Below are 143544 nucleotides of genomic sequence, written 5' to 3' on the forward strand. Positions count from 1 at the left end.
CTTTCCAAAAACAGAAAAGGGAGAGACAATACTCCTTAAGGCATTTGCCAAAATGATAAGGGAGATGAACAAAAACCACTCCCAGCAGTACTTTAGGCTCACCAGAGTGCTGCTTTACCTATTCCAGTGCTGACGCTGCTGATCCCAAACTCTCGGAAGTCCCATCCCACCTGCACAGGGCAGCAAGAAACAGCAACGTTATCTTGCCTGCATTTTGAAATAAAATCATTTGAGGGGGAAAAAAAATGTTAGTGAACTTCTGAAGGAAGTGACAGACTCTTTGATGGTATCACCTAAGTCGGCATGCCCAGGCCTGAAACCCCACCTCTCACATGTTATTTGCTGTACATTTAGGTCACTGAAGTACATCTCCAGGGAGGGGCTGTCTCCTGAAAGCTTCAAGATAACATTGCTTCCTGTCTCCCTAATCAGCTGTGCAACAGGGTAAATTTAGAAACAAAAGGCAGCGCAGCAGTGCTGGCAAATGGGTTTAATGCACATTAAAACCTGTTTTGGAGAAGTCAGAACAGGTTGTGCATGTCTTCAGCTCAGGCTCTGAGCAAAATAATAAATAACTTGCATACATTTAGCACCTTTCATCCTGAGAGGGCCTGCAGTATTTTACATAATAGGAGTTATCACCTACCCACCCATGAGCAGGCACCTGTGGAAGGCAGGGCAGGCTGCATGGGCCAGATGGGGCACAAGTGTGGTAAAGAGGCAAGTGAAGATGATCATCTCTATTCAAACACACAGGAGGAATTTAGGTGGGCACATGAAATAGCCAGGTTGGAATTTAGCCAGGAAAACAGTGTATGAAATAGTCCTTGCTTGGCAATAAGTACAGTGAATTATTTAATGACCCTGAGCCAAACACAGAGCATTTCATCTTAACTTACTGAAATTGCTCCCAAACATGTTTATATTCCAAAAAGTTCTCTTTCAAGTCTTCTGAAGCTTATTTATTCAAGGGCAGAAATGTGAACAGCAGAAAGTCAGCTACATGGAAGACCTTCCTCAGTAGGGAAAAAAAAGAAAAAAAAATGTTGTAGAGAGAAAGTTTTGAGGTGAAGGGGGTGGGAAATATGCCACTCCCTTAAGGGAAACACATACCAGTAAACAAATGATGTGTAAGTCTGCAGGCCATCATTTTTACCACACTGCTCTACACCAGAGAACGTGCAAAAAAGACTGTTCCATCAGAAAAGACCACACACTTCTTTGGCTGGATTTTTTTCCCCTCTTACCCAGTTTGATGCTTTTGTTTTTGCCAAGACTGGTATCTGGGCTCAGCTTCAAGCTCATCAGTACTTCTCCCCTAGAGCTGCAGCCAAAAATACATCTTTTCCACAAAGGCTGGATGATTTTCAGGATGATTTTACTTCTCTGCAGGAGGTTTTTCTCCTACTAAGTGGGAGCTGTGCTCAATCTATTGTATCTTGGCCACACTCGAACTCGACTTGCTGGGTTAATTCACAGACAAATTGCACACATGCAGTACATTTACTTAGAAGAGAGATAGCAATAAAGTGCCCCTTACCACAGTGGAAAGATTTTGTCCAGTTTATTAAAGCAGCTGACCTTATTTAAAGCATGCAAATATTTTCAATAGAAAAAAAGAGCAGGTACCAAAGGGCATCTTAAGCAGAGAAACAATCAAAGTTGGACAAATGGAATTAGCAAGTAAGTTTTCTTGGCTTTAATATTTTGCATTTTTACGCCATCAGTATGATGGTCCATTGTAAGGAACTACCAGAGATATTTGCAGGGTCAAAAAGGTGCATATTTGCACCCTTCTGAGGCGTTTACCTTAGCTAACAACAAATTGCAGGAGCAACAGGGGTTGCTAGCTGATGTAAGGAAGAGGTCCATTGATCTGAAACTCTAGGAACCTACATTTTCTGACCTAGTCCTTGAGTTGTAGCAGTGGCCCCAGTTCTTTGACTTGGTGCTCAGGAGTGGACCTCAGAGGTCAGCTCAATCTTCCAGCCGCCCTGAGGCACAGGGTGCTGTGCTCCAAGGTCAGCCCCAGCCCGTTTCTGAGAGATGCTCATCAAACTTTTTCTTTGAATGCTGCCACAATGGAGCTACTACAGCCTCCTCAGGCACCCCAACCAAACAGCCAGAAGAATAAAAGAAAGTTTTCCTAACCTAAAGTTTACCTTACTCCAATGTAACTTCTCGCCCTTTACTCCATGGATAATAGATTCATGGTAGCACTTGCCTTTTACTTGATCATCTTTCCCCATTTAGTCAGCTTGTCTGTAGATAAACAGTCCAGCTACTTTCACCTTCCTCTCTCACATTTTCCTCATCATCACTGCTTGCCTCTGGACCATGTTGAGTGCCTGTCCTTCATCATCAAAGTCTGACCAGCACTCCAGCTGCTCACTGATATGAACCAGCACAGGATTCCTTTGTGCCTAATGTATTTGCATTTGTGCATTCCATGAGAGCATATATATTTATCTGCCAGTTAAATAACAGATAAGTCAACTTTGTGTTGATCTCCTGAGCCACAAAAGCAATTTTATCTACTGAACTAGTAGGTCCTAATTTATGATTCCTGTAGCTGACTACTTCCTAGTACATGTCTGTGTATCTGTCTCAATTGGTTAGTCTCCATTTTTTCTCCAAACACTTCATTGTCTGATCTTGTCTTATGACACACTTGAAGCCCCTCTGAATTTTGTGTATTTTTAAATACAGTTCACAAATATATGCAAAGTATTAGTTCATATAAATGCATAAAATGTAAACATCTCGTCTGAGATCTGAGTATTTGGGTAACATAGAAAGTATATCATCCATTTTTACAGATGACACAATGAGGAAAAAAACAAAAGAAAAGCCTAAGATAGTAGCCACTGTAGTCAGTTCTAGAAGCAGTCAGAGCACTGTTTGCCTATTATGGGGTATCAAAATCTCCTCTTTGTTTCAGTAGCAGGCTAGGTCCAGTGCAAGCACAGCACAGAGTCCAAAGGGCTGATTCAAGATCTAAGGTCACATAATCATAGAATCATTATGGCTGGAAAAGACCTCCAAGATCACTGAGTCCAGCCTTTGACCGAACACCCCCTTGTCAACTGGACCGTGGCACTGAGTGCCATGTCCAGTTGTTTCTGGAACACCTAAATGGATAGTGCCTTCACCACTTCCCTGGGGTGCTGAGGGGCCACTCCATCCCCTCGTCCACATCATTGCTAAAGACATTAAACAGGTTTGGTCCCAGTACTGAGCCCTGGGGAATCCCACTTGTGCCTGGCCCCCAGATGGATGTAACTCCAGTCACCAACCCCCTCTAGGCTCGGCCATCCAGCCCGTTTCTCACCCAGCCAGCCAGCTGTGCACCTGACCTAGCCATGAGCAGCCAGCTGTTCCAGAAGAACGCTGTGGGAAAAGGTTCAAAGGCTTTACTGAGGTGCAGGCACACAACATCCCCAGCCTCTCCCTCATCCACAGGCAGGTCACCTGCTCATAAAAGGAGATCAGGCTGCTCAAGCAGGACTTGTCTTTCCTAACTCCATGCTTCCCAGACTTCTGGCTTCAAAAGCACCCCAAGTATGCTTCCAATGCCTGGACATCTACTTGTCATCTTATATCCAGCGCTGCTGCTCTAACAAAGACATACCTAGCAACAAAGTCAGAGCACAGAAAAAGTTACACTCGAGTGCAGAGTAAATCCATGTTAATACATTTTAAAACAGTCTAGGCCCACCCATGGAGGCATCTTAAATCTTCAAAACTGAAAGAAACCCCAGCAACTGTCATGGGATCTTGGGGATGGGGAAGTAATCCAAAAACATCTTAATCTCTATTTAAAGAAAATAGTTGGAGCAAGTAGCACAGTATGTGCTATGTGTCAGTGGAACATGGCACTCTTGCATTAGGCACCGCTTAGGGGTTAATCCTTGCTATGAGTAAACTCTTTGCTCCATAATGTACCAGTTCCAGTCTCCACAGCCACACACCTTTGTTTGTGACTGTGCAGTTACAGAATGCACACACACTAAGGTGCAGAGCAGGGATTATGCATTAAATGTGAAGGGTAACATCAGTGTAGACAAATCTGACCTGCAGCCAACTTCCCTTCGGTCCCAGCTTAAAAGCAAAACATACTCTCTCACAGGGGGCAGAGACTGGCAACCCTACTCTTACCCCAGCCCCTTGGGTTTGGGCTTTTTGTATGCAAGGTGCCTTTAAGTCCCCAGAAGTTGACTGCTCAAAACTGGTTTCTTGAGAGGCAGCACAATGGAATAACACATGTGTTCATATTCTCTCATTATTCGTTCTGGTTTTCTGATTGAAATGATTCTACATCACACCTAAAACACTAAATATTTAAAAATAAGCAACAACCATGCAGACTTTGTAACTGGGATGACACTTTTACTGTTTTTTTTTTTCCTTGTGAAGCCTAGAACAAATAAAATGTTCATGAGAAACTGAGTTGTCTTTAGGCAGGAACTTAGTGTTTATATATAGTGTCTATATATAGACACACACACAAATGCATGCAATGATATTCTATGCCTGTATATATAGATATAATGGGGCAAGATTTTTCTCCCTTCACATTCATGATCAATCAATGTACTTTTACACCTAAAGGGTCACTCTGGCTTCCCAGAAAATCTAAGAAATAACCAAACACCTAAGGACTTAGGCACAAAAGTTTTCAGAGAAGGAAGAACTGGTGCACATTAATCTGTCAGTGGTAACTGTGCACTCTTTTCTACCAAATAGCAGGGAATCAAAGTTAGCTGGTGAGCAGCACAGGAGGGCTAACTTGAGTCAGTTCACCCTTCCTACTGAGTGTCCACATGCCAGTGAAAACCATAATTTGACATGCAATATATGACCTTTCTATAATGCATTTGTGAGTTTAAACTTGTAGAATCAGATGCATAGCTTATACTACACTGCAAAGATTATATTCATATGGGGTGATGTCACTGAGTAGAAGAGCCCTGGAACAGCACAGTTCAAGAATGAATTAATAGGAAGCACTTAATGCTTAACCCTCAAAGCATTTTGCAAACATTAACATTTCAGTGCTCCCAGGACACAAGTTAAACCATGCACATGGCTTTCCTGGGAAATGGTAAAATGCCTTGCTGGAAGGCACAGCAGGAAGTCAGATGTGCCATTACAAGGTGGGAGCTGCCTTTATCCAGGGCAACGTGTACCCAAGTAGATTGTACCCAATTACATTTTAAAAACCATCTTTATCCTGTTTCAGATGTCACCAGTGCAATCACTTCAACAATGTGGTCAGTTAGATGTTAGTGACATTGAAAATAAAATGCAAGCAAATGTCAAGTGCAAAGACCACCAGATGTCTTCAAAGGAAGACATTTCCAAGAGGGCTAAGAAACATGGTCCTCATGCAGCAGCAGTACACGCCTGCTTGCTTCCCATTTTCATGAACCTCGCTGGGCTCCATTACTTTCTTTTCAAGGTGATGATAAAGCAAAATCCACATACTGCAGTAGCAAATTTCACCAGCAGAGATGGCAGTTGTGAAGAACCTGAGCCTTACTGCAATCATGGATTTTCATGTAAAACCAGTTTGTTTTCCAAACCATGGCTAGTACATGGATGAGAGGAACTTGGATGCTGATACTACTGTTTGATGACAGGTTTTCTAGCATTCTTGCCACTAAGCTTCAAAGAGGAATTTCTGTTTCTCAGTGATTTATTGGTGCTTATCACATTCATATTAATTAGAAGAATCTATATCCACAGAAAGATTACCAGATCCTGAAATGCTGTTCATAGGAACAAAGGCCTTTTTAGTGAAAAACAAACATCTAAAAAGTAAAGGAAGCCACAGTTTTACACACTGGCAAATACAAATCTGAACCCCAGGGCTTTAAAGCAGTTGCTTGAATCAGCTGTGGGCAGGGATGAAGGAGGTGGCAGGTACAGGCTGCATTGACAGGGGAGCTTTAATCAGCCCAGCAGTTGTCACCTTCTGTAGCACTGACACTTTTCTCAACTACAGCCTGAAATCTCTCCTGTATGGCAAGAGTCAGGCTGCCCCACAGGCTTTGCTTTTGCCAGCAACTTCTTGGACTACACAGCCACTGATAACCACTTTCAGGCTGAACCCCACTGGCCTAACCAGCAGGTACCTCACACTTACTGCCATTACTGAGGTACCACCACCTAAGTCACATCATTTCTTAACACTGTGGGTTTGGGATTTTGTCATACACAAACATAACCAGTTACTTCATTTTGACTGTAGACTTTGACAGTCCAGGACTGCAGCTGAACCTCTCAGAGGCCTCTGGGTCACAGTTCAACAGCAGATGATGGGTAAGAAAGGATTACAGCGCTTGGCAAAGTCTGAAAAGGGCCCCTTGTCAGTCAAGAGAGCTGAGACAATTGTATTTGCATGCCTAACAATGAAACTATGAGAGAAAGACTGAATTACTCTGTCAGCTTAAAAAACCCAATCACGGCTAACATCAGGTTAGGTGCTGGGTTGGAGTCCTCCAACAGGCACTGTGGCACTCCCCACTCCTGCTAGGACAGCTGGCTGCAGAAATCAAAGCAATGGTATAGCCAGACTTTGCCAGTCTCCAACAAGAACAGGAACCCACCATAGTTCAAAAAATTGTGCTTGCCGATAACCATCTTGTACCAGAAGTTGGGGCAGCAGCACGTTTGGAGTCAGACTGTAATTTCTGTGTTAGAATACAGACTTCAAACAGGATGGCAGCTGGATTTCAGAAAGGAGGAACTCTGCTCTCCTCCGGGGACAAACAGCACCTAGCATTACAGTCCAGTCTTTAGGTGTTAGGAAAGCAAAACTCACAGATGGTAAATACAATATATAATTTAATACACATACTAGAGCAGGTCAGAATTAACATATATGGGAGGAGGAGAAAGAGCATTTCAGGTGAGATCTAACGTACCATTTTTATGGAAATCTAGTTTGTTGTTGCAGAACATTGAAGACAAAGGCTGCTCCTGACCCCTCCCCTTAAAAAACAAAACAAAACAACCACCACCACACCCCAAACACACTTGCTAATAGATGGGAAAATTCCATAAAATTACTTTGCCTATTGTGTTGTAATACAAGGCAATTTAATATAGAAAATACGATCATCAGAGTGACCAACTTCATTCCCATATAGAGAAAATAAAACCAGTCTGTAACAGCCTAGATCTGCAGCATTCACTGTTACAACCTCTGCATTAAAGACAGAGGAGTATGCCTGGAAAAGTAAAAACTGTGAGTTTTCCACAAAATCCATCAGGCAGCTTTGTCAGATGTGTCAGTATTTATACGTTTCTCACTCAACATGTTCCCTCAGTGCCTAGAGGAAAACACATTGGCTGTTTTAATTAAGAGGCATTAAGTAGTGGATATGGCAGTTGGTACAAAGCTCTACCCTCTGTTCTAAAGACAGTTTGATTCTTCAGTTAGTGTTGGTTTTACCATTTCACATCAACCAAGATCTCTCATCCTGTACCAAAGTCTTCCTATTTTGATGACACCTAAATTTAGAGGGTGCAGATAACCCCTGTTAGCAACAAGAAGTGGTGACAAGGGACAAGACACACACCTTTACTCCTCAACAGCAACATATAAACTCTGGATGCTGATACTATAAATAAAATCAATGGCCCTGGTTTATCTCTGAATGAACCTCCAAAACAGGAGGTGCTATACAGATCATAGCCTGATCTCAAAATAATTATTCTGTTGATGATCCAACATGAAAAATGCTTTCTTTGGCTGATAACTTGCACTTGTTTCCTTGGAAGCATATTATTTCTGGCTTACTGAAATGAATACTTTTTATTTTTAACTAAGTGTTGAAAATATTTCAAAGAGAATTGCCAAGTGAGGCTGTAATACCTGGACCAAATATCCTGTTTTGCAGTAATACAGTCTATTTAGGGCTGCCTCAGAAGGTCACTGATACTTCAACTACTGCAATATGTCACCACCTTATAAATGAGAGTGATATCAGCAAACAAAATTGGTGCCTTATCATTCCCTGGCACTGGCTGCCTACTCCCAGGTGGAAGGTGTGATGTTACATTTAAATTTAAAGGATCTGGGTGACTAAAGCTGGCTATGAACTCAGAACAACAAGACAAACAGACAAAACCATCAAGGGCTGTACCCTTACCTAAGAAAACACACAAATGTGCTGAAGTCAACAGGGTTGGGCCATTCAGTGCTGAATAGTAACAACTCTGGAACTGCTAAAATGCTAACTGTGTCTGACTTTGGCCTTTCCAAATTGCACTGCATTAAAAAAAACCCCGTCTTTCAGACTGTTATACAGAAGGTCAAAATTAATGAAACCTGTCAAGATATTTTAAACTAAAATCTTCAGGCACTTTCAAGGTATGTCATTACATATTTCACAATTCATAAGTCAAAACTTGGAAATGAAAACAGTGTGTCTTTATTGATAGTCTGCCACAAATTAATGCATAAACTTAAGAGTTAGCCAAAACTGTTATCTGCCATCTGAACATGGCAAGCATTATCTGCAAAAAGTGGATGCTTTCTTCTAGCAGATACCCAGATGTTCTGTTACTAGGTCTCACTATAGTGCCATATGCAATTAAAGTATTGTTTTACACAAGCTGCATGATGCTCACCAGAGTCACTGTCTCTTCATTACTGCAAGCACAGAGAGATGCAAGCACACTTTAATGTTAAGCCTTTACTGAAGTCAGTGGAACTCATTTGTCTCCCAGGTGAACTTGCACACCGTATTTGCAGGCCTGGAGTTTATGACTACAAAAGCAATGACAAGGGGGACAAGAACAGATGCACTACAATAGGCATTCCAACAATTCACTGCATCTATCTTACTGAAGGAAACCGTATCTTTACATACCCTTAAATGTTAAAAACAAACAAGGATGTTTAAGCACAAAGTATATATTTATACCAAATAAAACAACTGAAAAAGTATTACATAAAGAAAAATAATGTAACAGAATGTACTTAAGTACCTAGCTTACAGTCATGCTCATATCTAAAAATAACATTGTTAAGTAATATATATAATTTTGGACATAATTCTCTAACATACAACATGATTCTGTGATTCTAAATGTGGAGAGTACTTTTTCCATGATACAGAACACAAATTATTTTATACAGGCACACCTGCTAATTTGTATAAAAAACATGCTTGTAAGTGAAAAGGTCACTGTAGTACTCATTTACCATGTAGTGTTAATCATGTTGAAATTGTCTCTTCTCCTTTTGCATTGGTGAGCGCCAACACTGAATGGTACAATATTTGATCCATATGGTTCACCGACACTGCAACCTGTTCCCAAGCAGTAGCCCTGCCTGGATGTTAACAGTACAGTTCTGTACAGCCCCATCTGTCTGCATATAGTGTATTTAAAACTAAAAGCTATTACAATTATTACAATGATTTCTGTTTCAATATATACATCAGTATAAAATACTACCCAAAACACTTTTGCATTTCAAACAATTTTAACCACTTCATCAAACAATGCATTTGCAGAATTTAAAAAAAAAAATCCAAATTAATATTGATTGCCAACAGTACAGCATCTCTATGGTATGTTTCCTAATAAATGAGAGAACGGAAATGTCTTAATTAAAATAAGTATCACAAAACATAATAATGTTAGAGCAGTTCAAGGATTCCCAGTTTGTCAGTATCTACCCTAAGCAGTGCTACCCAAATACAGTATAAGCCATTTAGTGTTTCTACAATGAGAATAAAACATTCAAATACTAAAGCTGTGACAAACACACAAAAGCAAGGAAAGATAATTTGTTCTGTACTCATTTCTGTTGTAGCAAGGTACAGCATGTCAGGAGTTTGCACTCAGTGCATCATATCAGGCTGTGTGCATGGACTGGGGAATGAGATGCTAGAGAGCAGTGCTGCACAAAGGCACCTGGGAGTCCTGGTCAGTGGCAAGTTGGACACCAGCAGCTGGAGTCAGCAGTGCCCTGGCAGCCAGGAGGGCCAACCCTGTCCTGGGGGCACCAGGCACAGCATCACCAGCCAGGCAAGGGAGGGGATTGTCCCACTCTGCTCTGCACTGGGGCGGCCTCACCTCGAGTGCTGGGGGCAGATTTGGGTGCCACAATGTAAGAAAGACATTAAACTATTGGAGAGTGCCCAAAGGAGGCCAGTGAAGGTGGCTCCTCTGAGGGGAACCCAATCCTCATGACTGAGATAACTTGGTCTGTTCAGCCTGGAGGAGACTGAGGGGAGACTTCTTTGCAGTCTGCAGCTTCCTCATGAGAAGAAGAGGGACAGGTAAGATCTCTTCCTCTTGAGACCAGTGACAGGACCTGAGGGAATGGCCTGAAGCTGTGTCAGGGGAGGTTTAGGCTGGGTATCAGGAAAAGGCTCTTCACCCAGAGGGTGGCTGGGCACTGGAACAGGCTCCCCAGGGAAGTGGTCACAGCTTCAAACCTGACAGAGTTGAAGGAGCATTTGCACAACACTCTCAGGCACATGGTGTGACTCTTGGGGTGTCCTGTGCAGGGCCAGGAGTTGGACTTGATGATCCTGATGGGTCCCTTCCAACTCAGCTTATTCTGCAATTCTCTGTGTGCTGTGATACCTGGATACAACTATGGAAGACAACTGAAATAGAAGCAACTCTGAATTTCCTTGCTGTTGTGGTTTTATGTCAGATCATTCAAGTTATGAAAACTTAGTGTCTTTTTCTTTTCCTGAAGGGAAGGAGAGAGAGGAATTATGATGAAATTGCAAAAATACTACTAAAATCCCTATCTTGGACACAATACACTGCTTTAGGAGCTACTGTGTCATTGCACAATATAAGTGGCCTATTAATTGCTGAATTATTGGTGTAGCAGAATATATATCATTGTGAATGTGTTTTAAAAATTGGTATTTTTAAACTTGCCTGTATCCTGTAACAAGCCACAAAATTTTGTGTTTTTCAAACACTAACATGTTTATGTAAAGTAGTAAATGTACATTTATAGTGGCAAATTTCAAATCTCTGCCTCTGCTGCTTCAGTTTTTAAAATGGGATTTGGTTTAAGAATTTTCCTTCTTTACATCATCCTAAAACAGAATTATTTCTGAAGCATAAAAAAATCCAAATGGCAATAGAAATATGATGGGTTTTTTTGTTTGTTTTGCTGATTTGTTCCTAGCTTAAAAAATAATCAATGTCTTTAAAAAAATGCAAAACAGTAAAACCCAAAAAATCTCTCCTCAGGAGAAGTCCCTGCTAACTAAGAGTTTTTTTCCAAAACTAAGTTTCGTGCTTACAGTATCTTTATAGTCATGTTATACACCCTTGAAAATAAAGGCTCAATGTTGAGAATGGTGACAGGCCCTTAATTATAGAGGTGTTAACTGGTGACACTATTTTTCATCAGAAAAAAACCCAAAAGCCCCACAAAAATTCATAGCTTATATTGAAAGTTTGATTCATGCTCGCTTTGTTTATTTAAAAATACTCTTTGGAAACTTGTGTCAACTCCTGCAGACAACTTAGTGATACATCTTTTCCTGTTAAAATAAAAATAATTCTTATTCACCTCTACCCCACGCTAAGCTCTACTACTAATATACACTTCATTACCTGCTCATGTCACCATCTAACACGTATCTTTACATTCTTCTACATATAGTGTCCAGGGCTTATTTTTCACCAAACAGAACTTGATAACTCTTACACTTTGAAGTTTTTATTGAGGAGTTTTTTGGTGTTCTAGCCTTTTCACTGCAATGCACAGTGATATTAATAGTTCAGAATTTCTGTCAGTGATAACTTAAGAGAAACTTTTCATAAATTTTTGTTTCCCATTAAGGATTTTAAAATGTGAACTCACTTAGAGACCAAAACTGAAAACCAGAAGAGAGATTAGATGTAATTTTAAAATGGTTCTGCTACTTTAAAATGCATTTAAAATTTGTACACATGACACATGATTCTAACTTTTACATTGCTGTAATCAGATTCTAATTCGAAGTCTTGCAAATACACATGAAAAATAAGCCACTGGTCATGAAATCTAATGATTACATTCAAAGCTAGCCTTTAAAAAAAATAAAAAAGTTACAGGCAAAACATACTGGTTTATGTACTCACTAGCTTATCAGGCTACAATAGGCATGGTTTAAGTATAAAAAAAAAGCAGACAATTCAGATTTAAATAAGACTGTGTGAAATCAGAAAAAAACCCTTAGATTTCACTACTAAAAAAACCCCCAGAACACCTATAATTACTTCCCATCCTACCGCTACAGTTAAACCAACTAACAAAAATAATCAAAAGTATTTTTGACAAATGGAAGTTAGGCTAGAGTATGTGGCAACAATCAAAGTTCATATATGTTTCTATGTAAAATGACTCATGATTTACTATAACATAAAATATGAACAAGAGCACTTCATGACTAATGCAAGAGCTACTAGTAGGAACACTTAATGCCAAACAGTCTTCAGCCCTCCTTTACGTCGTATCTCCAAATCAGTATTGACTTCTTTTGACCAGATACATCATTTTTGGCTTGTCACCCCAGTATGTCATGTTTTACCACTTGCCACAGGCAGCAGGAGACAACTAGCTGAGCAAACTACAAGCAGTGACATGCAGAAATTAACTCTCAAATCTGAGTACTTAGATAAAATGATATGCAAGCGCACACTAGGACAAAAGGAATGGCATTCGTCATCCAAAATAGGCTCATCATCCCTCCCCACCCCCCTTGAACAGTAGTTGCAACAGCAATAGAAAAAGATCAAGATGTCTGTTCTTCAGAGTCAACTGTGGAAAAAAGTCAGCAATATATAACAGCAGCGATGGACAAGGAAGAGCAAACCCAAAGAATCTTGTTGAATATTTGTTCATTTACTTTTTCTGAACACAAGCCAAAGTGCACCACACTGGCTTGTTCTGAACTTCAGATACAGATGTCCTAATCTCCTTAGATCCTTCACAGATTTAGAATTCAGTCTCCCTGAGGCCCCTATAACCAAGTAAGAAAGCTCTCTTTATCTAGCTTGGTGGCTGCCAAGACAGATTCCATGTCATTAAGGATGTCAGAGCTCAAAGCCTCTTGCAGACTTGGCATCAGTTCTTCTCCTTCTATATTCATTCCATCTCCTTCCAGTGTCCCAAGGTCCACATTTGTCCCTGGAATGGCTTCAAGGTAGTCTGGGAAACGGTTCTGATGGGATGGTATGTTACTTTGGCCGATACTGTCACCTAGTTTTAACACAGAGATGAATATTAAACATACTGGAAGTACCAAACCTCCAATTTATCAGGACAACTGGTAAAGGTTACTCATGTACCTCTTGCATCATACAAGCAGCATGACTCAGAAATCCATGACAAAACCCAAAGATAACTCGACTGCATGCAGATGTACATTTTGTTTCAAACTTTCACCTACTGACCCAAATCTTACAGATCTTTGATGTCATTTAGCATAATTTAATTTTTATACTTGAAGGAAAAAGACAATACTAAGTCAAATATAGTTTTGGTGTAGTATTAACAACACTGGATGAGGTACTATTCTTAGCTCTGAACAACATTACTTCAGAAAGCAAACACATTCAAATTCCTTATAAAAACAGGAGTAATACTACTTATGAGCAATTTCCCCATCCTCCCAATACAGTTGATTACAAATATATTTTTTCACAAATCTAACCATAATGTTTCTAGTACAGAAGTAGGGGAAATAGAAGAAGGTAGAAAAACAATGCAAAAAGTATCACAGCTTTTCAGGGTTGCTTGTTTTCACTGCAAATGGATACAAGTGTATTTGGAAAACACGCATTGAAAATGTACACAAAACCAGACCTGTATCCATCTCATCAACACTGTTCAGGAAGTCATCTGGGGTTCTGGGTACACTGTAACTGCTCATGCTAAGTCCACTATCTGTGCTTTCATCTCTGGAGTGATATGTTCCACTGTAACAGAAGAAAAGGAGGAAAAAAGAAATGAGCGTAGAGCACTCAAGAAAATAAAAGAGATGCTTGTTTTGAACTAATTTATGGGCTTTTAAAACATTGCTACCATGAGAAATCCTCTATTCTAATAAAAAACTGAAGCATTTGTTTGCATGAGACACCTGGGTTTTATTTTATGCAGACCTTTCCCAACTAAAACCGTATTATTTAGATTCAATTTAACTTGATGAGAACATACTTAAGCAGTTTTAAGAAACTGCCTACTTATGTTCTGCATAGTTTTAATCTTTTCACACTCACCCACAGCTAAAACCTTTCGAAGCATATCAGATAGTCCATAATGATTATAAAAATAATAATTATGGTGCACCCTTTTATGCTTCCATAGGGATAAAAAAAAAAATACTTCTAAGTAATGTTCCCATATTTAATCAACCACTGAAGTGTATTTTTAGGTCACTGCTGTTATAAATAGTTGGAACTCCTTTAGCAATTCTTCAATTGCTTCCCACTGCTGCATTACTACTTGTTCAGTCACACATGTCAAGGCAAGAGAGCACCCTAATATAAATCAAATACTGGTACAGAAGCCATCCTGTAAACAAACCCTGCTCAGAATGATCTTGCTGACAGAACAGTTAACCAAACTGATGGCATGGGGCCTTACATGCCTTCACTTTCCTACTGCCATCTCACTGCCAGAGCAGCAAGCAAGACCAAGAGAGCCTCAGTGGAAAATATGGGATGGGGCAGGGAAGCAGGCCAGTGTGTTGAGTTTATATAGCAAGGTTTTGGTAGCAGGGGTCTGCAGGGATGACTGTGTGGCACAGCATGAGGAGCTGATCCCACGTCAGCCAGCTGGTTCCAGCTGTCTCCAAAGTGGTCCAGCAGCCCAAAGCTGAGCCCAACAGTGACAATGGTGGTACCTTTGTCATAACATATTTAAGAGGAGGGGGAAAACGCTGAACAGCAGATGGGAGAGAGGAGTGAGAATATATGTGAGGAACAGCCCTGCAGACCCCAAGGTCAGTGCAAGAGGAGGGGCAGGAGGTGCTCCAGGCACCAGAGCTGAGATTCCCTTGCAGCCCCTGGTGCAGCCCATGGTGAGGGAGCTGTGCCCCTGCAGCCCATGGAGATTCAAGGGGGAGCCCAGATTCACCTGCAGCCCAAGGAGGATCCATGCCAGAGCAGGTGGAGGCCTGAAGGAGGCTGTGACTCCATGGGAGGCCTGTGCTGGAGCAGGCTGACAGCACCTGTGCCCCCCATGGAGAGAGGAGCCCATGCTGGAGCAGCTTTGCTGGCGGGAGCTGTGGCCTGCATAAGCAGTTCTTGAAGCCCACCATTACCTCCCTTCCCACTGCATCTCCTAATATTCAGTCTTCACAAAGTATTTTCAAAACCTGTATTTCTTCAGGTTATGGGAGCATTCACTGAGAATCCTTACTGATTTTCCATCCTCTATCCTAAATGAACATCAACTTGATTTACTGTTCAAATTAGCATTTGAAGACATACTGATCCTCCTCATGATGTACTTGTGAAGTATACAGTATATGCCTTTTTGTCAAATATGAAGAACCAAAAAAATTATGAACAGCTATTCAACATTGCATGCCAGTAGAATGCCATCAGCCATGTATATAAATATATAAACATATATATATATATTTGATTCCATAAGGACATCTTTGCTGTACAAGAAAGGAATCTAACACTTCTTTATAGATTAATCATAAATATTTCTCTTTTTTTTGATTGATTTAAAAACAGAATCACCACACATTTGATACAATCCTAGTAATTAAACTATTTAAAACTTCTGTGAACAAAAATGCTGGTTTATGGGACAAAATACTAAAAACAGAACTGAGACTATGCTGAACTAAATCACTCCAATGGACAAGGCTTTTTGGCTGTTTCTCTCACACTTGGAATGTCCAGCACTTCTCTTTGAATCACTCCTTAATACACATTTCCTCTTTCTTCAACAAGGATTTGTTCATTTAGTAGTCACACCACCCAAAATTACCACATGCAACTAAACAGCATTACCCAAAATAGAGCGGATTCTTCTTCAACTAATAATTGTTAAAATATGTGTATACAAAAGAAGAAATACCAATTTAGGAGTTAAACAGAGAACTACCATCACTACCAATATAAATCTAACCGACAAAAATATATAAACAAGTGTGGCAAATCAAAAGGTAAAATAGTCTAATGCAGTCTGTGTGCTGATGAATATCCCATTAAAAAAAAAATCAAATATACCTTAATGACTGTAGGTACTGAAGATAGCAGGCAGATTTGACTATGCATTTTAAACCACTACTGAGTATTTTCTCAAATTGCTTCAATGTAGTGATTTTCTGAGATTTTTTAATGTTTCTATTATATAGGCAGCAGAAAATATCAAACAACCTAAACTTTGAATATATAACTTTGGGGCCTAAATTTAGCTCTGTCTCACCAAGAACTTTATATATACCCTATAAAGATAGAAAGGAGCATTTCCCAAGTCTGAACTTTAACATAAGGAGTATCAACAAGACCTTTAGGTCAAAACTACTGGACTGCTTTCTGAGACAGCAGTGCATATTCACAAATGTCCTTTCTTAAAAATCCCTTTCCTATACCCATATGACACCATTAACTGTGGTGCTGCACATACAAAACCCTAGAAGGAGACACATGTTCAGACCAAAATGCAAATTAAGATAATCTGAACTCAAGTCAAATACAGATTTTCCATCTTTTGCATGGGGTAAGGGCTACATTTAAAAAACCCCCAGTTAAACATATATGCAACTAGGCAAGCATAGAATTACAAAACATAAATTTGCCCTTTCTATCTTTTCCCCCATTTCCAGTTAATGGCAAAGATCCATCACTTTATATTTTATGTATGTAGACTCACAATGGATAAAGTGCAGCAATGCACTGCTGTGGCCATTTGAAACCTAAAGATGCATTTCCTTCAGGTCAGAAGACAGGTTTTGAAGATGTGAGGACCTGTACGATGTATGAGGACAACAGCCTTTCAGAAGTTCAAGCTAGTATGTTACTACACCACATCAATACCATCATCTATCTACAGAGGCTTCCCATACGAGAGCAAGTCAGGTTTAAATTGTCTCGTCTCTTTCATTTCTTAGGACAAGGCCAGCACAGTCGAGGCTCACACAAGAACATCCTACAGGATGAATTCCATGTAGGATAATCCCTCCAACAAAAAAATCAAGTTTTCTAATCGTAATTGTCTGTGTAAAAGATAAATCTACCCGAAGGGTTTACCCAAAATACAGATATCACTTATCTCAAGCTGGAGCAGTTTCTCCAAAGTTGCAATGTTTGGTATGAAGCATTTGCAAGCTGTAATTTGAACAGTATTTCCAACAAAATAAACACTTCAAGTCAGAGGGATTTAGGAAGAAGTTTTATGAAAGACTAGTCTATACTGTAAGATTCTAAATCTTGAATGAAAATACCCACTTCAAAATAATACAGCATTTAAAATGAAACATGCCACTATTTGTAGACCTAACATTAGCAGAGTAAAAATACTGCTAAATACCTGAAGTGAAGGGGAGAGGTGAATGGAGAAACCTTAAAATGAACCTCAAGCTATAATCCTAAATGTGCATCACAGTTCATTTGATCTCACAGCGAGCTATTCACAAATTCTTTGAGTCAGTAATTTGAAATGACTGTTAGTCAACAGATTATGCAGAGCCAAACATGTTATGACTTTGAATAAAAACCTTCCTACAAGTCTGAACAGACTACTTCCTCCCACAGGAGACAGCTTTTAATCTTCAACTTTTACTAGACTTGCCATTTAAGGAAAGATTCATTTACAGCTGTGGTTCTTGGCATAGACAGATGTTCAAAATAAACTATTACATATACCAAACAGAATTTTAAATCAAATTTCTTTCCTCTAGTAGCTACTCCTACAAACCTGTTAAGAAAGGGATCAGAACTATTTGTAGTCATTGTTCTCAGTTCCTGAGACATTCCAGGAGATGACACAGGGTTTTGAGATCCACCGTCTTGTTCCATTGTTGGAAGCTGGCTACGGAGAGCCAATTCCTAGAACAGCAGGAGAGGGAGAAAGCAAGATCATGTCAGGCATTTGAATGCACTTTCTGGGTACATAAATACGTGACATTATAGATAACTGATGCTTTTACTGCTTCCAGTTACAAGAGTTAAATGAAATTAAACTAAAGTTTCTGAGGACAAAGCAAGAATCTGTACTGCCTTCAATGAAAATGCAAGTTTCAGCAGCCATGCCCGACATTACAGAGACTGCACTGTAAATGTATTTATGGATATAAACTTCTGTATGTTTGCACAAATATTTTCTAGTTCACTTCAGTATCCTTCTACACTTAAACCAAAACAAGAATTGTTAATACTATATGACCCCTGAGATAACCTGTTTAGCTCTGCTAAATAGCATTTTATCTCCATTTCTTTTAAATTCTGATTTAGTTCCTGGCTTCCTTTGTACCCTTCTTGTTTCAGTCAGCAAACTTTCAAGTCTTTCCCTAAAAGTTCCCATTCACTCCTCCTGTTAGAGGCATGCATTTGAAGTTTCTGACTGATCAAATCAGTGATTAGTTCCATAAGCAAATCTCAAAGCTCTTCAAATTCCGAGTAATTTCTTAGTAAGACCAAGACACTGCACTTCTGAAGCTACAAAACTAAATTGCATAAAATTTTTTACACATCTGAATGTTCACCAGCTTGAATCAAACCATCCATAAAGCTTGTAATTACTAATTAATGAAAGCAAGTTTTAACATAAAATACATTAAATTAAAGGTGGATGGAAATAAGCAACATTTAATGTTATTTCCAGTGACCCCTCTCCCCTTTTTAAACAACTAATCCATGAGTTATGCATGTGAAAATACAGTAATTTTCTTCAAGCAACTCTATTCAAACATCACCAATGTCTCACCAAGACTGAGCTTGGTTAATGTAAAGACTTGTAAATCCATTGACTATCTTGTTACCATTATTGGTAGTACGTGACTTCCAGACTGTGCCTGGGAAAATAATATCAGGCAAAACCAATCCTGTCCGTCTTGACAATACTCAGTATTTCTCACTTGTAAAATGAGAGATCTTCATCCATTTTCATGATAAGCTTAAGGACTACTGTACTGTAGTCTTGTAATACATAAAAATAACTTTTCCCCAATTCTTCTTCAAAGTGATTTCTTTTTAAGAAATTCTAAGGTTATTTAATTTTATTTCCAGCAGACTGTGCATTGAAGCTTCTCTACTGCCTAATTTTCTTTTCTTTTCTGATCTGCTTCAGTCCCACTCCTATTCTATATATTCCTTTAAGTTTTATGTCTTGTACTAGAAAATCTTCTCACTACAGTTGATTAGATCTCTGCAGAAAGTGTACAAGTATACCATTGGTTTTTGTGTTCATCACACTCAATTACTACTCCAAGTAAACCCAGCCCTCTGCTCATCACCACTTACTTGGCCACTGTTCTAACAAACAGTAACTCCATCCACATTTTCAGATCACAGGATGTTAGCCATCTTTTAGTAATTTCTAAAGGCTTATCCATATGATTTTCATTTGCTTATGTAATAAACCCAGGTGCAAAGCCTATATAATGACATCTTATTTCACAGCTAAGTTTGCAACCTTGTATCAGTCACAAGTTACCTGATATACAGGTAGACTCATCCATTTGAAAAAAAGAAAGGAAAAAGCATTCTTTCCTGGAATGCTTCCCAAACAGTGATCTGAAGAAGGCAGAAGGTCTTAGAGCAGCCATCCCAGAGATGGCTCAAGAACTGCTCACCCACGTGCTCTGTCCTTTTCCCCTTCCTTCTTGGTTTGATCTGTACATTACATCTTTATTTCCTTGGGCTGCAGTCCCTGACTTGGATGAAGAGCCAAAAGTGCCAGCAGACTGCAGAAGCAGCTTAATCACACACCAGTGCCACAAAGAGTGGTAACAAAAGCAAAACCTACATGGAGTCATTTCTGTATATAAACTAAAGTGACATTTTATCTCCTTTGTGTGGTCTTTCCAATCAGCACTGCCTCCTGATTCAATAGTTGTGAGGAAGGTAAGAAATCCATACAGATCCCCTTTTCAAGAGCTACTGACACCAGGAAAGAAAAAACCCCACAATTTGTCTTCTTTAATTGTTATTTTAAGAAAAAAAGTCAGTACAAAGAAAAAAGGAATTTGGTAAAACAGAGAAGTTACCTTTGTATTTTTCTAAATCCTCAGAGCGTAGGAGAGGTTGAAGTTTCATCAATACATGAACTTAAATAGTAGGGTAAAAATAAATGTAGCTCAAGACACTACCCAGCTAAAACCAAAAAAATCCCATTTCACTAAAGACCCACTAAAAAGAGATGTATTAAACCAGGAGAGAGAACTGTATATTGCCCATTCTTTGGCAGGTACTATGTAGTGAAACTGGTATTTTTAAAATTAGTACTACTTTTATCCTTGTTTCAACAACATTGCTAAGAAATGCAAAACTGCAACTATTTTTAACTACTTGCAAGTAGCATTACTGCTACTTTTTCAGGAGTCAGAAGCACTTTCCCCTTAAAAGAATGTTATTACTCATCTAAGTAATAAATTTATGTCATTCTGGGAGTCTGAAAGAGAAAGGAATTACCAAAAAAGACGAGCTATTGAAAAACAAATACAGGGCAATTTTTAATCATTCTGCAAGATAAGCTAAGTTTCCTGAAGGCCTAAAGAGTGTGTTAAGACTATTTTTCCTAAGAGGTGTATATAATGGAAGCTGAAGTTGTGTTGCTTGAAGAATGGTCTTTTCATTTCTCCTTCCTTATAAACCTGTTTTGCAATAAAAAAAGTTGTGTGTTTGCTATACTTAAAAAAATGTATGGGAGTGTCCAAGCCTCTCCCAGCTCCAAACAGAGCAATGTGAACTCTAGGCTTTTAATTCATGTTTTAAAATATATCCTTCATTAGAAGTATTTGAAGTCTGGAGGCAAAAATAAAACTATGACAAAATCCTGGTTTAGATTTCTATGAATTGATCTCATCACATTTTTAAAGTATGTTAAACTTGTTTTAAGTATCTCTGGGAAAAGAAAAGCTTAGTATTCCTATTGTTAGCACAAAAGCTGAATTTTGGTTGTTACATAGAGACCAACATTATCTGTCATCTTCTTAAATAATTTAAAAAATAGTATCAACACTGTGTAATTTATCTGGCTGACTTCATCCACATTTTTTTTTCATAATTGCATACAGATTAAGTTTTACATGAAGTTAGTTACAGGTAATTCACACCATGTCCAAATTAACTTTATAAAACTACCCTTTTTAGAGCATTTTTATCTTTATAGGCTTTTGAGGAAAGGCAGATGACTTGTGCAACTCACATTCTTACTGTATTAAACCTATGATATGCTACTCAATTTGACTTGATATATCCTGATAATTTGTTTTGTAAATTTATTTAAAAGTGCCAATTGTAACATTTCTGCCACCAACCAGTGCTCGACTTTCAAATGATCTGGCTTTCCTGGGATAGGAGAGAAGTCTTAGGGGAAAGAGAAGACCACAACACTTATGTAGACTTACAGCACCAGTTGCTTCTTCAGATTAAGTGTTTGCACTCTTGTGAGGGCCACAAAGTTACAGCACATGTACAAAAGAAAGAGGGAAGACACGTGGACAGATGAACACAAAGGAACTCAGCTATGAGGAGTTAAGGCAATTTGTGAAGACTAAGGGGAACATGTACCATTCACTGCTTCAGTCATGACAACCAGCACAGCCAGTGAATGCAGTTCTCATTTACTACATAGACTTTTAAACAAGGTATTTATCCATAAAGAGCTACATACATGAGCAAGCAATACAATTACTTTGTTGATCTGTAAAGCTTAGAAACAAGCTAGAAACAAGCAGCAGATACAGAATGAGCAAGCATATACAGAGGAACTTGTCTCATAAATGTGTAGTATGCTGATCTTACTAGCAAATACTCTAATATTAGCAGCCAATAAATAAGAAATCTTCCATTCTTAGCACAAGAAAGTAGTCTGCACAACATCCAAGAATAATGCCATCAGTACCTCGACATTATTTGCCTCTATTTCTTTCCACAGCACACTGTAAGGGAAGAAATCTGTTACTTAACATCTGTTCAATTTTGTGACACATACAAAACTCGACTGACATCTGCTCTACGTGAGAAATTCTTGACAACCAAATGCTAACTGCAGGAAAATGGAAGGAGAGCTAGTGGGGATGGAGTGAAAGTCAAGTAATTCAAACTCTTAACTAAGACAGACAGGCATCTTTAAGGTTTCACAAATAACTGATGATGATGAGTACAAGTAACTGAACAGATGCTCGGTGTTTTCAAATTTCCTGGATGTATCAACAGTTCTTGCTTATACCCAGTAAGTCTGAAAGCTGGAATTTTTGCTACAGGTACCTTTGACATCTTTAGAATTACATTAAAATATATACTCATTCAAACAAGAAGAGTCTCTTACAGTGCTTGCTATAAAAATTGAAGTTGAGCAATTATTTCCTCTTTCCAGAAGGTGCTAAGGCTTCCATACATAACACCTGGAGCGTTAGTGTCACTACAGGATACTACAGTAGCAGGGCAGAGAGACAAAAACCTGGCAGGGACACTATGGTTACTCAGTACCAAAAAAACCTGACTGTAGATGTCAATACAACCATGGTGCTGTATCCAGGCTACATAGCGAAAAATGTCAAGAAGGATGAGGATGTTGGGCTAGATGACTTCTATCAGTCCCTTCTAACCTAGTGATTGCTTGACATGAAAAGCTCAGAGATCCAGTTAAAAGTTAAGGAACATTTCTCAGATGTTTTTAAGCCACCTAAACCAGAGACTTCATTAGAGGCAAGCTTCAAGAACACCAGTGTTACATAATTTCTTTACAAACGAAAGACCTTGGCAATCCCTCTCTAAAACAGACTTAGCCTTCCCAGAATTAAGAGAACTGAACATATGAAGATTTAATTTTTAGTATTCCTTAAAAGAACATCTAACATTTAATAAGAGAAGCTATTACTTTGCAACCAAGCACAACCTTATCATCAGGAACGAAGATAATTTCTCCAAACTTCCTTAATTTTATTCAAAAAGAAAGACAGACCTGTCAGAAAGAAAAAGTTGAACAAAGAAATTTTTATTTTCTATACGTTTTTCAGATTCAGTAGGTCAACTGTGACCTGATCAGACGTACAGATTGGGACTTCAATAACAGCATCATCAGAGAAGACAGACTACATTTGCCTCTACAGTACAAGGCCTCAAGAAGCATTTAGAGAACCAGAACCCAGAAGCAGTTCTCTGAGCACTTTCTTCCACCTGTGGCTGCTCATTACATTACTGAGGTGACATGAAAACACAAAAAATACATTTAGATAGTACAACACTAATAATCTAATATTATAGAACTTTAAAGGTGACATGGTTGCCCACTCTTCTACCCAACAGATCACTCAAACACAGCTTGACTCATTAGCAAGTGCGGACTAATAAAATTGATCTCAGGCAGGAGGTATGGTAGGAAGCAAGTTTAAATATAAATGGAATCCTGATTTTTGTATGAATCCTTTCATCAGTTCCCATCCCAAATAAAGCAGAGTGACCACTACATATACATTTAATGAATTATCAATACAGTCTCCTTGAGTTTTCACAATTTTTTAGGATTTAAAGCCATAATTTCAAGAAGTTCCAAAAACCTCATCTGACAGTTAAGTATGAAACTGATAACAAACTTCTCCATTTCCTGTATCTTTTTGAATTGGCAACAGGAAGAAGTTAGTGGAAGAGTGAACAATGGTATGGCAGGGCTTTAGGCATAGAAGAAAACACAGAATACACTTTTGGCATTCAGTAAGGAAAACATCCCTTATGAACAACCTAATTATGCCAGAAGATAAGGTGTTTTCAACTGGTGTGGAGGAATCCTCCTTTATTTATTCTCTTGTATACCCACAATTCTTGAGGACTTTTTTTTTCTCTTCCAGAATAGGATCAAATATTGATTGATAAGATCATTATGTGGCTAATGCTTTGTAAATGAATCAAGTGACTACATCTCAGTTAAAATGCTTCTGTTTAAGAGCTGCTCTGGTATTCCCAAACAAGAAAGTATTTTTTCCAGGGTGTCAGCACTAAGGTCTGAGGTTCCTATTTCTCAGAACTAGTAACATACAAAGTTTGTGGTACTCTTCAGAATGCAACAGTACACCAGTACTCATGGCTTCGAAACAGAGGATACTTTCTTTTATTCTGTTTTTCTTGCCTAGTGCATACAGAGGTTTTTCTTAAAAAACAAAGTACAGTACAAGCCTATATAAATATTGTACTAAGAACCGGTAGATTAAAACAGTTAGCAATAGTAAACATGAAGTTCTCTGAATATATCCATAAATCCACCCTTCCAGAGATTCATTCTATATTCAACTTCTTTAGAGACTGAAAGAAGATCACATTAAGCTGCTTATTTTGCTTCACATTTTGAACAATTTTATTTTGGTCTGAGCTTGAAAGGCTTTTCATAATTGTTGTTTCCTATACAGAAAATGTATCTGTGCAAGAGCCAGTTAAATGTCAAAACGGAAAAACTACATACTATATCTGCATAGCAATTATTTTGTTAGTCTATTAAGTAATTCTGTTACACTATGCATGCTTAAAAATCATAACTATTTCAAGTGACTTAATTAACTGATAACATTTATCCTTCTTTAAGATCATACCTGCTTAAACAAACTGATAAGAACATTTATACGAACAGTACTTAAAAGTCAGCAACTACTACCTTAGATAGTTTGCTTTAAATAAACATCTTGATGACATCAGGACTGGAACAGCAGTATCCTCAAGAATGCTAAACAAGAACGTTGTTTTCAATGTAAAAAAATGTGCAATGAATTCCTCGTTTGCTCTTAGATATTGATACAAAGTTGTGGCAATGCAGCACTCCTAAAAACAGTGTTAGGGCCATGACCAGAAAAGTAGTTCAAAAAAGTGCATGGCAGAGCTTGGTTTTTGGCTTGGTTTTTTCTTTTTTAGAATGCTTTCATGTAGCAAAAAGTTCCCTGCTAGCCTAATTTAATGCTTTCATTTTTCTAATTATGCTGAAACATCAGTTAAGAGCCTACCTGATGTTTTGGAGAATTTGCTGTGCTGGGATTGATATTCCGCAATGCCTAAGAGTAAAAATAAGACGGATAAAAATTACTTTAGCTGCATGGTTTACCTATGCAGGCTGTCTTATAAATACCATCTTCTAGTATCAAGCCCCCGAGACAGGCCAGATGAGACAGGATAAGGGAGTTAAGAAACTGTGAAAATCATGACACAGTGAAACAAAACTCACAGATTTACCAAGGATGCATATTTGATAGATAAGCTTAATGACTAAGGAGAACAACACGAAGAGAACTGGTTGTAACCTGGTCCAAAGTTAGTCAGGTTCTCAATGACAACTGAGGCAAGAAGACAATTAGAAGGCCTACCTAGAAGCATGCTAGCACAGGGTAAAATATCTGTTTGTGGATTAATTGCAAAGCAGGAACAGCAGAAGCCCAGGTGCTTAAGCGGAGAGAAAGTCCTGATGCCACCTTTGCAATGTATTCTTACCTAGAGTGCTATAAAAAGTAATGGCTGTAAAGATGACCCATCTTACACCAAGAGATGCTGAAGATTCCTACAAAACAGTCCTTGACTACAAAGGGGATAACGGGAGTCAGATTCCAGGACAGAATACTGCAGGTGATGAAGAAAGAGAAAAGCTGTCTTTGAGGACATTAGGGTATTATCCTCTTCTGATACAAGGCCCATCACCCAAAGTGAAAAGGGAAAGATTTTAGAAGGTTTTCCTCAAAGGAAAGATTAGTGCTTTTTCTGGCAGCATCAAAGACCCAAAGAAATATCCTAAGTATCTAGCACAGATGGTAGTAACTCTTAAAACATTCAGATTGAACAATCGAAGCAGAAGGCTTAGAGTCAAAAGGAGATCAAGCCCGAATGCCAATCCAGAGATTGCAAAGTCCAGTCCTACACTTCCATATTTGCTACAGCCATATCCATATAGTAGAAAATACTGAAAGGCATAATAACTTGCAGCCTTATTATGAAATTCTTCAGCATAAGAAAACCACAGGTTCAAAATGCAGCGCAAGTTATTCAGTTGTTCCATGCTCACTCCACTGTTGACACAGGTAAGATTTTGGCAAAAAGGCATCTCCTTAATGTATCTTATATAAACCTTAAAAATACTTCAAAATCCTACAGACTGCAAACAGGTTCTAAAACTGAAGACTTTCCTCCACTTAAAAGGGAGAACTAAAATAGCTGTGGCAGATAACTTTTTGCTTGACTTGGAACTCAGCGAATATGAAATCTATTCTCCGGAGGAATATTCAATCACATCAGCAGTCCATGCTGTCATCCTTATAGTTTATGAAGCCTGCTCTTTAAGAGCTTTGTTAGAGGAAGGAAAGCAAAATCCTTCAGTCTAAAAAATCAGATACTTTCACCACCAAGCTGATACCAGTAAGAGAACGAATTCAGATCTTTTTAGATCTCAAAGCTTTTTGTACAGTCACTGGTCTTTAAGACTCACTGAAACAGCAACTTAGAAAAATCAAAATGTAACATACGAAAGAAATAGTGGAAGTAGGTGTCTAACCTGTGGCCTCACCTGCCGAAGCAGTTCTTGATGCTTCAGTCTCAGCCTTTCTTTCTCCATCTGTAGCTGCTGAAGTCTCATCTGTTGCTGCTGATTGGAGCTACTCCCACCCATCACACCACCCTGGGGACTCTGAGGAGCCAGAGGAGGTGGCTGTTTAACTGGAGCACTTTGGCTGATTCGCTGATTCATGGCTAAGGAACCAAAACAATAAACATTTAATAATTAAATTCAAACAAACACATGCAAGGAAAGTATTATCCATAAAAGGTATACATTAAAAAAATTACAAAATTACAAGGCATGACAGTACAAAACATGCAGTTACACTGATGTTTAGAGTGTGAAATGTATGCTCACATGTGAGCAATCGATGTGTGTAAAATTAAGGCAACAGTCTCATGTTTAAGGTCACATACATGCTCTAAAAGCTTCCAAAAAGAGTTAAATGTGCTAACTGGTGAAAAATTCAAAAGCAGTAGTAAAATATTTCAAGTTGAATTAGAAGGATCTCTCTTTTTTCTAATAAACTATTCTCACTTCAGACACAAATAGTAAATAACTTGTTTTATTCATGTGAAATCTTAGATTCATTGAACTTGAGAACACACAGAATGACAAAATGGATCATCTCACTTATATGGAAAACCATTAAAGGTTACCCACTGTGGTGCAAGGTCATGCAACGAGCATTCACATCCTCATCACATCAAGATTTTAGTGTTAGAGACTTAATTTGGAGCTTCTTGACAGGCAAAATTAAGAGCTGGTACAGAAGTGGCAGATAAATTATACAGCCATAAATACTAACGTCAACATAGGAAACATTTTGCTAGTGCTTCATTTTCTTTTACCCCTCAGAACTATGCAATGCAATTTTCCCAGGGAGTGGAGAAGAAAAGATGTCACCTTGTACGCATAATGCACAATGAGAACCCATCTTCCCTTCCCACATAAAAGCAAGGCCTAAAGCAATTTTATTTTGTAAAATAATACACAACTGGGATGCATCTACTTGACAGGCCTGATTTCTCCCTCACATGAGACCAATATGGTTAAAGTCAACAGAGGCACTAGAGCTCCCAGAGTGAAACAGAGGGTGGGAAATACTGACTGTATTGCAAGGCACTGTTTTCAGGGGCTTTCAGTTCGGAATTAGCTCTCCATCGTGTTGTCTGTAACAGACTGAATCTGTTAACATTCACAGTATTCTGCAGAATGCAATTGCTGAAGCAGTGATGGGAGAATGGTAGGGATTTTTTTTTCCTGGGAATGAGGATTATGGTTTACAGAAACTAAGAGGAAAAAAAAAAAAGGAGAGAGCTTCTTTTAGGATGACAGGGTGATCTGAGGCAAAAAAACCCCATCTGTAGGATTAGTTTAAATCAATGTTTTTATCATATAGAGGACTCCTGGAATACTAATATTTCTAACTACCATAACAAAGGAGAATTCTCTCATAAAAAAATTTGTATCATCTTTTCACTGGAAAGCCCCTCAGTCTCCACTGTCTTTTGAGTGTTCAATTTAAGGTACAGTAGTGCTGTTCTTCTGTTCCAAAAAAGCCTACAAATATTTATCATATAATACTAAACCAGTTAGAGACCCAGCTCTGCAGTCTAGCCTTTCAACTAATCCACTGGTCCAGCACAGACTCAACAGTCTAATGGGCAGAAGGGTCACATTTTCATGAGTCCAGTCAACATAAAATGCCGTCAAACAGCTTAAAGTGATTTGAAACAGTATTTTATTACTTGTGAGAGATTCCTAATAAGACAGAACTTCCTGTAAAGGTAAGTGAACCCGTGAAATAGGAATAGAAACTGGATCCCAGTATCAAGCAGAACCAACAGAGTGAATGCCTAGGGCTGCAGTTCAGCTCCAATCCACAAGTCTCATCCTGGCCCAAAATGAAAAAAAAAAAAAAATAGTGGGAAAATGACATTCCTGTGGATCAAAGCCTAAAATCAAGCAGTTGATGTTATGAGATATCCAGCACCACTTCACCATCAGAACTGAACTTCAGTAAGGAAGGTGGCCAGAGTGAGCCAATTAACCAACTTTGCCACAAGAGCTGTGGTCTCTGGGCCAGTGACAGGACGATTGGCCCCAAGACACTAGAAAATGTTAAGCAAAAATTCTAATAGCATCAACAACAGTCCTGTAAGGATGTGGGGAGTGAACATTTAACTACAAGCACCAGGAGCTCCACTGAGCAATATCTACTGGAAGCCTGACTACCTACATTTACCAAAGCTGAAGCAAAGTTGAAGCTTGAGAAAACAATGCAAAAAGCAAAGCAGCCCATGTAGCAGTTTCATACAAGCTAGACATGACACTGCTGGAGTAGGGAATAGATCTCCCCCTTTCTCTCTCTTCAGATCTGGAACGAGGACCATGCCTTTTGCTTTATATATCTTACCCTCTCCTCTTTCACCTTAAAAGCAGAAATGAAGGGTTAGTAGGGGACAACAGAAAACAGCCTTCTCCTGCTTTTCGTTAATTCTGCAACCCTATCCGAAGTCTGTACTACCCCTCAGAAGTTCCAGGATTCAAACCCCACTATTAAACAAGATGGAAGGTCAATTACAGGGTAAAGTCAAGAGGGAGAAAAATTAGAAAATTACAATCACCTGAAATGAGCACATTTAAGTTAAAAGCAAAGTAGCTTGTAAAATTTAAGTACCCAAAGCTGGAAAATGTCAATTTTCTTTTGGTTAAAAAAGCTGCGTTTATAGTCTAGTCCCAAATTATATATATAATCATGGTTTCAGAGTCCTACCTCAGTGCGGTTCACAGCCAAGTCATGTTACAGATAACCTCATAAAAATTTAACAGCGTCTAACCTTAGTTAAACACTTCAGTACAGTATCACTAACATTCCTTCAACATGTTAAGAATTTGTTTTTCCTCCATGCACCATACAAGTATCTCTTTTCCACAAATAGGTAGCTTTGTACTTCTTGCTCATGCCACTTTCTGCTCCTCTTATTTTATATACACGTATCCTTCTGACAGCTGCCTGTATTATTCCTGTTCTCTCCGACCACTGTTGGCTCCATTCTTCTCATCTACTGACTTTGCAATTTTAACTTTAAGAAAGAAATCATGTTTCTCTGATGTTTTTCATTTATTCCCTCATCCTAGATCCCCAAAATGTCTTCTAATGTCCATTTTGAAAGTATTATTTCTACCTAAAAGCATATCTAAACCAGGAATATCATATGATACTGAGACTTTGGTGTATACTTAAAATTCATCAATAAATATTACGGGATAATTTAATGAGATGGTTTGGTAACTATTTGGAAACTGAATTTAAAATTCCAGTTTCTAAATTATTATTATTATTCACACATCCATTGAAAGGATCTTTCTGAACATTTTAAGATTTCAAGAATGAAAGTGCAAAAGACTTCAAATTGGTAAGATTTTAAACTGTCCTCAGAACAGATCATAGGGATGTTTTTATACAAGCAAACTATTTTTAACCATGAAATTAAACTAAAAGTTAGGATATTAGAAGAAGATGCTGCTAACTGAATTTTACTGACTTAACATATCCAAGTAAAGAACGAGTGAAAAAACCACAACAGTAGTATCAATGATTTTCACACACCTTGGTGATTACACAAGTGTGCTATCTCTTCAAGAGAAACTGAAAGAAGAATGTAATTATCTATAATTTCCAACACAATATTAAATGAAAAGAGGGGGGAAACACATCTTGTTTCAAGAGACAGGAAAAAACAGAGGGCTTTAAAGCCCCTTTGGGGTTGAGGATTTTTTGCTTGCTTATTTTGTGGGTGGTTTTTTTTTCTTTTTACATTCCAATTCTCCATTACTTACCAGAAATCTGCACTCCAAAGAATATGCTTATCAATGTGATCTCAGATAGCAGATTTTATTTTTTCCACAGCTCGTGCATTTGTAGTGATCCTGACATGCACAGCTCTAAGTACTTTGAATTCAAAGGCAAAGAGCTTCATTTTATCTGTTAGCTAGGACTTACCAGTTTTCTAACGCATCCTGTTCCTTACCTTCCATGGCAATGGAAAGCATTTAAATAAGGGGCTCTGCACCCACACAGCAGAGGCTGCAAAGACCTCACAGGCAGAGCAGGAACAAACAAGTCTTTGTTTCTAGAAGAGGGGGATTTGAGGGAGGAGGAGGGGCAGATAAGTTAAAAAACATGGGCAACTTCAGACAATAAAAAGATCTTGTCCTAAAGCATGGCTTCACGATCTGCAGGATACAGTCAATTGCAATTGCTGCAATAAGTTTTTGAGAAGAGAAAATTACTGGTCTTCAAATGCTACACATTAAATGTTCTACTGTCAACAGCAGAAATGTCTCTTCTGTACTGTACCAGACAATAGCTGACAATTCCTGAAAAAAGTTTAGACTGCTGTCTACATACATGAAAAAAACCAAACAGCCAAAACCCAAAAAACAAAACCAAGAGAGAGAAACAATTACCAGGCATTGGCGCTAGAGAGAAAAGGCCAACACATTGTTAACAATTCAAACAAAAAAGGATAATTTCTCTCCCAAGATCCTCTGTCAGTTGAAAATCCTAAGTCCCAGGGCAGTGACAGTTTGCAGCAACACAGCACCTCTCTCCTATGCAGAATTACATGCAGAGATTGCACCCTTAATGATTAGCAGACACAGTGGAATGTTTGATGTTTTTTCTTTCCTACTTATAATTTCACCCTTCAAAGCTAAATTTAATTTTAATCTGCAAATTTGAAGACATTTTTTAGTTGAATAAACAACAACAAAAAAGCTCAGGATGTGAGCATACTATAGCTGACTGTCCTTGCTAATAAGAATCAATGTTTTCATTGGGGGAACTAAAAAAAAAAAGAACTTGTCCCCTTCAGCTTCATTTTGAAACTAGACAGCTATTGTGCATCATTTTTGGCTATAGTCAGGTTTTTACCTGGTGCTAGTTTGCACCACTACAACAAGGGCAAAAATCCTCTTTGATTACGTTTAAAAGAGCTGTGAAGAAAAAAAAAAATATCAGCAGGATTTGAAAGAGTCTTGGAAGTAATAAAAACATGTTCCAAGGGGCTTTTTAAGAAAGGCTTGGTACAGCAATTCATTGTTTAATCAGGATATAAGTCATGTATCTGGATTGTATTCTTTATAATGTATTGCTATATTACTCTAAGGAAATCCCAGTTGCAGTTTCATAATGCCACTGTTATAAAATAACCTAAAAATTAGTACAATAAACTATTCCATTGCTTTCAGTCTCTGATTAATCTGACAATCCTGGATCTTAGAGTATGGGAGAAACCTCAAAGAGACTGTTCCCTGGGCTCATTTTGCTGCTTTAAGTGTACAAACAAATCTTAGTGTCTTAGCCAGGCAAAAAGAAATATTCACATATCCTGAGCTGAACTTTTGGTTAAAGCAAGATATATCCAATGAAAATACTATTACAGAAACATGCCCAAACTACAGACTGGTTACACTGCACTTATCAACTAGTTTCATTCAAATTAAATTAGTATTTCCCTTTTTGTTTTACTACCAGTATTGCACCTGCTGATTAAAACAATATAAATTAAGTTTCTTTTTCTTTGATAAATCTGCCATTGTTTTTGAAGTCTTTCTGTATTGTAAAATGTAGATGTGCAATAGCCGGACTGACTTTGAGCACCATTAAGACTCTACAGCATGTACAGACAGACTCCTGAATCGCTGGTAACTAAACCAGAGTAAAATGCTGTGTCAGTTCTTTTCCCCCCATAGCAGTGAACAGCAGTATTTATAAAGCACTTTCACTCAATGTATGCCAGTTTCAGAAGAACTAAAATATTCTGGCCAGCCAGAAAAGCAAATATAAATGATATTCAGCAGTAAAGTAAGTTAAGTAAGTAGCTTTTAGGAACTTCTGCTCAGTGCACACATATAAAACAAAACTCTTTAAATAAGGGGCTCTTACTAAAACTCTCTTTGAATTCTATCTTTTCCACTTTTTAAAAAGAAATCAGTTTTAATTTTGGAAATCTAAACAAGTTTTAAATTACTTGACTTACAGAATGCAACCGACACCGTAAGTATTAGTACTACAGAACTATGTAAGACACTGCATTGGACAGATTATGAGACGAAACCTGAACTAATGTTATTTAAATTTCAATTCTATGTATGAAACACTGATGACTACAGTAGGTGCAGGGATCTGAGCTCACCAAGGCCCCATACGTCTGTCCACTGAATCTCTGGCAACAGGTATTTAATAAAAGCTAGTCCACATTTTAGACCAAAGTTTAATCAGTGAAGTAGATCTACATAAGGCTATTAGCTGTGAACAGTTTCACTGTTTAATCACCACATAATACTTCCTGGGCTAACTAAGCCAGAAGACAAACTTGTTTACAATTTCTTATAAAATAATGTGAAAACTTCTTAAATGCAGGGTTCCTTTAATTTATTTGAGTGGAACAAACCTTGTACATATGTATCTGCATATCTTCACCTTTTTTTAATCTCTGTCATAAGACCATTAGAAATGATTAAACAGAAATTACAAAATCCAGTAAAAACTACTGAAAAAAAATCAACAGTATACTGTCAAGAAACATTTCTATGTATAAGAAACTGCAATCATGTTTCAACACGACTGAATTCAAAGACAAAAAAACCAGTTGCATCTTTGAATTTAGAACATATATGATTAGATAGAGAGTATATAATTATTGTGTATACATATATTTAGATTACAGATAATGAATCATGTTCAAAATGATCCACCTTCAACTTTTAACATAGTATGCTCATTAAGAGAGAAGTGCAAACTTCTGTATTAGAAGGATAGGTGGAAAAAATGTCCCTTTTAGGAGTGCAGTTTCCTTTCACTATCACAGCTGCTTAGCACAACACTGCAAGCATGCATTATTTTTACTGACACTCAGACATGATTAGCAATAAATCTCCTTTCTCAAAGGATTCAATTACTCTGAAAACAAAACAAACCCCAAAACAGGTATAAACTTACATAAACCTACTGTTCTGATAAATTCTTAAGAAAAGTGTGGGTTTCTCTCTCTTCAAGTCTAGAAATATTCTACCTAAAGTAGATAACTGCATCCTGACACAATACTTGTGGACAGATTTAGAGATTTCTTCGGTGACCTCTGTTCAGTTAAGAGGTATAAATACATCCTGCTTTCAAACAAACCAAGACTTCACTTTCTGATATAATCATGCGCAACAAATAATTATTTATCGTCATTACCATAAGGCAGCATCTGCGTTTTACAAAGGGATGCTTACCACTGAAATTTCATCTGCCTCTGCAGATTCACAGCAGGCTTTGACAGAAGTCACTGTTTCACTGAAAAATGGTGCTGCTTCATCTGTACACATCTCTGACACACATACCAAAATACAGAAGTCTTTACCCCATCCTAAGAGATCTCCTGAAACTGTTCTTCTGGAAAAACAGAGACAGGGAAGTGAAAAATCTAATACCACTAGACCTTTTTAGATGAGTCAAATCCTCTTTTGTTTTACAGAGTATGCAAAAGGATATGCCACTGCATTTGCAGATCAAAACCACTTGTGGCTCATGCTCTGCTTTTTGTGCAAAAACCTGAAGGCAGATCTGGATCTTAAGAAGTCTAAAATACTACTATGACCAGACACAAGGTCTGGGCCTTTTTTTTTTTTTTTTTTTTTTTGACTAGACAAAGACCAAAACCCAGGTTTGCAATCCAGAGTTCCAGTTCTATCTTGTCCAAAAATCTGCATCTTGAAGGGCTCCTACAAACTAGTTTGAAGGAACATATATTAAACAAAGTGCTAGACAGGTAAGGGATGAGAAAGCAACACTGTGGAATAACTCCTTTTAATTTCCGATACTTAAAAATTACCAGATGCTCTGAAGCTTAAGCTTTTAGTTGAATTTCAAGCTTGCTGTGTGTTTGCTTGCTTTCTGTTTAAATAGAAATTAAAAATGCATGTTTCAATGAAATGTACGTTTTGCTTCAGTGTTTCTGAACAAGCTCTTTTCCCTTTTTCAAAGGTGTAATGTTTTTAGACTACAAAAAATAGGAAGCAGAAAATCCTGGTGTGCATTCTCTATAATCATACTGTCATCATCAGTTTTATTTCATTTCCTAATTATGTAGTCAAGCAGCTACTGTACACAGAGCCCCTATGGCACTTTCCATAATGATATTAAACACTGTCTTGCTCATCCCTCATCCAAAATTCCCCCTCATCCAAAATTCATGCAGAACTTCAAAGAACATTAATATAATCTCTAAGTGGGAGTGATAAAGTTGTGGAAGTGATTTCAACCTGAGGTCACATATTTTGCTTCATACCCCGTATCGCAGCTCCAAGAATTGGAAGAACAGAAGCAAAGAGACTGGGAGTATGCAACACTGGTATGACCACTAGTTACAAGCCTTTAAAACCCACGTCTAGAATAAAATAACGAGGAAACTGAAACAATATCTTGTTTTACTCCAATCCCTACAGACACTTGTGTGACTACTCTGCTAGAGTACTAAGGTCTCCACACCAAACTTAACCCAGCAGAGACACAGAAATCAACTGCCAGTTTCCAGTATTTTCCCACTTCATCTTTGAATTTAACATACTAAGCATCCTCAAAGGGCAAATGATTTAAGGCTGCATTTCAAAACCAAGTACTATCATTGGCAAACTCAAGAGTTAAAACCCCTTTAATAGTGTTTAATACAAAAGCCAATTCTTGGAAACTTATAGCAAAAAAGCTGAACGATTTCAAACTGCAACTGGTACTAGGAAATTTAATTTTATAGAAAAAGCAGATGTTCTTCTACCTCACCAACTCCAGCCACTCAGAATGCATAGCTGACCTGCTTCCTTATCCAGATGTTCTTTGACTATCAAGAAAATGCATTATCTTATCTTAAAGGCTTAAAAATCCAGTAGAATCTGTGAAGAATGACCAATGAACAATAGCAGAAAAGACAAAATGGGCCAAAAGACAAGCTCCACCTGACAGTCCAATTCCTTTAAGGACAAAAAACCCTCCTAAAAAAAAAAAAAAAACACAGCAATTTGAAGCCCCTTACTATGAGGCCTGCAAAGGCACTGAGAAGGTAGGACAGCATGTTTTTACCAGATGCTCCACTAGACAAGAATCCTGCTGCCACAGGCCTAAGGACCAACCCCCTCCCATCCCCACTCCTTTGATCCCATGTCATCTTTTATGTCTGCCTGTGCTTGGCATAAGAAGACCCTCCTTTCATACTTAGTTCTTTCCTAGATATTAAAGTTTGTGAATTGCCCGAACACAAAACTGTTTTAAAGTTGTATTTGCAGACTTGGAGGATGAAGGTCTGAGTCACAGGGCTTCACTGACGCTTAAGTGGTGTAGCCAAAAACCTCAAACCCATTTCAAAGATGTTTGACTTGAGTCTTGGAACAAAGTTCTCATCTTCAACTTGGAGCACTCAGGTTTTAGACCCAGCCTAACCCCCAGCTGGCTATTCTGACAGAGGCTCTTTTCTGATGCATTATTTCTAAAAGTCTGCTCCAAGAAAGAATATATGCTAACTACATTCTTTTATTTTCTGTTTAAAAGCTTGAATGCTCCACCAAGATGCCCCTTACCAAGTCAGTCCATCTAAAATAATTTTTTCAAACTGATTCTCCTTTCCCTCTCTCTGTTCTAGCCACAATAATGGGAAATTCCAAGCACAATTTAAAAAAGAGCTATATCCACACCTACTAGACAAAATAAAGATGAATGCAAAGCTTCCATCTGATGAGGAACATACAGAGACATAAAGATGGGAATTCAGAAGCAATAAGGGCAAAGACTCTTCATACCTTCTGCTTCTGAATACTGGAACAGAGTATGTTTGCACATACCATTCAATAGCTTTGTTTTCTTCAATGGTTCTTAAGATTGGTGGAAGTGGCAGAGAGAGAAATTAATTCCTCCTTCATTTTCAATCACCATTAGCATTACTGTAACAACCAAAACCTTCAACAAGACAAAGATGAATTCATCCTGCTTCTGGAAGTATTAGCAGTCAAAAATACTGAAAACCAAACCCTTATATTAAAAACAGTGAGAGATCCTCAGGGGCAAAAATGCCAACAGAAGTTTCAACCTATATTAAGCACAGAAAGGTAAACTTCTGAGTCATTCACATGCTATTTAGGGTCACAGCACATATTTGTGGAGGATCTCCACATGATAAATAAATGCAAAGCTCAGTAATTTAACTCTGTCAAACAGATTTTTTTTTCTTCCTGACTGGAGTGACTTAAGGAGGTCACAAGTAAGAAACCAACAGGACTAGGATTTTGTATTTTCTTGGCTCAAATGATAAAAACATAAACCACAATACGATGTGTACAACTTAGGTTTTCAAGTAAAACTCCTTCAAGCTCAACAGCAGCTAGCAGCTTGTCTCTATTTGCTGTCACTCTAGATCAGAAGAGCTCACATGCTTTTTTTTCCTTTCCTGCCCCTTTCAGTTACACTTGAGCTCTTTGACTGAAAAGGTCTGGAACAGATTAAAAGTCCGACCACAAAATAAAGAGCCTTGGCATGTACTCAAGCCTGTCTGGGATACACATACACAGTGGGCCCAAAAAGGGAAGCTATGCAGCAAGAAACCCTTAATCTGTCTTTTGGACATTTCTAACTTCTTTCAGTTTAACTGCACAGCCTTAACATTTGATGGAGTTTCAGTATGCACAAGACAAGTATCTTTTGCCCTTACAGTTAGACCACTCTATTTACAGCAATACAAAATAGTTGTGAAAAGCAAGATTCATCCACTCAAGACCTCTGTCCATTAAAGCATTTTACACACCCCTTTTCAATTCCAGCTCGTCATCGGAAACTATAAAGTCATGCAAGTAAAGAAAAACAGATACCCTGCAAGATTACCTGAGTAAACATAATTGCAAAAGGCAACACTGATTTTCAAAATTACTGCTTCCTTTTCAGCCTTATTCACATACTAAGTAATTGTGAAGTTGCAAATTACCCACACACTCCTCCTGCAACATGCAAACAGGTCTATAGCTCTAGCTGGTGTTAAAGCCAGCATGGACATTTGCCAAAGCTGACACCCCACCTTTGGGTTCAAGTTGCATAGTGGTTCAACTTGTCTACGAACTGGTGAGCAGTTTATAAACAAAGTGTGACAATCTGGTGTTCTCCGTAAGAGTGAACGGATGTTGTAAGTAAGCACTCAAGCCTACAAACCAAAAATGCAAAATTTCTAACAGACGTTTCAGAAAACAAAACAGAACAGTGACTGTTGAGTTTTGCAGCTCTGTATTTATATGGCATTCATGGAGTTAATGCCTCTCCCAAAAGGGGCCCACAGTTGTTGTTAGGTCAACCCCTGTAAAGCTTCAAAGGTTTTGCATCCCCTCAGCCTGACCTACTCAGTGATCTGCACACTGTTTTCATTTAGCTGCATTGAGTCCAAAAGTAAAGCCTGAAAACCACAATGATCTCTTCTTTTTTTTTTTTTTACTCCTACTGTTTTTCCATGGCTCTGGAAAAATAACTAAAATCCAAAGGAGTTGAAAATAGTAAGTTATTGGGAAAACAAATCAAGGGCAAGTTAATACAGCTAATAAGGCTGACACACACAGGTCATGGCTTCACAAAAAACCAGAAATTGTAATGCCATATTAAATACATCACTTGGACAAGCTAAGAAAGTAGTTTAGAGTCTTCACATTGTATGTGATTTCTATTCATAGTCATCAGTGCCAATATTTTATTAAAAAGTTTGCACTTCTGCTCTTCATACAGATCAAAAACATTACTGAAAAAATTACATAAAAGTTTGGTTTTGTTGAATTTCTCCATCTAGACTTTGTGATCCTTAAGTTACTATTTCTATTTCCAATATTACATAGTTCTTACCCCACAAAAAGGTTATTAAAGTAGGAACAACAAAACTAGTAATTCCTCATCATATTGTTTAAAACAGAAAGTTTTGTCATGATAATCACTGTGACAAGCTGGAATTATAAGCTGGTATATGTTTCAAGTGTATTTAAAACAGCATGAACTATTATTTGATGATGCCCTCTTAAGATAGCACAAAGGAAAGTAAATATTTGTTTGGGAATTAAAAGATAGATTCTTCTGTAGTAGAGTTTTGATAATTTGAAGGGATGACCAAGCTTGACTGAAACTGTCTTGATAATTTCTGAATGTCACTACTTTGGGGACCTGTATGGATCATAAGGCAAATATAAATACCAACCTGCAGCATTAGAAACTTGGGTAACATACAGCCCTGAAGGATATAAGCTAATAGTTTTTATCTTTTAAAAATATATATATATATTTAAATAAGGCCTCTATAACTCAAAATATATTTTAATTGTACTATAAAAAGTTTTCAAAATATGCCTGCACAATTAAAGCTGAGTGAACTGAAGCAAATCGAGAATTCTGAATTGAGATGAACTTTTACCAAAGCGTGGGTCAAGCCTTGGGTCTAGCCAAGATGTGGTCTTGTTCTTATGGTTTATGTAGTAAATTTCTCCATCCTGGGTCATAGCTTGTTCCCATCCATCGGGGAGTGGGCCTGCAATATAGAAGGAAGGAGTTGATGGCGGGCTCTTGTTTGCTCCAGCTGAAATTGATCTAAAAAAAATTTTAACATTTTACATATATAACAGTACATGAAACAGAAGAGTTTCAAGCTCATGTCTAACATTTCTGGGATAAGGGCAAAGAATTGGTGGGTGGGAAAGCAAGAAACAGGAAACACTTCTATCATTTTTATTTAGGATTTGGACTTTAATTTTCAAACTTGTTTGCATCCTTTCATATGCTTTTGACATTTCTTTTTCCTATGGCATTCTAGTATAAAACCAGCAATAAGTCAAGCCTGCCAGAATGAAACTAGCATGAGCATCAGGAAAAAGCAGCATAGAATAATTCTACCTCTCATAGGAAGGTTCATCTAGTGATTAAGACACAGCAGCAGCAACAAGCTAACACTGAGGAGATCCTGAAATATTCCTGTCTTTCACAAACAATTAAAAAAAAAAAAGTGACAAAACTAATTTCCCCTTTACCTCATACTCTGACTTTCTGTGAAAGCATTCAAGGCTTAAGCAGGCAAAAATGCAAACCTGACGAACACGGCAGGCAAACAAGCAATGACAAAGCAAAGGCAAGAAAATACCATGAGCAGCCACAAAGACACAGTGCTATCAACACAGTGCAACGCCTCTACAAGCAGAAAGGCACACACAGGGGAAACTACTTCTAGAAAATGGTCAAAGGGAGGTACATAATTATGTTGTGGAGTCCACAGCTGATGTCTGAACACAGAGCCTGAGGAGTGGTTCCCATATGTTCTCATCAGCAGCTTTCAACAAACCACCTTTCATTCCTACACAGTTCTTAAACCCCTCATTCCCATCTCTATATGATCATGTACATTCACCTGTACTTTGCTTAGACTGAAAACTATTTTAAAAAGTTAGATTTATCTCATCTGGCAGGTGCTTTACAAATACATAGTTTTGAATTTCTATGCTCACATTGACATGGACTTTTAAAAATATCTAAATTAGATAAAGGAAGATCTTCCCTGTATTTTAGATTTAAGTACAATCCTCAAATTATACAACAAAAGATTCACTACAAATGTTAAGAATGTAAAAGCAATTAGAACAAAACCTGCTGCAGCAGCAAGCCATTGTATTTCAAGTTCTTCTACTCTTCCTCAGTGTAATACAGTAATACAACAGCAGAAGCCATCCAGCTGTCAGACTTGGACTAACAGATTATTCTGTATAATGTAAGATACACGAAGTATACACAAACATCATTATTTCACACATGAGATTCAGATATACACAAAACTATGTGTGTCTATCTGATAAAGGTCTACTATATTAATCTTCAAACTACATTAGTTCTTGACTGTAACTTTGTCCTGAAGTCATGCTCCTGCTGAAATTCAGTCTAAAGCTGGGAGGAGAGGTGGGGAGGATAGATTTGTTTGCTTCATCTCAAAAGATGTTCTTGGAGAAACGTCAGAAAGAGTAAAAAAATAATTCAGTTGCATTCCAGCAATATCCCAAGGCATAACCAGGACAAGAATTTCTTACTGAGGTCTTTGAAGATCCCTTGCAAACTATGTTTCTAAATTAAACTTTCATTTTGGCTCAGAAAACAAAGCCCTTCTCTAGCAACTTCACTACTCCATCATTAGACCTACGGGTTTTCAAGAGAGGAAAAACAGTGAACACTAAGACACTTTCTTCCCACCTCTAATGCTCATAAGCTTTAAATGTTGCCTGCAAGTAATAAGTACCTCAGCTTTTATCAGAAGCTAGTGAACAGAACAGGCAAGAAAGCGTGACAATATTACAAATAATTCCTAAATCCTGACATATTAACTGTACAAAAGGACTTCGATGCAGAAATGAAAGCTCCAGTGCAAAGAATGGTGTATTTTGTTACCATACCCAAAGACCAGCCAGCTGATCAGTGAGATGCTATTTTATAAAACTGGGGCATAGGAGCACAGTGACATGCCCCCCATTATCCAAGTGTAGAAGCCAATTAAGAACCAAACCCACTCCTTTCCTGCTAAGCCAACACGCTAGCCACGTAGGCAAACCTTCTCACTACCATTCTCCTCAGAGTCCTGCTAAGCCATACATCCCTTGGAGAAACTCAGCAAGAAATTCTTTGTGAACTGCAAAGCCAAAAAACCCCTGTTTGGCTTTAGGAAAAACAAACCCAGCCTTGGGGTGTCAGTCCTGCTGAACACTGAAGTCTGTACTGGTCCAGCATGTTCCTTCGTAGCAAGTAAGAACAAAATGCCTTTGAAGAAGGTTGCCAGGAGCTGATCAGTCCATCCACCTGGTGAAACAATGCTACTTCTGAGATTCAGTGATCTGATGAGTACTAGAATGCACAGCTGTGGAACAGAACAGGAAAGGTCCATCTGCTCACCTGGCTGTCACATCAGCAAGTCTTCCTTGCTAAGTGCCACAAATGACTGCAGAAGCAGAACTTTTATCTCTAGAATCTTTTGGCATTAATAATGATGCTTTTTTCCTTGGACAACAAACTGCTCTCATGTTTCTGCTGTGATCCTTACATATTGAAATGGAAGTTCAAAAATTGAAATGACTTCCTTCTCTAATTCCTGTATGGTTTTGTGAGTAATTGTGAAACTACAAGACAAGTCTGATTTTCTAAATGGTCACCTGACAAACTTTGTAACAGAGGCAAGTACTAGAGGAAAGAACTAAATCCATGCTGAGGAATAGCAGACACATTCACCCAGAGCATCTAGGAAAATTCTTTTGCAATTACATGTCCCTTTTCCCCCAAAAGGTTCACCAGGAACAGAATTTCCAGCATTACCTTTTCTGACCTAGGTTATCTAAGTCCTATATTGCTGATATTCAGACCTTCTCACTAAAATTTCCATATTTACTGTAGCTTATGTTGTACAGAATCAGCAATACTGGATCTATCCAAAAGTCCATTTAATCCAGGCATCTAGCCTGGGGTGATGGACGGGTCTTGGTTGCTGAAAGTAGCCCATTTAGTGACTGTCACACTCTATAAACTTGGAAATAAAGCACTGACTACATATAGAGACCTAAAAGGTAGAGAAGTTATGAATAGTCACTCGGCCTCCAAGTATGCTGGGCACTGGAACAGGCTCCCCACAGAAGTGGTCACAGCCCCAAGCCTGACAGAGCTCAAGAAGCATTTGGACAATGCTCTCAATGGTCTGAGTCTTGGGAATGTCCTGTGCAGGGCCAGGAGTTGGACCCGAAAATCCTTGTGGATCCTTTCCAAATCAGGATATTCTGTGATTCTATCACAAGTTATTCCTTGAGCCAGTTTCTGTCTGCTTACTAAGTGCCAAAATATCTCTTTTTCAAGTACTTCTCCAGTCTCCCCTCCAACTTTTGTAAATATTTAGCACAAACAATATCCCTGTGACATGGTCCCCTACTAGTTCTGTTTGGTGCCTCCTATGACAATTGAACACTCTCACAACTGTAAGTTTAGAGTTCGATGAAATAATTTGCACAGGGAGAGACAACCCTTCTAGGTAGGGAACTCAGCCTGCACTGTGGTGCTTTTAAGGACAAAGTTACCAAAAAAATTAAATGCTGATTTCCAAATGTAAGCCATCTTTACAGAACTATGGATAAGTCATACCTCTGTAACTAAATATTTATGTAATGGTGTAACTTCATAAGCCTGTGTGCATGCCTCTTTGGTGTATGTCTCCACTTTTTTTTTTTTTTTTAAACTTTCTCATATGCCATGAAATCTGGAATGCAAAGCAGACCTTGCTGCTGGCAGATAGAAAGCAACTGGAAGAGTAACTAAAGCAAAAATGTAGTAGAGATTCAGCCTGTGCTGGGATATGAAGTGAATCTTCCATGACTCTCCAGTTCCTAACACTTAATTTTAAAATAAATGTAAACAAAGCCATATTTTATCAATAAGTCAATGCATGTAAGAGGGCAGCTATATTTATCTACTAGCTGAATATGCATGGATAACCTAGGAACTAGAACACATATGTTTAACAACAGGAATCACCTTCACCTAATACAAACACTGATCTCCAAGACCTTTCCTAATCTTTCTCTCTGAAAGCTGAACTTCTCCCCTTCAGTCACTGTCATTGTGGTTCTAAAACTTCTAAAAATTATATCAAAGTCTACAAAATTTACTTAAAGTACACCTTTATCCAGTCAAATTAGTATAAAAAGACACTATTTAAAAAGGGGCAGTTTTTGCAGATGAAGAAATAAAAGAACATTACTGTCATGCAGATACTCAGAAACTCAAGTTTCACAAAAGATCATAGTGTCAACTGCACACAAACCAGAATTTTGTGGTATGACTGACTACGTAGGAGCAATCTGCAAGTGAAGTGAGCAAGGATCTAAGAGAAGAGCTAGAACTTGTTTTAGTTATTGGCATATTCCTTCCTACCCTCCTGTCCCTCAGGAATTATGAATTCAAGTGTCCATTTTCTTACCAACATTTAACATGGCACTACAGCCTTACCTTAAGAGACAATGGAATTGCATGCACTAGGTCTACAAACTTTCACTGGGAAACTCAATTCAAAACTGCCACATGAGAATGAAGACAAAAGAGGACAAAGACACATAATCTGCTCCAATGCTAATTATCTAAGGTCTATGTGCAAGCCGAAGAGGCTAAAGTATGCAGTGCTGTCAAGCATGATTCAGGAAGTAAAAGTACCTGAAGAACAGATTCTTTTGTATAAATACAATTATCCCATCTCTGTTGTATCAACTGTAATTGTAGAAGAAACAGCCACTGTTTATTTTCAAATGTATAACTTTACCTCAGTAGGAAACTTATAGATGTTCCTCAGAAGAACAACGTACCATTATTACTACCTTTTTGTTTGTTTTAAGGCAAGACAGAAGAACAAAGTTTCTTCTGTCATACCTTTAGGGAAAAAATGGTTAGAAACATAACACAACAAAATCAGAACAGTCACAATGTTTATACACATGTGGCATATTTACAAATAATGGGCTTGTTTCCTTTCCACTAGTGATGTGAAGATGCAATCCTATTTCACAGATTAACCAACAAATGTCATCTACAAGACCACTGTGCTGTTTCTCTGCATACACATGGCCCAAACCATTTTAGTTGATTACACGTAGCAAGCTAAGTTCAGAAAGACTGAGACAAAAAACCCCCTCACTTTTCACACACTAATGAGTTCCTATAAAGGATGTAGCTAACTAACACTCATAGAATAATTTATTCACAAAATCATTCCCAGAACAGATAAAGCTGGTTCAGATGTCCATTAACTTCCTTAAAGAAATGTAACTTGCAGCAAGATACCTGGGTTCTCATCCAGTTTTAAGTGCCTCAAGAGCTGGAATTTCCTAAGAAAGATAACCAAAAGATTTCAATCTCATGCTGAACTACAACTTTCCCATTTTTATATTTTAAACAATCTTTTGACTTGCCCTCACCCTCATCACATCTTTCCTGAGTTCTTCTTCCCCTACTTATCCAAAAAGACAACAGGTTCATCTTCAATATGCATACATCAGCTTTCAGAGTTCTTGTCTCTCTCTGCATCTTCAGTTTGTTTTCTTGTTCTTAATTCTAGATAATGTCAAGAAGTCTAATTCTGTCTAAATGGTTAAAGCTTCTAAAGACTCTCAAGACAGCTCCCAGAAATCTCTCTTACATTTCAGCACAGTAACTTGACTTACAGGCTCCTGGGGCAGTACACTAAAACTGGGACAGTAACTTTGAGTAAGGGCTAAAATTAACGAGCACCATACAAGGTCTATACAGAAAGGAAAACATTCTCCTTTGTGGCATTTCAGACATTTTTTTTGCAAGTCAGTGATCTCCAGCTGTCACAATACTTACACTCGTTTTTTCCCAATATCTTTCATGAAAGACTCTCATTGCACTAGGGCATGTTTCACTGCCAGCCATATTTCATAACAGGAAACTTCTGTCTTAAAGGTCTCAACTTGATTTCCCGGTTCTTGAGGATGAATACCCAAATTAGAACATTAAGTAGTCTTAAATCTGAGTGCCAACATCATGACTGTAAGTTCCACTATACTGGAGTGGTACATAGTTACTTGACTTTCCCATTTCTCTCAAAGATTATTTAAGAGGCTACCAAGGAAGCATAAGCTACCATCAACTCAGTAGTATAAAGTAACAAAACTAGATATGAGACTTTAGTAAAAACAAATATATAGCAATAATTTAAAGTTAGTACATAAACATTTGCCAGATCAAGTATCAGAAACAGAATCACACCCAATAAATGCAGGTTCAGTATTATTTAATTCAAAGCAGACTTGTGTTAATAGCAAATAAGGGTAAGCAAGTGCATTCTAAGAGCCAGTTCCAAGTCACACTACCTCAACTGACTTAAGCTTAAAAAGCCTAACACCAGGTAACATGTGGTGTAATTCAGTATACACAGGAGTTCTGAGTCCTTCATGCACTTTATCAAATTCAGAGCATGAAAGGGGAAAAAAAACTTCATGGGATTTTCAGCTGATATTCAACACAGTATCATCTGTGAAATTAAAAATAAATGTTCAATGAACTTGGATCCAAATAAGTGCTTTCTCAAATCACAAGACAACCCACTTAAACATCTCAACTGTCCTTTATTACATGAGCAACAACAGCTATGCAGCATCACTCTTTCACACACTTACATCAGGCAATTACATGTAAATTCTTCCTGTTCTTTTAAAAATAATCCTTGTGTCCAGATTGCTGGCTTCTTTCCTAGTTTGTTACCACCCTGTTACAACTTAACAGTACATTGTTTTGCTAAGGACCCTTCATTTCTTTCTAGGTACATAAAGTGAATCCTACTTTCCTATCAATATTTTTTCCTGTGAATTCTTGGTACAACTGAAGGTTTATGGAGTTAGCTTAAAGTACAGAATTTATGTCAATGTTGAAACAGTGAGCATCTAGTTTTAGCACAAATAAGCAAAAAAGCAAGACAGAGCAAGGGAGTTGTTTCCTTTCTCCTATTCTCTCTGCTTTAGAAGTGTCCCTGCAAAAACATGCCACCTCTATTGCTGCAAGTTTCCTGGGATAAATTTACAGAAAAAATAATCACACTATTTTATTTTCACATCAGAGCCTGAGACCTTAATTGCTGTGAATCACGACTTCCTGAACTTGAACAGGACTCATTTGTTTCAGTATAATCCAGCCTCCTGGCCTAGCCAGCAAAAAGTTTGATTAACTTCCCTTTCTAATACTCAGTCATGAACAGCACAGTTTGGTCACGCCTGTTAATCTTTCGGTATTGTCTGCAGCACATGAATTGGCAGCATGAAACAAAGCTGTCTAAACAGACCACAAAAAGCAGCACCAGAGAATAACCCTTGTGAAGTACAGGAACAGCAGACATGCACAAAATACAGTCAGACTGTGAGAAAATAAATACAACATGAACCTCAGTGACAGACAGGAGGTGACAAAGCAAGGGGAAGACCAAGCACTCAAACTAGCATGGCACCAAATTATCTGCTTGCTCTTTGCATAATCAGATGAGAGAGCTCTGAAAACATACAGTAGATTCTATATCAAGAACAAGAACATTTTAGTGCTGTCTAGTGACAGCTCTGCCCAGGCCAGCTGAAAAACAATTCTATATTGCAGGAAAAAGACATCAGACTTCCTCAGCTAGAGCAAAAATGATCATGATACTGGATTTTGGAGGTAATAGAAAAACAAGAGGAAAACCATTAAACATTTTTGCTTCTAAACAAGATTTTCAGGGTGTTTGCTCAATCCATTTAGGGAGGACAGCAAAAATGGTATGTTCATAATAAATGTAGGAAATGTAAACAAATGGCAGTATACCATGTCTACTCAGTGAGCAAACGGATGCAGAAGAACAAAAGCTTTAATGTAAATTGCTTTTAATTTAATGGGAATTCTGGTCTTCATTAATTAAACAGCATTTTTCAGGCAGAAGAAAATAGACAAAAATTCTGGTTCTTCAAGAGTTTGAACCATTCATTTGAAAAAATAAAAGCACAAATCAAAGAACTACAGTGTACTTTCTACTGACAACATAAATATTATACAAATTCTCTTACTTCAACTATCAGCCTCTTGCTTGATGAATCAGGTATCAACAAATTTGAAGTTTCAAACCAGGAAAACTAGAAGAATATTTATTAAATTTGGACTTCCTCCCCTCCAGTTACAATAGCTTGTGGTTTACTTGTATGATCTTTTACATAAATACAGATTTTGCTTACCTGATGCCGAGTTCATGATGTTCTGTTGCACAGAAGGACTGGTGGGAGCTGTAACATTCATCTGGGAAAGCATGGCCTTCCTAGGATCTTGCCATGTTGTTGTTTGATCAATGTGACTAAGACAAAACAAAGCAAGAGTTAGGACAGTCATGCATTCAAAACAATGACCTGCTAGCACAGAAAGTTTAACAACAAAAGGTTAAGCCTGCCAACAACAGCCACATTCAAAACCAAACAAGAACTGTTTGGATTCTCTCCAAGCACCACTGTATGTTAGATTCTCAAACCCTTATCCTGGCCACCACCACTTTCCAAACCAACAGCTGTAGCAATCACAGCTAGAGCAATGGTGAGATAAGGTTCATCATGAATATCTAAACTGTTGTACCATAACTGGATGTTATGAACTAAATGTTTTGAACTAAACATTCTCTTCCTTCTCTCTTTGATCAGTTATTTGCATTTTTAAATGTGACTTCAGACTGTCAAACCAAGCCAGTTATACCTGGAATCTCAAGCACAGTCCAGTACCTTGGCATGACGAGTTCATATTCAGTGCCTAGGGAGTGGTAATGAACTGGCTAGTATGCAATCATTAGTCTTCCCAAACTTTCTGTGCATAGACCACATCCTCAGATTACGGGACAGACTACTCCCATCACCACTGACACCTGAACAACCTCTCCGCGGTAATTTAAGTAACCAGTCACACTAAAGCAGTAACGTGAAAGTGACGCGCAGCTGCCTTTCAACTTCACGTGAGCAGATGAGAACAGCGTGACTGTCAAGTAACCCACCCAGCTCTCTGCAGAACTTTGGAAGCTTGGATTTCTCTGTTTTGAAAAAAAATGGCAAGTACATTCACCACTGTCATTCATGAAAGTATTCAATTCAATGAAAATACAAAAGTGTAATGAATCATTATTTCACTTTTGGAGTATGTGATTAGCATGTTTTGCTAATGAACAACAAATGCAGTCTATTCATAACAAGCATCAACATTATCTTGATGCCATTAAGCAACATTACTCTGAGAAGCACACGGGGACAAAAATACAGCTTCAAATGCACATGAACACTGACAACAAAATTTGTTACCCATTTATTCAGAACTGGTATAAATTAAAAATCATATTCAGATAGTATTGTTATAAATTAGAATCCAATGCATTATTAACTTGGTACCATTCTTTTCTTAAATTAATTATCCTTAAAATTATGCTTTTCTGGATTACATGGAATGCTCATTTTCATTTACTTCAGCAAAGCCACAACATTTAACAAGTCAGAAGAACATAAAATGAGGCAGTAGTCACCAAAATAATTACTTATGTCAAATTATTTATCACATCCTAATCTAACCTTCTGTTACAAGGTAGACATACCACGAACTGGCTTTAAAAAAAGTTTTAAGATCTGTATATTTTACCCTCTCTAAACACGCACACAAGCAATTCTGGATCAAAGAGTTACAGATCCTACTCTATTGTAGTAGGGTCACAATAGAGCTCACTTAATACAGTATGTGCTGGTTTTGTCTGATTTTCTTCACCATGGCTAGTACTGGGCTATGTTTTGGATGAACCTGACCTCCCTCTGATCATCACACCAACGAATTAAACTGTTTTGTTAAACCTCAACAAGTCACCATTAAGCACACTGCATCTTTGGTTGCACAGGTTTTCAAATATTCAGTTTCACTGAGAAACATGAGACATATAGCAAGACTTCTTTATTTCTTTTTTAAGCCTATTTATTAATAAAACATAGTGCAACATAGTAAAGACTGCCCTATAGTCCCTACTGGACTATACATAAACCTTCACACTGGAGAACAATCTTTCACTTTTCTGCTGGTCAGTTTTGCAAAGCAACGAAAACAGGTAAAGATAATACAGATGTAAAAACACTGCACTGTAATGCTTCACAGACTGTGTGTTTAAATTACTGTACCAGCATGTGCTACTCCTCCCCCACATTTCTGGTTTGTTATATTTGCTCAACTCAGTTCTGGGAATAGTGGAAACTGGGAAAACACTACTGTATCCATGATAACACATTCATCTATTTCCATTTAACTCATATAAAAATACATGTAACACTATGAACTTATAAAATGTAAGGTACCTCATTTATAGCCTTTGTTTTTATATGCTATTTGAGTGCACAGTAAGAAGTAGAAGGAAAAATATTTTCTCCCTGAAAATGGTTACAGAACCATTTTTGCAGTTAACTGTAGGAATGCACTGAAACAACAACATTTATCAATTTTTCAAAACATATCTGAATATGGGATAGATGAATGGGCTATGGAAGAAGAAGTTTTAGATGTACCTCCAATTTTGAGCACAAGAACAGCATTATCAATTCCTCAAGACTGCTTAAGCATATCACGCAAAGTACAGTTAATGTTCATATGGAGTTGTTAACAAGGATAGCTATTTTAGGCAGCAGCAGCCTCCAGCTTTTCCTGAGCTCAGTATCACTTGAGAAAAGTCAGCATGTTCCTTACTTGACCAACTGAACTACAATCAGCAGTCTTAGAGCAAAGAGCCATGGAGGAAAAGCCCCAAAGTAAGCAAGCTGATTATATTAATATCATACTGATCATGTGACTGGTTCAATAAGGCAAACTTTTTCCCCTCCCATTCAGCTCAGTGTTTCATGACCTACCCTACATATCCATTTGCCCCACACCTTCCCTCAAAACCTTTCTTCTTCAACCTCCATCAAATCACAGTCCTCGTATGTATCTTACCTGCTCCATATCCTGAGTGTTTGGTTGCTACATACTCAGAAACCACCCAAAACACATCACAACAGATCAGTTCCTTCCTACAAATTCCAAATAATGCTCAGCAACTGATGGAATACAAATTAGGCAAGCCCCCACTTATCTGGATGAAATGTTTAAATAGATCCTAGTACTACAGGGAAGAATACAGGACTTCATTTTGTTCCTATTCGCAGCATGTGGACCAGGGTAACTTACTATAAACACCATGTACTTTTAATTATCAAGTTCAGTATTGAAACAGGACATTCTCCACAGGTAAAGATGTTTCCCTCTGTTTTGAACAGCAGCACAGAAAAGGTCTAAATGGATATAACAAGAACTGACATCAACACGAAATTATCTTTCCCTGCATTAAATAGATTTTTTCTCATATTATCTGCTATACATGACAATTGCCCCATCCTTACATTCAAGATCTTCTATTTTACATGATCTTCACCATATCTCAATAAGAAACTAGTGTCAAAACAAAATAAAAGATTAAAAAACATTAGCGAATGATATGAAATCAATGTAACCTATAAATCAGCCACTATATGTAGTATGTATTATCAAATTAAAACTTAGATTCTACCCACTCAGGAACAAGAAACACAGCCCTGTACTGTGTGAACAGAACAAAGTGAGTAAATAGTCCTGGAATTAAAACCAACATCTCTAGGATAATAAAGGAATGTTAGACATTTTATTTCACAGAATAAATTCTCAAATCTAACATCTATCTATCTATCTGGCATTATTTATTATTGTTCATTTATGTCGTGGAGAAGCAAATTCTTGTTGAAGTGGACAAACACAGTATAAACTAAGGAAATCAATTCAGACTGTACCATAAATGTAGGTCTGTGGTAACAGGCCTTAGAAAAACAAAGCTAAAACACCCACCACGTGCTAAACATTTGTTAGCAAACTTACGTCAATTCCAGTACCAAGAAGAGTGACTGTTCCAAGACAAATCACCCACCAGCCTCTACCAAAAAGGACTCTCAAAGTGCTGTGCATTACAAACAGCACAAACTGCATCTCTTCACCCATCCCCAAGTTCTACAGTCAAATACAAACTATTTGCATTTTGACAAGAACAGTTTCAAAGAAAAGAAAAATATTATGTACACAAAGAGCACTTCTGCAACTACTAAGGATCAGAATTTCCAATGGAAAGAAATCTTTACCGGCATTAAACACTATCACATGCCTGAAGATTTGTCAGATTCAAATTCTAACCTAATTTAAGAGTTTAAGGTTTGGGTTTGCTGTGGTGGTGGTTTGTTTTGTGGTTTGGTCTTTTGGAATTTTTTTTTTTTTTTTGAGGGAGAGGGGTGCTGAAGATTTTGATTTGGGTATTTGTGGTTTTTCTTAAAGTACAATGGAAAAGAAGCAGGAGATCTAGAGACCAAAAAAAGAAAAAAAAATTACTTTTGATTTTAAGAACCCTCTGGATCCTAGCAGACTAATAAAATAACACCATAACACCTAGCAGACTAATAAAATAACTCCAAAAAAACAAAGAACTCTCATCTGCCCTTGTACAAAGTGTAATATACCTTTCCCATTCATTCTCCAGTTGCTGCACTGAAAAGACATGTACTGTTTTGTTGAAAGCCATGTCAGAAACTAATTAACACAAAAAAGACACTCAAAAAATTACTGAAGAATGAAGAGGCCTTCAGTTTTGATATTCTGTAGTATGTATTTCAACTACAGTGTCCCCACTGGCAGTTACACTTTCCAGGGTATGCTGAGAAATTCATTTGTATAACAGAATTCCCATCATTACAAAATCGTGTCTTTCTCCCCCTTTTTGCCTTTATTAGCATAGAGTCACCTTACACGTGCTACATCATTTGTAATTAGAACTTCCCTTTCACAAAAACAGATCTTCTTACAACAGACATTATTAAAATAAGCAGGTCAGAACTTCAAGACTATTTTACTTAAGTGTGCAACAGACATGTAATGTTAGGAAGAAAAGCGAAAGAGAATGAAGAGATATTTTAAACCTCAGTACCAGATGAACATACTGTATAAAATTTCTGCAACAGCAAAAAAAGCTGAAGAGGTCTGATCTACACATAAAAGAATAGGTAAGAATAAATAATCCATCACTTCTCAGTACATTTGGACATGACTCTTCATGAGAGGACATTTCAAAAATTTAGTCTCAAACACTCAGAAAGACAAGTTGTTCTTAAGTATAAAAGCATCACTGTAAATAACTATGCAAGTATCTCTCCATAATGCAATGCTTGTGTTTTAACAATCTAGACAAGACTTATATTTTATGTCTGTGAGAAAATTATTTTCAGTCTCTAGTGAACTTGAGATTACTAACTTTGGATATTGGTTTTCAGGTTTTTGGGACTGTTTTAAGAATTCACTGGAAATCACATTTTATGAAAAGCAAAACACGAACACACACCACTGACCACATCATGACAGACCTCCCAAGACTGCTGGCATGGCATTGAGTACTTTTTGTTCTGGGGACAGACAGGAAAGTCTTTGTGTTACACAAGCAAGTGCACAAATGAAATGAAACCTAATTAAGTTCTATTTTTGGTGTGAAATTTAAACTTTTCATTAAATCCCAAATGTCAGCTGCTCCATTGACAAGCATGTAACCTATGATTCTGTTTGACATTAAATGAATGAGATACAGATTCTACTCTTTCATTTTTCCTTTGTCTTCCTAACCACCTAGTTTCTTTAATCCACATAATGCATCACTTTCTGAAAGGTTTTCCCTTTTTATTTATATTTGTCTACTAACTTCAATGATTAGTAAAGAGTAAGTGTCTCCTCATAAATTCCAGAATTATTTAAGAGTGTGCACCAGTACATTTCAGTATGTCAGGTCTTGATGTATACACTGAAAGTCAGCTTTCCTGGTAATGCCAGGAGAAACTGAGTATTTCTGCTCTTGAAACTACCATAAATTGTCCAACAAAATCAACTAACCTCTTTACCAAATCTTATACAAACCTGCCTGTGCAGAGGCAGTGTAGAGGTATCTTGGAGATCTAGGGTAGGGTATACCCTACCTAGACAGTATAGGGTATCTGGTAGCAGGCAGAGAAGAAATCAGAATATCTACTTCTGCAGAGGCCTGAGCACTACAGCAGAATACCAGTGTGGTGATCTGACCATAGGGCAGCTGTGAAAGTGATAGTATCCACTAATTCAAGAATAGAGCTGGATGTATATTCCAAAGAAAGTTGCAATAGCTAGAAGGCCAAGATCAGTTTGACATGGCTGATGAGCTAGGGGGATTCTCACAGGTAAATTTTCCATAGTTCCACTTAGAAATGGGATGAAAGAAAAGGTTTAGAGTATAAGGAGCTACCACATGAACTGCTCTAATTACCACTGTCAAAAACTGGAGTGCAGCATGCAGAGACTTCTGGGTTATGGCTGCTGATGATCTTAGGATATTTACACACAATGGAGTGGATTCAGCTTTGCCTGAGGATAGAAGGCGTGACATTCTTTGTGCATGCACCCTTTTCTATCCTATTCAGGGGATTTCAAGAATTGGAAAAGATTAAAACATGAATCTAAGTCTTCAGATACATGGGCCGTTTTTAATTAGTGCAGCTGACTTAACAGTGAAGTACATTCCTTTGCAGGTGTTGTAACAAAATTACAGATTTATACTTTAAATACATTATTTGAGATTATTTCAATTCCAAGAAGCAACAGTACAGAGAAAAGCCTGAAGGGGAGATGAGACAGCTCAGTTAGCAATTACGTCTACCCTCAGTTCAGTCCTCCATAAACATTTCCCTGAATCCACACCATTCTTAAACAAGGACACACACTTGAAGTGTCCCCAAACCCTTTGAGGACTTTCCAGCTGGCTTTGTAAAGAAAAAACTCCAACAAAATCCAGCAAAAGAAAAGCCTGGTCACAGAGCAATGAAAATCTCATCTGCCATTCTTGGGGAAAGCACTGTCTCTCCACTTGTGCTATCCATTTACTTGCAATACTTCCTTAGGTTTCAGGACTGTTACAGTCTAATTTATGTAAAAGCACATGGCAGTAACATTCAGAACTTCCTAATCTCACTGTTTCCCAAAAGCATCAGAAAAGAAAAGTTTATCTCCTAAGGATGGCAATGTCTCCAGGCATGGTCTAATTGCCTCAAAGAAATAGAAACACTGATATAATTTTCTGAATACTGCAATACATAAAATGGCTGTATTTTTGAGTTTTCCTTATTCTTCCTTCTGCTTGACAGAGAACTAACTAAACAAAGCTTGTGTTGGGCTGCTCCATCAACACCGATTATGTCCTCACCAAACCGCACCACAGGCATAGGATGCCAGAGCACACTGACAGCCCTAACCTTCATTCAGCTTGCAAAAGCATACCTTAAAATTGACATACAGCTGTTCCATGTGCAATCGTGTGGTGCCACAGTTGTGATTTCATTAACTTTGAAATAGAACAAAAGCCAAAAGTAAGAGAATGGTGGGCACAAACATCCTGTTGACCAGGTGGGAAGACAGCCTGTCAGAGCTCAAGTCCCTTAACCTAAGTATGAAATAAAACCACATATGCTATCCTATGAAATTACAGTCTTAGGCAGCAGGAATTCCTCTAGCAAATTAATGGTTTGAATCTGAACTAGAATGATGCAGTAATGGAAACTTAAATGCATCTGACAAATGTCTAATTCGTCAAGAAATAGATTTTGCACAGTCAATACTAGTCAGACAAGTTCTTCTACAAACCCCTCTGGAATTTATTCCTAAGGTGGCTGAATATTGCAAGATGCTAAGAGCTACCAGAAATTCCAGAAAGCATGGCCCATAAAGCTGTGGACACTGATACATGAAAAGAAGAGCTTTTACTGATACACAAAACACAGTATTTAGTATTAAGGTATTCAAAGGCAGCCTTCATTAGCACTGGTCTGCCTGCAGACAGTGCACAATACAAACACCAAGGACTTAAAAACTAAGCTTCCTGTTCTGAGTATAAGCACCTTGCTGTTTTGAAGCTGCAGAACAGCACTGCACTTCTTAGAAAAGCACTCACAGAAAGGTCCTCACTTCAGAGTGTGTAATGCTAAAATGGATGTGTGGGCAGTAGGCAGTCTGACCATACATGCATGAGTAACAGATGAACGCATGATATGATGTTCAAAGGTTTGCACTTTTACTATAATGTTCTCTTAAAACAACTACCTTTTGTCAAATCAAAAACGGAGCAAGAACATGCTTATTTTTGCATTTATTATTCTTTTTCCTCCTGCCCCGCACTCAAGGACCTCATATAGAAAGACAGGGCTAGTATCACAATGCTTAGAAGTTTTAAAATTGATTCTCAAAAATATTGTTCTTGGATTCCTCTGTGGATTTCCAAAAGAAAGTAATTTTCTGTGTTTCAGGAACAAATATGGAGTACAAGGACATTTTCATTTCCAGAGCTTTTTCCGTTACTTTGAAAACTATAAGACATAGCAGTATTATAGATGCTAAAAAGAAAAGTCCTTGTTTTACAGTCTTTGTACCAGTTCAATTATTTTCCAAAGTCTATAAAGGACTAAATGCTGTGGTCACATTCTGTGTCACCAGAAGTTTATTTAAACTTCCCCTCTCAGTTTCACAGAAGAAAAAGAGGCTATTTTTAAAGGTAACCTCCCTTTCTTTCCACCCTACTCCCAAAGTTAAGAAATTTGCTTCCCATGGCTAAGTCATTCAGCATAAGCAGAATTCATCTTTTTTTCTCTCTTTAATTTTCAATGAAAGACATAAAGATATATCACCAAGGAGGAAAAATCTAATGAAGAACTGTCTCTACTGCTATTTCAAGTGAAATTACTGTATTTGTTTAACTTTACAGACACCCTCCTACACTCCTGCTTAGCAAATGCAGAAGACCTTCTCAAGATGCAACCATTTTGCTTTCTGTTACACTAAAGACAAGATTACACAAACAGTAGCTTTTATTAAGAGAAGGCAGATGATTTTTAGAAGTGATGGGCAAAGGAATACTTTATCACTGTCATGTCCTTTTATCTCTGAGATTCTATCTCATTTCTCTCTCTTAAAAGGAGACAAAGAAAGCAAGAGGGAAATCAAGTGCCTCTTTGCATGAAGAGAAGCCAGGCAATTTTACGCCCCTCTCAAAACACCCAACTTTTGTTGCCTGAAGGTCTTCAAGTCAGAGAGGCTTGCCTAAGCATGCTGCAATAAAAGCTGCTATAGCCAGCTGTCTTAGTTTCTTAAGGGGGTTCCTAGCAATCCTGTCGATTAACCCTGAGGCTAACTGCCACCAAGGAAAACGAAATATTAAGATAAAAAGATTCTTTAGGTTGTTTCCTTATTGCTTTAAGTAGGAAGTCTCAGAGGGCAGCTCAAACTGGTTGCTCGAGTGTTCAGACAATGATCACTCCCAGATGGCCTTGACAGGATGAGCTGACTCTTAAGAAACCATTAGGTAGGACATACTAGAAATGAATGCACAGCTTTCTACTACAAAGAATAAGTGAACCTGTTTTTCTTGCCATTAAAATCATTAATATTGACATCTCTTTTTAATTTATGCTTCAGAGCTCATACTTCACACCTTAAGTTGATCAGCTGTTGAGATGGTCTCGGTTTTAGTCATACAAATAGTCTTATGGACTATCTTTTCCCTCATTTGAGGGCTGCATTTTATTTAGTAAAAAACCCCAACTCATCTGTTTCCTTCTTACGACTCTGTCTCAGGGAGAGCTTTTTATTTTCACAATTCAGACAAGCACCACGTGCTGCTGAGGTAGGAGGCAATTATTCCTGTCCCTGAAGATTCTGCAGACTGCTAAGTAAAACAAAGGAGAGAATCTTCCAACAGCAAGTTGCTGCCTGAGTCAGTACTTGTAAGATACCTGCTCAGTCAACTCTAGGCAATCTTGTATACTCTGTTTTTCGCCAGCAGATTATTCTTTTTCCTCCCCCACCCTTCAACTCCCTGAAGTCAGATTTCCCAAGCTGCAATCCACCAGAGGCAACAGATTTCTTGACCCCACATACACCATATTGTCTGAAGGCTATCCTTTGAAAAGTTATTTTTATTTACCCATTTAACACAGAGTGGCAAAGAAAAAACAGAGCAAAACCCTGAGAAGAAATTAACCTACTTAGTGTATAATTTTCATTATTATACCTATAATTTAAAAGCACAGTATACTTAAATATAATAGCTATTATATTTCTTTTTAAAAGTGGCCTAAAAATGTTTTTGACCTGAGGATTTTAAAGTTTCAGGTTCGACATTTCTCTTCACCATTCACAGAGTTTAAGGAGCATCAGTTTAAACAGTACTCAAAGGCCCACTGTAAAATAAGCAAAGGAAACTAAAACTAATTTTGAACTCAAATTTCACTGCATGTTTCAGAAGTTATCAACTGGAAACATTAATTTATTTACTTTTTGGTTTATTATTAAGAATTTGGGTATTCACAGAAACTGAAAGGTTGAAGAGATTACTGGAGGTCATCCAGTCCAATCTCCCTGCTTGAGCAAATGACAGAGTAATAAGGAAGAACAGGACTGAACAGAAACTAAAAGTTTGACTGTAAATCATTGTAGGAACCCGGAGTGCCGAGAATATTTCTCTGCCTGTTTTTAAGGGTTTTTACCCCCCTGGACAACACAGCTTCAAACCTTGGAAAAAATTACTAACAGTCAGACAAGAACTAGAAAATACAGTGGTGTGAATTAGGTGATAGACTACTATATAAGATTGTCACAGGGTGAAAAATTTAGAGGTTTTAGGCTTCTCTTTATAGTAAATAGATAAGAGTAAAAAATATCAAAATGGAGGATTGTTGTTCTCTAGACCTTCTTCTCCTTCTTCTACTACTCCATATTCTGCAGTAAAAGTAGTTTGGAATGATTGGATAGAAAATTCCACAGTTCCTAGATGTGTTACTGAATAATTGGTAGGAAAGTGAAAATAATGTACGTTTTTAGTAACTATTGGTTAAAATATCTTTAAAAGGCTGTGTAAATCTTGATAATTGGCTCTCACTCCTACTTTTCCTCCTTCTATGCTGTACCTGGGTCACGCTAGTGGCTCTGTTCCTCTGATTAGACTTAATAAACAACTATCTGGAAGCATTGAAACTACAGAAGACGTCTCACTTTATCTCTCTAACTCCTTGCAAGGACTTTCAGCAAATTCTCTCCCATCAGGAGAGATTCGATTTATGGCACAGTAAAGTGTCAAATCATCATCAGCAAAACAAACCCTAGCTTTCTAGAAACAAGTAAGTTTTCATTTACTTCATTAAATCATCATAATAAATACCACTACCTCAGCATTTATGTAATTGATTTGCAGGAATTTACTTTGCTTTCTGAGTATCTTTTGGCACAGAGGGAATTACAAATCGCGATGAAAAAATACGCCAAGCACATGATTTTATTTAAAAGCATATAACTTAAATTACTAACAGTTCTTAAAGTACTAACAGTTTAGTCTTTGCCAAAATTAGCAACTACCATGTTTTATCAATAAACATAGTGAAGTACTTATTTAGAAATGGATCCTACCCTTAGACACAAAACAGATCACAAAGCAAAAATCACAGATCTCCTAATTTCACTAAATTTCAGTAGATTTGTAAGCAGTGAAGTTCCAAATAAATCCTAAATAACTTAGAGTTATCACCTTAACTTAGTATAAATTAATCCCAAATTTATAATCACTTCAGTCTTTATCTACTAGTTATGAAAATCAGCATTCATCACTGGGGGAGGGGAATGGTGAAGGGACTGTGCTGCTGCCATGAGAGAGGGGGAAAACCAGTGTATTTACTTATTGGCATACATTTTTAAAAAACATGTACTCATCAAACATATGTCTAGCATTTAAAATCATGTTTACTAGTAACAGGCCTCTCTAAAGATATGAATACATCCTACCCACACAAGAGATCAGACTACAGGTCACACACTACTGATTACTACTAACTTCTGTCTCAGAAGACAATTGTGTGGGCTTTTAATAGCTAACATAATTATAATCAAGCTTTCCTTCCAGCATTGTCCCTTCCCACTTTCTTATAGTCCAGTTTAGAGACTTCCCCAGCCCAAACTTTATGCTTGAATAGTATAGAGTTTATTTTCCTTTAGGAAGTGAGGTCAGTTCTTAATACAAGAACTCCCTTACACTGTTTGCTCACCATTAGTCAGCACTTCCCTACGACCCATCCCTTTCCTCCACTCCCTTTCAGTTCCAAAAGCTGCTATTATCACCTTCCAGCTTTTTGGTTTTTTTGCCTGCAAAGTCACAAACTATTTCAGAAATCCTCTGGAGGGTGAAGCAGTTTTTTTTCCATGAGTATTGTCATTTTGAACTCTTGGACAAACTGAGTTCTTTTAATCTCTTCTGTAAGATACACTTCCTGTAGCCAAGTCTTATCACCATTTTACAGGACCACTTTTGCCCATCAACTAGGCAGTCAAAATTGTTTTGAAATCTTCAATTCAAATAAAGTTCTAAGTGCAAGCTCTGGAGGTTGCTTAGGTTTTGTCTGTTTGCTTGGGTTTAGCTCATTCAGTAGCTAGCATATAAAATTCCAAAGACAAAACATATTTGCTTCATAACCCATGTTTGGAAAATATAATGCTCTTGATGTCAGAAGAGCCACTATGTACTATCACATATCAGTAATTTTAACAGCTGAGTAATAAGACATAGCTTTTTGAAATTTAAGCAGTAGATTAGAGAATACAGTTAATGGAACAATATTGATCCCAGTTCTATGCCAAGTTCTCAGGAAGCAAGTCTGTATAAAGGTTACCTGATACACACCTGCTGGGGCAAGGCATCTAAACTGCACATGAAGAGTTACAACACTCAGTGACTCACTGTCACTGCAAACTTCAGAATATATCCACTCTTGTCCTTTAAACTCTGTACTCTAGATTGTAATCCTCAGATCAGAGGATGTAAACCAGTACCTGAAGGCAAAAGATGAGGGATATATCAAGAGGAGACAAACTCCCAATGTATTTTTTAATTCATAATACTTCATAGTCATCCACACTTAGCTTGCTAATACTGAACACCAAACTAATATAATCCTTTTGGTCTGCCCTGCTCCAGTAATCTTTAACATTCCCATAAATGTCTGAACTGTATTTATCAATGTGAATCAATTGCTTCTAGTCACCATGTAAAGAAAGCTTCTTTTAACAGATGTCTTTTCCACATCATTTTTACATTCAGAATTATGGAAGAAGGAAATAAACCACTCTGCTCTTCATCTCCGAATTTCTTAGGTTTGAACTAAGATGCTTGAATAAACCAAAAAAGTAAACATTTACTTGGCTAATGCTTTCTAAGATGTGGTTTAACACTTTATAGTTCCAGGTACATACACAGCAACTTCCTTCCAGAATTTATCACTCAAAGTTCAGTAGCAAACATTCACTGTTTAGTGTTATCTTAAAATTTATTTTGCAGTCACTTCATTATCACTACACAGGTCATAACTTTAAACTTTATCTCAAAACCTTTTAAAAGTAAATTGCACATTAAAAAGAAATAAATCTATTCCTAGATACTGTGACTCTAGTTGTATAAATTGGAACATTAAACATTCTGGTCACTCTTCTCTGATATCTTGTTATACTTTAAATATATTTTCAGAAATCTCTTCCTTCAGAAAATAGTTACAAAATATTTATGTTCAAATGAGAACTGAAAAGGACTGTTACAGATCTGACAATGTAACATGCTTCTCTACAAGAAATCTACTTACATTTTCATGTATATCAAGAACAACAAAATTTAAGAGTCTACCAAGAGCAAAGAATATGTTGCAGAAGACATACAAAAGAAAGTCAACAAGGCCCTGGAGTTGAGTGGCTCTATTTCAGAGTTCCATTTCTACATTTCTCCTCACCTTTGACTCGACCACTTATTTACGCTGAGCTTGTCAGGATTGCAATCTTACTTAAATAACTTGCAGTAGTCCTGTAATCTCGCAGTCTATCTGCTAACTCTCCTACTCTACTACAGGGAACAGCTGCTTGGACAGCAAGCATCAACCAAGCAGCCAAATACCACCTTCTGTGCTACAGCGCGCATCGAGCTGGCTGGAAGCTGCTGCTGCCAACACTGCCCCCACATGAGGGAGGAGCAGGGCCTGGGGCACCCCTCCTCCAGCTCACAGAGCAGCCAAAACTGCTCTTTGCTGATTCTGTTGGTGCAATCAATGGGGGAGGCGGCAGGCAGATGTTGGATTTGTCCCTTAAGTACAGTAACTGCAGTGCAGCCATATCAAAGTGTCAGTACACACAAGACAAATTAATCTGCTGATGGACTCACTCTGCTACAATATACTTAGAAAATCATCAGTGATGAGGGATTTCAAACAAATCAATTTCCTGAACATCTTCATCAGATGCTGTTATCTAGCACCTTATCTGAAAATCACTGTATATGTTAGACTAAAAATGTCCTGCAGGTGAAAGCTGCTGAAGAGCAGTTTGCACTAAAATAAATTACATCCATTAAAAATTAATTTGCATCCTATCCAGAACTGTGCAAGGATCTAATAAACTGTTTAATTACTGAATACCTGTAGCTATTTTGTGAGATAATGACAGTCATGTAACTTCTGTACTTTCATAAAACTGAAAGGCACTACATTTCAAAACGGCAGATGTGAAAACATGGTTTACCTGACTCTCTAATTGCTATTTATTTATTTATTTAGCCGAGTGAAAAAAGAAAATCAGTGTGAACCACTTCAGCACAGTACTAGGGGTGATTAACTAGGGAGTGGCAGAGGAAAGGATGAAACATCAGAAGAAAGTGGATAGTGAAAGTGAAAAAGAAGAAACATGTCTTGCAGAGGGATCTGGCAATCTTGTAATACCAACATCTCCCAAGGAGCCAAGCTGCATGACGAGAAGCTGAAGCAGCCAAGGAAGGAGGTCAAAATCTGCAAATTTACAAACCACAGGAAGAATTCTTGCCGAGAATGAATGAACTGTTGGATCCACTGGACAGAAATATATTGGTCTGGGAGATTAAACTAGGAGGCAGACTCTCACCAGAGTGGAAGGAGTACCGAATGAACACTTTATGAACCCTCTCCTACTCTCAGGCAGAGGAAGAACACAGAGCACATCAGCTCAGGTGGGAGAACGAACCCAATCTGTTGAGCAGAAAACTACCACAGATGAGCAACACAACTTATCAGACTAGCAACAGTAACAGAAGGACACAGGCATTTGTGTATCATCAGCAGAACAGTGAAAGATCATCATGGAGAAGAGAAGCTAAAAACTGATATAAAATTTTCCCAATGTTAAGCACAGATTTGGTTTAGTTTTTGATCTGTACATGCCAAAATAAAACTTTACATACTTGCAAAGCAAAACTACTGTTCTTTCTTTAAGCACACATCTGAAATGCACTGTAATGGAAAAAAAATCATCAAAAGCTGCAAAGCAGTAAGTTTTACAGTAAAAAATATTTCAGCTGCATACAAGAAATGATCACTTCCAAATGCTAGAATTATATTTTTAGCACTGTGCAATCCTTCACTTTTGAAAATCTTGCCCTCCAAGAAATAAAAAGGAAAAGTTTCCTCACTCTCACATTACAAATTATTAGATGAAATGCTTTTACTTCACCATAAGTAACAGCCAAGATTTTCCCTTAGTTTTGAACTGGAGGGTTTTCTAAATGTGCAACAAATATCGCAGTACTGTATATAAATGTGCACATACACTATGTAAGGTGGTAACACTGCTCTCAGCACAGAGAATTCCAGTACTGACTTAGCAGTTTTGTGCACAAAGCTGCCCACTTGCTCCTTGCTCTCCTTGTTTTTGCTTTGCTGATCAAAGGACTTGCCAAGTTTTTTCTTTATCATTACAAGGCAGGAAAAATGGCTCTCCTCGGAGAGGCCCCTTGTGAAGGTCACAAAGGTTAGCTCCACAAGCCCTGGAGTCCGCTCTGATGCTGGAGTGATTGGCTGGCTTCCCTGCAGTTACCCTGCATTTCCCCTCCTTCACAATAGTGCACTGGTTATGGAAACTAAATATGAAAGAACGTGGTGGGGGAGGAAAGAATTTCTATGGAGACACATTCTAAAACACAAGTTCTACTTGTTTGAGCAGCCTGGAAACCTAGCATTCTAAAACATTTGATTTCTTTCTGGAAAACTCAAATTTTCAGCCTGCAATCCTCTCTATTTTGAATGGAAAACTGACAAACCTTGCTCTTTTTTTGGTATACAAATACATCGATACTAGTCTGCCTTGATCTGGAAAAAGTTTAAGATGTTTACTTGCCCCATCTCTGGACTTCAAGAAGTGGAACCCACATGTCACACCATCTTAATGAAGACTAAAATGAAGCCAACTAATCAGGATTCAGATTTGTAGCACTTTCCAGCTCCAGAGCAGTATCACACCAAAGACACTTTTATAATCCTACAGAATATATGAAAGTTTATAGGCATGAGACTCCAATTACTTTTAGGTCCTAAAGTTAAGTAATGAAGACATCTTGAAATACCAAGCAAAACAATCATTGTGTTTTAGATGGCTGATTAAATTCACTCCCCATTTTCTACAAATTCAAACCTACCAATCCACAGGTAGCCACAACTATTCAGGTTTTTCTTATACATAAAAAATTTAACCCATAGTGTATACACTGAAAGCTCTAAGCCACATCAAAGCATCTACTCCTAGGAAACGGATTCAATATTGGTCCAAGTAGGTGAAAGCAGTATAAATTTTGTATATTGAAGAAGGAACTTTCTGAGGCTTCATACTTTGGGGTCACAATTTCATACCACTTTACAAATAAAACTCTGATTCTCAGCATTGCTCAAAAAGCTTTCTTACTGCCCTGAAAGTCAAGCCAGGCTCTTTCCTCTCTATATAACTGTAGGTGTCAAGTTTTGTCTCCAGTGCCATCACCCATATGTTTGGACAGATGAAGCCAATTAAAATTCAGCCAGTGTGTTTGATGCTGAACCTACCTCTGCAGCTGTTCTGAGTTCATTATGTTACCAGGAGTCAAAAGTACTTCCAGAACAGTCAAGATGTACAGCCCCACTAACTAGGTATTTCAATCTGTTTAAGTACTCTAAAGATTTAACAATACCTAGTAAGAGAGAAGCTCATACTACAGCTTTATCTTCCTAGGTGGAATCAGCAGGCTTCTTCTTCGTAACCTATCATCTCTGTTCACAAAACATTAAGGAAAACAAACCCTCTCTATTGGGAGACAGCAATAAAATACAAGAATGCCAGAATCCTAAGCTGAAACAATAAAATACATAATTAAAGAAGGAATATTATAGTTCACATAAAAGCACAGAAGTTTAAGTGAGATTTTGACCCAGTTACTTGGATTTGTTCACCTGTAAAAAGATGTAATCAAAGTAGAGACATCTCACAGGGTCTCCAGAACGACTTCAACAAGTCCAGATGTAGATGCTAAGGAGAAATCCATAAAATAGCCATATTGTAACAAAAAGCAAAAAGTATATGTAGGAAAGAGCTGCACCTGATCATTATTAATATTTACTGGAGAGACTTCTGAAGAGGCACAAAAACACAATACCAAATTCCTCTTTTCCTCCTCTGCAGGAGAGCTTTTATCACCAACACTTGCCATTTCTTTGTTAGCTGGTATATATAAGGCATAGCACTTCTGACCAAAAACTTTATCAAACTTCTCAAGCCTCTTTAGGGATGGGCCACAAAGGTCAGCACACCTAACACCTACCAAACCCAAGCCTTCCTCCACTCTCATGCAAATGCTGGGTACACAATGTGCTTGCCAACAGAAAGCACAGACACCAGATCACCTGAGACATTTGCAACACCAACACATCGCTTAACTTTCAAACTTGCCTGACAATAAAACCCCAGAGGAGAAAGAATTGAGTCAAGAGTCAGTAATACATGCTATTTTGCTACCAGGCACATCTTTGGCCCCCTTGGTATAGAACAGAAATTCTTATCCTTCTGGCTGCTGTTGCTATGCAGACAAGAAGCCTCCCATGGTATATGTTGTGATAACATTAAGGCATTTCTCCTGCTTTTGTTACTCAGACGATACAAGGCAAAAAAAACTTCCTTATGTCACTACCTTCCCAAACCACACTAGGGGACTCTGCTGATGCCATCACATTTTCTGACAGGTATTTACTTAGTGATTATATTAACCCATTCCTATCTAGGGATTTATTATCTGAAAAATGTGGAGCAACATCAGTTTACTGCAACTCCTGTGTTCTTGCAGTCCCCACAGTTAAGATGAAAGAAAAAACTTTGTTCCAAAATATCTAAAATATCCAAAAGTATCAAAACCAACAGTTGACACTAACAGATGAACAAAAAACCCTCTCTGTAAGCAGCAGTAAGACCAAGATACCACCCAAATCTGTAACATGGGAAACGGCTAAAGTTTAGAACTACGGCTTTGTAAGTTTCTATGTTAAAGGTTCAGATTGCTGTAATGCTTTCATAATGACACAACTGGGCCACGGAATAGATGCAGTGTAACCAGCCTCTTCTTTTTGCTGTATGCAGGAATGATGTCCAAGACTGCTTTGGAAAGCAACCCCCTTCAAAAACACTTTATGAAAATTCTGAGTAATTCCCTGATACAAGACTCAAGCAATATAAGAATCTTTGGAGTGGCTGAAGGACAAAGCATCCTGCCTCAATCCTGCAACTATACAGAAGAAATATGTTCAGAGCTATTGCCTTTTTTTGAGCAAGTTACAGAAAAATTACTAAAACCAGACTGAACACCCATCTCTCTTAAAATTTGAATTGAAGAGAGTTTCATGTATGGCAGAAAGCTGAAACATTTATTTGCACTTCAGTTTCCTTCATTTTACAATTTACAATGTAACCAAGAGGTCAATAAGCTTATAATTTCTAAATTAACAAAAAAATTACATAAATTGAAATACAACTTAAAAGGAAAAGAATATAGACAAAAATGAGGATGAAAGTCAAAATAATTTAGTTTAAAATTTTCCACTTGAGTAACTCATCAATATCACACATGACCTCCAAAGTTAGGTTTTTAGCTTAAAACTGTGACAGACTTTATTTTTTGATTTAGCCTATAAACACCAGTAAACCTAACACTATGTTGTTAAAAGTGCACAGTAATTTTTGGAAATGTAAATTCCGACATAATAGAAAAGTACAACTTGCAAAATTTTTACACCAGAGCAACTGAACCAAAGCAATCTTTACTACAATTTAATTGTTCACACCAGACAACCTCATATATCCCCACAGAGGTAAAGATCTACTAAAAACAAAAATGAAAACCACTTTGTTCCTGATATTTTAAATACAAAGTTATAAAAGAATGCAGAGGTTTTCCAATAGGAAAGGGGAGCAGGATAAAGAACACAACAAAAATACACATGCCGAAATATTTGTTACAAGGTAGCTTAGACCAGTGGTCTCCAAACTTTTTAACCACAAACCTTATCAGTAAAAATATTTTGAGTATGCATCCACAATATATGTACATTTATAAATAATATACATGTCATACATGATGTACCTTATAAAACATATACAAAAACAGGAAGAAGAAAAGGATGTGTTAAAGATGGCCTAAGCACTATTTAACTTATTTTTATTTATTAACGGTCCAAAATACATGTTCCCCACCCCACTGGACTGTCTTTCATACCACTTGGGATACATACATCCCATGTTGGAGACCACCAGCTTATACTGTCCGAAAGATGAATGTCATCCTTTTGAAATGCACTCAGTTTCAGAAGTTGGTCTTTGATATGTAAGTTAAATAGCTATTGGAAAGGCTGATGAGAGCTACACTTTAAATAAAGGCTAAAATCATACGTGTTTTGATTGTAACAAGACTTTTATTTTTAACAGGGATCATATTTGTTACATTCCACCAAAAGTTTTTGACACTTCTAGAAGTGTAGGGAAGAGACAAGACAAAGGTGGCAGCATTTAACGGTGCAAAATACTATTTTATAAGGGATTACATAGCTTCACCTTTCCAACTGGGGAATCCATTTAGGCACATTACAAATACTACCTGAAATTAGAACTCTACACTGAAAGCTACTGGAATTTGTGTTGCCTCTTTTCATAAATGCAAAAGAGAAATCTGATCTGAGGTTCATGCTGAAGGAGATTCAGTCTGAATTAATTCTCCACCAAATACAACAGGATTGGGAGAGGGGGTGAAAGAAGGAAAAACGATTGTTCTAGTATAAAGCAAAGTCCGAGTCCAGAAGACAAAACAAAATCGTATGTGGCAATGAAACCAGGCCTAATGTAAAAGGCACCATCTACTACAAAGACAAGGTTCCTCTGTTTGCTGCTTGCTGCAGACAAGTAACCCTTTAGTTTGCCACTATTTTAACATCAACTCACATCTAAAAGGTGACTAGATAGTGACTGATCACCTCCTGAGAACTATTACTTCAGAGGATGCTGACTTCAGCTCGAAGGAAGACATTCTATTAAGAAAACAGCTATGACAATCTATAGGGATACTTATTTCTTCTAAATGCTATTACTTTTTGCTAGATCAAACAATTAGGTGGTGTATTCAAGCTATTGAAAAGAGGGACAGGTTCAGGAATATTCTTAATGATTTCTGAGCCACTGGGCCACAAGGTTCCATTTCTACATATGGATAAACAGAAAAAAAAAATAAAAATCACATGCCTAGGAAAGTCAGGAAGACAGACAACACTGAGAAAATCAGCCTTAAGTTGATCCAACACTCCCTAGGCACATAGCATTAGCACCCCAAGACAGTCATCACAAAGACTGAAATTCTTTGTGAGTGCAGTTGCCTAAAAACCCTGGTAAAGTGGCAGGGGAAATTATGGCCCACTTACTAAGCTTACATTTGTTATGAGAGAGTGCTATTTATAATGTCACATGCTGGAACTTGTTCCCAAGCTAGCTAAACCTACATGCTTAATTGACTCAATAGACAATGCTGCATTGTTAAGACTAATCTCTTCCTACAGGCTACAGTTTCTAAACCATGAAAGCTTTTATATATTTTAATTTTTTCAGCAGTTCTGAAATCAGAAAACTTCAAAATACACATGCACATATAGATGCACAGTATGATATTGACTACCACTAAAATTCATATATCCATATGCAAACTGAGTCATCAGAAAGTCCAAGTATTTTAAAGAACATAGGAGCTTAAAGTTGCTATTTCAGACATCCCAGATGGAAGGGACTAAGAAAAAGCCGGGGAGTATGTTCATGTCAACATAGAGCAGCAGTTCTCACGTCACACTTAGATTTTGACTAAGCCACCTTATATTTGTTTCAAGTTACTTCCCAAGAGTAAAGTTTTGGGAATTTCTAATTAGTTTAGTCTGACAAGTTCACAATTAAGAACCAATTTAAACCAAAATTACCCTGAATGCTGCAGACAGACTGGATTGCCAAGAACTGCAGACTACCTTGGTTTTGCACAGTAAACAAGTTTCGTGAAGTAATTCAGCCATGAAAAAGAACTCAAGTTTTTAAACATTTGCATACCAACTATCAAAATAATTGCCGAATTTTAGGAATTGAAGTGATTAAATTACTATTTGTTTGAAACAGCAAATTGGTTCAATCTCCTTTATAACCAGCTTCAGAAAGCTGAATTTTGATATCTTAGGATCCATCGCTACTTTTTTTTTTTAATATTCTTTCTGACTCCACCCCAGACCCAAACTGATGAAAAGAAACAACTTAGAGAACAACACTATTAAATCTCAAAATTTCTTGAGTAGCTTTAGGAAAAAATAACAAATAAAGAAGAAAAATAATTAAACTATGCCTTCTCAAACTACTGCCAGATGTAAGTGATTAGCAGAACTGAAGTCTTCATAACACCGCCAAGCAACTCTGACAAGAGCACTTGAGTTCTTTAAGTCAATTGTGATTCGGTGCTCTAAATGCCTATAAACCACACACCTAACAGTTACCAAAATACAGAGACTAAAAGTCAAGATAAACATTAAAAGGCATCAGTGTACAGATGTACATATATCTTTCTGTACAGACTTGCTGTTTAATGAGTTTACCTTTGAAAGTTTTACTGTTAATATAATGAAGATTTGTATTTGAACTCCCTCTTTGTGTTACTAGTATCTCAACAGGATAGAACTCAACAACCAAAATAACCATCCTCTTTAAACAGCAATGTTTCACTGTAAAGACAGCCTCCCAAAGGATATATTTACATACATGCAACATTTCTCAAATAACACTGACAGCAGGAATGACATGCTGAGCACTGCTGATAAAACCTGTTTTAGATAGTCTCCCATATCTCATGTTTCATTGCCTTCTAAAACATAGGAAGGTTAAATTAACAACCATCATGGCTTTCCTCTATAACACATCTCCTGATCTTCCCATACCAAGAAGCCATCAGGTTTACACTGCAGAAGGATAAAACAGCTTTGCAAAAACAATGTATGATTCCCTTTAATCTCAAGGGGTTTTAGGCTGAAGGGCATCTGGTCCCACTTGTTTCACTGTTTTCTGATCTTCACAAAAACATCATTATTCAACCTGACTGCAAAAATTAAAAGAAAAAGATGTAGAGAGAAAACGGCTAAATTACTTAAAGCATAAAACATGGACTCCAAAAAGTCAAACCATGTTGGAAAGATGCTCTTTCAATCGCCACAGGGTCTAATGATATTTTGACAAGACTGCAATTATGCTTCTCTTATAAGAACAGAGATCTTGTTCTCCACGTCTTGCCAGGATAATACTGCTTTTAATTAATGCTTTTGTTGTGAAGTGTTCCCTCAGGCAGTAATAACTTTTATAATAATTTCAGTATGTAGCATGTATTTCCCCACACCATTTATTCAAAATTTCTCATCATTTGGCTTCACAGATAATGCCCAGGCCCTTGCTTCCAAGAAGGCTTCAAAACATGGCTAACCACTGCCATGCTGAGCAAGACACTGTTAAAACATGTCTTTGTACGATTGTTTTCCTCTGCTTCCCTCAGGAAGAAAGAAACATTACATGCCTATCAGACTGGCACAACCACAAGAGAACCAAATTTCCTTAAAAACATCAGTCCCAGTTTCACTTTCAGGAAGCAGCACACACATCTTTCTTCTTTTCAAGTAGTTGGTACATGACTTTAGTGTACATTTTAAAAAGAGTTGCATCCATTGCCAAAGTGTCATATGGTCCTGATCTTCAATTTAGTGATCTTACTGATCACTAAACCTGGGTAAAACAATGCAAGTGCAGCTTTTCTTCCTACAGTCCACTGTATAATGCACCTCTTGAATTTGTAAAGTTATGCTCAAGGAACCTCCAAACCAGAGTTTCAGCAAACAGGCCATGACTGAAGCTGTGGAACTACAAGACACAGATTTATCTGAAGCTTGAGACAAGTACAGTGATGTGTGGGAAATACTATGAAATCCCTGTCAAGAAAACTAGGCCTCAAATTTAATCCATTCACTGCCTCTTTCTACCACAAACAGCTGTGAAATAGCTAACTTGTTTTTGATTTAAATGTTACTAATTAATAAAACATGACTGTCTAATTAACTCTACAAGAAGGTGGGAAGTTTCAAACTAATTCCTACGTGCCAATTAAAATTGGCTTTACAAGGTGTTTTGATAGATTGCATTGACTTGTAAAGTCAATACACATACTGCAGGGACTCATTTTTATGTCACATGTTCTCTGACCATTTTCAAGAAAAGAAATTAAAATATTAAATCTCACTTCCACTGAAATATTTAAACTTTGTGCTTTTTTTTCCCTTTAATTAAAGTGGTCTCTGAATTTCAGCAGATTCTGTTCTCCAAAGTTTAAGCACTAAAAGCAATAGTATGTTTATACCTTCAACAGAGGGAATAATTAATGTTACAATTACAAACAGAATTGCAAACATTATTTCCAATTATTTTCTATTATTCTGTCTGATCTCTCAAAAGCAAAATTAATTTCAGAATCCTGTCCCCATTTCATGCACAAACAATTTCTCCTGCATGATCTTTGCAAGACTTCACTGGAAGTCAACATTTAAATAGACCTCTATTTGTTAAGAATAAATGTATATATTGTCAATAGCAAAACTGATGGATTACATCATATGGCTTTTATCAAGAAGGTCAAACTAGGTGACAGATGTCTCTAGTGTTTCCAACTTCCCTGGCTGTAACTGGAAAGTGCATCTATCTAGAAGGGCATCACTTAAATTTTTTAACCAGGTTGGATTTGTGTGTTTAAGTCTAAAATCTGATGAACTGGTAAGACAACAAGTTTTGTGGCTGTGATTTGCAAAAGCAACCAGTGAAAGAGTTCCAAGGCTTTCAATGCCTCAAAAAATGAAGTTATTTAGTATGAATTCTGTTTAAACAGCTTAATAGACATAAAACCACTCACACACTGAAACAAAAAATGGAATTGTGATCATGTAACTATTTCTAGACTCAAACCTACCACAATGTTGAGTTTTTGCAATCTTAACTGCCAATTTCTTTTACATTGCTGATATATTTGCCCAGAAAATAACTACTGATGGACTTAATCAGAGGTCAAATCCAAACCAATAATAAACACAGACTTTCTTTATAAATGGTTGAATTGCCACAATCAATAGAGATCCACTGATTGCCTCTGAACAGCAGGCTACAAGCATCGATTAAAGAAATTATCCTTTTGACCCTTCCCCTTTTCTTTCAGAGGAAGCCTTACTGCATTACTCCATTCCCAACATGTTTCTTACAATAAAGCAAACATAATGTTGGAATTAAAATGGACTCACCAGACAGAAGCAGATTGAATAAAGAGTTGAAATACTAGACTTTGAGTAATCAATCTTAATACTATTAATACCAAATCATTCACTAAAGAAGGCAGTATTCAATCTCTAGAAACCTGTAGATTGGCTTCAATTAACCCTACAATCAGAAACTTGTATTCTGAAACAGAGAAGTATTAAAAGGAAATCAATTAACTTTTACTGTCTCTCTCCTGTAGTTACTGGGTGACATTTCCACCAATGGCATATCTAGTGCTACTAGAAACAAAAAATAGTTCACAACCAAAGTGAAAAGCGCATAACTGAGAATTGAGATCTCTTTTGTTCTGATTTTGTCACACTGGCTAAGCTGTACAGTTACTGTTTAAAGACTATTAAAAACCACATGAAATTACTTCAAATACAAAAATTTCCAGAATCAGAACTACCACTGTTAGATCTCAGGCACACCTGATAATTTCTACTTTGAGAGAAATTTCATGCTATACAAAACCCTTGACTGAATTTACACAAAATATTTAATAGTGCTGTACTTTTTCATTCCAAGGATGTGTCAGCCATTGAAATTCTGTATGGAACACTGAGAATTTTATTAGCACTTATTTCTTAAAACATACTTTTGTGTTACAATTCTGACTTCTGCTTAAAATCAAATTGTATGTATTTTGATCTATGTATCTGATTATACACATATGGAAGAATAAAATGTTTGCAGATGAGTTGAATACATCTTTCTGTAATGAACACATACATTGAAACTACTTGCTCTATCATCATATAGTATGACAGTTAATTAAAGCATTCAAAGTTTACTTTAGTTTTACACAGCACAGCAGCTAAACCAAGCTGGTCAACTGGAAGAACAAGTCATAAATCAAAAAGGAGCCATGTGTAACAAGGAACAAGGTCATTTTTTATTCTGGTGTTTGAGATGAACTGCAACTGCAGTAACTATTTACATAAGGAACAAGAGATTTTAGAAAAGGATTGAACTTTAGAAAATTTATTAAATACTTCTGTTTACTCACACTTTTAAATGTTTAGTAGAATATCTGAAGACAGACAATGGTACAGGCTTGAATTCGTTGTTAGTATCAGTTCCTCCAAGAATAAACCATGACAAATTCCTTTAGTAGCAGACTTGTACCTACATGTTTCTTGTTTTCTTGTTTCCCTACATCAATTCCTATTGGTCTGACACTCAGTATTCTTCATCACCCTGTTTAGCCTACGGCAAACGAAACAGCCATGTGTATTTTCTGAGAAAAAAAAAACTCAGCAAAAACCCAAGCCCATCCCTCCTTTTAAGCTTCCATATCAAGCCTAACTTTACTATAGGACATAAAGCAGTAGCATGCTAATTTTGCCACTAAAAAGCATAATACACTGTACTGTATAAGCATGCCATTGTAATTTCAAACTGTCATTACTACTTAAAACTGAGCTAAATCATTATGTCTTTTATTGCTTCTGTTGAACAACTTTTCTTTAGCACAAGAAAGAAATGAAGAAATGCCAACACTGCATTATTTTTCAGTTCCTCTCTATTTCAGTCTCCCTCTAAACCCTCCCTCACATTACCTGCTGTATGAATTTGAACATTGCTCTACATTTCAATTTTGCTGGTAAGTGTGCTTCAAGAACTTGCAACATGTTCAGCAACAAAAAATCTAACCAAGAAACAAGAGTGTAGTGTGGATAAATTTATGAAAAAATTTATGCATTTACCTTTCTTAATAAAGCTTTCATTTTCTGTGACTTATTCTACTGACACAGACCTTCAGAACATCCAAGACTTTTGCTTGCACAGGTGTACTTACAACAAAAAGCTTTTGAGAACAGAAAATACTTGTTCTGATTTTACCTGGACCAGGAGCAGTCAGAGTTGCAACAGACCTACTACTTAAGAGTTGTGTTGGTAAGTACAATAGTTAGTGTTAAATATCCCACTTAAATCTAGTACAACTCAAGAGTATTTATCAATACCTCACTTTAGATCTAAACCACTCAGCTTTTGTAAAAGCTTTTTTTTTTCCTCCCTCCATTTTATTTTTAGCATGCTTTGATCAAATTATTACAGTTTTGTGCCAACAAGGCAGATATTTTAGTGGGAGTCTGTTACAGACCACCCAACCACGACGAAGAGGCAGATGAAATATTCTATAAGCAGCTGGGAGAAGTCCCACCATCTCTGGCCCTTATTCTCATGGGGAACTTCAGATGTCTGCTGGAAGTACAACACATCAGAGAGGAGACATTCCAGGAGATGTTCCTGGAGTCTGTGGAAGAGACTCCCCTGACAGAGCTGGTGAGGGAGCCAACTAGGGAAGGTGTCCCCCTGGCACTGCTATTTGTGAGCAGAGAAGAACTGGTGGATGGTCAGAGGCTGTCTTGGTCACAGCAGTCACAAAATGACAGTTCTCAATTCTCAAAGTACAAGGAGCATCAGCAGAACTCCCACCATGGACTTACAGAAGGCAGATTTTGGCCTGTTTCGGAGCCTAGTTGAGAAAGTCACTTGGGAGGCCATCCTGAAGGGCAAAGGAATGCAGGAAGGCTGGACATTCTTCAGGAAGAAAATATGAAAGGTGTGGGAACAGGCCATCCTCACATGGTAAAAAAGACAAGCTATTGAGGAAGACTGGCCTGGCTGAACAGACAGATTTGGCCAGAAGTAACGATAAAAAGAAGTTTGTGACCTTTGGGAGAAGGGGCAGGCAACTCATAAGGACTACAAGGATGTCATAGGTTATGCAGGAAAAAAATTAGGACCAAAGCACAACTAGAACTTAAATCGATTACTGCTGCTAAAGACAATAACAAAATGTTTCTATGAATGCATTAGCAACAAAAAGAGAGCTAAGGAGAATCTCCACCCTTTACTGGAAACAGGGAGAAGCATAGTGACAAAGAATGGTGAAAAGGCTGAGGTACTTAATGCCTTCGTTGCCTCAGCTCCTCTTATTATTAAGACCAGTTGTTCTCTGAATACCCAGCCCCCTAAAATGGAAGACTAGGATGGGGAGCAGAATGAAATTCCCATAATCCAAGAAGAAACAATCAGCAAGCTGCTACACCACATAGACACGTGTCCATGGAGTCAAATGGGATCCAACCAAGAGTCCTGAGGGAGCTAGTGGAAATGCTCACCATGTCACTTTCCATCATCTACCAGCAGCTCTGTCTAACCAGGGAGGTCCCAGTTGACTAAAGGTCAGCAAATGTGATTCCCATCTATGAGAAGGGACAGATATCTGTGGGATTACAGGCCTGTCAGCCTAACCTCAGTGCTGGGAAGGTCATGGAACAGATCATCTTGAGTGCCAACACTCAGCATGTGCAGGACAACCAGGGGATCAGGCCCAGAAAGCACAGGTTTGTGAAAGGTAGGTCCTGTTTGATCAACCTGATCTCTTCATGTGACCCTCTCAGTGGATGACAGAAAGGCTATGGGTTTTGTCTACCTGGACTTCAGTAAAGCCTTTGGCACCATTTCCCACAGCATCCTCCTGGAAAAACTGGCTGCTTGTGGCTTGCAGGGGTATGTTGTTCACTGGATAAAAATTGCCGGGATGTCTGAGCCCAGAGAGGAGCTGTGAATGGAATTACATCCAGCGGGCACCCAGTCACTAGTGGGGTTCTCAAGGGCTCAGTATTGGGGCCAGTCCTGTTTAATGTCTTTACTGATTGAAGATCAAGTGTCCATGCAGCAAGCTCACAGATGACAGAAGCTGGGTGGGAGTGCTGATCTGCTGGTGGCTCTGTAGGGCAATTGGGACAGGCTGGATCGATGGGTCAAGGCCAGTTGTAAGAGGTTCAACAAGGCTGAGGTCAGGTCCAGCCCTTGGGGTCACAACAACCCCAGGCAGTGCTACAGGCTGGGGGGAGGGGCTGGAAAACTGCCTGGTGGAAAAGGACCCTGGGGGTATTGGTCAACAGTGGCTGAACATGATCCACTGTGTGCCCAGGTGGCCAAGAAGGCCAATGGCACCTGGCCTGGATGAGCAGTGGTGTGGCCAGCAGGACCAGGGCAGTGACCGTCCCCCTGTACTCGGCACTGCTGAGGCCACACCTCCAATCCTGTGCTCAGTTCTGGGCCCCTCACTGCCAGAAAGACATTGAGGGGCTGGAGCGTGTCCAGAGAAGGGCAACGGAGCTGGGGAAGGGTCTGGAGCACAAGTGCTGTGAGGAGCAGCTGAGGGAGCTGGGGGTGTTTAGCCTGGAGAGAAGAAGGCTCAGGGAGGACCTTACTGCTCTCTACACCCAAGGAGAGTGTAGCCAGGTGGGGGTCTGCCTCTTCTCCCAGGTAACAAGTGACAGGACAAGAAGAAATGGCCTCAAGCTGTGTCAGGAAAGGTTTATGCTGGATATCAGGAAAAATTTCTTCACTGAAAGGGTTGTCAAGCATTGGGACAGGCTGTCCAGGGAAGTGGTGGATTCACCATCTCTGGAGGTATATAAAATACATGTAGACGTGGCACTCTGGGATAGTGAACGCAGTAGTGTAAGGTTAGCAGTTGGGCTCCATGCCCTTAGAGGTCCTTTCCAACTCAAATGATTCCATGATTGAAAGTCAGTTGTAGATCAGTCATTAGTTCAGGTCAGTATGTTTCTCTTTACAGTAACTTTCTAACACCAGGTAAACAAAATTTACACTGTTAAGAAACTAAAATTAATATTCTGTTCCCTCAATGAAAGTTAACTACAGTAACATTATACAGTTTGTGCACATTTTAGATCCTGTTAATGGCTTGAACAGGCTGAAAATCGGTTGAGCACTTGTATGCTTAAAAATCAACACTTAAATGCAGTGACAAAAATCAAAGTTGTCTTCCTCCCACCACTCCTCCAAAAACCCACACTATTTCAGATCTTCCGGTTAAACCAGAAGTTTTTGGCTCTGATAAATTACAAGGAAACGGAAGATTCTATACAAAGGCAACAACACAATTTTATTTCAGAACAGCTTTATTAGCACATCTTCTTTGATCGCACATATCATATGAGCTAATGGCTCAATTCAGTGTTCAAGTTTTTTAACTTAAGAAAAAAACAAAAACCCCGAAACCACAAAAAGAAAAAAAAACTAAAAAAACTAACCACAAAACCACCACACACACCCCTTGCTGATTTCAGCTAAATTTACTTCACACATCAAATCAGTAATTGCAGCAAAGCCAAGTTTATGCATGCTGTTAGAATAAAACCAAGCTCAGACTTCAATGAATTAGCTACAGAATGCAGACTGGATCACAACCAAGTACAATACTTATCAAGCATTAAAGTATGCCTTTTCTTCTGAATTGTCCTTTTATTTTTAATTGTCAGTCCTAAGTAACTAAGATGTGTATTGATGAGATTGGAAGAACCATTGTATCTCCCTAGTCCAGTTTCTGTGAAAAAGGAAGGTGGTAACTCTACACAGATGGCTGCAATAAAACTGAATAAGTTTACAAGCCAGACAAACATGACTGCTTTTTAATTTTTTTTTTCATATGGCTCACTGCAAACTCCTTTTCCCCATTATTTTTCTGCTGCTTGTAAAGTTCATATTGAGCTACATATTAATGCATGGGTTTATTTACTAAAAAGAAAACAAAACCACCAACGACCCCCCAAAATCCCCATCTAAACCAAAGATTCGTTACATGAATTTATCTATACTATTTTCTCTGTCTCCCACTGATGTACCACATATTCAAACCAGAAGATTGACATCTTCAGTTAGGCACCAAAGCAGACCATCTTACACCATGTTTCAGACTACTCCACTCAGTGAGACCTGTGCTTCTACAAACAGCACAAGAATGCAAATTCCACAAACAGAAGATTATGATCACCTACAGGAGCTTAAAAACAAGGGGGAGGGGGAGGGAGCACCTTGGTGTTTTTTTAACCAAGTACTTCAAGATACAATTTTAAGAGTGAAATTCTCCAGACCTTTTAAACTAACTTCTTGAGGACTGCAGTCAATCAGCTCTCTGAATTTTAGGTTAAGGATTGTTACATTTGTTGAGCATCACCATAGCTGATATGATGTGTGTAAAGATTAACAGAAAAACCTAAAGGACCCCTTTTCTGGAAGTTCATAATAAAATCTGGATTCAAGATAGACAAGAATAAACATTATGCCTCCTTGCTCACTCTTGCAATGATTGTGTTTAATATCCACAGTGAACTTGTTAGCAAGAAGAGTAACAACAGAACAACACTGCTTGGAAGCTTTAGTCAAGAACTTAAAAGTAATATTTCAATAAAGCCTTAAAAAAAAAAGTATGTTGTTTCTCCTGTACATGTAGGTTTATGTTCAGTTACTATACAGTTCATTAAAATTGCATCACAGGGTAAGAGAGTAAAAACAGCATCAGTTAAATGTAAAATACATTTACTGCAGACAAAACAAACAGATCAAATACTCACTGAAGCTGCCCAGAAAAGGGCAATATAGAATTCACCTGTTTGTCCACAGGAAATGGTAACCATGTGATTTTGAATTTCAGAGAATAGTATTGACAGTAAATGTGAAAATATTAGCAAATTATACAACAAAAACCCAACACACACTCCCCCCAGAAAACCCCAAACCAAAATCCATAACCCACCACACAACCAACAAGCCCCTCCTCTAAACCCCCAATGCCATTCAGTATATCCCAAGTGTAAATGAAAACAGCTTCAAAATTGCATTTAGTCTTCTAGGAAAATATTACTGAAAACATGGGGAGATGAATAAATAATATTAATTGATTGCATAACTTACTAGTTCTGCTAAGTCACCAACATTGTACAAATTATTTAAAACCTCTAAGTACATAAAGTATTTGGTTCATGATTATACTGAATTTTAGATGAACAATAGTAAATTCCTTCAGAAATACCTTATGGAATAGAGGCTTGTTTTGACAAAAAAGTACAACTAGATTCTCATGTCGGATAAAATGATTCCACAGGCATCTCTCCCTAGTGCCATCACTTAATTAACTCTCAGAAAGCATCTACCTCACTTCCTCCTCTGAGCAGAGAAGGGGTCCAGTTGAAAAAACAATCACAGAAAAAACTGATATATGGCTTATGACATAACTACACAAGAACTATGCACAGCTTCAGATACAAAACTCAGAGAATCTGCCTTGAACAAAGCCTATAAACAAAGCTTGCTTTCACTCTTCAAACTCAACCCATTCTAACATCTTTAACCTCATTAGGATCTGCTGTCTTCCCATGACTTATTCACATCCCATCTGCCATGACAAGTTCAACAACTGAAAGGGAAAAATTAAGACTGACTGTAGCACCAAGTATCGAGGAGTACCACTGCTGACAAAAGACCATCCCCATGTACCAATGTGATGAGCTCACAGTACAGGCACACGACCAGAATCAGATGTGAAGTCAGTGCTGTAGGACTTCTTTCCAAAATCAAACTACAAGACACACTTTCCCAATGGAAATAGGCTTCTCTCTGTTCTATCTAGTTTCCTCTTTTCAGTTCTAGCTTGTTCAGAAACCCATAATTACAGTACACTGAGAATAGAAATATAGAGTATGATTTCATAGACAAGGAGCAGTTTCTTCTATTTTGAATAGGATTCCCTGCTATTATGACTTAACACTCACCCTGTACATTTAAGAAACCATGTCATATGCTGGCTGAAATGCAATTATTGTATTACACATCCAGTAACCTGTCAGAGCTTCATGAAATTGAAAAGAAATTGCATAAATATGATCACAACTGTAAGCAACAACCAAGAAAATGGTTATATGTCAACCAGGACAAGTAAGGCAGATCTCTGGATGAATTATAGAATACATACTGCACTGTAAGAGTACAGCACAGTCATTTGGAGAACTTCCTCAATGTAAGATGGTCATGGGATATCACAACACAGGACTAACTTAAGTATATGAAACAGACTGAGAAAATGTAGTAGGCTGACCCTGGCTGGCCACCAAGTGCCTACCGAAGCCACTCATATCACTCCTCTACTCAGCTAGAGAGAAAATACAACAAAAGGCTCATGGGTTGAGATAAGGGCAGGGAGAGATCACTCACCAGTTACTGTCACAGGCAAAACACTTGATGCAGGGAAACAAGTTAAATTTATTGTCAGTCAAATCAGAGTGGGATAATGAGAAATAAAACCAAAATCTAAAAAACTCCTCTATCTTGCTCTTCCTTCTCCCTGGGCTCAACTTCACTTCTGATTTCTCTACCTCCTCCCTGACAGCAGAGCAGGTGGACAGGGAATGGAGGTTGCTGTCAGTTCATCACATGCTGTCTCCTCAGGGGAAGGATCCCTGCTCCAGTGTAGGGTCTCTCTCATGGGACGCAGTCCTTCACTAACAGCTCCAACATGAGATCTACCCATCGGCTGCAGTTTATCGTGAACTGCTCCAGTGTGGGTCCTCCCCACAGTGTGGGGTTCCCTTCAGGAACAGGCTGCACCAGTGTGGATACCCCATGGGCTCACAAGTCCTGCCAGAAGCCTGCTCCAGTGTGGGCTTCCCATGGGGTCACAGCCTCCTTCAGGCATCCACCTGGTCTGGCATGAGGTCCTGCACGGACTCCAGGTCAATCTCTGCATCCCCATGGACCTCCATGGGCTGCAGGGGAATCTCAGCTCCAGAGGCTGGAGTACCTCCTGCCCCTCCTTCTGTGCTGACCTTGGGGTCTACAGGGCTGTTCCTCTCACATATTCTCACTCTTCTCTTCAGCTATTGCTGTTCTGCAGCAGTTTTTTCCCCCTTCTTAAATACATTATTCCAGAAGAACTACCACTGTCACTTACGGGCTTGGTCTTCGCCACCTTCTCAGAGCCAGATGGCAGCAGCTCTGTGAGAAATGGAGGAAGTTTCTAGTAACTTCTCAAAGAAATCACCCCTGTAGCCCCACCTGCTACCAAACCCCTGCTAATGCAAACCCAGTATAGCAACTTTCTTAATCACTTTCTTTTTTTAATCATAAGAAAATAACACCTAAAGAATGACATATGTTTCTTTTGGCTACTAAAGAAACTTCAGCCCCTTTACAAAATCATTGTGTCCACCAGGAGCTACACTAGATATTGTGCTGTGCTGCAGAGAAATAATCTTATGAAGGACCAATTCCTTCTTTAATAGGAGAAGGGAAGATGTGGTATCTCCAACCTTGCATGTTTTCTAGACTTGGCTTAACAGTCACTTCTGACCTGATTAAGCTTTAGCAACATTTGTGTTCTTTCAAGCAGAAGGCTGGATGGATGACCAACCTTCACTAAGTACTAGGTTGGATAGATAATAATAAAGACACTAATGACTGTGTTTGTGAACTTTAGGAGAAAAAAAGAGAAAAAAAACCCCAAACCATGGGGGGTTTGGGGTTTTTCTCACTTGGTAGATTCATGGCTCTTTGAACTTCCAGTCAACTTAAGACCCTAACAATGCTAAACTGTCTATGCAGAATTAATCAACATTTACTGGTGTGAGAAGAAAGCTTCCACTGAGGTAATTACTGATGTATTTTTCAGACAGATAACTGTCCCTTGTTATCTATTTACAATTGCCACATTTGAAACAATATATTCAATATCACAAAATCTGCTACAGATGGTTGACAATCTTTAAAAAAATCACAACTCTGGAGACCCAAATACTTCTCTTTTGGTTACTGAACTGTTGTGCTACTATGTAGACGTACTGCATGACACAGAAAATTATGGTGTAAACATCTGGTATTCAGATACTAGGAAGTAAAGCATGGTATAAGCAGAAATGGTTTTGTAGCAAAAACTTAGTAGAATAGCAAATGACAGTTCCAAAACATGGTTGCGACTGACATTGTTTCAGCATCACTGAAATTGAGTTTAGGAAGAAACATAAGCCATCTTCCAAATACGCTGCCACTGCTCACTTCTTTAATCACATTTCCATTCAGTTCAAGACCTATATACATTGAGTATGTCCAGTACATCTAGTAGGTCATTTAGTACATGGGTACTATCATCCACAAAATATTTTGTTCTAGAAATGAATCGTGCTTGGGCATTTTAAAGCACATACACATCATTTTATCACACCAGCATACTTCCATTTGGTTGGAGCAGCTCCCAAATATAAGCCAGATGCAAGTGCAGATGACCTTTCTCTTTCAAGGTGAATGCACCAACATAAGTATTTGCATCCCAGCGTTCATACAGAAAGCTCAACTTCTGGAGTCACAGCAATCATAGCAGGCATTAAGCTTCAGAAACCAAAGACTACAAGATCTGATTAGGAACAGCACATATTGCTGGTTTTTACTAAAACAAAAGGCAGCTACAGGATGAGGATAGGTCCTGATATGACATGAAGAAACAGTTACCAGTAAGAAACTATAAAGCAAACACACAGCACTAGGAAGGAGGAATCAGCAGCTCTTGCACCAGAAGTAGGACTCTGGTAAACTTCCACAGGGGCCTATACTCTAGAATCTATCCAAGAGAAAGCAGCAGCAGTTCTCCAATGATACATATTTACTTTTAGTCAACTGCTAACTGCAAAGAACTGGGGAGAAGATAAAGGTATATAGAGCAAAAGGACAAGGGGCAGTAAGAATAAATTGAGAATTTTTTAGATTAAAAGTTCAGAACAGTGAATGCTGCAAAACATTCTTAAGCTTTCATTTGAAAAATAAGAAAAATAGGAAAACACGTGAGTTAAGGACATGAAAAAGATGGGTTGCAGGGATAAATGAAAAAAGCCATCTTATTCCAGGAAGATCCAGCAGGTTAGGACTCTTCACATTTCAAAAGAAGTAATTTCCAGAGTAAAATACAGCAATCCTGAGCAGAAGAAATACGTACCAACTGTTCATTGTCACATTTAAAGTGAGAACTGGGCACCACTGAATGCAGCTGATGGGAGCCAAGATTAGAAGAGATGGAAGACATTTCTTCATGCAGCGGACAGACAACTAGTGAGACAGGCTCCTTGCCAAAGTATCCAGCCAATGCTAAAAGGGACCTCATGGAGAGACAACAGAAGTCTTGGAGGACAGTTGGAAGCCAGGAGAGTTCTCGGGGAAGAGTATCTGCTTGAGGAGTATATGCTTGCCCTGCTTACTCTTTCCAAGAAATTTGCTCATGACCACTACTAGCAACAAGATAGTTACCTGGACAGGCACCTGGACTCAGTTTGTGTAAATAGGGGCAGTTTCAAGTGATGCTGTTAACAAGCTCTCTTACAAAAGCAACACTGGCAGGGCCCAGCAGTTGCTAGGTTTTAAAACTCAACATCTTGAAAATCCCCTAACATCTCAGGAACGGCAAGAGGAGACTTAGGGAAAACAGCATAGCTACTTCTACTGCATCCCTACTGCCAGTATTGCTGGTTTTTATTTTTATCTTCACTTCTATCACATAATACCTTTTGATTTTTTTCCTCCACCTGATAATTGGAAGTATATGTTATATGTGTTACTCAGAAAGACACCTCTGTGATAACACAACACAACACTACAATCTGATTCTGCAGCTCTGCCTTGCTGTAGGATCCACTAGCGCTAATCTAAAATGCTGGGCATCAACATGAGCTAAACAGCCTAATAGCTTTGACAAATAAATGGTCTTTTCTTTAGCAGAAATATTGCCTCAAATGGTATGCAAGATTTATACTAACCTAAATAAAAACCTACTAGTCCTAACAAAGTGCAAATGAAAGGATTGTGTTATAAAGCACAGTGTGACAGCACCAGTTGCTACTGCACTGTAGTCTATATATTAATTTAATAAAACTTTTTGGAGTCTGCTTACTTCACATCTTCTTTATTCTTCTGCAACTTGCAGAACAGGCAAGATTTTTAGCTGGAAGTCAAGAACTGAACTGCATCCTATACAATAGAATAACACCTTTTATCTAAAGTGTATCTTACAGTTTGGCCAGATAAAGAGCCATGGTATGTGCATCAATACCTGCATATGATAGTTGAGGCTGGAAAATTTTAATCGATTGTGGGTGTGTAACTGAATGGTCACATTCAGTTTTTATATACTTCAAGTAAAGTATTCTAAGGTTTGGTAAATTCATGCCCCAGCTGCAGGAAAGGGCAAGAACAATCAAGTATATTTATCAGGACAAATCAGAGAGAAGTTAGTTACACAAGCTAGTTAAGAAGTAAAAGCACCACACATTAGCAAACTGTCGGTTTGCTTATTACTTTGCCAGGATCTGTGAATAATTTGCCTATAACTTCGTAAAATTCTTTATGTGAAAGTAATAAGCATCAACACTAGAATCTCCTGTATTTCAAACAAATTCCATATGAACATGCATGCATGTTAGCATGAACAAAACAAGAGCTCAACAGTTTCTTGTGAGGATAAAAGAATTCTTCCCATGAACTGATTTACATAAAATTTATCCATGACAAAAGCCAGCAATTTTCACTTTTTTGCAAGTCCTTCAACTATTTGGTAAGTTAGTTGTTACCTTGGCTTGGAAACCACTTGAAATCCTCCCCCTTATGTTTCAGAAAGCAATCATTTGAGGCCATTTTAAAAAGGTAAAGATTGGCACAGACAGGAGCCTACTACACTTCTATTCCAACAAGATTGCAGAGCAAAGGAATCAATTAAAGTTCATACACAATCTCTGAGTTGCTCACCATCACAGCATAAAAAGGATTCAAACTGAAGCTGTCAGCAAAAGCTACACAAATAGTTGCACCAGAAGAAAAAAAAAAAAAAAAAAAGCAACCCCCTTTTGCTTCCCTGCTCCCTACTCCAATGCAACACTAAAACCGGAAGCTGGAAAATGGGTACCACAATTATGAAGCTGATTGACTGAATCACTTTTCCTGGATACATTACCACATACAACTGAAATTTAATTCATTAAGAAAACAATGTGCTGTCAAAGTTCCTCAAAAAATTTGCATAACACAGAGCTGATCATATCAGGACCCATCTGACAGCGTAATAAAAAATGGGGACAATTTTGAATTGCAAACTATTTTTTTAAAAGCATGTAATTAAGACTTCCTTTGACCTTGCTACACAGATGCTAAAATGTTAATTCTTAACTAACTGTTTATGCTAAGGTCTGTTTCACATTTTCTTTTCCTTATGCCTAACCAATGTCTAAATTACCAGGATATTGTTAAATATCCAATAGATTTTCTCCTGTTATTAGTCATTACAGGAAAAATAAAAAGACAAAGCCAAACCCTCACAATCATAAAGATTAACAGTTCTAACACTACAAATCTGAAAGTTCCTGCCCTTCGTTACTTACTAATTATTCGGTTCCAAAATCTTAGCTCTGCTTAGTTTCAGAATTAAATCTCATAAAAAGTGAAAACCTGAAATACCTGTTATGAAAGAGAATGCTTACTTCAGTTCAAATGTTATACTCACTGGCCAGAAGTAAGTGATATACACAGACAGAAATTAACCATGCATGTGTTTAGAGAGCAAAGGTAAAAAATGAAACGCAGGCCCACACTGATGGTAACATAATTCTGTCAACAGCAGCATAACAAAAAGCTCTCAAAAATCTATCCATACATGAACTAGAACACAGGCAGTTTTAGTCAGGCTCTTGCATACACAACCCTGTAACCACACAACGTGCTATTAACTGTTTTCACTAAAACCTGGAAGTATTTGAAACATTTCACTGTTAAATGAGTACAATTCATCATGACCCAAAGACCACCACAGAAGTCAATGGACACCTAAACTCCAGTTACAGCACAGTATCACTTTTTTCTTATATATACAAAAAGGACCACTAAAGATGGCATAGAACACGCTTCAAAGCAACTATCACAGATTACACCTTTTTAAGTATATATATTTCACATCCTTAATTCATGCAAAGCTGGCTGCTCTGAGAGTGACAAAAGTTTTGTAAATAAAAATCACTACTGAATTACGTGCTCATTGGACATTTAGGTCTATTAACCATATTAACTATACCAACAGCATAGTTAGCAAACACAGGAAGAGATTTCTTTTACTCTATTTTTCACCATTACAAAGAGACTACATGAAATGTTGCAATCAAAGTAATTGCAGAGGACTTGCCAACCAAGCTTTTCAAATAAGTATAACAAATTGGAAAAAAAAACCTGAGAAGTGAGATCCAATAAGAAAGTATACCTGTGAGTTGCATTTATTTCCTTTACTCAAAGAATTCCATTTGGCCTATAAATCTATGCTTCTTTGCTGTCAGATGCTTTATTCAGCCATAGATGTCTAACTGGTAACATATCCAGTAAAGGTAAAAAGTTTACTTGCAACAAGGGAATCAGAAAGGGAAAGGCATCCTTGAAGTTGTAACACTGTTTAAACAAATCTGTGTAGTGCAGACAGACTTCCAACAAAGTTCTCAATAAATCAGAACTCACTGGAGATAAACTAGCAACAGTAAATGACCTTTACTTGACTTTCCTATAAAACAATTCAGCAGAAAAAAAACTGGCTTCACAACCTCAGTGTAATAATCAGTAACTATACTGAACCCCTTACACCAATCTAAGTTACCAAACAGCATGTCAGAGACTCAACATAAGGGATCTGGTCTTTCACTACGGCACAGCAAAGCCTCCTTAGCAAAATTAAAGCAAAGTCCAAGACTGTTCTCAAGACAGCTTTGTCTCCATAGCAACTGACATGACTGACAGGCAGTATACTGGCAAAAGTCTTACTTTACAAGGCAGCTTTATATTATTACCTTGACTTAACCAGCAATTTAGAATACTTGCCTGAAACACAGCCTGAAGTAACTTAGTTAAAAGCCAAATAAAACAGCAGCAGAGTGAATCCCAGAAAACAGACTCCAAGAAGCACTTCAGGAGGCCATGAAACAGCAACACAGCTTAGTCACGCCTTACAAAAACTTTTGTTCTCCAAATAAAGCTCCAAGTTTTATTTAGCAAAAAGCAGCTATGAGGTACCATTTTTGTATTAAAAACAATTTTCCCCCATGCTGTAGATTCCTATTCAAATGCTTAACAAAAAACACGGTTCATCTGGTAAATTTCCCAATAGAGCCTGACATCAAATTCAGGTTTATCAAACTGTTTGAGGGACAGTGTCCAGCCAGTACATGGTGTCTATCTGTTAACATTCCAATACAACATTCCCCCCCAAGAATTTGTTTCCCATCATGCTAACCATAATCTTAAATTTCCCCTAGATACAATTCTATCAATCATTCTCTTGGGCCAACTACATGGTACCCTGCCTGTATCTTAGGGGCACTTACCAGAGGACTGCTACTCAGAGAAATCTCCTGTAAATTTCTTGCATTTAAAAGTGAAATTTTCTTTAGAGTTTCCATGAGAAACTGAGTCAGGTAAATATCAGCCTTTACATAATCACTCACAGCTTGTTGCCAGGGTGGGGGAGAGAAAAAAAAAGGAAAAGAAAAAAAAAAAAAACACACCTTAAAAAAAGGAACAACATTTACTCAAATAGCAAAAGACAGCAAGTTCCACCATTACTGAGTTTTACTACATAGGTATATGAGAACTGTACAAACAATAAATGCAAGTATGTTGGAATGTACAAAAACACAAGGACACAATACAAGAACTGAGCAGCTATCAGTTTTAAAAGGTTAAACTAAATCTAATTACATCATCTGAATTTGTTCCCAACTATGAAGATAAACACATGCAGCACTCTGGCCACATATAAAAAGAAGACAAACATCCCTAGTTTTGGCTGACAGACCTCTGTTGATGTTTACCTCATTTTTGGGTTTTTTTTCCTTTGGTTGGTTGCAGAGGAGAGGTGTCTAGTCTTAATCAAGATCACTTGTAGCTCAGACTAGTTTTCACAGTTAATCTTGTACCTCAGCCCTGAGCAACACTTCTTGCTCTCCTGGGCATCACCCCCTAAGTGCTTACATCCAGTGCTTACGTCCGATATGCAAACATGTTTCTTTGCGAGCAACAGGAACTCTGCTTTAATTTTACATGTGACTTAATTTAGGTCCTGACGTTAAATATTTCAGCACTCTCAGTGCTAATAAGTTACTTTCTCTGAGGGTTTAGTCTAAAACCAGACAGAATGAAAAATCCAACTTGCTTGCTGTATCAGTTTTTAAAAATTTGCAGCTGTTGTGCCACAACTGCAGAGGGAAATTGAGCAAAGTATAAATGGTGGCTTTACATTTCAAATTTTAAAGCTACTGTGTTTTTTCATTTCCAGAAGGAGACAGATCAGAGACCAAGAGATGAATCTTGTAAAAGTTGATATGATTTTACCTAAACATGCCACCAATCAGTTCAATAGCATTTACCCATTAGAAGCTTTTTGCAAAAATATGGTGTAGCAGTGCTCAGTCTTACATTCATGGGAATTTTCAAAATAACATTCTTTTATTATTTTACTGCTTTCTGTCAAGGAGGAATTTTCATTATGTGACCAATGGGTTACAGACTATCCTATGGTACAATCCAGATGACTACTAAAAACCCCACTACTGTAGTTCTTTGCCATCTTCCACATACAGAAAAATAAAAGGCAAAAGGATAAAAACCCAGAAGACACTCATCTTGATTTATATCAAACTCTTTTTTTGTCTTCAGAAGTCAAGACCTCAGAAAACAGAGGTAGCTCCATTGCAATGTAATTGCACCCACAGAGCAAAAGGCTACCACTCTAAATCAAATATAACCAGACAAAATATTTGCTAAGCAGAATTGGAGAAGCACCTTTTTTTTAAACATGAAATTCTGATTAAACCTGTTATTAGAAGACTCTTCTTATTACTAAACAGAGATACTTTAATATTTTTAATTATAAAAGACTGGTTAAGACTTGGTCACAATTACAGCTTTCAACATAATTAAAAGTTTTCAGATCAATAAAACTGATCTCAAATTTGATTCAGGAGATAGGAAAGCAGTGCTACAAAGTAGTATGAGATACCTAAAGCATATAACCCCCAAATCAGACACTATAAAGCACAAAGACTATTTTTATGAGAGATAATGTGAAAGACAAAACCCTTGGGAAGAAGACAGGTACAGAACAACAACTAATTTCAGAAAAGAAAAATCCACAGAGGTAATTTAATTATTAACTTCCAACTAGGTGCCACAGGTGCTATATTTTCCCCAGTTCTATTTTCTTCTGAAGATAATAAATGTCAGTATGCTTTTAAATAAAAAGAAAATACATTAATGAAAACACAAGACAAGTTTTTTGTTTACCTGAAATCTTATCTACTAAAATGCTTTTTTGAATAGTCTTATAAAATCACCTTGTGCAGCAGGGTATTGAATGCATGGATATCGTTGTTTGACCAAACACAAGAAAATGTGTGCCACTGCTTTCACTGATGCCCAGTATCAGTGCTAACACAAATGAGGCAGGTTTGCCCTTATTCTTCCTTGGCCCTTTCAAAGATATCAAAATCTTCATTAGAATTGTGAATTTGAAATAACTTGTGTTATTGCTCTTTCATAGGACTCTTCAAAGTAAGAGGCAGAAGGAAAAATATACACTTAGTAGTACTGTAACTGTCTTCCCCTAAATTGTCAAAAACATACCACAGCAAGCTTTCCCTTGAAAGTCTTTTAACGAATGTTTTTCCTTCAGCTGTGTTCTTAAACTGACAGTGTCCACAGTACCTTTTTTTTCATGGCTTTTTCTAGGTAGATCTTTGATCTTTTGAGTATTTTCTTAAACAGTCAAATCATCAATACAAAAATGCAACTAACTTGACATATTACAAATACATTTAGCAACCGAAGATCTTTGAAAGTACAGAAGCCCATCAAAAACAGTGGCTGCAGTTTTGGCTTCCAACAATACTGCTATTTTACTGACCAGCTTGCCTGAACTATAGAATTATAAACACAAGAAGTCATACTGATGACTCTGAATATGTATTTCCACAGTAAATTAAGCTATTCAATAAAATAAGCAGCTGTGGCTGCAGTTTTTCCAATTAACATCTTTTGTCCTTGAAAACTAAGATTACTTTGGTGGGGTGGGGAGACCGAGGGGAGCAGAGGATATTGGTAGCTCCAGTCAGGGGTAAAAACAGGATGCAAGAGAAATTTAACAGCATCACTGGATATTTTTCATGTGTGACATGAGGAAATTAAAAAAAAAACAAAAAACAAAAACAACCCAAAAATCATAGCAACAAACTTCCCTGTTGTCTTAAAACTACTTGGTTTCATAATATCCAACGCCATACCTCTGTATGGAGCACAAGAAATGTGGAACAGCGATCTTTTTTTCTGCCAGATGGATAAACACCTCAAACACACCCACAAATACTAATGAAAACCACCTTGGCCTCCTTCAGGAAGTCATTCAACACTTCACAGAAAAAATAGGAAGTTGTTGATAAACTGCTTGCAAGAACTACTTCCTGTAGGAAAAATAATTACAAGACTTGTTTGCTGGACGATCAGTTAACTTTTCTTCACACTACAACATGAGAAGAGGTATTACACAAGCTCTGTAAGAATTAAAAGCGTAACTCTAATTTAAAATGATTCAAGAGTAATTCTAAAACTGAGCAAAGTTAGTTTTTTCTTTCTGCAAGATGTTGTCTGCTACTCCCATGGCACATTATCTTTTGCCTCGAGAGCGATCCCCTATCTTTCTGCACAGTTCACCGAAATGTCAAGCAGCAGCTGGCTAACAGGAAGCGGTTAAAAAGCAATGCAATTGACATCACCACACAAACCAAGCTCGGCTTTTTTACTGTATGTTTAAGAATGGGCTAAAGCTACCGCACACCAGTGAGAGATGACTCAGATGTGACCACTCAGTAACCAGGCAAGTCTCAACTTAGGAGCTCCACTGAGGGAGCAGTACCAATACAAAACTGTATAGTAAGCAGGCCTTAACCCACTGCTCAAAATCATCACTAATGGAAAATTAAACTCAGCAGTACTACTCATAACAGTGAGATGAGTGCTAATGAGTGGAATCCTGGTAAATCATATGTTGGGCATTCATATGTAAGGGGGGTTTTTCCAGATGACAGACTAAATTACAAGAGTAGTTCTGCTTCAAACTCGATAGTACCACTCTCACCTTCTCTTAATATGTATGGATGCACGGGGTGTGTAGGTAAAATGTCTAGCCAAAGAGCTCTGTGCATCTACCTATCTATATATATACACACACACAGATGATTAAGTATTTTCTCTCCCATATACACTTTTGCACAAACTACTATGTTTGCAGTGCTTGACCCACTGATTAGTGGAAGTGACTGTAATTCCAGAGTGTATTAAGTATGGTACTCAATTTTATATTATTCTCTTTGCACTGCAGCATATTATGGTAACTATAACCATAAGGCTTACTGACATCTGGAAAAAATCTAATATTGTTACCTATTCTGCAAAGATCTTTCTAGAGACTGATTACCAGACTGTTCATGGAATGGCTACAGAACAGAGCAAGTGGAAACAAAGAGCGATGCAGCCAACCAAAAAAAAGAGCTGAATACTTGGAAGAGACACCAAAAATCTGCATATGGTTGAAGGAACCACATTAAATGTATTTAGAATCAGAATTCTTAGTACTCACACTTCAAGCAAATGTTAAAGGTATAACCAGGCAAGATGTGAGCTTTAGCGGGCTTGTAGGTGTGAGACAGAACTTATCACTCATCACTGAAAAAAGCTTTTACTATACAAACTTGCTACCCAAAACTAGTCTTACATTTCTTTGAATTTCCTACACATACAGAGCAAACATTTTGCTAGTACTTTAAATGCTTTTTACATATCTTAACGAACTCCAATGAAGTTGGTGGATCTCACCTGTAGATAGTATTAAGCAACCTTTTTACAAACAAATGTTCTACAAGTGTGAACAGAGCTGTCCTCATTACTCTCCCATACCACAGCATCACCCAAGGAAAGCCAAAAGGAAACAGCCCATTACACTGTTTAAAATCTCCCAAGGTCAGCATGTGACCCAGCAGGGAGAGGTTCAAAAAGTACAGCCTTTATTTTTCTTCCTAACAACCTGGTTTGTTTCCACTCCTTTCCCCTTCAAGACACATCCTTCACAGCTAGCAGCTCTTTCAATCATTTACTTTGGATGTCTGCTTGAGAACAAATGATCTTGCTCATGCAGATGAGTTTGCCAGACTTGTGTGTACTTTCCAGTCTCAGGCTCTTTATTGTTCTTGCTGAAACCTGACCCTTTGAAATGGATACCAGGACACCAAGAAAGGACAAAAAAACTTGCAGAAGAAAAAGGACAGATTTTTCTGGTAATAATCAAACTGCAGAAGAAGCTTTCCAAGAATAAATCTTTCACTCTGATTTCACCTAGATGAGCACAATTAAAAAAATTCATCAGAAGAGCAGGAAGACATTTTTCATCTCAAACTGTTTTGATTTCTGTAAAATTGACAGTGCTATCAAAACCAAACATTTGTGGCAGTAAAACTTAAAAATTAAATACCTGTTTTTCATGCTTCATAAGCTGCTCTTTAAGAGCTCTCACTAACACAGTCAAAACAAAAGTCTGCTTTTCATTTCAAAACTCATTCTGTTCTTTCCTCAAGGTTCAATGAGCTACAGTCTCAAATGGCATAAAATTACACAGTTCAAAAAAACCTCCTACTTGTGCCCGCTGAAGTGCTCATATTCTAGAACACACTGATCTGTAAAACTTCACCAAAGAAAATATCACATCTTCAAGATCTATAGCTAATGCTTATTTTCATGTTTCTAATAGAGAATGACTGTTCTCAAAAAGGAACCTTCAGGCTCAAATAATTTCAGACAACTACTGCAACCTCTTTTTGGTTGAGAAGAAAAAAATCTAATTTCTCTGTATGGAAATACCACTGCTAGTGGAAGAAGAAACATTTTTAAGAAGGTCTGCAAGTTCAGTTTTCATTGCAGACAATGTAAATTTGTTTTTGAAGCTATAAGCTTAATTACTTCAATCAGATGCATGTATTAATCACAATGTTTGAGCAAGAAAAGTAGGGATAAAGATGTATTTCTTGGCTGAAACAAGTTTAACGTAACTAACACAGTGTTACCTCTCCCCACCCTGCAAATGACATATAATCGGTTATTTAGAGACTAGCTGTTAAATAAAAAGTTCAGATTATAGTCAAAATATTTGAGGGCAAATTATGGTCTTGGTGGGCACACCTTCAGAAAGAAGGACAAGCTCCTGCTGTTTTAGAGAACTGCATAGAAGAAAAGAAAATGCTTCCTGATGGATTGGGTGTCAGATAGATAGCACCTGTAACTTTTCTTCAGTTATAGAAAAGGTGATACTAACTTCACTGTGTGCAAAAGTTACAGCTCTAGGACCATGAAACAATGTTAGAAGTTCTGAAATTTCCTTTTCACTGCCAGGAATGTAGATGAGTTAAGTTACAATCACAAATACTGCAATCAAACACGTTAATTACCTCAGGAAGAGAGAGTAGGCAAAAAACATTTTGGTTGTGTATTTAAACAATTGTCCTTAATCAAAACATAAGAAGTCCTGACATATTATTACTACAATAGTCTCTAAAGTTAACTCTGTATTTTTACATCTGTATTATTAAAATGAGGTAAACTGTATCTTGACCTGCAGGACAACTCTGACAATGTTCAGCAAATCCAAAAGTCTCATTGTTTAAGAATCACTATGCTCATTTCACTGATTTTTAGTACACAATATAATGGATAACGTTCTTCAGCTAAGATTAAGATAGGACAAATATTCACAGAGTACCATACAGTTTTCAGAAACAGCACAGTTGATATGGGAGAAATACCGAAATGGTAGGGTCCCCTAAAATCTGGAGCATGTTTTTAAAAATACGTATTTTAAACCCAATGAAATGTACTCAAATTCTAAGATTGTAAAAACAAAAGATATAACCCAACAAAAAAAACATAAGTGCCAGAGATACAGCTAATTGGAAAGAAATTTTACTTACTTAAGAAAGTATCTCTGTCCAGATGGTGTCTTAGCCATCTCCCAGCCTGGTGGCAAAGGTACATCATCAGGGATCTCAAAAGAAGACTGGCGGAGGTGCTGAGAAGATGGAGCTCCAGGTCCAGTCACTACTCCAGAGGGTGTAAGTGTCCCTGGAGAAACAGCTCCCAGCTGCAGTGATGCTGGAGAGGAATGAGCTCGGACATGCTGTGGGGTCAGGGCTCCTGCTGTCCCGGCATCAGTGCTGGCCTGCCAGGAGTGAAATTACTTCCATTAAGATTCTTATATTTCAGCAGAAATGCAGCTGTCAGAAGACATTTCACTTTAAATGAATGTTTCAGGAGAAATTCATAGCTCAGTTGTTCTAAAGTTCTGCTTATTTTCCAGTAGTTACTGTTCAAGCAAGCCTCCACACAGCTTGGTTAATTAGCATCACAAAAGCCCTTGTGCAAGTCAAGAAATATTAACTGTATGTGCTGAGAGCCCTTAGCTTTATTTTGAAAACTAAAGTTCTTATTCCTCAGTGCAGGTTTAAGAACAAACCTGCCTGCAGTCAGCAGACCTCATTTAGCACACTGAGTGGTTTGTTACTGGACTGCACCCCCACTCACTACCATCACACCCACTTTCTACTGGAGGAGTTAATTTCCCACTCTCCTGTTCAAGTGGGGGTGTGGAGGTTCAAGTACATGCACACACCACCACCACCACCCCCCCCCCACAGGGGTTTAAAAGATCACACAAAGAGAAAAGCAATAGTGAAATGCCAACTGGCAGCAGTGAGTTCCAACGGAGGAAGACTCACAAATTCAACCATAAAAAAAAAACCCATACAAGAAGACTGAACATAACATTTCCTAACAACTCAAACTTTTAAGGGTATAAAGAGTCTGTCCATGCTTTATCCAAAGCAAAGCTTCAGCAAACAGTTGAACCAGTCAATCAGAAATGACTCACAAACCCATTCACCGCAGTCACCAGTCATAAGTACACAGAACGTCCTTGCCAGTAGTAAATTCACGTCCAACATGGAACAGAAAAGGCAGCTCTGAAAACTTGATTAAAGTAAAAATGGCTTTTAAAAATATATTTACCAATTAACTGGTTTTATAGATAGATCAGAACAACATTGACACCTATAATGAGATGCATGTATCAGTCCTTGTCACACCTCTCTACACAACACATTGCACCATATGAGGCCCCACTTACACTCTTACGTACAGTTCTGCTTCACTCCATCTGTATGTAAGCACATGCAAAGTTTCATGTATTCAACTGGAAACCAATTAGTTTGCATTTACACTCATTTAGAATAGCCAAGTGGTAAATCAAGTGGATTTGCAATACTTTAATTCCTTAGAATCACAGAATTACAGAAAATAGAGACCTTTTCTTTAAGCAGAATGTTTATGTGGCACAACTAAACAAAAAGGAAAAATGAAAACAGTCTTATTTTAAAAGACAGTCCACAATGAAGCAAATGATTCTCTCTTGCTTTGGCTGGATTTCCAGTTTATGTTTTAGGAACCACTGAGTGGTACAAGGAACAGTGATCCAACTAAATATGCTTTCCAGACGAAGACTAACATATACAAGGAATATAAGGCTAAGCTTAAAAGTACAACCAAAAGTTGTCTGACCATCACATATGTTAAACATGATAGCTATTTAACTGCACTTACTGTATTTAACAAGACACAGCACCAAGTGTTAGATGAATGCCTACCCCTTCAGATTTGTACACAATGGAACCACAATGAGATTTGCACACGTTGGGAGAAGACTATACATAAACCCCTTATTCCTTACTGGATTTCAGTACGTTATTAAAGGTCTGCAACTCAGAAGCTAGCAAAACTACAGAAGCAGTTCAGCTCCACCCCTTTCAATTTTCTTCTCAGTCTTTCTATATGAAGGCCAGACTGCTTTTTTGAGTATTTGGAAAATGAATTAACTCCTAGGCTGGGAGAGTACGTGCCAAGGTTCAGCCTGGAATGAACTTCTGAAGTCAAGTTATAAATCGTTCAAAACAGAAGTTTAATAATGGAAATGTTGACAGACTCTTAACAACACGGGTATCAGGCACCAGTACACAGCGAGTTTCACTCTTACTGGCTACACAGATAAAGTGACAATAGCCAATTAAAAAAACCTATTTTATAGCTTAGCAACGAAGTTCATTACTTAATAACACTCCACTAAGTAGGCACAGCCTCCTTCCAAAAAGTTGGTAACAGCATTAGCTTTCGCTCGTATTCACACCAGCACTTAGGTCTTGGTACCTAAGTCCCTCTGCTTTAAGACCAAACGCACCCGGAGACCGAGCGACGACCCTGCTCCGCATCCCCCACCCCGCTCCTCCCCAGCCCTACCCCCGCATCGCCCCTTCCCCCCGGAGCTGCCCCGCCCCCTTCCCAGCCCTGCCCGCATCCCTCCCCCGCTGCCTGCGCGGCCCTGCCCCGCATCCCTCCCTCCCCCGGGCCGGCACGGCCGAGGCCCCAGGGCTCCGAGCCCCGCTCCCAGGCTGCCGCCGCTGCCCTGGATGCGGGCGCTGCGCCCGGCGGACCCTGGACGCCGTCAGACCTGGCGTCTGGCTCGGGAATCAACTTCGGATGTGCGTGGGTGTGTGTGTGTGTGTGTATGTGGGGGGTTAATCCTACTCAACCCAGCGCCGCGCTGAAATGGTGGAGAAGTCACATCCATATTTATTGTCTGACGGGGCGAGGGGGGTGTAGGTTTAGCACCAACTCATCGCCCCCCTCCACAAATGGCAGGGAATTGGACAGCAAAGCACTTTCACCCCAGTTTTAGGGGCTCACCCCCACTGCCGCCCTCCCGGTGAGGCCGAGAAAGCCAAGGAGCGGATGTGGAGTTCGAGGCCCCGCTGGAGACCGGGACGAGGCCAGCGCTCGCCCGCCCTCCCACCGCGGTCCCGGTCCCGGTCCCGGTCCCGGCCCCGGCCCCGTCGGAGTCCCGGGGCGCGGGAGGCAGCCTTGCCCCTGAGGAAGAACAAATAAAGGGGTGTGGGGGCGGCAAAGAGCGCCCCGACAGCCCCGGCCGGGCGCCCCCCGCTTCGCTCGGCCCCGCGGATTCCCGCCCCGGCCCCCTCCCCCACACGCCTCCCCCGGGAGGAGCTCGGCGGCGGGGAGGGGGGAACACAGCCCGGCCGGGCCGCCCCCCGCCCGCCCGCGGCGCGGGCCCCTTCCTTCCCTCCCCCTCACCTGGCGGGAGTGGGCCTTGGGCTCGGGCGGCTTGAAGAAGGAGTCGGGCAGTTTCCGCAGCCGCATGGGCAGCGTGTGTGGCACGTTGGCGCCCTTGGGGTTCATCACGGCGTTGAACAGCGCCTCCAAGTCGGTCTCCGAGTCGCCCCGCACATGGACGATCTGGTGCCCCGCCGGAGGGGGCCCCGCACCCGGGGGCTGCGCCGCGCCGGCCGGGGCCCCCGACACCGCGCCCGGGGGCTGCGGCGGCGGCTGCTGCTGCTGCGAGGCCGGGGGCTGCGCTGCCTGCGGCGGCTGCTGCGTTTGAGGCTGCCCAGGATCCATGGCTCCGTCGGGACCCCCCGGCGCTTCCCTGGCGGGGCTCGGCGGCTCAGAGCCCGGATTTCAAGTCCCGCATGCCCCGCTCCCCGGGCCGCGGGCTCGTCCTGCTGTCGCCGGTACTTCTCACCCCTCGGTCGGGAAGCCGACTCGGCCGCGGCAACTGGCAAAACAACTCTGACCGTGCGGCGCTTCCCCGAGCCCGGCCCAGCCCGGCCGGCGCCTCTGTCCCGGCGGCGGAAACTAACTCACACAACACACCAAACAAAAGTTCGCAGTTACGCCCGCCCGAATCACTCTCCGCCGCCGACTCCGCCCCTCCTGAGCCCGCCCGCACCGTATCCGACCCAGGCAGCCCGTGCTCGCAGCGCTCCTGCGCGCGCCCGCCCGCACCGCCTCCCGCCCGGGGTGCGCCGGGCGCTGGGGGCGCTGCGCTCCCCCCAGACCCCGCTCCGCCCGCGGCCCCGGCCGGCACCGCACCGCCCCTCCCTGCGCGCCCGCCCGCGCCTCTCCCGCCTGCCGCCCGCCCGCTCTCGGCCGCCACGGAGCGCTGCCGCCAACCACAACTTTTTCTTCTCCTAACTTCTATCCCAACTTTCAGGAGGCCGCTCCGCCAGGGAGTGGGGAGGGGCACTGCGCTTCCCTCCCCCCGGCCCGGAGTGGGCAGCGGCCCGGGACCCCCTCTGGCCGGTCCCCTCCCGCGCTTTCTCCCGGTTCCGCAGAGCTTTCACCGACTGCAGAGCCTCCCCTGCAGTTACGCGTCGCGGGTCTGTAAAGCTGGTTCATAAAAATGACGAGATCTCTAGAGAAATACTTTTTATTAGATAAAACGGGTGAGGGAAGGGGGAAAACGTCCAAGAAAACAGCTTCAAGAACCAGAAAACTTTTGTCATGAACCACACAGTAACATCTGAGTGAACGGGAAGCACTTCCGAGCGTGTCATCAAGTAGAGTTTCCCTCGTCAGAAAACTATGCAATGTCTACCTGAACCCATGCAGAGAGAAGGCAACCTCCATTATAAAACTGGGGACCAGCCAGGTTTATAACTAGTTTGTAAATAAGCTTCCACCGAAACAGTGATACAGAATATTCACGTGTCGCTTGCAGGGATCCACAATCAAGTAGGCAAAAGTCTGCTGGTGGCTTTTGCTTGAAGGGTAACACAGGCCATTAGCATCCTGACGGGAAAGAAAAAAAAAACAAAAAACAACAAAACCAAAACAGTATTAGGGACAATATGGATATCTGTAAGAGAATTAATAAAATCTGAAGTTAATAATTTTGTTTCAATTGTAACAGTTTATTGTATAGCAAAATAGAATAAATACACCAGTTTATTTAAACAGTATTATGTCTCCATATATAATGGATACTGACACTACAAAATGCACAGTAATTCTGGCTGAATGTTCCAAATAACCTTGAGGTAAATGTAACATTAATATAAAATGTAACATTAAACATGTAAGCATGTGTTTACACAATTGGAGCCTAAAATACAAATGATTAAGTATACAGCAGCCCATCATGTTTCCTTTGAAAGACAAAAAAAAATCACGGACTCTATATTAATACATAAAGCTGTTCTATCCATAATTTTTTTTCACTTAACATTTGCTAATGCATCTGTTCAGGTTCCAATATTTGCATTTAAGCAAAACACTCATTACAGATCACATTAACAACTTTGGACTATTACTGAAAACATTTTGTGTGCCAGTCCTCAGAAAGGGTTTGAAGGGATTCTAGGCACCTAGCTCCAAAATCCTGGTTCTGAAAAAACATGTTCAGCTGACAATCAGCATGGGAACTGGGCTCTTCAGGTTAACATCCTACGTCTGCACGTGTCAATAAAAGCTTCAGTGTTGACAGAGCAGCACACCTGGACACACCTCAAATCCAGTAGGGATCCAGAACTAGATGGAGAGATTTTTAAAGGGTTGGGGTTTTTTATTTAGTCAGTGTGGTAATTGAACATGTGAAAGATCATTAAATATACAGCTGACACCTCCTTTCTTTTACAACATGTAACAGTTTTCTCCTGCTCCCCAACACCTTTGTACCACAGTTGAAGAGATGTCGGTTCTGTTACACTTTTCTTGGTTGAGGAAGTTGCTTTATTGCCTTTATTGTTCATTTTCTCCAGGAAAATTTTAAACTCACAGACTACAGACTATTCCAGATTCCACATCTCTCACATTCTTTTGTTGAAGCTGTCTTCCTTTGCATAAAATATCTTTTTTTGGACCAAGGAAACATGGAAACTGTAACATCTCTCAGTGATTAAATCAGTCAGCTGAGAAGGGAAAGGGCTGGGTTCCCATTTCTGCTCCAAGGACCATATGTGAATTTTATCCTTTAGCTGTTCCTGGCACCCCATTTTCTCCTGCTATTTCAAAGAGAATGAATCCATTATTAGATGTTCTGGTGTCTTCCTTTGGGGGATTATTCAACCCCCTAAATCCTAATTTAAATTAAGCACCTCATAAAAACACTGTTTTTTAGACAGGTAGAGATTTGATAATGTTTATTCACAGAATTTTCCAATGGTAGTCAAATGCCACAAGCTAAAAATAGCATTCTATTTTTAAGCAGCACAGAATACAAGCTCTGTAGCTCCAGTTGTAGGATACCTAGCTCTCTTCAGGTGTAACAAACACTGGATTCTCAACTGCAGTAAGGAGAGCAAGTTTTAAGATTTTATAGCGCTCAGCCACTGCTCAGCATCACAAGGCCTTTGGAATTTGATCCAAAAATAACCTAAGCTCATATGTGTAACTGAAGAAAAGAAGTAAGAGAAGATCAATATCAAGATGTGATTGCTAGTTAAACTCTTTGCCCATTGCTACTGAGGATCCCAGTCCTGCAGTCTTTATTGAATTCATGGATGGCAGTTGAGGTTTTGACTGTTTAGAGGCAGTGTGAGCCCACTAAAAATTTGTTCAACAACTCAAGAACAAAAACAATTTAAGTTCTGGTGATGAAGCATTTCAAGCAATATACCAAACTTGGTATCAGGAAAATAATCAGAATAACCTAATTAAATGAAAAGGGTTCTTAAATTTATTTTAATTAGTAAAAGAGGTCATAAAAACCCTAAAATACTTGAGGAGCATAAAGGCTCTGAAATTTACATTCATGCATGTACACAAGTTAAGAATCATACCAATTCCATCTGCAGTGTGGACTTTGGTTCACACATGCAGGGGGTGTAATGATTGATTTACTGATGTTAGAGTAGGATCATTTTATTTTTTTCTTTGTAGCAACACAGCTGATGATTTAAGAATACATATGCATAGCATAAAACAGAAATAAAAATACTGCTGAACATTCTCAAAGCTGCATCATTTGACAATTTTTCAAAATACTTCTTGAATAAACTTTGCATTATGCTGATTTCTAACACTGCCACAGTTTGGGTTCAGGTAAAGAAAGTGCTAAAAAATCAGTGAGCAGTCCAATACTTAAGCTGTAACAGTGTTTCATTATATGCAAAGCTCTAAAGCTCTCAAGGGTATTTGGAGTTCAACAGAGTACTTTGTCACAAGATCTAAAATGATTTCTCTTGTGATGCTCAGGTCTATCAGGTTTTGATGCTAAAGAGCTCTACAGACATTTGTAGGAGAGACCTCAGCAAATTAGAGGGCTGGACAATTACCAACCACATGAAGCTCAACAAGAGAAAGTGCTGCATTCTGCACCTGGGATGGAGCAACCCTGGATGTTATGGACAGGCTGGGGAATGAGATGCTGGAGAGCAGGGCTGCACAAAGGGACCTGGGGATCCTGATTGGTGACAAGTTGAGCACAAGTCAGCAGTGCCCTGGCAGCCAGGAGGGCCAAGAGTGTCCTGGGGGCACCAGGCACAGCATCACCAGCTGGGCAAGGGAGGGGATTGTCCCACTCTGCTCTGCACGGGGGTGGCCTCACCTCGAGTGCTGGGGGCAGATTTGGGTGCCACAATGTAAGAAAGACATTAAACTATTGGAAAGTGTCCAAAGGAGGGCCATGAGGATGGTGAAGGGCCTTCAGGAGAAGCCATATGAGGAGTGGATGAGGTCACTTGGTCTGTTCAGCCTGGAGGAGACTGAGGGGAGACCTCCTTGCAAGTCTGCAACTTCCTCATGAGGGGAAGACGAGGGACAGGCACTGATCTCTTCTCTGTGGTGACAGGACCCAAGGCAATGGCACGAAGCTGAGTCAAGGGAGGTTTAGGTTAGATGGTAGGAAAAGGTTCTTCTCCCAGAGGATGGTTGGATACTGGAACAGACTCCCCAGGAAAGTGGTCATTGCACCAGCCTGACAGAGCTCAAGTGTTTGGACACTGCTCTCAGGCACATGGTGCGACTCTTGGGGATGGGGTGTGCAGGACCAGGAGCTTGTGAATCCTCATGGGTCTCTTGTAATTCAGCATATTCTGTGATTCTGTGAATTATAACTTAAAACCTTTAGCTGTTTACATCTCTAATAGTGTGCTTTTTTAGATACTGCTTTTAAGTTGTGCTCGGCTGCACAAGTCAGTTTTACCAGATCAGTTTTTAAAAATTAATTTATTTAAAAAATGATTTATCTATTTACATCAGGCTAGGAGAACATGTCCTTTTCTTCCAGATACAAACCAAGAAAATTTGGCTTAAAAACTGTCAGGTCAACATAAGGATTATAACACTCTACAGTTATTTATCGAATGAACTCAGAAACACTGCAGAAATGCAGTTATCTCCTTGAGAGAAAGTTTTCCTCACAAACACAAGGCACTTGTGCTCCAGTAAGTGTCCTTCCTGTAAGTGCCAAGTAGAGTTGAATAGTTTTGATTCACATAACCATCAAACAGTCTAGACACACCGTTTAAGCCTTTCTGTTTTCTGAGAGAAAATTCTTCAGGATGTTCTTTAATAGAAACCATAATTTCAGAATTCTCCTTTACCACACAAATTTTCAGAATGTGCAGTAATGCACAATTTTCCTCCAAGGCTACAAGGAGGACAGCCTGCTCTGCATTAACACTGGATTTTCTTTTGTCTATCTATTTTGTTTACAAAAAGTTGCTAAAGTTTGGTTGGGGTTTTGTTTGTTTGTTGTTTTTTCTTTGTATGTATTCTTACTGATGACATTTAATGTATGGCTGAGATAGATAGGGGAGCTCTTTAATGTCCATCTACCTGAACATAGAAATCTGCAGTTCACATCAATGCATTTGATTCAGAGGTGGGAAAGGAACAGTAAAAACAGAAGAACATCCAGCTACCAGGGTTTTGCTTTTTTATTTTTATTACAGTCTGCAACATAGCAGAAAGATAAATTTTGATACACCCATGAAGTGTTTATTTTCAAAAGCCTTTAATGAATCATACATGGTCCTTAAAAGATGATGACCAACAGATGAACAACTGGGCTATTGGCAACCTACAGGGAAGTTTGTGCAGTCTGAAATGACATCAGCTATGGCTGTTGAAAGTGGGTACATTATCTGACATTTAATTATTACATATTCTGGTTACTCAAGAAGAATTTGGAGTAGTTCATCCTACTGTAACAACTTCAATGACAGATATGCTGAATCTAGTAAACATGCAGCCAGTTCTCAAACTTATCTTGATGGTGAATGTATGATTTTGCAAGGGAAACAGATAGGAATGAGACTTGACAAGGAAGGGGAAAACAGGTTAGCAGTCACCTCATCACCCCAGCCTTTTTGTACACTAAACTTCCTTGCAGTCTTTACAGAAACAGATGCATTACAAGCTATTCGGAAAGCTCTAGTAACATTTCCAAAAACAGAACTATAGGAAGTCAAGAGTGCATCCTTAATCCTTATGGCTATCTCAAGTTTTATTATTATCCAAACCCAGAATTACTCAGATTTTTTTTTTTTTTCATTAACTAGTTTCTGGATGATACTTACGACTTCCAGTGTAATCCAGTAAACCTATTTTTAATGAGCTACCAAATAAAACTTTAGTTGGTGGTTACTGATGAAGAGTTAGTAAAGAGGATGAGGAAGCAGGATGAGATCAGGCACAGAGTTCATGAATAAAAAAAAGACAATTATGGGAAAATAATCCATAACAATGGAATATTATGTTTTCTTTGTGTAAAAGTCAATTCGTTTTCATGTTATGTATATTACTGCCAGTAAAATCCCATATAAAAATTATTAATACTTACATAAGCAGACACTCTGAAGACTGTAGAAATAATACGTATTTCTTTTGTTTCAGGGTTCTTTTGAACACTGAAATACAGGGGTATAATACATACTTTATATATATAAGTACTGATAATTAGAATCTTTAATTTATTAAATACATTTTAAACATATGCATTGTGTCATTGCTCAAATTTTATGAAGGTCAAATTTATAGCTACAATTCAACTTATGTCATATTGAACATGAAAAGCTATGTGGCCACTGTTAGATAATATGGTTATTATGGCATTTTACTGCAAAATATTAAATAGATCTGGTCATCTAACTTAGTTTCACTGTTCTCAGCTACTAAATCACAGCAATATTACCCAGACCTAGATGATTCCAGGTATAGAGTTTGTATTTTTGATAGATTTGAAAAATTATGCAGCTAAACATTTCATTAAAGTATTTTCACATATTCTTCGAGAAAGAAACCTGCAAAGTGAAATGCATCTTAATACAGACTACAAGAAGTAGCAGCAAGAAAGAAATACATTCTTTTGCTCATTTTTGATTAGTATATAATTATAGTTTAGGTTTATTTTTACTCCTTTGGAATTTTGTATATATAGTCAGCTATGCAACTTGGGATGGGATTAGTTCTGAGCTTTTACATTTCTAGACTGTTTGTTGCAAAGATTGCCATTTCTTTCATCACATTTACTAGTAACACTGAGGTATTATTGCAATGAATCCAGGCATCTCAACCTATTTAAAGTACTTTAACGTATCATTTTTCCTCAGGTCTGTTTTAAGTGATGCTTACATTTCTCCAGGAATTAGATCATGCAACTGCTATTCATTTATCTAATTTTGCAGATTCCCATTTACATTAACTCACTGTGGAACAGATGCCTGAGATAGCCACCTAAAAACAGAGACTAGGCAAGGCTTAAAACTTCTATACTCACACACTTCTAAGAAATGCATAGTTCAAACCTGCCTTGTTGCAAACAGGTTCCATTCCCAGGAAAGGTCCCAGTATAGACAAGTTACAAGAGGATTTGTAAAACACAGCCCAGTTGAACGCCACACCAGGTCCAAGCTGTGACAGCAGTCCCCTGCTACCAGTGCTTTGGCAAAGCTTCTTTTTATAAGAACAAAGGAACCCCAAATCAACCAAGAGCACCCTTGTTGATTCAATCTCTCCAGCCAGTAGAAGAGATTGACTCTCCAATTAACTGATTTCATCTACAGAGTAATGATACAGTCATGTTTGAACCTATACTGTGAAGCTGATCTTCCCTGTGGTCAGTTAGTAATGAGGCTTTCTCAGAACTTTTTATTGCATCTGACATGTTGACATACTCAACAGTGGATGAAGACAGCATTGCTGAAATTGGTACTGACCCCAGTTGTTTCCCTTCCCACCTCTCCAGACATGATTTGCCTTCCCAGCAGGACAGCTCAGCTACTTCATGACTCAGCTTCTGAACCACTGCAGTTGGTACATTAAGCCAAACTAACACAGATGCCACTTTATGCTGACACACCAGGCTGTAACTGCAGCAGTTCAGAAACTCTTCAACCATCTCTGTGCAAAGTGACAACTTTCAGAACAAGACATAGAAGATTAGTGGCATTATTTCCTTCTACCATATATCACCACCCCCAAAAGCAATGGTTGTATTTAAGTTCCTCTGGCTTCAGATTCTTCTGTTTGAAAACTATGCTATCAGTTTCTGGTTTCTTAATTTTCATGTTATATATATATCTAGGATACCAAAGTAAGAGGTGACAAAGAGTAAGTCTTCCTATTTATTCCATGACCTTGAGAAATTTTCTCCTTGTGGTTATCTTCCTGTAGGTAATTTTTCAGAATGAGTGTTTATTTCCAGTACTTTGGTTATTTTTTAAGGCAAAAAATTGTGTCTGTTAAAATCAGATGAGATTCTTCCTTTGCTGACGTGAAAGAAAACCAAGAGGTTGTCTTTGACATGCTCATTTGCTCTACTTCTTTTCCTCCTAAAAGGTTTTAGAAAAAACTATATTTTCCTTTTGAAGAGGAGAGTATTTCCTCAAAAATAAGGTTAATAGCCCCATGTTATTTCAAATTGTTAATTTCTAAACTATTCATTGGATATGGCAGTTCATCATTTTAATGTGCATCTATTCTCTTTTTATGAACAGCAAATGTTCTCATGGTCTCTCTATTCACTTTGGGCTTTATTTATATCCTAACCTTACTGGCAATATTTTATTAGACTTTCCAAACAATAAAAGAGCAACTTAATACTTTCACATACATTCATTCATTGTGGGGGAAAGGGCATGGAGATGGAGATGACAAAAGGAGAAGAAAACAATGACTACAAGATGCTACAGCAGCTGTCACCATGGAGAGACACTGTCAGAAAAATCTGGTTAAGTACAGAGGACAAGATTTATCAACAGAGATTCATAGATTACATTTTAATTAACAAGTTTTTGTAGTATAAATATATTCTTTAAATCAAAATACTGCAACAAGAGATTTGAAATTATTTAGGTTATACAAGATACTACACTAAACACTAGAATTTTGGATGGATTCAACTGATCACAGACTAATTACCGATGGATTAGTAGCAGACTACAAGTTGTGCATTGAGTCATTAGTAAGAATGTATCACTCTTTTTGCAAAGAAAAAAAGTCTGCCATTTAGTAGTTGCATTTGGAAGTCCCTAGCTGTGCTTGTGAAATATCTAGAGCTGTTAATTTCAAAAAGATTATTGCATTCTCTCATAATAAAGCAATGTAAATATAAGTACTTTAATAAAAGGAAACCTCAAACCTTTTCACACTATTTTGAATGCTAGTGCCTGGGAGTTAGAACTCAGCTATGACCAGAAAAAAACAGCTGTAATAAAGATAAGTAGGGAAAAGCTCATTAATAGGTCTGCTGCTCCCAGCAGTAAAGACACTTTTGTGGAATCTTTGTGTCCAGGCTCTTGCCCATAAGGAATACTGTAACAGGACTGAACAGTGGTAGTTTATACCTCTATAAGGTTATTGTTATTAGACTGGGTTAATCTGTGGCAGCTAATTTTTCAATGCGTATCAGCCAGCAACTAATAACTATTATAGTATCCATTTGTGTTTTACCAAGCCTTCTGAACCTCAAACATAAAAATTAAACCTTAAGGACAGTACAGTTTACAGAATTTTTAATACCATGAAAAGCTTTTAATATCACTTTATGGAGAGTAGAAAGTATCCAATGTGACTGTAATCCAAGATGCAATGAAACCAGACAGAACAGCAGTCTAAAAGAGAATTTAAACAACACTTGGTATTCAACAGGAATTTGAAGGTGAACTTTTTGGTAAAAAATTTAAGAGATTACTACAATCATTAGCAATTGTTTACTGAAAATAAGAAGCTGTAAGAAAGTAATTTTAATTGCTTTATTTTATGGTGTAATTTGTGCAAGAATGAAGTAACACAGTGCATAGCATGGAATAGAAACTAGAAATTAAATCAAGACTGTCATTAGTGTCCCTATTCAGCACCTTTCACTGGCTTTTTCTCTCTTAAGACAGTGGAAATAAAACAGAAGCATCATTTTGGATAAACTGGGAGCAGGGGGAAATGAGACCAAGAAAAAGACAACGGTGATTATGAAGAGGGAGGGAAGGTCCAAAATGTCAAGATCAAAAGCTTTTCTCATGGGACTGACAAAGAACTCAATACCAAAGGAGCAAGATAAAAGATTTAGTTAAATGGTAAGTTTTGTTTTCAACTGGCAACCAGTGCTAACACCAGCTCCTCTGGCAGTGAGAAATCAGCAGACATTTACAGGCACAGAAATGGAGAGACACATGGTAGATAAATACTGAAGATCAGTGATGTCACAGGAACAGAGTAGATGTACTTCAAAACTTGGGAGGACAGGAAGCAATCTGCCAACTGGCAAAAAACCCCCTCAAAGAGCACAGGAATAGATCTTGAAATATTTTCTCCTAAATATTTTATAAAGGACAGAAGCAGCACACAAAAGGAAAATACAAAGGGCTAATAGGGAACATGTTGAGGATACAGAAAAGTAAACTTTGAAACCACGATGAAATTGTGGGAGGATCTTGGCAGAGGCTTTTTTGTTTGTTTGTTTTAAGTAACAAGAACTATTTGACATCCTTATCATATTTTACAGCATGAAAAGGAAAAAGAATGGAAAGAGATTTAAGGAGATATGAAGGTATCAACAGCAAAGGGGAGCAGTAAAGTGAAGGAACTGATTGGATTTGCACTTTGTCCTAGATTAATTCAACAACATAAGAGCAGAAACAGCTGCAGTCAATGCAGTCACCTAAGGCCCAGGACTGAAGGAACAAGCAGCTTGACTCAAGTGCAAAGTGAACAGTTTAAAAGAAAAGGGAGGGTAGAGTTAAACACTGATGGATCCTTTTATGTCGGATGCTGTATTTCTGAAGAACTCACCTGATTCTCATCTATTAATGACATTAAAATACCAAAACTAATCATACTGACAAAAATTTTAGTAGTATCTTTTACAATCTTTATATTCCCATTACCTTAACTGAGACTGAGTCTGTATAACCAATAATTACATTCCATTTCCCACTAACCAGGATATAAGTTTTGTCAGTCAGAGCAGTCAGCATATGGATATATCAAAGCAGGGTGAAAATTGTTTTTTTCAGTCTGAATCTGAACCTCTGATCAATTACCTCTAATCTCAAAGGAAAAAAATCCCTCAAATAAAGTTCCAAACAATTCCATACACCAAACCTGCTAAAAAACATGTGTTAGCTCACTGTGTTATTTCACTGTGCCATGTTAACAGCAATATTCTCTCACCCTTTACACTGTGAGAAGGGTATTTGCAGAAGTAGGAAGAAAATCCAGCTGTATTTTAAAAAAAAATCAGCAAGGATAAAAAATATACAGAACTAAAAGTTTCAACTAATTATTTCAATTTTTAAATCCAAAATTAAAAGCAGTCTAATTGAAAGTAGCCCAAGATTACACAGCCAAGACTTAATTGTTGATATTTTATCAATGACAGTGGGAACACAATCTGTTTCCAGTACCGTGCCATGTTTTCAGCTGACGATTACAGAAAACAGTATCTTTAAAATGGGAATGAATTATAAACCATCAGTGTCCATAAATGTAATATAAAAAAAGTTCTTATGTGGGACTGATGCAACTAAAATTGCATATATTTTGCCACTGAACTACTACCATTGTTCTATGGTATTTTGATAGTTGGACACAAATAAGCTTGCAGGTGGATTAAATAACAGCCCTATTTTTGAACCAGTAATGCACAATAAATTTACACAAATCGACACAAAGTATCTATGGACAGTACATGTACACAGTTGTACAAAACAGAGTAACACTTACCTCACCAAGTCTTTATAAAAAGCTTTTGTAGTTTCTAAATATGGGTCAACTGCATCTTCAAACTGGCAAAGAGTTCCTCCAATGCAAAAATGCTTAAAAAGGCAGAACAGAAATTCCTCGCGATCCAGTTGAGTGAATAAGTCATAATGGTCGGAATCCTCCAGAAGCAAGACCTTGTGGAACAAGGAAAAAGCAAGGAAGTCAAGTTGATAAAAATTCATTTAAGATTCATCTAATAAATAATGCAACTACTTTGCTGTATGGCACACAGAAATTACGTTCATATGAAATATATGGATGAGGGATGGAAAGAAGTATTTCTCAATCCTTCTTCCAGTGATGCAATTAGGTTCAAAATTCTTACATATAATATAAAGCAGAATCACTGTCAGATTTGTGCCCAAAAGACGTAAAGGAATAGTTGTCAAGTCTTGTTACTTCAGTGGTTAATTATCTGTGATGCTAATGAAACAATCAGTCTGAAAATAATCTACCTACATTTGATATGTCAATTACTGTTAATCACTTTTGGTAACATTGGCTTTTTCACTTTTAAATTGACACAGTTATCTCAATTTGTAAAGGAATCCTGAGGCTCTCCCAAAGGAGATCACTCTCAGACTCACATCATTCTTTACTGCAGACTCCAGTGAGCCCTAATCTGTAGCCTGGATTAGCCAGACATGCACCTAGCTGGCTCCCTGCATCTCACCTGCCTTTTGCTGAGATATTATATGAACATAGAGGACTTGCTAGATTAGTGTCAACACTGGTTCATGTAAATGTGGACAGGAATTATAACTCACAATGGCTACTAGACATTTGAGTCATGTCAGCCAAACTGCAGATGCCAGCCCAGGCAAACTGGTCAAAGTTAGACAGGAGCCCACTGTGCTCTGGTCATCTTTATAAAAAAGCTGCACAACCTGAGTAAAAAGGGGCCAGGGCAACAACTGTTCTAGATGGCCACCTCATACATATCCCCACCTCCTCTGAAACAAGAGAAGACATGGCAGGTAGGAAAGAAACATGGAGTCTAGCAGACAAGGGCCACCCTCTGACACCAGGAGACAGTCTGGTGCCCCCTACAGTCTTCTGTCCTAGCGCCCTGACTAATTAATTTGAAGTTTTGATGTCATTCCTGGAAGATTTTGACTCTTATCCTTTCTGCTGTCTTAGGTCTTATGAGTAGGAACCACCTTTGTTTCAAACCAATGTTAAACCCTCAACTTGCAAATGCTGACACACACATCACTTCCATGGGAAGGAAACTGGGAAGACACTGAAACCCCAATAACTTCTAATTTTAAATGCTGCCTCTAACCTTCCTACACACAGTATCTTTAATTTTCAGAAAACATTTCACATGTACCCAACTTATAAATAAATACATAGTATTTTGAACTGCTAGGCTACAAACTACATCTGAAATTCAATCATGAGCTTGAGTTCTCACCTTTTCCCAGAACTTTACAAGACAGACCAGTATTTCAGGCCACATCCTGTAACCAGTGTCACTGGTTCAAATACGTTGCCTTCAAAGGATTTGCCAAGTGCAAATGAGTGCAACTCTATAATTATTTAGTACTTATGTTGATTATATATACAAGGAAGAGCAAAATCCAGTTCTCCCACACTATGCTTTGCTAATGCTATACAAACATAAGTTTAAAAAATTGTTTTAGCTTATGAAGTCAAAAGAAACACAGTAAAGACATACATTGATAAAGAGGGTGCCACTGTTAAGAGATTCCTTTTCAGATAATCTGCTTTCTGACACCTCCACTACAGCATAACAAACAGTTTTACATTGCAGGCCGGTTCAGGAGTTGTATTTAGTCATTTTCCAGTGTTACACTGAAAAATAACTTCCTCTTTCATAGTTCCTCTTGCTTTAGAGAAAATTTATTAAGATGGCTTTCTTTAAATGCCTTCACATGTAATATGATCAGCACTGCTGTCCAGGAATGCTTCAGAATGTAGCTATCAAATACATTCAATTTCATCAAGTACCTGGAAGCCTGGATGAATCTACAGCTCTGAATATCACAGCACCTTCTCTTTGGCACCCTTTGTTTCACCCTCCTAAGCAAATGAGCAGCTGCATTTCCCCACACACCCCCCAGCACTGACTACTTGAAACACAGGCGGGTAGAAGAACACTTTACCTTTTCCTCCCACCTACAAATGAAAGAGTGCTCACCTAGAAAACAAGTAATTGCTTTCACACATCCAGGCACTGCAGTACCTCAGTTGTTTGTAAACTATGGATATTGATGCCTATTTTTATCACTGTCAGAAAAAAACAACCTGAAAAACGTGTCCTTATGGTACCTAATAGAACAAGAAAAATGATAATACTCTATTCATTATTATACTGACCTTCCTTAATTCATCAGAGATAAGAATATCATCATAATAGTCATCATAACATTTCACAATAGTTCCAGTTTCTCTAACAACTCCTTCAGAGTACAGCCGATCAAAAAATGACATGGAAATCTGTGTACAGGGTACCACTGTAGCTTCAATTTTTGTCACTTTGGAACCTGGAATAGATAGGAAGCTGGTTGCATGTTTCATATTCTTAAAAAAAACCCACAGAGCATGTATGTATGACTCAATCACAGAGTCCCTCAAAAAAAAAAAAAGTCAAAGAAAGGTAAGAGAAACAAGTGTAAAGAAAACAATAAATTCATCTGAATACTACTTTCCATTAAGGCTCATGTGTCTGCTCCCCCTGTTGGTAAACACCATCAACCGAAACTAGGGATAGATGGAACACCGTGTGAACCCAGCATCACATTAGATCACACCCTTAGAAAATCATATTCCACAGCTTAAGCCTTAAAGCATCTCAGGACAGATGCCAAATTTGGCATGATGAAGTGCAGAAGTCAGCTGTTACCAGCACCCACAAACTAAAAACTAAAATGAACACAGCCTCAAAGACTTTTTGGTTTGTTAAGTATTATACCTTAACTTCTAAGAAAGTTATTTTGTAGGCACTGTGAGCTTTATTAACCAGCTATTTCAGAAGATGAAAACGGTACTATCGGCACTTCGTATATGAATCTGGAGTGTTCTCTCTGTAATAATTAAGCACAGAATAGACTTTTCTGTAATTTTTTCTCCCCTCTGCTTGCAAATCATCCAAGGCTTGATCCTGTTGCTCAGACACCTAGTGCCATTTGAGATGCCCTACAGTATTCTCCTTAAAGAGGTATCAGTCCATAAAGGGTACATATCTTCTCCATAGACAGTGTTACATCTACAAATCTGTATGCATGGTGTTGGATAACTTATGGCATCTCAAACAGCATTAGGCCCTATGTTTATGAAGCTTTGGACTTAGCCCAGTTCTGTCTGCTCTCTGCAGTTCAAGTGTTCAACACAAATGTTAGAACATGTTCCCTACCCATCTCCAGGTCTGCCTGAACACCCTTCAAAGTGCTGCTGAACAGGAGAGGGGAGGAGAGCACAAGTGAGGATTCAGCACAAGGGCAGTGTGTCTCAGCAGAGAGAATATTCACAACATTCCAGCTGTCCATGAGTTTATTCTTATCTCTTCTCCTCTGTAGGTAACCTTGATGGGAGACTGGCAAGCAACATCACAGTATCAAAAGGCTTTTTACCATACTATTAAAGATAAAATTCAGTGCTGTTCTGACAAACAGACCTAAGGGATCACTAAGCATTACTATTTAGGAAATGTCCAAATTTCCCTCTAGATGACAGTATTTCAGGAACAGAAACATGCCAAAAAGGATGCACGAACCATGATGCTTCCAAGAGCACCTATCATTTCACTCCAATCCTAATCTTTGTAAGCACAGCATAACATAAATTTTCTCTTGCCCCCACACTTGCAGAAAGCCTTTGGATTTCTGCCAGATACTATTACACAGAGACTATTTATTCATAGGTTAAGTGGCATTTTAATATCTAAACCTGGGTAAACTGTACCACCCAATCAATCAATACCAGGAAAAAAAAACATAAAGAGAAGTTATAAGTTGATGTCTTAGTATTTTTGCTTAAATAGGCACATGTTTGACAGTAAATTTTAAAATTATTTTATTGGACCAATGTGATGTAAATAAAATCTGTTAAAGACAAAAGCACGGCACTTAATTGCTTGGTTTCCTGTCTACAGACAATGGTTATGTAAAAGGGTACCTTTTATTGAAGAAAAAAGGTTTAGGACATAGAGTGACTATCAAAAAATAATCAAATTATATTACCAAAACCAGAAGTCAGAGAAAATATGAATGACAGTCTTAAAACCTATGAAAAAACACCAGACTGTTTCATATTTATTTATTTATACTTCCTCCCACCCCCCCATTTCCAGCTCCCTCTAATTCTCCACCTCCCTTTCACAGGGATAGAATTTTTATTTTATAAGGGATTTAATAAGAGCCAAATCAGCCTCTATCACATAAATTATTTTAAAATTAACATTACAACCTGAGTCAACTAACAAACACCAGATGCTAAATGACTTGAGAAAAATGAAAAATCTTACATTTTCGCAGTTACTGAGCTAAAAGTATAGGAAATTGAGCTATTTACAGGCCTTAAATTATAAGGATTTTATTAGTGGAAGGGAAGGAGACACTTCTGCTCTGAAGAAAGATTTTATGAAAACTTTAATCATGAAAAAAAACCCAAGAGTTTTGTAATCTATTCAGTAGTTCAGAAAACCAAACTACATATGGGAAAGTTTAAATACACTGGAAGCTCCTACTCTCTATTTGAAAGGTGAGATTTGAAATTCAGAATTTCCTGGACAAGAGTAATTGGTTTTAATAACACTATAAAAGTAAGCAGTAAAAGAGGAAGAAGAAATGCCTTGACAACTCTGCAAGTGGAAAACAAAGAGCTGAGAAGTCCTGAAATAGTTTAAGCTTCCTTTAACAGCCAATTCTGGAATATCTATAAAGTGCTGCCAGTATACTTTTAAATTAACACGTTGCATATCTAGTATGGGGCAGATAAACCCTGGATTCCTCCAAAATCTATGAAAGTTTTTTATATCAGAAAAATATATTTTAACTTACTATTTACAAAAGAGTTTATATATAATGCAAGTTCAGTGCTCAGTATTAAAAAAAATGGGGTATTCCAAAAGTAAAAGGTGCAGGTTGATGATTTATGGGTTCATATGACATCTAAAATTCTTTGCAAATTATAACCTATAATAGGAGTCTAAAAATTGCTGATTTAAGATTACCTTCCAGATTTTAAAACCCTAAAGACAGAAATCATTGATGCTTCAAGTATATAGGGCAACTCAAGAATCCTTTTTTAAGCAAATACTAATTTTTTTATTTACATAAAAAGATGGTAACTTTATCCCTTTGAAGATAAATTTTCAAGTGTTAATTGAGCTTAAGCAGACACAGTCCTGCCTCCCTAAGACTGCTGACAGGTGCAAGGCCAGCAATGTGTCCAGGGAAAAACGACTATTTAGTTCTCACTGAAGCTATTTAAAAAACACGACACTCAATACATAAATGGGTAATGGGTATGCATCAAATTTGTTCCTTCTGCTGCTTCTATTTTTGAAATATCAGAATAACAGATGAATAGGTGGCTTAAAGCACGTCAGAAGTATCAGATACTCTGCCATGCTGCCGGAAGGAGGGGAAAAATATCCCTACTACAACAGGCAAAAAAGTGTAGTGTGAGAATAGGTCATTAAGTATCTTTCCGATCAGATGAAGCAGACTAGAGAATATCCTTGTGTATCATTTACCTAAAATGTTTTATTTCAAGTAATGTTGAAGCTGGAGTCCTTGAAACAATGTATTACTGTGGAATTCTACCAGGACAAAAAACAGAGTAAGTGAAAAGGTGAGAAGGGACCACAGTCTTAAAAAAGACAAAATGAGTATGAAAAAACCCACTACTGTAATGTTTTATTAATTTCCTTTATAATGCTGACATCTTTCTGTGGGTCCATAAATACTTTCTGCCCAAGCTCATGGAGGGCAGGAGAAGGGAGGTTTCTATGGATCTATCTAAACCCCACCTACGTTATGCATTCAAACTATCTCCCCCATAAAAAAAAACAAAATTACTAACATTTTTGTTTGTAACAGAATAAATGCAGTATTTGACTCAACCTAGACTATGTAATTTTCTTCACATTTTCTAAAAAGCAAAATAAGCACATCTCCTGTATTTTTTTAACAACAGGAATGTTGTTTTTAAGTTACTCCACAGTGATAAGCAAATGGTATATCTGGATTAATGCATCAGCATGTCTGAAGAAGAAAACACTAGAAGATGATTTTTACCTCCTCCCACTCACAGCTAATTCTTACTATATTTTCAAAAAATGCACATGAAGACTAAGTATAGAAAAATGTGCCAACATTCCTCACCAAAAATAGGCAAAGAATGGGAAGATGAAATTTTAAGCGCAAACAGGGTATACCAGCTGTTCAGGATTTAGAAAGGGAACCCTTCCAGTCCTGGGGACAAAATGTTTCACTTCTGTGTGGAAGAAGATTGAGCAGAACCAAGAGTTAAGCTGGGTTACTTGGCAAGAGACCCTCCACTCTTCGCACAAGGTATGTAACCTACTGACCTTCACTACAGGGACTGTCAAGTTGTAGACTAGACAGATAGCCTAAAAAAAAATCCTGTCTAAAGCAAGAAAAGGTTTACTACTGGCTTAAAATACATCTATTTTCTTTCTGTTTGCCAGAGAAAGAGGTACCTGAAGGGGTACTTGAGATATTTTTTGCATCTTATATATTTCAATTGTTTTAACAGTTGGGTGAGGTGTTTGGAAAATGGATTTTTGCTGACAAAAAAGTGGCAATGTCTAGTGTCATTGTATATAGTGGGAAAAACCTACGCCAATTCCAGAGAGCTGAAATGGAAAAGTTAGAAAATTCCCAAAGCTCCATTAAATATTTACACACAGTAAAGTATTTGCAGACAAACCAAAAGAAACGAAGGCTTCCCACTACCCTCTTTTAAGATATTCCTATTACGGAAAATCACTTTGGCAATATCAGAGATCACATTATGCGTAAAATACCATTACATTATCACATGCAATTGCCATGAATTTTTGTGTGCCATATATGTAATGAAAAATGCAATTTCAAAGTGGTGCCATAAATTTGCTATTTCCTTTTGGCCTTCCTGCCTTAGTGTCTCTGCATCTCCAGACATAATGGAGTGTGTTCACAAGTTTCTGATACATCAACAGAGTTGAAGTGTCCCTCATGGCACGGCTGCAACTGGAGCAACCTGTCACATGGGGCTCTTCTGTCCCAAGCCAGGTCAGTGCATCTATAGAAGAATGCCCTTCTCCAAATATTATCTGAATAAGGTACTACTGTAATTCCACAAATAATGCAGTTGTTTATGTCCTGATACAAGATCAGGTCAGCTGGATGCCACAAACCATTTATAAACAGCTTCAGGTATTTAATTTATGAAACAATGCAGGGGTCAAGAGAAAAAAAAAGGTATAAAAGGTGACAACATAGTTATTTTATTCTAGAAGTACAATCTCTTCCTATTACTGAGTAAAAGAAGTAATTCTTTAAGATATTACAACTAGCTGAAAATACACATATATGAACTGTCATTATTAGAAAATGGTAAATTAGAGCAAAATAGTTAAAACACTGACATTTTAATTTAAGACTAATTTATTCTAAATTTACCCAATGTAGTCCATTGTCCTGAAGATGACAGCAACTTCAAACTGGAGATCACACTCTGATCATTAAAAAATGCCTATAATATTCAAATAAGAGAATACAAGTTAATGAAATGAAGCATAAAATCATCAATTATAGTGCCTTGGATACTTTCTATCCAAATTATAAGGCTCAAATGAGTAAGCAGATTCTGTATGATCTTTCAGTTTGTATACGAAATATCACACACCAAATCCAAGGGATCGTGTCTTTTACACATTGAAGACATCTTCAGGTACACGTTTATATATGTAGCATTAAAGTTTTATAATACAGCAGTTTTAGTCCAAGAACACATAAAATGTATGAAATTCATGGAGGTACAGGAAATTGAGGACGAGAGGAAAGAGTTCTATCTCTGCACACAATGTTGTTGAAGCTAAAAATGAAATGCTAAGTATGATTTTAAAATTTACATTTTTAAATAAATTTGAAGCTTGGAGAATTGTAGAGACACACAAAAACTATTAAACAGACACAGAGGAGATCCATAAGTTATTGAAGGGATGGAGAATATATTCCACAGTAAGATTGGAAGTATTTGATCTTATTGATTTATCAATTAAAAAAAGGAGACATACATAGTAATGTTGATAGCTGGAAACTTTACCTGATAGATAAGCCAAGTAAGAAAACCCACAGTTTTGTATATGCATACAAGCAGAGGGAATAATCACTGAAGAAACTGCTAAGAAAATGAAATAATGGCTATTTCAATTTCTGCATCACTAAATTTCTTTCTCACCCCTCTGGGATACAGAGAGATCAGACATTACATGTAATGGTCCTTTTTTCCCAGCTACTTCACAGCTATTCAGGTATCATAACTTCATAGTGGTATCTTTACATTTTTAATTCAAAAGAGACAAGCATTGAGAAGGTAAATGGGTATTCTGTAAACTTCAATAATTTGAAATGTTTATCAGTGGAAGATAAAATATCAGTGCATTTCTGTGTGAATTTCTTTAAAATATAAAGAGGCTGAATTATTTATCCAAGATAACAATATAAAGTAGACATACAAAAAATCAAAGAGTTGTTTTTAAAACAACAGATGTAAAAATCACATTGTTTTTAAAACCACAGGTTTAGGGGTTTTTCTGTCCGCCAACAGATGAAGAGATTTGACTTTGCAAACAACAGAAATGGAGGACACAAAATCAGCAAGAGATTTGAGTCTCAAAAAGCTGGGAGTTCAAAATTCTAGTATAAAGCAATGGTATCCAATAAATTTCAAAAGTTGTATTTCCAGATATGTGGTGCACATGCACATCTAATTGCACTGTGAATTTACTGTGAGAAATTTACCGATAGCTGTGAGCATGTACATTGTTTAAAGTCTCACACTAGGTGGACTTCCCAACATGAAATGCTGTAGCCAAGATCAGCATCCAGTTCAGATTTCCATTCTTGGGAATCCTGAAAGACTAAGTTGTTCCTTCGTAAAGCAGAGTAACATTAGTACAGACTAAAATATTTTTACTGGACAATACAGTTAACCCACAAAGTCAGACTTGAGCACCACACCTAAACCATCTCCTTTCAAAGAGACAGTGAGCAGGCCACTAGCATTCAACACTGTTACATTGTTCGCTGTTATGCAGTTTTCCAGTAGCTATAGTTTCATGGCGGGGGGGGGAAGTCAACTTAAAATACAAAGGACTTAGAACTACCATAAGGAACTCATCCTTTTGATAGGGCTTAAACTGCTGGTCAAAACTGAATGCTTGTGCTGTGATCCTGCCTTGCATGGACCTGAAATGGAAAAATGAGATTAAATATTCTGAAGAGATACATAAAGCCCTATTCTGACCAATTATACTTTTCCCCCCTTCCCATTCTCATTTGTAAGCGCCCCCAACCCTTCCTTGGAGGGCTGGAGCCGCACTGGAGCCACGCTGCGAAGCCCAAAGAGATCTCGGCTCACAGTGGGAGGCGAGGACAGACGCCTCACACCTCAGAAGGCGCGGTTTGCGTGCCGGGAAAATAGCAAGGAGACTTCAAATTAAGGGGTTGGGGGGGAATAAAAAAAAAAAAAAAGTAAAATTAAATATAAGAGAAAGAGATGCGGCCCCGCCCCCACTGGAAAGGCAGTCCTGAGGGCGCAGTGACGACTCCAGCCCTCAGCACCGCCCGCCTGTTCCTCCGCCGCCCCTGGACAGAGGCATCCCGCAGCAGGCGTTCCCCCCCACCATTTGAGGAGTCGGTCCGCGATGTCCCTGTCCTGCAGGCAGGAGAAGCTTTTCTGCGGCAGGGCTCGGAACACGAAGCGCGCCGCGCCGCGCCCGCCCTCGGCGGACATCTTCCCGCGGCCCGGCGGTTGCCGTGGAGACGGCGCCGCTCCGGCGCGGAGCTCGGCCCCGCTCACCAGCGTTCCGCTCCCCCCGAGGGCCGGCAGACACGGCTGCCCTCCTTTTCTTTGCTGTTTGCCTACAAAAATCCCCTAATCCAACAACAACCTTCTCCCCTCTCTCCTCTCATCCTGTCTATGCGCCAGGAAAACTGAGGCTTGCCAAGGGAGAGCCCAGCAGGCGGAGGCAGGGGCTGCCATTGCTGCCTTTGCCAAGGCCACCTCAGTGACCTAACACCAAAACTAACCAGGAAAAGGCCAAAGTTATGAATTATGAACTTCTAATGAATCAGGGCTGCTTCTTGCTTCCCAGGATGCAAAGCCATTTGGGAATAGCAAAGTCAAGCTTTCAAACTCTTCCCAGTCAAAATTTAAGGAAAGACCATTGTTACTTCAGGAAATTATTTCTTCAAGTCTACTAAAGCAAGGGACACCTTGCACAGGTTGGGGAATTTCCTGCCCTTTGCTGGGAAAGCAGTGATAATTTAAGGCTGCTGCACATCTCGTGCTATATCCTTCAGCAGCCCACCCTCTCCAAGGCCTGTGCTTGCTTAGCCACAAATTTCCAAAAATGTTGTATTCCCATTAATCTATTGCTCAGGCTTAGCAGCAGCATTCCCATTTCTAAAAAGTTTGGCAGTGGTATTGTTGGTTTCTAATTTAAAAAAAATTAAAATTAAGCTGGTCCACATCTGGTTTGATTAGAAAGCAGAAGAGGAAGGTCCAGGACACCACAAGAGCAGGGAGCCAAGTCAAAACTGCCAGCACACATTGCCTGGTCTCATCGGCCTCTAAAAGGCTCCCAAAGGTTTAACTTGTGAGATGTTCATCAAACAGGCTTGTACCAAAGGAATTCAGAAGAAACTGGTATCATAAGCCTGTTAAGAAGCCCTATGTGAACACAGTTTCAGTAGAATTCATTGCTCCCTACATACTCACTAAATTTTCTAACAGTGCAGTGGGCTGCAGTTCAGCAGACCAGGTTGCTGTATAACAGCTATGTATGTGAGATTTAAGCAGCCATTCCCCTGTATTTCTCCATTCTGTTTTCTCCAAGCATTTTGCAATACACTTCCAATTTTTTTTTCCCCAATAAATTTTGCTTATACCGAAGCAATGGGGGAAAATAAAGCTACGGTATACTTCAAGGGGTTTAAATGGGTAAGGATGTTTTAATGGTAGCTCAAGAGGGGATAAAGAAAAAGTGTGCCTTTCTTCTCAGTGTTTAAAAACAATGTAAACTGGTAGCACCTGATACAAATTATTATAACCTTCTTCTCAGCATGTCTCCACCTACTGCAGCACTACCCCATCTGTTAAATTCCTCTTGCCACTAATATTACTAGCCAGCAATTAAATAGCCAAAGTGAAAGAACTGGTTTGGGCAGGGAGTGATGCATAGCAACAACTACCAAACACATAAATTCTTAATTTCAAGTTGTGTGGACTCAAATGCGGGATTTAGAAAACAAACAAACAAAAGACCAAAACTTTAGGTCTTTAGGGAAAAAAATTCCTACTGACTTTAGTGAGGATTTTATCTGATTAAAGTGTTGAATCAACTAGCATATGCTCAAAACCCCACTGAAATCTTGAGTGTTTAAACACATTGATAGATCAGGAGTAAGGAAATGAGCAAGGACTTCTGGACTGGCCCAGAGGGATCAGGACAGGAAACTCTAAACTATGGAATTAATTTCTTTAATGTTGTGCCATTTACCTATCATAGTTTATGATTCAGTAGTTCCAGTTTAAGCAGTACACAATAATAAAAGTTAAACTGGGACTTTCAGTTTAAACACTGACCTCAGTATCCTCTGATATTGTGACCAACAGTCTGAAGTAGAAAGTCAGGCACAGTACTCTTTTAAACACAGACACTGAACTTGTATTTTTTAAATGTTATGGATTTTATCGTCTCACAGAAGACATTTGGAGGGTGGAGAATGTATTTTTCTGCTGTAAAATGAAGTCTGGTAATCATATACTATTAAGCAATAGTCATCCCTCCCTTTTAAGCAGACAAATTTTCAGCATTGTTTGTTTTTCACTTATTTACTTATGTGTGATTTTGAAGGGTTTTACAGTCCTGAATAAACTGTGGGGCTTAAGTGCAAAGCAAACAAACCAGCCTTTCCATGGCAAACAAAAATCAAATTACAGAGGACCAGCCCTGTTGTACCTCTGCGAAGTGCATCAGTCTTTAAGGCAAAGGTCAGCTGGTGACGGAGGAGCAGCCTGTTCCAGTCGGGGTGGTAGTGAAGAACCTGAATGGCAGCTCCTCCCTCCCTCCTGCAGAAGTCTTCAGCATCGCTGAGGGATAGTTAAGCCATGTGAATTAGCCAAATGGAGGAGGAAAGGAGTAATTATCAGTATATATATTCATCTGTGAAATAAATTAGTCTTTCCAGTGTTAAAATAATGTAGGATAAGTCTGATGGAGAATAAATTATCGTCCAGGTCCTGCATCCAGTCTGTAATGAGGACTAGAACCACCCAGCATAGAAGGCACTGTATATTGCAGTGGAGTTCAGCTCCTGCAGAAGATCTATGGGGTATCAATGTCCAATTCTAGGCACTGATAAAAGATTCCAAGTTCAAGTCTGTGACAGACGGAGGTCAATTGGAAGCCAAATAAAAATGTATCTAAATAAGTGAATAGAAAAGTCTGTGGTATATCTGGATTTCCCCCTTTCTCCACCACCACCCCAAGGGTTACTCTTCAGTAATTCAAGATTGTGAGTCAGGAGTCATTGCCTGTTCCAGAGTCAGACTCTGGATCCTCAGGTGAGGGCGGGCATTACACCTCTGCTTGCAGAGAACTTTTTTCTTTTGAAAGACAACCAACTGGAGGCCTCACCCAGGAAGAGGAAGATCAGGATTTTACTGAGGAAGTCCAAGCTCGAAGCTCTCAAGTGCCTCAACTACTAGGGCTGTTGTCACATCCCGAGTTAACCTGCTGCTGTCCTAGCAAATGTATTTCTGGATCAGTGTCAGGACCCTACATAGACTGAGCAGCCACTTTTTCCTAGTGGTAGGGCTGCTGCACTCCAGGCTAACTCTAGTGTGAACTTGGATCAAACACCTGGGTGGGACAGAAGTGTAAGGAACCTCAAAGGGACCCTAATCCTCTTGGCTTGGGAGCTGCACTTCAGCCCCAGCTGTTGCCCCAGCTCCTTGTTGGAGCTGCATGGACAGCATGCTTGTGCCTGGCCATAAACCCACCAGTCCTGAGCCTGACCTCAGATTCAACGTGTCTCATCCCTTGGGACTGGGCTGATTATCTGGACTCATGGTAAGACATGGTCATTGTCACAGACCTGCTTTGCTGGTTAGGGTGCTGTGGGATGGGGCTGTGTCAGGGAGGGTACTGTCACCCTTTGCTGCCAGCTCAGCTGATTTTACAGAGCAACCCCGTCTTGCAGCTGCCTGACACTCAGTGTGTGGTTAAAAGGTTGTTATGTTTATGGCAGATTTGTCCATATTGTCTGTCTTAGTTTAATCAGCTTCATATATCTGAGTGACTGTGCGATTAATAACCTCTGCTTCCAAAGGGTGTGTGGTACATTGCTTTATACATGCACTACAACCTATTACGAGGCTTAATTCAAAAAGTAGTATCTATATCTAAAATATAGATAATTTACAATTTGCATCTTAAAAAGTATTTAGAAGTAAGTAGTAAAGAAAATACGTGAGGTTTAATACCTATAGAAATAGGTATAAAAATAGAATATAATAATGTGAGTTTAGGTATCAAAGCAACAATCATTGCAATATCTAGATTTTCTCTGGTCCTCAAGAAAGAGATATGAGATTCTGGAGATGCACAGTTAGAATTAGAGTGAGGCCCAGGAAACTCAACACAGTGTGTGTGAAACCATCCAGCCCTATTCCCCCTCACAATAGGGAAAGGAAGAGGATTCTTACACTTAAGTCTCCTCTCTCAATTACAATTTATATACTGTCCTGGAGATTCACTGCCTTCTTCAAAGGCTGGTGTCTAAACACACTTTCTCTAAATCAGGTATGGGCCACTGCTACTTTTAAAATGAGCAGAGGGAAAAAAGGGTTTCTGAGCTGCTAAACCTCTTTTCAAGCAATACACGAGTTTGTCATATACACAAACAGCAACTGAGATGCCCAGTTTCAAATTCGCCTTATGCTTTGAGAGTTCAGCAGTACACCCCCTTTCCTGTACGGCCACAATCCAAACATATAATTGCATACATAGTTTTCTTACACAGTTTACATACAAAAGCTTACAAAGTTGTGTCTCAGAAACTGTTTCCCTGTGTAGAAAATAATATTTTACTGCAGTAGTTGGAGAACATAAGCATGAATTTCTATCTATAACTCCTTGGTTAGGGACTTTATGAACGAGGGGACAACTCTGGGGCCAGTTTGAGTTCCAAAAGATTATTACTTTTATCCAGTGACTGTCTGCCTAATATGAGATACTGAAGTAATCTTGGATTTAGGCCTGCAAATTCTTCAGAAATCCTGTTTTTAAATTCTTTTTACTTATTCTGGCTCATTTTTTGTCCTTATTATTTGTGTAGCCATACTTTAAGGTGTTCTGTTACAAACTCCTTTGAAGTGTAACAGTTTATCTCCCTGAACGTGCCTAATCACAGCAGTACCAGGCTACTGGATGTGCTGTTTTTCTCTGTGATTTGGGTGTTTGTAGGAGTGACTGAAGGTCTGGGTGCTGGAAGCTTGATTCAGTTGCTTGAACTTTGTGTCTGCTACTATTTAAGATCCCTCAAGGAGGCTCTAACATCTTCATGGAGCTGTCAGGTATGACACAACACCTAGAGGAGAGCTGTGCTTTTCCAGACTGACGGCTGGAGGCAAGGTGGGAATTTCAAATGGCACTAGACTTAGAGGTGAGAGCTGAGACCTGGGGGTATGTTTCCGGTTCAGAGACATAATTTTAGGTGTCTACTTGTAGGTCTTTACAGGTCAGATAAGCTTCCATTATCATCAAGGGAGATCAAGATCTCAATTTAATTGCAGAGAGAGGCATTTCAGATGCCCAAGGTAGCTTTCAGATTGCCCCAGATACCTCTTTTCTGGTTTTCTGGAATGGCAGCTAGAGGCTGAGTCTACTCTTAAGTAATGGTGTATCTGCCAGCTCCAGAAAGGCCATACCCTACTTTGTCTCAGATGGAACTAGGTGGCCATATGGAGGCACCTGAACTGAGTCCCAAGTCAGTACTGTCCTTAGAGTGAACAGATTTAGTCAGTTGATGAGATTAATAAATCTCCATAAGGTGAGCTCAAAACATCCTAATCTCCAAAACTGAACAACAAAATTGAAAGCACAACTGTCTCTTCTATTGTAAAATTATTTACTATCCTTCTTAGCCCTGTGCACCTGATTCTCCACCTATACTCTCAATAAAGCATCTAAGACTATTACCTTCCCACCAGTATTTTGTACATCCCAGTTTAGCCCCTCTCCCCCATGAGCAAATTACAGCTATCTACAGGATCCCATCTTTCTCCTTCCCTCCCTTGCTCCCAACTCTGGCACGTTTAACCCAGCCTTGGGTTACTCTGTCCCTTTTGCCCACACTGACCCGCAGGGTTCTTTGCATTCTCTGCTGCTCTCTGTGCCATGGCCTTCATGCCTCACTCACCAGCCCTTCACTTTGTGTACCAAAGCCAGACAGTTACTGTCTGTCATTACAAAGAGAGGGCAGAAATATCACCACTATCTTTTCACCACTTCTTCTTCTCTGAAAAGGGGACACAATACTAGTCCTATATTTAAACATCTTCTTTTTGCATATTTTGTATCAGACTGCTGAAGTACAGATGGGTTCTAAGCAGTTCACTAATGTATACTCCTTGAGTGCTTATTTTGTTAATTATTCACCTTGATATTTCTTGGCTCTTCTTCTTACTGAATCAGACTTTACAGGGTTTCCATTTTGGGGTATCAAATACAAAATTCAGTCAGTACTGAGGGTTTTACAGGGTGTAATACTGCATTTGAGGAGTTTATTAAAGGTTTCAGGGAGGGAAAAAGAAAGCTTCATTTCAGAAGGAAACTGTGTGTGGTTATCCAGCAGGATACATTTACCAGTAATATTGTTAAGGTGACTTTGGAGGTGCATGTGTTGAAATTAGCAACGAACAAGCAAAGGTTTGCCTGCAGATTTGTAATTGATTTTACATTGAGAGGGATGCATCATGACAAATCTAAATATAGCTTGACATGAATAGTTTGAAGTTAGGCTATTTAGGACTCACAGAGACCTTGATTTCCTTCCTACACATTTATGAACATGTGCCATGTATATGAGCTACCCATCAATTTCATTTTGAAAAATCTGCCTAGTGAAAAATCAGGGTGTCCACAGCTGCTGTAAAAGTCAGGAGCTGTGAAGGGTTAAGCCTTATTGTATGGGTTTTTTTCTCATCCCGACAGTGAGGTTAAGGCAAGGAGGGAAGCTATTAGTGTGTAACATTTAGAATTTAGCACTGTTGCCTATCAAGACCTCTGTCTTTGACATTAAATTCAGTCTTTTTCAGGACTGGCAGGCAAAGCAAGTTCTATTGCTCTCTTAAAAACTGGGTGAGAGGTCATGTGACTTTTGCTTTCGTAAAAATAGCTTTTATTGCAAAATCAAATTTTTCCTTTGTCTGCTGTTTATACTGTTTTAACAAAGCTTATGAAGCGTTATAAAATAAGGTACCCAAATATCATCTTCCATTCAGTCTGACAAGCATTCTTAATTGCATAATCATGAATCTTAACCTAGGCCATCTGAGAGACTGGCAATCTAAACCCTGATCCAGTCTGGAAGGGTGGAGAAACTGCTCTGGTTTTGGATTTGTTTACTAAATTTATGAGGTTTTTGCTGAACTGCAGTATTTGTTCTTTGACCTTTATAAAATGCCTTATTTGTTTGTGAGCTTATTTCAAACCATTAAACTGGTCTAAATTACTATACAGATTTTTTCTGGCTATTGTTTTCAATCCTATAGGGAAATCTAGTCTATCCTATTCTTCCTAGAAAGGGGAGGAAAAGATGGGGTCCACTGTGAATTTGCTTCTTTCGGGCTTTGCAGAACTAAAATCAGTTCCCAATGCGAACACAAGCTTCTATTGCAATCTAAGCAAGTGATTTAACACTAGACCACAAAGGGCAGAGAAGGTAATGTTGTTGGGCTGAGGTGACCAACATCCAGATTCTTAGTTATATGTCTGAGCTGCCACTTCAAAAAGTCCCACTCTAAGCAGAAAGATGCCTAAACTAGCCAACAGGAAACAATATCTGACAAAAGGACAGCTTCCATGTGAATGATGAGAACTGAGGCATGCCCTTGAACTGAAGTGTCTCTGATTTCAATTAAAAACTCTGGCTGCTAATTCTATGGTCATTTTTATGCTCTTCAGCCCAACAAGTATTGCACTTCTACCCAAACAGACACTTTCAACAGTGAGACTGATGGAGACCTGTCCTATACTGCCCTCTGATCTGGAAGTTATAAAAGGCAGTACATGAATACACATTTCCCCTATGGGTAAAATCCACACAGATGAAAGGAGAAGGGTGACAGCCACTGTCTCTCTTGTTTTATGTAGGATTCTCTCTACCGGAACACCTCAGGGAATGCTTACTGAATTGAGCTTGGGAAGTCACATCTTTGGATGGAAAGTCTACACTTTGAATCCTGATAGGTCTAGGACAGATATTCTGTGAAGTCAAGTTTAAGATTATTGTAGACTTGTCCACAAAAATAAAGATAATACTAAGAAAAGTTTTTTGGGGGAAAATTTTTCTCCCTTTTAAATTTTTCAGCCAATTATTTTGCTGTTTCCCTCCACAATTATGATTTCCACAGCAGCCAATAGACTATCAGCTAAGATATTTATTTCTCAAGATGATGCCAGTACTTCTTGCCATGGAAAAGGCAGAGATGTTTCATGCAATTTGACTCAATTTTGATCAATATGAGATAAAGATTCTTCCAGAGGCCTCGTGATAATGGGTTCCTTGCTAAGCATCAGATGCTGTCTGTCCTAGTTCACCTCTACAAATTCAGCTCTAGGACAGACAAACATATCTAGGGACCTAGGCATAATAAGTACAGGGGAACAGAATGCGCCCATGTAAATGTCTAAAGCAAAAAGTTCTTGTTATTCCACTTAACCTAAGAGACAGGCTGTAGCAATCAGGACTAATTGAAGAGTGAGGGTAGCCTTTCAAGGATATCTATTTTGAGAGTACTAAGGCAGCATAGCCTGAAGTCAAACATAGGGTCAATTTAGGAAAACTGGTGTTGTCAAAACAAAAATGTCGCTTAGTTTAAACAAAATCTTGACATTTCTACATTTTCTACAGAAGAAAGAGGACATCGGTAAACTTTTTGGTTAAGTTCCAGGGATTCTGTGGTTAATTCAAATCTGTTGGTGACTCTGGGGCTTTTCTTCAAAGTCACAAAAGACTACAGGGTTTCCAGGAGACAGGAAAACCCAATGTAATATCCCAGGGCAGAGCTGAAAGTCTAAAACTGGGGTTCCGCAGCTTATGATGGAGGCCACCAAGTGTCCAGGCTTCTCCCTCAGTGCCAGGGTGAAGTTCTCATTAGAGTTAGAAAATTTAAGCTAGGAGAACAACAATATGGAGTTTAGGAATCCAGATGTATCTGCACAATAGATCTATCTTGAATTCACAGAACAGGGAAGACCAAAGTCCTTATTATTCTACCAAGGAGTGTGTTTTTGGTGACAGGAAACTAGGAGGGTTTTAAGTCAGAATTCAGAGGTTGGGTTTTGATTCATATAAATTGAGATTATCTAATGCAAGCCTGCTTCTTCAAAGCTTCCAGTTACACAGCAGAGTAAAATAACATATCAGTGAATGTGGTTGCTACGTCACCTTTGCAAACTCCTCTTCCTGAATCAGCTGGTGTTTTTCTTCCCTACTTTCTATTCTAAGCTTCTGTGTGGTTTGCTTTATAGTGCTAAATAGTAATCTTCTGACAGCATTATGCTTCAGAATCTATGTTGAAGGAAGCAATTCCTTTCCCCAGATGAAGGTTCAAGACTGAAACGAGAGGTGGAGTTCTTGTTTATGGGGCATGAAGTGTGTGGCCTAAATCTTGTGCATGTCCTCCGGTAGGAAACCAAATCAGAGAGCTCATCACTTTGTCTACAGATGCCAGAAGAGAAGAGGATATGTACACTAGTTTCCTTCTGTAATTTATCTGGTGAGAATAAACTGCACCTGCAAATTGAACAAAACGGCTGCTGCCAATCCACAGCAACTAGAGCAGGATAGCACTCTTGAAAGTGCAAAAGATTCTTCTAGAATCTGTCCTTATATTGTCTACCCCCCAAGGTGTTTGCATCTCCTTTCAGTCCTTGGGTCTTACAAATCATGCTGTGGAGTTAGGACATCAGCATCAATCTTGGCTTCCCTTCGACTCCATTCTGAAAGGATCAGTATGAATGAGAAGAGTGTCCTCTTAGCTCTCCATATGAGTGTGTATGTCTCAGTTACTAAACAATACTGTCCTGATGAGGAAGTGACAAACTCACTCTAAGTTATGAGCCAGTTAAGAGTCTCACTTGTGTTTTATTCTGCACTGTTTCATTTGAATAAAATAATAGGCAAATGCTTTCTTAAAATGTTTCCAAGAATATATACCTTTTACTTGGAACAGCAAGAAGCCAAACTGAGCCACAAACTATGAAACTGATGGAAACCAATCCATTCCATCCCCTGCAAAAGAGACTGAATTGTCCTTTCTGTTCAACTGACATGATGAAGAATGAATAATCTGCTTTTATTCTTTAGAAATGAGTTTGAAAGAGAAATGGCAACATTTTGCTTTTGATTTTAATACTTTCTGTATTTCAGTGTCTAAATTAAAATTCTCCTTGCTAAAGCTCAAGCTAAGAAGTGATTTGCTCAAGTTTTCAATGTACAAATGTTATAATCAGAAGTCCTGGCAGAAGGATGTGTGGTTTCTCTTCTGAAGGATGCATGATTTACAGTGCACAATCTGGCCCACAGAGGGAACAATGGGATCATTTCCATTTTCTCTAAAGCTGCAATTCTTTTCCTATTCATGTTGTAGTTCAGCTGAGGAATATTTAGACTAGAGTGGTAAATGTTTGGGTATTAAGACCCTCTTAGGAAAAGAAATGGATAAGGGGCATTTAGAGAACTAACATTTAGAGAAATTATTTATATAACAATAGACCAAGAGACCCTTGCCAAAATATAGACTCATTGTGCCAGACATGTGCATACAATAAAAGATTTTGTAATCTGGAGGAGAGGTGTAAAGGGTTTTCAAGCTGTATCCAAGACACAAGAAGTAGGGAGAGGTTAACATGCTCTTAATAAACCCTAACTTCCTTCAGAGCTTACCAAGTCATCTATTAAATGCTCTCAGAATGGTACACAAACTGACACTTTACAGTTCTATCTAGAGATCTCCGTACATTTCAGAAAGCACTATTTAATTTTCTAGAGAACTTGTAAGCATTTTCTTATTTCATAAGTACAAAGAGATACAAAGATTTTTCCAAAAGACTCTTAAGAGAACTTCATACATTAATATCTTGAAAATGAGAAATTATCACTTTTTGTGGATACTTAGGTTTACAATCTTAATACAAAATTTTACAGAACATACTTTTAAAAGTTAGATTTAGAACACATTGAGAGTTATTAAGGGAACAGCAGAATGTTCAGGGAATAAACAAGGGATCTCAGCAAGCAATTTTTCATACTGATATATCTTTTTATTTGTCATCAGACAATTAGATCTATGATATCAAATATCCTGAGAACTGTAATTCTAGCAAATCATCTGGCTGTAAGGTGCTATTACTGTTGCCATTACTGAAATGTGGTGGGTTGAATCCCATGACTGGAGTGTGGCTGCTGATGGCTGCAGGCTGTTAAGGACAGACAGGCAAGGAAGGAGGATCAAAGAGGTTGCTCTCTACATCAAGAGATCTGTGTGTGATAGAGTGTGAAGAGATCTCTTGGAAGAATAGCCATGAACAGATTGGAAGCTTATGGGTAAGAATCAAGAGACTGAGACAACAGAGGGAACCTCATGCTTGGTCTCTCCTACAGCCTGCCTGACCAAGGGAAGCCCATTGATGAAGCCGTCTTGCTCCAGCCACAGGAGGCATCACTCTCACAAGCTCTTGTCCTGCTGGGGGACAGTAACATACACAGTGGGATCGAGTACACACCCAGCAAGTTTGCAGATGATACCAAGCTGAGTGACGTTTGTTGGCATGCCTGAGGGATGGGACTCTGTCCAGAGGGACTCTAACAAGAAGTGGGCCCATATGAACCTCACGAAGATCAATGAGGCCAACAGCAATGACCAGCAATGTGCATTTGCAACCAAAAAAGCCAATCGTATCCTGGTCTGCATCCAAAGCAGTGTGGCTAGCAGGCTGAGGGAGGTGATTCCGGCCCTTTACTCCACTCTTGTGAGACCCCACCTGGAATGCTGCACTCAGCTCAACGATCCTCAGCACAGCAAAGGCATGGACCTGTTGGAACGGGTACAGAAAATGGTCACAAAAATGATCAGAGAACCACACAGCCACTTGCTCATTCCATCCTGGTGCAATGAGGAGAGGATCAGAAGAATGCAAATGAGAAAACTCATGGGTTGAGACAAAGACAGTTTAATATGAAAAGCAAAAGCCACACATAAAAGCAAAGCAAAACAAGGAATTAATTCACCACTTGCCATGGTGACCAGGCATGGTGTTCAGTCATCTCCAGGAAAGCAGCGCTCCATTGTGCATAACAGTTACTTCGGAAAACAAACAACATCATTCTGAACAATCCCCCCTTCCTTCTTCTTCCCCCCCCTTTACATACTGAGCATGATGCCATTTGGTCTGGAATATCCCTTGAGTCAGTTGGAGTCAGCTGTTCTGACAGTCTCCCCTTCCAACTCCTTGTGCACCCCAAGCATCCTCATTGGTGGGGTGAGGAGCAGAAAGGGCCTTGACTCTGAAAGCCCTTCTCAGCTATAATGAAAACGTCTCTATATTATCAACAGACTTTTCAGCATAAATCCAAAGCACAGCCCCAAAAAACCACTATGAAGAAAACTCTATCTCAGCCAAAACCAGCACAATGACCTTTAAAGGTCATTTGCAACCCAAACTATTCTATGATTCTGTAAAAGAAATTTGATTACAATGGAAGCACTGAAGGTCATGTTATATATGTAGGGTGGCCTCTGCATAGAAGTATTCAGATGTTAACAGAAAAACTTCAAACTCATGGGCATCAAGTTCCCTAAGGTAATTGAAAACATAGTCAGAATTAGCTATTCCCATTCATTATTTGATTAGCAACCAACTTAAAAGGCTGACAAGCTATACCTCTTCCTCTCTGGGGAAAAATAAAATGAATGCCCTTCCTAGGATCATGGGTTTTTTTAGTGTCTTCCTTTATTCCAGACATTTATTTTAGCAAAATCAACATGTTGACTATGTCCTAGGGAAGCCTTGATAGTAAATGTGAACACTCTCTGCAACATTATCAGGACAGACAGATTTCTCAGACTCTCATCCTGTCATTGGACAAAACCCCTCAGCTAGACAATACAACTGCTTGATTTGTGGGAAAGACAATGTTAGGAGCCGTAAATTGGCATTAAATGGAATCAGAATTGTTTGCTCCTTTTCATCTCATTGAACATACAGACTGTTTGGCTGTGTTTATACTGCTGAGTTGATTCAAGCCTTGAAGCTGAATAGCACTGACTGGCTTGTGTCCACACTCCACAGGGTAAACTCCCTCTAAACTGGCTTCTCTCAGTGACAGCTGAAGTGCTCCAAAACAGTCAAGGAGAGCAGAAAGAATTAAGCAGTGTGAGAGCAAGTGTGAATGCCTGAGCTCATTACCTGGTCCCCTTAGGTTTGGCAGTACAGATATTGCCTAAAGAAAAAACTATCCAGTTGCTGTGAAAACTTACACACAAGTGACTGGAGCACCAGTGACGATGCATACATCCAAACAACTCCTTGCCCCACACAGGACCCTTCCCAAGAATCACACCATGTGCCTGAGAGCATTGTCCAAATGCTTCTTGAGCTGTCAGGCTTGATGCTGTGACCACCTCCCTGGGAAGCCTCTTCCAGTGAGTCTATAGGGGTACACGTCACAGCCTAGAAAGAAGGCTCCTCCTGAAGACTCTCAGGGACATTCATGTCTGGAGAAGCAAAGCAGACACCTGCTTCTCAAGATCATGGTCACAGCAGTCAGGCATCACAAAGAATTCCATTGAAGACTGAGCTTACAAGGATCACATGTACCTTGGTATAGCCTTCACAGCTGTGCCTGCCTGCACCCAAGGGTGGGTTACCCCTTCTGCATGTATGTACACACACACATGGGAGACAAAATTCATATGCATATACATGGACATAGAGAGAGATCTATGAAATAAAACTAGCACTGCTCCTGTTTGTATAAAACCAGATCGTGCTATGGCACTCAATATAATATTAAAATGCTGCTAAGAAATCTTCCCAACAATGGAGACATTGATTTGACTGTGGTCCTTTTAAGATGTTGCCCTGGGCTGCTGTTGGGAAGCTGCTTTGCAGGCTGCCAGATATGTCTTTTTGTTGTGTAACACCAAGGGTGGCTTAGGGTGTGAGGCCGTCTGAAATACTGGTTAGTCTGGGAGAAGCCAAACCCGACGTGAGTCACACTCACACTGTATCTTCATGCAGTGTGGGGGTGGGACACTGGCACACACTATCTCCTAGTTCTTCCCAGCCTGTAAACAACTAACCTTGCTCCAGAATTAAACTTGAGGGCGAACTAACACTTAAGTAGCAGAGACAATCAGGAGATAACACCCGGGCACAGAAATCCAGCAGATGCCAACAAGACAGTATAGACGTACTTTGTGTTTGCTAAGTTTGAAGTACCATTTTTCCTTTGTGTTAAGTCTTCCATCTAGAGTAACTCAAACCTTTGTAGTGGATTTGGTTAGGTTGGATTGGAAAAATTATTTAGGTAACATTGAAAACTCTGCCTTGGAAGACTGAGTCTAGTGACTAGGAAGGTGTAATATCAAAACTACACTAAGAGTAAATATTGAACATGCTACTGCAATATATTGATTTTCCTTGATATGCTCACAGAGTGATATGATACTGAAAATACAGCCAATTGTCCCATGCTGATGGCTAGACAATCTTTAACTTGTGGAAGTTAAACCATGTCCTAGGCACACAGGCATATGATCTGGCTGATGGATGGAAACAATAATCCACATTCACAAGACAGAATGTCTGAGCTTATGTATTTTATTAGACTCTTGAACTGCCTCTATAGCTACCTTGGAAACATGTGGGATTAGAGGGAATGTGTTTAGGCACTGACCCACTGATGGTACACTTTAACTGGTGGCACAGTCCTGGGACTCTTCCCCAGTGCAACATTAATAAAGCCACCTGCTCTAGGTGAAAGGAAAGTTTAGCTGTGTGGTTGCAAGCTGTAGTGTTCCACTTGCTTTTGGAGCCAGAGAATTGCCTCTGATCCATTTTATTTACTGACAAATACAGCCAAACTGATCCGTGCAGAGCCAGCTTAGTTTCGGAACACCCAGTATGCCAGTTGCACTGGATACATCAGGAATTAGGATGCAGATATCTCAAATTTTCTCATTTTAGGTTTGGCAACACAATTTTTCACTTACTTTTGGAATTACAACACTTAAGTTTCTTGGATGAAGGAGAATTGGCTGCAAGTGAACAAAGTTTTGTCTACAGGAAGATGACCAGTTTGGCCCAGGATATGCCACAGGTGCATATGCATTGGTGATCATCATGTTTGCATATCATGTCCTTTTATAGCCAACTTTGGTCTAGTTTTTCAAAAAACACCAGAATATGCCAAGAGAGCAAGTGAAGGGAATAAGTCAGTAGACCTCTTCCGACTCTGCCTCCAATGGCAAGCATGTCACCTAACTTCTACAGTACTTATGTCTGAACTCATCTGTAAGCTCTCTTTCAAGTCATTAGAAACAAATAAATATTTTTAGGGACTGATTCATCTGACTTATTTTAGTTACACAGGAACAGGTGAATCATACCTTAAAATTGTCTGTTTCTCTCCTGTTGTTATAAAGGAAGGACTTGGCAATATTCTCATACATAATTTCTGCACATTTACAGGAGATATACATAAGTTCTAATTCCTTGGTCTGCAATGGTGCCATACAATCATTTTCTCTATTTTCTTCACCCTTTCTGAATAAATCCGTACTCAGCAGAAGTAGTCTATCAAGGCATGGCTTTTGCTTACGTGCAATCCCCCCATGGTGGCCAGGCAGTGAAGGGTAGGAGCGCAGACCTCAGTGGCATGTAGGTGACACGTGGTGGCCCAGGGAAGGGGGGCAGCTTGGGGGGCCCTCCTCAGCACAGAGCAAACACAGTGGCCATGAACCTGGTGGGACCCAGGCTCTGCTACAGCTGCAGGTTTACAGTGTGGTAAATCTCCAGCTTCTCAGCTGCCAAAGGAAACACGAGCAGCCACAGGAGTCGCGTTCTTAATAGGAAATGAATAAGCACAAAAGCGCCATCTGATACTCCACAGGCTAATGTGCGAGTACCGTCTTATTAAGGACAAAAGAGATCTGAGGAACTGGCACAGATGCCAACTTTAGTCTCTGGCTTTTTATCATATATTAATAACTCCATCTTCCCTAACCCTTCAGATTTTTTCTTCTCCAGAAGAAACAAAAAAACCCCCAGTAACTTTTAGACTCATTTGGTTTAATATATCTTGCATTTTATACTACCAGAAGGATTTTAAAATGCTGTATTAATTATGGGCCAGATGTTGTATACAGGGCCAAACTAAATTGATAGGACTGTTCAGGGCTGCCACAAAGCTGTGTGTTTGCTGTCAGCTCTCAGGAGAAGGGTAACGTGGCTGACAGCTATGTATCACTGAACAAGAATTTTGACTGAGAAAATCTCTATGATTTTAAGAGTCATATAATCTTTTAAAGTGTTTTCTGCAAAATTTCTACAAAGGATTTACACTTTAGTATGCAGGAACTGAACTAAGCATTGCCATTAGATTCATCTCAATTTGCTGCAATGTGCTCTGTGCATTTATTGCTCTTTTTGGGTGCTGTCCAAATGCTTTTGTGCTTGGTTTATAAATCATACCTGAGATTTCAAAATCTTTCCAAAAAATGTGGACACATAATTTTCATTAAAATGAGTGGGAACTTTGAATCCTGTCCCCAACTTGAACTACTATAATGTTGTACAAATAATTATTCATCACAGTATATTGAATGCTTTATTTCACCTTCTCTCCTTTCAAAATGAAGAAAAAAATAGAATAAAAAAAGCACTTCTGATAAGGACTTCATTGCAACATATTTGTTTTGAATTTGGATTTTTATCAGTAGCACAAACTCCAAATTAAAGTAGTTTGTAGAGAATAGTGCCACTTTTCAGAATCATCTTTCTTTTGCATTCAAAAGACAAGTAATCTCCTCCTATGTTTTCTATATTCCTAGTTCCATGCAGCAAGCCACAAAACTCAAGCTTTTTCTTGGCTTCCCATTTTGCAGAAGACCCCACATAAGTGTGCAATGATATTTTCAGCAAGATATAATAATAGATATATACAATTTACTATATATATACTATAATGCTTATTACATGCTTTGATATAATAATATAAGAATATTGAAAGGTAGCTTTTATAACACGCCCGTCCATGTGGTACACACCCCCAGCATTTAAAAAACCCGTGAGTAACAGATTCTGAGCTATCAGCATGCTGAATTAGTAGGGACATGTGACTCCTCAAACGGTGTCTGATCTATTTTATCTGACTGCTTTAGAATTTGATCATACTTGCATAAATTTTATATAGTGTCTCATAATAATCTCCTTCATCTAAACTTTAAATCAAGAGATTTTTTTCCTACATATAGTTTTATTTTAAAATCTTTGGTATGACCAACAGGCAACCTGAAATATGTTTTGCTGGAACTGCTTGTTTGTGTAAATCCTACTAGCCAAAAAAGGCCACTTGCAAAGATAGATGAAAGCATCTTGGTATTTACTTCTCTTGGAATAACTGAACCCAGATGACAAGATAGAAGCTGTTATTGGAAGATAGAGCCATTAGGTGTTCGGCAGAAAGTTGGTACTGACTTTCTTCATGCTGTGCTGGTGTTAGGTTGAAAGTATGTTTTCGTTTGGTGTGGAGTCTCTGTTCCTCCATTCATGGCAACTTAGAACTGGTCTCAAAATTTTTTTATATTGGATGAGGAATGGAAATGAGCCACACTCAAAACAATTTCAGCAGTTTCCTGTATGTTATTCAGGCAAAGTTTGTCCTGATGATGTTCTCATCATTTGGGTTGCTATAATGCAAAACTATGGAGACTTACAAGCAGTCTAGAGAGGAAGTTTTCACAAAGCTATGCAGCCATAGGCAGCCATAAGAAAAAAGGGAATGGCCTAAAGCTGAAGGAGTGCAAGGTTTAGATTAAACATTAGGAAAAATATTCTCTACTGTGATGGTGGTGAGGCACTTTCACAAGTTGTCCAGAGCAGTTGTGGACTCCCCATCCCTTGAAGTGTCAAATGCCAGTCTGGATGGGGCTCTGAGTAACCTGGTCTAGTGGAAGGTTTCCTGCCTATGGCAGGGGGTTTGGAGCTAGGTGGTCTTTAAGGCTCCTTCCAATCCAAATTCCATGATTCCTTGATTCTATGATATTTGTACAGAATCTCTCAAATGACAGGTACCCCACAGCATTCTTAGGTGAAAGAAGAGATGAGGCTGAGTCTGCTACAAGTGCTGACAAAAAGCAAAACAAAACTGGGGGCCCTATGCTCTCTCCAACTCATATGCACAAAGGACAGTTGCACTGGACCTATATGGTCAATAAAGTAATATATTTAGACCACAGCTGTGCTGGAGATAGTTCAGTAGATCTTGCTGTTGAAATTACCATGTGTACCCGAATGGCTTTTGGCAAGCTTTGCACCTTGCTATAGGGTCTCCTGGGAATGGTAATGCCATAGTTAGTTGAGTTTGAAACTCCTTCTCCCTACCTTTTCTCCTTCCCAGCCTGCCAAAGCTTGGATCCAGAAGTCTCAGCCTCTGGCCCTGCAACCATTTTCCTTAGGTATTGATCTGGCAATGGATTTAACGACATTAACAGAGGAAAAAAAAAATTAAAAATAGGCCTAAACTGAGAAGAAAACAGAATTATTTTAGCTGCAGTCATAAATCCCGGAGGTATTAATCTGTGTAGCCAGTATTTATGTATCTGTGTAGCCACTGTCTTGACATGCAGTGCCAGGCACAGTTTCCTTGTTGGAAATGGTCCCTGTGTAGTGGTTGTTATTATACTGCCATTTCCTCTCCTTTTCTGTCATGCACTCATGGCCAGAAGAGCATAAAACATCCACCAGATCCCTGAAGAGAGGAGAAGATGGGTGGGTACTGAGAGCATACAGGGTGTCTTTCTTTTGCAAGTATGTATTTTCTAGCCAATTATTTCTTCTTTGAATGCCCCCTATGTAACAGCCCCTGAGGAAAGCCTGGAAAACACTCTTGTTTTACTTTCGGTGCTGTCCAAGGCTTGTGAGTCAGAGCCCTGAGGTGTCTCAGGTCCCAGCCCTAGGTGTTCATTAACATGTTTTGGGCTGTGAAGTACAGCTGAGCCATGGGGATGCAAATCTCCAGAGAAGGGGAGGATGGACAGATCAGGTCTGTGACTCCTTAAGTGGATCGATGGTTTGACTCAGTAATCTGAAGGAGTTTTTTTAACCTAAATGACCTTATGATTTTAACATGAGCTATCAGAGCCTGTAAGCAAGGGACCTAATAGGGGTTCAATGGCACTGAGATTGGACCATATGGTTGGACTATTGCAAAGGCAGGAGACAGACTCGGGAGACAGATGTTCATTTATTCAAGTAGAATGTAACCTCAGTAGTGTTGGAGAAGTCTTTTATATTCCTCTTCTCTGTCCTAATTCATTGAGATAATGAGGCAGCACAACTGCTATGACTATTGGACTATCTATCTATCTATCTATCTATCTATCTATCTATCTATCTATCCATCCATCCATCTATCTATCGATCTTAAAGTAACTAGAAGCCAGAACTAATTATTTAGTTCTCCAAAGGGTATTAGCCTCTGCAAAACTCCGAATGACATGCATATATCTAAGAGGATACATAAGGTCAGGACACAGGTCCAGTACCTAATCCATACCCAAAGTTTGGTTCTCACCCATGCACAGAAATGCTACTACCTTGAGTTAACAGACTACCTGGGCATCACTCGTTGTTCTAAGGCACTTGAGATTCCAAATCTACTTGTCCCTGAGGGCTCTGAAAAATGAGGTACCCATAGAGTACATGTACCAAACGCAGCTAACGTGGAACACACACTTCAGAGCAAGGTAAGGGGTGGAGGAGCTGGCCCTGGTAGTCTGTTGTGTAGGGCTCTAATCCTCAGACAGTGAGTTTGCCATAATGATCTGCTCTTACCAGTAGGACCCTTTCTGTCAAGTTTGCCTTTTTTCAAAATCACAGTGTGGGGATCTAATAACATGGCTCTTTTCTTATTGACTGTGTGAATACAAAATATGATTTAAGAAGACACATTGCAGAGCTTGATTCCAAAGCTGAGGACATTGTGGAGCTTGTTTTCAAAGCTGAGGACAGAAACTTTATCACAGAGCTCTCCTGCTTGACCTCAGCCCTGCTTTTCTTACTCTGGGCTAGGTCCTTAGAAACATGGGAAGGGCAGTTTTCAGAGTGGAGAGTGGGTGATCTTGCTGTAAGTGCTGCACTGGGTGTGAATGGCAATGAGAGCAAGAAGGTAAACATAGAAGGCAATTGAAAACTTTTTTTTGTTGTTAAGATTTAACATAGGATTCATTGCTTCAAACACTGTCTTGTCAGATCATTGCCCTTTGACAGGGCTTTAGTAACTGGCATAAAACAAACTGTCGGGATTGTCTCTCCAGCTCTTCATAACAAAGGAAGCGTAAAATGCTAGAAATCAATTGCACTTGGATAGGAAGCTTGTAAAGGAGAACTTTCTTGATCAAAAGTAAGATTTATGGGAAGTGTGGCTATTGTGGGAGATAAAGACTAGTTAAAACATTTGGAGGGAAAAAAAAGAAGGAAAAGTTCATCTTTTTCAATCACTTAACACCAAACATCAGCCAAAGGAAAAAAGGTATGAATTAAGTAGAAGACTGCCAAAGTAAGTTAAAGATTATCATTCACATATTGCCTAGAAACTGTCATTCATTCCTATCTTAATTAGTCCATATTTGGCCTGTCTGGCATTCAGTGACAAGTCATTAGCAAGATAGACAAGCTGCTATTGCAGTACAGTCTGAACTCTGGAAAAACTTGCAAGACATTGAAGGGCACAGAAGTGAACTATATGTTCCTATTTCCCCAGGCTTACCAGAGAGCAAAGGTACATGATATGAAGCCAAGATAACCTGAATCCATTTCAATATGTGTTGGAAAAATTAAAGTAAAAATTCTGTGCAACTCTTCTGCAACACTGAGGCCAGAAGTTGATGAGAGGATGTTGTATAATTTCTTTTAAACTCTACTGGGAGTTCAGGCAGAGGAGACCAAATAGAAGGCCTAGCTACAGTTCCACCACAGGATTTAAGGATGACTGTTGCTGTTCATTCAACATGCAAAGATTCAGCTGTTGTCCTTACTGGGTCCTATTGTCACAGTACAAAATGAACACAGCAAAGGTGTGCTGTCAATCTACAACACCCACTGTTCTCCGTGCCCCTGTACTGCAGAGCAGTTCTCTCTCTACATGCAATCTGGCCAATCCATGTTCTTTGCAACAGGAGATGCTATTTAGCAGCAGTTTTCTGTGACATGGAGTGGCTGCTATCTGAAGGTTTGCCTGACATGTTTCTGCTGCCCTGTCTCCTCACCTATTCTCAAGTGTTTAATATGTGGAAATTGGCCATCAAATTTGGGGTGGAAAGGCCTCTCATGTGACATGTGCATCAACTGACTGAGAGAACACAGCTCACGGGAGTATTACTACAGCACTTGATATTTGACAGGACTTTGAATAACAGGCTAATTGCACTGTGTGCTTATTTATACCAGCAACAGCACAGTAGTCAGTGCAGGTGAAATTGGGAAGTCACATGCCTCAATAATGATAAGCTGTCCATGTTTCACATGAGTATGAGAAAGCGGTGATGACAGCTGTGTGGTACTTTGAAGCCAGATGCCTCCTGTATTGCAGATATGCTGCCCTTTAATCTCCTAAGAGCCATGCTGGATTTTGCTGTGCTCTGTGTGCCTTCATGTCTTGCTGTGACACTCCGAGACAGCCTCCTGCTAAACTTCTCTGAGCAGATTTGGTCTTCAGGCTTCAGAGCTGCATTGTCAAAACATATGGATAGGCCAGTCTATTTTCTAGCATGGTGAGTGTGGAAAAGAACCTCCATTTTCTTTCTACTGGTGATCAGGCCAAATTCCCTGGCAGCATTACTGAAATATTAATTAATGTGCTGTGCATCCTCTTCTGGATGCACAATGACTACTCAGCTGTCAACAAAGAGCAGGTTCCAGGCCATGTCTTTATAACCTTTAATTTAGCACAGAGGCTCTGGGGCAGCAGGAGGGAAAGTAGCTCTCAGGATGTTATTGTTATTTCACCTTCTGTTGGTTCTTCTGCACTGGAAGAACATTCTTTTGGTGAATATGTATGATTTTCAAATATTAAGCTATCTTAGAGTGACTCAACCATGAACAAACATAAATATGTGAAAAGGCATTTTAAGCCATGTCTCCACAAATCTTTACATGTAATAAGCTTGAGTATGATGTTTGATAGAGCAATCATTCTGAGACTTATTAAGGCCAGAAACATAAGCCTTAGCTAAGTGCAGATTGAGACCACTCTGTATTTGACTAGCTGTTTTCCTGAGAACTTTCTGACCTAAGTGTGTGACAGAAGCTTTCTTTTTTAAATAACTTTATGAATGTTTGCTGGCATGGCAGAGCAAAAGAACAAGATACAATAGCCTCTTGGTATAAATCTCTGTTAATGAGATCAGGACTAGAAACCTCATTGTTCAACTCACATTCTGTCTGAACACAATCTGCTTTTCAAATTATAAATCAGGGGCAAGACACTGTACCATTGTGTAACCCTACACCCCGGCTCTGGAATGTTTCCTAGTCACAAGAGGATTGTCATCATTTCATTTACGAGAGAACTATCAAACAGGCTTGGGCCATATTTGGTCTACAACCCCCCCCTTGAAAGAAGACAAATACCCCCGCTTGCAGCAGGGTATTTTTGCAGCAACAACACAGAAGTTTGCATTACAGAGTGCCACACCCTGGAGTCTAAAAACAACAGAAAAAAGCACTGTCAGAAGCAGTGCTCATTACTAAGGATAAAAATTTGTTTATGCATACCTTATATATCTGTATCCCTCTATAAAACAAACACACATCTGTGTAATAAGCTCATTGAGTTGGAAGGTTTAGTTCTGCCTGCAAAGACACATTGTGTGCGTGAAGCCTCTGCCATCCCACGAGACCTTACAGCACATTGTGCTTCAGAAAGAAAGAACGATCCCCTCTGACGATCTCAGACAGACAGAGAGAGGGACTTAGTCACAGGGTGTGCATGGTACAGCCATTTGAAGAGCTCTGAAGGACATAATTGCTTTCACATTTTCATCCAGCTTTCTAACAATCTGAGAAAATGGGGAAAGACTTATTACTGGCTTAGGAGCTGTCTAGGAAATCCCAAGCTCACTCATCAGCTCCACCAAATGTAGGTCATTAAACGCTTAACCTGAATGCACAACCTTCCAGCCAAGTCACCTCTTGTCTTTGGTAGGACTCACTCTACAGGAAGGGAAAGAAGTTCACCCTTAGCACCCTGTGTTCTGTCTCCCTAGTTCTGCCTGCTGTTAAGAGCAGTATCATGAAAGGTCTGTGTAAATACTCATCCTTCCCCCCATATCCCCACATGGATCTGTTCTCCAAAGAGAGACCAGGGGCATGGGCTGACTGGACAACACAGAAATCAGTGCTTCAATGTGAATAACTACGAGAGAGTAACTCCAGTACTCTGACCAAACAACCTCTGAAGGCCATGTTCCCCAATGCCAAACCCTTTGCCTACAGCTGAGAACAGTTCAGACCTCTTGAATAGATTGCGTAAGTTTTTATTTTTATTAGACGGCTGAAAAATCAGAAGGGGAACTAATTTCCACAGGCAAGAAATTACCGAATATTTAAATGGACCTGAAATAAAACATTTCACATAGCTTTTGACTAATCTTATTAAGCTAGTCTCAAAATCTTATCTTGAAGTGAAAAGTCAGACTTTTAAATATAAACAGAAATATCTGAACTTCAGTGTGTTTTTTTCTTTGATGAAAATTCCAAATACGAATTATTTCAGGAGCATTTCTTTTTTTAGAAATATGTTTTCATTTTTTCAGTTTGCTTAATGGCACAACTCTTTCATGATCATTCAGTAACAGAAAATCATCCATTCTACTGGCATTTTTACCTAACTGCAGGATGGCACAACCTTCAAGAGATTCAGCATCTTTTAGAGTCTCATCACAGCACAAATAGGAAGATTAAATAAAAACATCACTGAAAATTGAATAAAAAGCATAGGAAAGTGACTTCCTTTCCTTTCCTTCCTTTCCCTTTCCCTTTCCCTTTCCCTTTCCCTTTCCCTTTCCCTTTCCCTTTCCCTTTCCCTTTCCCTTTCCCTTTCCCTTTCCCTTTCCCTTTCCCTTTCCCTTTCCCTTCCCCTTCCCTTTCCCTTTCCCTTTCCCTTCCCCTTTCCCTTCCCCTTCCCCTTCCCTTCCCTTCCCTTCCCTTCCCTTCCCTTCCCTTCCCTTCCCTTCCCTTCCCTTCCCTTCCCTTCCCTTCCCTTCCCCTTCCCCTTCCCCTTCCCCTTCCCCTTCCCCTTCCCCTTCCCCTTCCCCTTCCCCTTCCCCTTCCCCTTCCCCTTCCCCTTCCCCTTCCCCTTCCCCTTCCCCTTTCTTCTTTTTTGTTTTCATTTCTCTGAAAGGGCACAAACTATTGGATACAGATTAAATAAAAATGTTAAGCAATTGCTTCCTTCTCAAAACAAGAACAAAATTAATATACACAATAATAGATACTTTATATGTAGATTCGTGTCACCCACAGACACTTCTGTCACTCTGGATCACTGCCACCATTGCTGCTGGCTTGGGATTTATATTCAATATTGAAGGAATCGTG

At 38.8% G+C, this 143544-nt stretch overlaps 2 protein-coding genes across 13 annotated transcripts; both read right to left on the reverse strand.

Moving 5' to 3' along the window:
• Window positions 1-11064: 11064 nt before the first annotated feature.
• On the reverse strand, window positions 11065-97907 carry YAP1 (Yes1 associated transcriptional regulator). 8 transcript variants are annotated; one of them, XM_069014869.1, is made up of 9 exons: window positions 97263-97905; window positions 94040-94287; window positions 47519-47634; window positions 39163-39276; window positions 26699-26880; window positions 25155-25202; window positions 17921-18051; window positions 13847-13959; window positions 11065-13240 (listed from the first exon to the last, which is right to left on the reverse strand). In XM_069014869.1, the coding sequence occupies exons 1-9, from the start codon at window positions 97584-97586 to the stop codon at window positions 13002-13004; spliced, it is 1515 nt and encodes a 504-aa protein (XP_068870970.1). In that variant the 5' UTR covers window positions 97587-97905; the 3' UTR covers window positions 11065-13001. The 8 variants fall into 8 exon arrangements, with proteins under 8 accessions (XP_068870970.1, XP_068870965.1, XP_068870983.1 ...); XM_069014864.1 differs by having other exon boundaries at window positions 26687-26880; XM_069014882.1 differs by lacking the exon at window positions 39163-39276 and having other exon boundaries at window positions 26687-26880; window positions 97263-97907.
• A 434-nt stretch (window positions 97908-98341) lies between these two features.
• On the reverse strand, window positions 98342-119165 carry CFAP300 (cilia and flagella associated protein 300). 5 transcript variants are annotated; one of them, XM_069014930.1, is made up of 7 exons: window positions 119053-119165; window positions 118534-118615; window positions 116825-116897; window positions 111513-111679; window positions 109131-109303; window positions 103753-103819; window positions 98342-98759 (listed from the first exon to the last, which is right to left on the reverse strand). In XM_069014930.1, exons 1-7 carry the CDS (start codon window positions 119160-119162, stop codon window positions 98628-98630), a joined length of 804 nt encoding a protein of 267 aa, XP_068871031.1. In that variant the 5' UTR covers window positions 119163-119165; the 3' UTR covers window positions 98342-98627. The 5 variants fall into 5 exon arrangements, with proteins under 5 accessions (XP_068871031.1, XP_068871050.1, XP_068871024.1 ...); XM_069014923.1 differs by lacking the exon at window positions 98342-98759 and adding an exon at window positions 99081-99970; XM_069014934.1 differs by lacking the exon at window positions 98342-98759 and adding an exon at window positions 101278-101779.
• Between the last annotated feature and the right edge of the window lie 24379 nt (window positions 119166-143544).

Source organism: Aphelocoma coerulescens, chromosome 1 (genome assembly GCF_041296385.1).
Source record: "Aphelocoma coerulescens isolate FSJ_1873_10779 chromosome 1, UR_Acoe_1.0, whole genome shotgun sequence".
NCBI lineage: Eukaryota > Metazoa > Chordata > Aves > Passeriformes > Corvidae > Aphelocoma > Aphelocoma coerulescens.

Excerpts from the sequence above, each read along its gene's own strand:
- YAP1 (XM_069014864.1), bottom strand. The coding sequence starts at position 97,586 with ATGGATCCTGGGCAGCCTCAAACGCAGCAGCCGCCGCAGGCAGCGCAG. Across the intron at positions 94,288-97,262 it reads CCAAGGCCCACTCCCGCCAG|GCCAGCACTGATGCCGGGAC; the intron begins GTGAGGGGGAGG and ends CACTCCTGGCAG. Across the intron at positions 13,241-13,846 it reads TGTTGATGAGATGGATACAG|GTGACAGTATCGGCCAAAGT; the intron begins GTCTGGTTTTGT and ends TGTTAAAACTAG.
- CFAP300 (XM_069014923.1), bottom strand. The coding sequence starts at position 119,162 with ATGTCCGCCGAGGGCGGGCGCGGCGCGGCGCGCTTCGTGTTCCGAGCC. Across the intron at positions 116,898-118,533 it reads AAAAGGATGAGTTCCTTATG|GCATTTTTTAATGATCAGAG; the intron begins GTAGTTCTAAGT and ends TGAATATTATAG. Across the intron at positions 99,971-103,752 it reads TCTTCAGAGTGTCTGCTTAT|CAGGAGAAAATGGGGTGCCA; the intron begins GTAAGTATTAAT and ends TCTTTGAAATAG.